General features: G+C 39.4%; 1 protein-coding gene across 1 annotated transcript; it reads right to left on the reverse strand.

Annotated features, from left to right (window-relative positions):
- Positions 1–7,043: 7,043 nt before the first annotated feature.
- LOC149197292 (uncharacterized) lies at positions 7,044–92,021 on the reverse strand. Its single transcript, XM_089405806.1, has 2 exons — positions 90,797–92,021; positions 7,044–8,096 (listed from the first exon to the last, which is right to left on the reverse strand). Exons 1-2 carry the CDS (start codon positions 91,543–91,545, stop codon positions 7,454–7,456), a joined length of 1,392 nt encoding a protein of 463 aa, XP_089261932.1. The 5' UTR covers positions 91,546–92,021; the 3' UTR covers positions 7,044–7,453.
- Between the last annotated feature and the right edge of the window lie 52,158 nt (positions 92,022–144,179).

Consider the following 144,179-nt stretch of genomic DNA (forward strand, 5'->3'; position numbering starts at 1 on the left):
TAATTTGCAACCATTCATAAGCATATCAATGTTTCAAAGAATGCAGCAGCACATATGGATGAGTGTAAAAGCTGTTAGTTTGCTGTTATATAAAAATTAATCAAGTATGTAATTAGTAATTAATTAGGCACCCAAGGCAGTGTTTAAGCGAGGGGCCTCCCACATTTGTAATCATCTTTCAATTTATCAAATAATATATGTATTTATTCAGAGTGATTCACTCTGTTTGGTATCGGAGCAAGTTCGCTCCTCGGGACTTTGTTGCTGCTCGATCCGCTGCCATCGTTTTCCTTCCATTGTTGCTGTCCCTACACTCTCCTGTCCGCCGTCGTTGTGCCTACCTGCTAACTCCGAACACTACTCGCCGCGTCCACCCTCCACCTCACCGTGCCACTCGTCCCTTTTCGTTGTTGCCTTACCTGTTCCTGAACCTCCCGTCTTCAATTGCCACATGCGCTGTCTCCCGACCAGCGGTTCATGTTCCAACCCCGTTATACCGCCGTGCTCCCTGTCATATTCATCGTTCCGTCATGCTTCCTGTCATATCTTCCCTGTCATATCCGCGTTCCTTTCGACCGGCCTGTCCCCTCTCGACCAACACGCCATTTCCAATCCGCCTGCTGTCCATACAGTCTTTGTCCAGTGGACCATTAACCATTCTTCTAGCCACGTTGTCTCATTCGTTGTCTATCACGTCGAGTCTCAGTCGTTGTGACTCACCCTCCTTCACACCGACAGTCTCCCTTCCATGGCTCAACCGCTTGCCCAACTACACATTAATATTTTGGCCAATTCAAAAAGAAATTTAATTCAAGTGACGCTATATTAATGTTATATAATTGTAATATTAATTTATTATATTATTTATAACTATATAATTTATTAATATTTAATAACTATATATAAAATTTATAAAGTGATTTCAAAATATATATATATAAAATAAAAAATAAAAAATTTACTACATAGTTAAGTTTTAAAGGGCGGGCAGGCGAAGCTCGAGAAATATACTCCATCACATACCCAATCCATGTCTTCTCAATGTCGATCGCTGATTTTAGTAAAGAATTGATTGCTCTTGAGAATAAGGGACATTCCAATGAAATCAAGGAGCTCCAAGATACAAGAAAGAGAATAGAGAGTCAACTCGAGCAAAACCATAACGAATTTAAAAAAGATCATGCAATCATTTCAAATAAGGTGGATCTAAATCATAATCAATCAATGGTGATGTTGACCTGTATTTGTAACAAGTTGAAGATTACACCTGATCAAAATTTCAAATACCCCAGAATAATGAAGCTACTCAACATCTCAATTCTTTAGATACATCAAACTCGTCAGACTCACATGAGAAACTCGAGTCTCCAAAAGCATCATACATCCCCCATCAACAAAATAGTAACACAAATTTTCAAAATATGCAGCTCTGGAATCAATATTTGAATATGCAGCTCGCAAATCAATACCCCTTCTCCACTCCATCAATTGCTACATATCAAAGAAGAGCAAAACTTGAGCTCTCCAAATTTGACGACAACGAAAAGTGTTGTGTTGCATGGTTCAATAAAACAGAAGAATATTTTAAGATTTACGGTATTAACAATGATGATGAAAAGATCAAGCATGCATCCATGCAAATGGAGGGCAAAGCATATAATCGGTATATGTGCTGGAAAAAAATGACACTTGCTATATGTTGGAGGAAATTCAAAAATGCATTCTTTAAGAGGTTCCAAGGTGTCAAGGAAGAAGAGTTCTTCTCAGCACTCACCAAACTACAACTAAAAGGAGATGTGGACGGATACACTCGAGAATGGGAAACTTTAGCTACACGAGTACCTGGATTTTCAAAGACTCGTCTCATTCAGTGATACATCACAAGACTTAAACCCCATCTCCAGGTCGAGTTTGAGCTTCATGACATTACCTATGTAGAAGTAGCAAGACAAAAGGCAAATAGCAAGACAAAATGCAAAAGCTGCTGAAAAATAGCATGAAAAGATGCAGTGACCAAAAGTTGAAAGAGTATATTCGAGACGAAGACTTCACCAAATTGGGGACACGGATAATACAAAATATGTTCCACCACATCATCGTGAAGGAGAAAAAACATTGGAAATGCAAAGAATGAAAGAAGACAAATGCAAACGTTGTAGCGAAAAATGGGACCCTCAACATAAATGGGACCCTTAAAAGAAACTAAGGACCTGTATAAGTGTGAAGCAATTAATGATTCAGACAATAAAGACTCATAAGAGATCAAAGATTCTCCACAATTTTCTTCAGAAACAGATCACAAGAATATTATGCAAGTGTCATTATCGACCATGACAGGGATATTGCAGTCCCGGACATTAAAGTTAAAAGTCATATCAAAAAAAGAAACGTAATAGTTCTAATCGATACTGGTAGCACCCACAACCTTTTGGACTCAACTATGGCAAAAAGGCTCAACATTTTCACGTTTCCTATGCCCAACATGAAAGTTATGGTAGTTGACAGTAAGAAAATTGAAAAGGTAGGGAAATGCCATAAGTCAAATTATAGATTCAAGACTATGATCTAGAGTCTTTGTTCTACACTGTACCATTAGGAGGAGTGGATGTGGACCTAGTTATCCAATGACAACAAACCCTAGGCACCTACTCTGCCAACCATCAAAAGCAATTTATAAAATTTAAATGAGAAGGGTAGAAATACAAGTTATATGGGTTCCAACCCCCTGATAATCAAATTGTATCATCAACTCAAATGATGAAAATGATTCGGAAGGAGCACCAATGTATTTAGTGCAGTGTCATCAATTAGAAATGCTAACTTCAAAAATGATTAACGAAGAGTCACTTGAAGTTCAAGAACTAATTCAAAAGCACGAGAAGGTGTTCCAAGACCTTCCAATAAAGTTGCCTCCTAAAAGAGAAATCAAGCATACAATCAAAGTGAAATCGGGATCAAATCCCATCAAACATCAAACTGTATTGATATCCACATCATCAAAAAACCGAAATTGAAAGATTAGTCCAGGATCTTTTAAAATGTGGCATTATCACAAAAAGTAGAAGTTTGTATGTCGCTCCAGTTGTTTTAGTTCGAAAAAAAAATGGAGTGTTCAGATTATGCGTCAATTATCAAGGACTAAACAAAATAACAATTAAAAAAAAAAAGTTTCCAATCCTTTTTATCGATGAAATGTTGGATGAACTATATGGAGTTAAATAATTTTCAAAATTGGACTTAAGGTCGGGTTATTATCAAATCAGAATAAAGTTGGAAGACATAGCAAAAACCACATTCCGAACACATGAAGGTCATTACGAGTTTAAAGTAATGCCTTTTGGTTTAACCAATGCACCAACAACATTCCAAGCTACTATGAACAAGTTATTCCGCCCATATCTAAAGAAGTTAGTGTTAGTGTTCTTTGATGACATTCTAGTTTATAGTAAAACATGGAAGGAGTACCTACAACAGTGGGAGCAAGTTCTTACTGTATTAAAAGAGCATCAATTATATGCCAAGAAGTCAAAATGCATGTTTGGGAAAGAAGTAGAGTATCTCGGACATGTAATATCCAAGGAAGGAGTAAAAGTAGATCCTAATAAGATCAAGGCTATTAAAGAATGACCCAAACCACCAAGCTAAGAGGATTCTTAGGATCAACTGGGTACTATCGAAGGTTTATTAAAAACTATGCCCATGTAGTTGCACCTCCAACAAACCTTCTAAAGAAAAATTCATTTTGTTGGGATGATGAAGCAGAAAGGTGTTTTGAAGACTTGAAAGAAATTATGTCTAATGCACTTGTATTAGCAACTCCTGATTTCTCAAAACCATTTATAATCGAATGTGGTGCTTCAGGTTTTGGTAAAGGAGCAATATTGATGCAAGATGGTTATCCAATAGCTTTCGAAAGCAGAAAGTTCAATAAGCGAGAACGTCTTAAGTCTACATACAACAAAGAAATGCTCGCTATTATGCATGCACTAGCCAAGTGAAGGCAATATCTTTTGGGAAGTAAGTTCTCCATACGAACATACCATAACAGTCTCCAGTACCTCCTCCAACAAAAAATGCTCTCTGGAGAACAACAAAAGTGGATTAAAAAAATTGTTGCTTTTGACATGGAGATGTTGCATAAAAGGGGAAAGGACAATGTAGTGGCAGATGCTCTATTCAAAAAAGATGAAGAAATATCCTTCTTTGCAGTCTCAGCTATAATTCCATAATGGCTTAATGAAATCCGAAGGGAGTATGCAAAAGATCCAGAAACAAGCAATATAATCAATAACCCCCCTCAGAGTTCAAAATTTGAATGGAAAAACGATATTTTGCAGTACAAGGGAAGGATTTACCTAAATCCAAACTCCAAATTTAAAGTCAAGGTTCTCAAAGAGTCCCATGATTCACTATCAACGGGACATGTAGGTTTCTTTAAAACCTACTATAATGCACGTCAATCATTTTTGTGGAAGGGTATGAATAATGATATTCAAAAATATGTAGCAAAATGTGATCAATGTTAGCAAAATAAAAATGAGAACATTATGACCCCAGGTCTGCTCCACCCCTTAAATATCCCAAACAAAAAAAAGGGAAGAGATATCAATGGATTTTATTGAAGGATTACCCATGTTAGACAGAAAAGATAAAATTCTTGTAGTAGTCGACAGACTCACAAAGTATGCACACTTCAAAAGAATGAAGAAATTAGATTCAGCAAAAGAGATCTACAGGATATTTTGCAAGAATGTCTACAAATTACATGAATTTCCTAAAGTCATTGTTAGTGATAGAGATCCCAAGTTTAAAGGGAATTTTTGGAAGGAGCTTTTCAAACATATTCGAACATACCTCAACATGAGATCTATGTATCATCCTCAAACAGATGGTCAGACAGAAGCTGTCAATAAGTACTTAGAAGCTTACCTTCATTGTTATGTAGCAAACAAACAAAACAAGTGGGCTCAGTGGTTACATCTCGCTAAATGGTGGCACAATTCAACTAATCACACTTCCTCAAAGATGACCCCATTTCAAGCTTTGTACGGATATGAACCTCCTAAATAGAAGGACTTGGCCATTTCCGAGACAAAAGTCCCAACAATTAAGGAGCAGTTAGAAGAAACCCAAAAAGTCTTTCAAACATTAAAAGAAAATCTAAGTATTGTAAGAAATCGCATGAAGCAGCAGGCCGACTGACACAGAACAGAGAGAGAATTTGAAGTTGGAGAATGGGTATTTGTTAAACTTCAAACTTACAAGCAATTATCCCTAAAACAAAAAGGAAAAAACAAAATGGCACCAAAGTTTTATGGACCATATCAGATTAACAAAAAGATCAGCCAAGTAGCGTACAACTTAAGCCTTCCAGATAATAGTCGAGTCCGCAACGTTTTCCATGTATCTTGTCTTCAAAAGGCAGTGGGCAAACACCAATCAGCACAGACAACGCTTCCAATATTAGATGATGAAGGCAAGTTCATCTTAGAACCAGAAGGAATTGTTACCACCAAGGAAAGGAGTTTGCGATCTCGAGTAATTAAAGAATACCTGATCAAGTGGAAAAACTTACCAAAAGAATAAGCTTCTTGGGAGACAGAAGCGTTTTGTCAACAACACCCGTCGTTACGTATGGTTTGAGGACAAAGCATCTTTTCAAGAGGAAGGCAATGTTATATAAAAATTAATCAAGTCTGTAATTAGTAATTAATTAGGTTAAGGGCATGATCTACTAATTAATTAGGCAAAGGGCGTGATCAAAGATCATGCCCATTCACCAAGAGGCACCCAAGGCAGTGTTTAAGCCAAGGGCCTCCCACATTTGTAATCATCTTTTAATTTATCAATAATATATGTATTTATTCAGAGTGATTCACTCTATTTGCAGTGTTAATGTAGGCATAAATTCCTTTGGCTTTTGCACAACATCAATTGGAAATGTTTGATGAAGAGCACAATGGAATAATAAAAATATTTAAACTAATACAGGGAGATTCCTTGGAACTTGGAAAAGATTATTTATGCTTAAGTTGCACGACAGGGAAAATGGGTAAAAGTTCATGAAACAGGATCAGACTGGAACCATGCCCCACACAAAATTTGGAAATTGGTAAATGTAATATATATTTATATATATCAAAAGAGAGCGAGAGAGAAAGTGCTATTTATAAAAAAAACACATTACATTGAAACTTTAAAAGAAAGCATAATCGAAAAATGAGCAAAGAACATTTAACTGACAAACATAAAGGACAAGCAATGTTCCATCATCTTTTATATTGGGATCCTTGTCATTAGTATCACCCTTTGCCTCTTGCCCAGCCTTTACCTCTATCTTAATCCTCTAGGAACATCAGTCAACACCACCCAATTTTCATAAAACTGTCCAATCCAAGTCTTGCAGTAGAAAAAGTTTAGCATGCCTAACCAATGATTTGGTTCCAGTGAAAGATACATATTTGCTAAGACCACATAGGAATTCAACAATCAACACCACCATCATCAAGAGTACATGAAAGGCTTGGTGGTCTTGATTTAAAGCCAATCCCATACCTTCATATGCGATAGAATCCAACGAAAATGCAACAATCCTACCAATCTTAAAATCCTGAAAACTGTTGAATCTATTGAATTTTAAATAGGATATGAAATTCTACTTTTTCCATATGAAACCTGATGAGGTTGGAGCACTTTCAAACATCCTGAAACAATTATAGGTAATGTTAAAAATTCATGTAAGAGTTGACATTTTCTTCAACATTACCATTAATTGTGCCCCCAGCGGGCAGCTAAATTGGCAATGGCTGTGTTATGAAGTCTTTGTGAAGTATGTAGTTCAAGGTTCAAATCCTCTTGATTTAATGTGTGGGCTGTGTGTTGGGCATGTATGGGTTCAGTTAGAGGTTATAGTGGTGTCAGTCAGAATAAACCACGTGTCAAGCAAGTACGAGCCTAAAGCAGTTGCTGATTTCTATAGAGACTAAAAATAAGAAAAACATTACCATTGATTGCCAGCAACTTTTGTCAAAGCTAGTCAAACAAAGTCAAAATAGGGAGATTCAGCATTAGAAATGCATCATACGAATACCAATACAGCTCAGAAACGTGTTTCCCTCATGTGGGATGCATTCATACAGCTCATAAATGTGTTTCCCACACGTGGGATGCATTCAAACAGCCAGAAATGTATTTCAAGGCCATACCAGGCATTTACAGCACCTGAAGTGGCATTTACTGCAATATAGATTTATGTGCAAAAATTTGGTGAAGCAAACTAACTGAAGCACTATCCAGTACCAAAAAAAATGCAATACCTAGCTAAAATATTGCAAGTAGTATCAGTAAAACACCAGATCTTGTACTCTCCGTTATTTAACTGATATTTCTGCTGTGAGTCCCAAATACAGAATTATAGTCTTTGTTGGGAAATATAGAAGTTCTGCAAAAACAATTATACAACCATATTGTCTTCTTCAATCTCACCGGGGACCTCATTAAACATGAATTGCTCCTGATATTCCATAAGGAATTGAGTTGACCTCTTAATATCCACAAATAATTGGTAAACCCTGCTAACATCCTCAAGCTCAACAAATTTCCCCTTTCTCTTCTGGCAAGCTAGTGCAGCTGCTGTGATTAAGTGAATGGCATAGCGCAATGATGTCTCAACTGCTATCTTTGTTAGAAGTTCCTTTGCATCATCCGACATTTCAACATCTTCTTCTTCACATCTTATATCAAGAATTTGATGCATCTCATCTTCCATGTATGGCTGTGTCGAAATAATGAGCAGGCGGTCTAATAGATCAATGGGTATACCATGTGGGGACTTGTAATTTGTTCCACGGATTTTTGTGATGCCACGATTTGTTGCAACAACCAATATCGGTGCCATCTCATTCTCTAGAGCACGATTCAAAAATGAGAAGCATTCAATGTCAAGCATATGGACTTCGTCAATAAAAAGCACACCTGGTACAATTTCAGCTTTGCCTTCTTCCCTCCATTCAGCAACTTTACTGTCAATCTGTTCCCTCACTTCAGAACGGATCTCTCCAGTATCTCCTGTAAAGAGGGCCAGAAACCCTTGCGTCCTGAGAATCAAAGAATAGAAGCATTATTAGATTTGCCATGCACTCAAACAATCCCCAGTATTTCTCGCAATAACAGCTAAGACAGCTCCTAAGATTTTTTTATCATTTAATAAAGCCAAAACTTGAAGGTAAGCACAACAACATCTGCTCATCCTGCCAGTTCATGTAGGTCATCCAAAAATCTGGACTTCCCTCTCTTGGTGGTAGATTTATTAGGTCAGTGATGCACAACAATAAATTGCACCAAGTCCAAGATACATATTTAATCTGTTCCAGCCAGAGAGATCTATCGTACCTCTAAAAGTACCTTTGAACAACCAATGAGATGTATATCAGTTGGTTTGTGTGGGGACAAGTCCTCATCAGGTCCTAGTTCAAATCTCATAGGGAGGGGTTCAGGGTGGGAGCCATCTCTGGGGGTTATAACTGTTCCACAGGGTGTCCAGGCTCGACTGAGCCTGGCACAATCATGGTGACAGCATCCTGCAGGTGGGCAGATCACTTTTCCAACCAACAATGGGGGCTGACCCCCGCATAGGCTCAAGCCTAGATGAAGAAAAAAAAACATGTACCTTTGAACTCATGGGAAACATTATTAATAGTAAGATAGCACACTAAGAACTGGTTGATTAACTGTGGCATGTTTCAAAAAGGAGTAAGTTAATCTGGTAGCCGTAGGACTTGGCCAGGGTTTTAAGATAAACATTTAAGGAACAAATGACTAAATCTGTGAAATAATATAATGACATAAAAATTATATAGAAACAATCAACAAACACATAGAAAACACGAAGAAAAAAAAATGTGCATTAGAGTTTAAAAGATAAAACGTATGCAATAATATGTTTCAACAAAGTTCATAACCTGGGAATCAAAGTTTATTGAATACTCAGGTTGCTGCAATCCCCGTTATCATTTACCTTGTAAAATCCATTATCCGAAACAGAAACCTTGGCAGGATCTGGACATTAATGTTCGCATCATTTGAATACATGGCTTCAAATTCTAATAGGGGTTTCAAAACTGCTCTCAAAACTATATTACATAAGAAAAGATACAACAATGACGATCCCCCCATGCAAGTCACTAATCATAGCTCACCAAATAACTTAACATCCAAGAATGTCAATTGGCTTTAGCTCGGGTGGTTGAGGGAAATATTGTTATCCTCCCCACCTAGGTTCAATTCCTGCATGTGACATGTTGACCTCATAATAGGTATTGCTCATAATGGTTTCGAGCCTTGTTGTCTGGACCAGTCATCAAACTGGTTGACCCCAGAAACCAAAACTGGACAAAAACCAGTAGAAAAACCAGACCACAAAACAACCAAAATATACATAAAATATTCAAATTATGAAAATACATATATGCATGTGCATCCATTTGAATCCAAACCTTTATATACAATTATGTTAAGTTTCTCGCGTATATAGCAAGGGTGCATATAACCAAAATAAAACCAAGTTCAATCCATCTCTAGACCAAAATACATCAGCAGAAGGGCTCTAGATAGCCTCTTAAGCCCAAAAATAAGCATAGTACTAATAAATAACTGCAGTATAAACTTTCGACTCCACAATCTAATCATATGGGAGAATCATCTGAATTCTCATCATCTAGATCCTCAACATGACTAGACCCCAAAATGAGATTCCAGCTTGATTCCCCTGGTCCTAAAGGTGTCATCCAACATTTAGATCCTTTGGTTGTGGAAGTGGGTCCAAGTCCATCCAAGATAGGTCTTCATTGTCATGCTAGTGGCTTAGTCTCCACAACCCACTCAGTCGAAGGATCAAAATTATCCAAGACTATGCTAATTGATTGAAGGTGTTCAACCACTAGTTGTGCCTCAACCTAAGGTTGTACTAAACATAAACCATATCATTCAACCATTTTCGTTCCAAGCAGTCTTGCTTCTTGACGCATATACATGTTGAAATATGTAACTAGGTTTGGTCTTCATAATGATATATGTAATCATGATTTTATGTATTTCAATTTTCATGTAAAGAGAGAAATAAAATTATTATTGTTATTCTTGAGGCATGAGTTCAAGAAAGTGTAACTAGGTTCGGCCTTCATAATGACATGATCTTTGTGAATGATGAAATAAAAGAAATGAAATTATTTTTGTATGCCTTGCTACATAGGTTTCGTGAGCAAGGTTTATTTGTTAGTGGCTCCCATTGAGAGCCTTAGGATTTATTATGGAGTCAAAGAGTCAATGTCATGTATGAAGAAGCTCTTCTTGAGCCTATGTTTAAATGTATACAAGTCTATAGAAATGTCTAGAATCCCTCCAAAGACAAGCACAATCCCTCTTGAAGAAGTCGGCCTCCAAAATAGCAAAAGAAAGTCAAGTCGGCTCACATATGGAGACACATCTGTTCAGCATGACAAGTCGGCTTATTTATGATGGGCAACCACTATATATATGCGGCTAGGGTCACCACAGAAAGACAGATTTCGGACAAGCATCTTTGTGGTTTTCGGATGGGTACAGAGATGAAGTCTCGACCTCCCTACAGTCTTGAAGATCTCTGTCTCGGCATACTAAACGCAGTCACAGTCTCGGCTTATGTGTGATGTGGAGGATCTAGGTGATCTCACAGTGATACCCTCTCGGCATACACTCTAGACACAGTCACAGTCTCGGTATAGTTGTGATGAGGAGGATCTCAGTGTGGCATACATCCTAGACACAGTCATGACCTCGGCATAGTTGTAATCATGATCTCAGTCATGATCTTGATGAAGACGTAAGTTACAAGGTCAAGATCATGATGAAGACCTCAGTACAACTCTCATATATATATATATATATGGAGATCTCATTGTTGTGATGAAGATCTCGGTGAAGGTGCAGTAATGGTGCAACAGTGATGAAGATCTCGGTGAAGGTGCAACAGTAATAAAGATCTCGGTGGTGCAGTAGTGAAGGCCTCGGTGATACAACAGTGATGACTTCAGTAGTTGTGATGATGATCTCAGCAATGACGAAGAAAAGGACTAGTGTCTTGGTCTTGGAGTGGCTAAATAGGTCAAGGGTCATGGTCTTGGTATTCGTCAATTGGAAACTCTATAAGAAGAATTTGTCAGGTTTTCCTCAAAGAGTGAGAGGTTTTAGCCCTGGCAGAGAGCCAACATCTTGTGTTCTTGTCTCTTTTGTTTTAATAACTATTTGATGAAGTAAACATGGTATCAGAGCTAAGGTGTTGAAGTCAAAGGAAGGGTAGAAAAGAGACATTCAAGGATCAAGTTTCAAGAAGGACATCAAAAAAAGTTGAAGGATATCAAAGAAAAGGATCAAGATCTACATTGAAGAATCGAACCCTGATTTTGATCAAACCCTAGATCGAGGAAGCAGTCTACAAAGGCCACTAAGACCCTCATCAAGTTGTCTACAAAGCAAGGTAGCTCGAAGGACCTCAAAAACGAAGATCACATCATCTTGGAAAAATTTGAAACCCTAGAAGCAGTCCTAATCTACACTACAAAAGAAGGCACAACATAGTGAAGGTGAGAAGGCATTGTCATCGTCAAGGTTATAAAAACAATCAAGGATCATCTCCTTGCCCTAGAAGAAGATCATCTGAAGAAGCAGCAAATCATCCTCATCAAAAGGAGCAACCTTTGAAGAAAGGCTTTTCCATCTAAAAGAAGATCATCCAAGAGGAGGCTCTAATACATCTTCTTCAACCATCATCAAAGTAATCAAGTAGAAGAGTTCATCTTCACTTGTCAAGTAAGTATCTTTCATTCTATAATCAAGTTTGGTTAAATGACTTCGTGTTTGCAAGGAGATCTATAAATTGGTTGGGTCATCGAAATTCCTTGCATAAGAAAGGAGGATAGATATAGTCCTCGGAAGAGAAGTCATTGATATCTATGGAAAAGTCTCTGAAGGTCAAGCATTGTTTGAATGCATGTAAAAGGATCAAGGGACTCATAGGATTCTTATGAAATCAGTCAAAGGTCCTCTCATCCCTATGTAGCAAGAGAGGAGACAGAAAAGAGATATATGAAATGCTAGAAGATATATTCTCTGAAAATGCAGAAAAGAAGGTCGTATCACTTAGACCTGATCTACACAAAATTGAAGGTATCAAAGAATGAAGGGATATCTTCATAAGATCTCAATTGGAGACCTGGAAGAGATGATAAGAAGATAATCATCATTGTTCTTAAGTACACTAACTAATAAGCAAGGTAACAAATGTCTATAGACAAGGAAGTTACCTCATTCGACAACTTGTGGTCTCTATGCTAAGTAGAAAAAGACAAGTTGAAGGCAAAAGTGTTGAAGGTTAAAGGACTCAAACATTTGCAAAAAGGAAAGGGAAGTTTGATCCTCAAACAAGACAAAACAATGCTATAGAAAGATTATGAAAAGAAAGCTCATATCGCCGGAAAGATGGAGGAAGCTGAAGAAAAGGGCCAAGGAAAGAGGGAGTAACAAATCTCTACTACGATTGCGATGGTATCCCTCACAAAAGGGTCCTACCATAAGCTCCTAAATCTTTTGTTATAGATATGACCATGATAATAAGATGCATTGTGGCATCATGGAAGCATTAGAAACAAGAGCTCGTAACATGACCATGGGAATCATGAAGGACAAAATCCATGGCAGTCAAACGTGAAGGATATAACTCTTGGGAACCTCATCGGACATTGAAGGAAAGGATGAATTTATCTAGGACAAGGCTCATCATACATCAATTCAAAAAGGAAACATCTGCCATATGAGGATATGAAAGATTCCCTGATGGAATCCTCATTAGAGGGATCACTAATCTAGAGAGGAAGCAAGTGTTTCATCAAGAACTCCAACTTATGGAATTCATGGGATGATGGTATGATGACATGAGAAATGAAGTAGACCAAGGGATTGAAGATCTTTTCAATCAAGGAAGTTGTTGAAAGACGCATGGATGACCTAAAGGTAAAATGAGGTATGTATGCTCTTATTAATATTATAAAGTCGTGTCGTATGGTTGCAGGTAACATAGATCACTACTTCTATCTTGAGAAGCATGATCAAGGGAAAAGGATCTCCTCCTATGAAAGGATGCAGGAAGGCATAAGTCACACTAGATAAAATCAACATAATATGTCCTCATATGAAGTATGAGGTGGTTGACTACAATTAAGAAACTCTGATTGAAAGCTCCTGGGAATGAAATGAGTGAGGAAGGAAGAGATCGTGAGATATGCAACCATGATGAAGGCAATCAACATCCAAAAGACCAAGAAGATTTGACTAGGAAATCTCCCGGAAAGATATGAAGACTCTGATGGAAGTCTGAAAAAGATGGAGACCCTTGACAATGGATATCTTTGGGAGATGTGTCAACATGTATGCAGGATGTTGATACCTACTGGAAGATGTCATGATGAAGAGCCATCTCGTAAGGTACTATTTGATTTAATGTTATATTTTGATTTCTTGAATAGTGTATGGATGAGTTCATGCACAACTACTGGAACAAGAGTTGTAAGTACAAGTACAACTAGCATTCATGTGGTGGATGGAAATTCATGAAAGAAACATGATGACGAAGAAGTAGCCATATGACGAAAATTCCAGATATGTACCAAGAAGGCCACTTTCCATGGAGAAAGGAATGACATGACGAACTAAGAAGGAAAGTGTTTGATGGTTGATGCCCTACAAGGGAGAACCTCGACTAAATTTCATGACATCAAGAAAGGAAATTGATCAAGCAGTTGAAGGACCCACAAAGAAAAAGCTGCTGATGAACAGGAGAGTCCCTAGTTAAAAGGGAGCTCTGACAAGTCCCTAATTGAGAGGAAGCTTGGGCAAGTTCCTGGTCAAAAGGAACTTGGGTACATTTCTTTACAGGAATGGGCATATCTTCCCTAGTTGAGAGGGAGAGATAGACACAACATTCTTGTCTTCACTTGGGAAGAAAGAATAGAGGATTGGGTAATCATCTGGCATCTGATGCTCTTTGAGGATGTGTAGGGCATCCAAGATAAGAGTAGGCAAGAGGACCAATATTCTTTGAGGGATGGGAACCCAAGATAAGAATAGTCCTAGAAGGTCATACTCAGTGAACACTCGAGTGGGTATGTACCTTGAGAGACAATGATGAAGGTGTCTATAGTCATTCGTCTCGCCAACATTGTGCTCTGATATAATAAGAGATAGAGTTGTCAGTGAAGACCTTGCTGTGGAAACAATGTTGGTTACTATGATGTTATACATATGGGTTACCAATCTGATTCTTCTTATGATAAATTCTTCAGATTGAGAATGACCAAGTACCATTATGAATACCTCCCTAGTTAAGAGGGAGTGTTGAAGAAAGTGTAACTAGGTTCGGTCTTCATAATGACATGATCTTTGTAAATGATGAAATAAAAAAAATGAAATTATTTTTGTATGCCTTGCTACATGGGTTTCATGAGCAAGAGGTTTATTTGTTAGTGGCTCCCATTGAGAGCCTTAGGATTTATTATTGAGTCAAAGAGTCAATGTCATGTATGAAGAAGCTCTTCTTGAGCCTATGTTTAAATGTATACAAGTCTATAGAAATGTCTAGAAGCCCTCCAAAGACGAGCATAATCCCTCTTGAAGAAGTTGGCCTCCAAAATAGCAAAAGAAAGTCAAGTCGGCTCACATATGGAGACACACCTATTCAGCATGACAAGTCGGCTTATTTATGATGGGCAACCACTATATATATGCAGCTAGGGTCACCACAGAAAGACAAATTTTGGACAAGCATCTCTATGGTTTTCAGATGGGTACAGAGATGAAGTCTCGGCCTCCCTGCAGTCTTGAAGATCTCTGTCTCGGCATACTAAATGCAATCACAGTCTCAACTTATGTGTGATGTGGAGGATCTAGGTGATCTCATAGTGATACCCTCTCAACATACACTCTAAACACAATCACAGTCTCGGTATAGTTGTGATGAGGAGGATCTCGGTGTGGCATACATCCTAGACACAGTCATGACCTCGACATAGTTGTAATCGTGATCTCAGTCATGATCTTGATGAAGACGTAAGTTACAAGGTCAAGATCATGATGAAGACCTCCGTACAATGCTCATATATATATATATGGAGATCTCATTGTTGTGATGAAGATCTCAGTGAAGGTGCAACAATGGTGCAGCAGTGATGAAGATCTCGGTGAAGGTGCAGCAAGGGTGTAGCAATAATAAAGATCTTGGTGGTGCAGTAGTGAAGGCCTCAGTGATACAACAGTGATGACTTCAGTAGCAGTGATGATGATCTCAGCAATGACGAAGAAGAGGATTGGTGTCTTGGTCTTGGAGTGGCTAAATAGGTCAAGGGTCATGGTCTTGGTATTCGTCAATTGGAATCTCTATAAGAAGAATTTGTGTGGGTTTTCCTCTCAAAGAGTGAGAGGTTTTAGCCCTCGCAGAGAGCCAACATCTTGTGTTCTTGCCTCTTTTGTTTTGATAACTATTTGATGAAGTAAGTAAGCACACTCTAATAATAACAAGAGAAGATTGTGCCAATAAGAAAAAGTAAAAAGTACCTCACAAGTAGTTATCATCATGAGAAGAATCTTATTAACACAATTTCCCTAGATTCTTCAACGTGCGTTTCATGCTCAAGGTTATTTAATTTATAGGTCAAGCACCCATTGAGTGCTTCTAGGGCTTTTCTTTGACTCAACAAGTCAATTGAGTCATTGTCATGTATGGAAGACCCTTTTGGGCATGTTACATACTGTAAAGAAAAATTTATTTGAGTCAAAATAGAGTCAAAGACCTCGTTATAGTGCTACAACAAGTCTGCCTTCAAAAGGATGACAAGTCGGCCTACCAAGGGGATCAAGTCAGCCTATTAGGGCACCTTATGAAGCCTATATATAGAGCAATGTTATCAGAACCGAACCAGTGATCGAACCGAAAAACCTTGTGGACCGGGAACTGGTTGGAACCGGACCGAAACTGGTAAAAAACTAGAAAAAAGCCGGTTCACCAAAAACACATAAAATATTCATATTTTAAAGAAAAACTTATATATTCATGTGCATCCATATTAATCCAAACCATTTATACACAAATATGCAAAAGTTCTCATTTATACAGTAAGTAATAGTGCATATAACGAAAATAACACTTAGTGTAAAACATCGCTAAACCAAAATGTTGAAAAATCTAGGGCATGGATAGTTAAAAGATTTCTCTGCTTGATAATTGCTTGTGATATACTTTTACTTCTTAGCTTATAGTCTTTTCTTTGTTATGTTATTATTGTGTTCTTTTCATCAAAACAATTACCAATTTGCACAATAAAAGACAAGTGACGCAATCTGTAGGCTTGTCAACCAGGGCCAAAACCTCTCACTTCTTGAGAGGAAACCTGATCAAAATTCTTCTTCTAGATCTTCAATTGACAAGTACCAAGACCATGACACAGACCCTTTGCTCTAGTATCCTCCCAAGAACCCTGTCACTGACCTTGATGCTCTGCCTCTTCCCTTCTTCGACTTTCTTTTGGATCTCGAACTGCTCTCCTCGACTCCTTCTAGAGAAACTCAGTCTCTATTCTTCACACTGCTGCTTCTCGACTTCCTCTAGAGAGTCTCGGTCTCTAGGCTTTCACTAGTCTCCTCTAGAGAAACTCAGTCTCTAGATCTCTATCTCGGTCACCCAGAAGAATCCTTCTTCGTTGCTCCAGAAGAAACCTTCTTCGTTGCCCAGAAGAATCCTCCTTTGCTGCCCCAGAAGAAACTTCTCTTCGCTACCCCAGAAGAAACTTCTCTCCTTTGCTTGCCCAAAAGAAACCATTTCCTTATGCCCAAAAGAATCTCTTTCGTTGCCCTAGAAGAAACTTCTCTTTGTAGCCGCCTTCTTCACACTTCTTTTACCTCTTCTTCGCACTTCTGCTTGATCGAACGCAAGTCGAGTTGTTTGCCTCTAAGTGAGGCCGAGTGTGGCTTTATATACACCTCATCTCATGTCCTTTAGGTCAACATGATTACTTGAAGTTAGGTCGACTTCTTCTAGCATGTTCTTCAATCGTTGTAGGCTAACTTGAAGAGGATAAGTGACAAGGTCTTGGAGAATACTTTATATAGACAAGATTGACCTTTTACAGAGTGTAGCATGACTTCATTACATGACAATGACTCCAACATTTTATGACTAGATGACAAATAAATACTAAAGACTCTCAATGGGATTCATGACTTAAAAAAAAAAAATCTCTTGCTCATGAAACCATGATGCAAGCATTACAATATTTTATTTTTCTTCTTTACATCTCATTACATAAAATCATAATTACATGTCATTATGAAGACCTAACCTAGTTACACTTTTCAACACTGCCTCTTAACTAGGGAGGTATTCATAATGGTACTTGGACTTTCTCAATTTGAAGAATTTCTCGTAAGAAGAATTCAGATTTGTAACACATTTGTATAGCATCATATCAACCAACATTGTGACATAGCAAGGCCTTGACTAACAGCTCCTTATCTCCACAAGATTTGAGTTCAATGCTGGCAAGACCAATGATTTATAGACACCCTCGTCATTGTCTCTCTCGGAACATCCCTTGCCAGGTACTCAGGGTGTGTTCCATGAGGGCTATTCTTATCTTGGACTCCCCAGCCCTCAAAGAATATCGGTCCTCCACGACTACTCTCCTATTGGATGCCCTATCTCATCGTCAAAGAGTAGCGGATGCCAAATGATTACCCAATCCTCCATTTTGTCTTCCCAGGTGAAGACTAGAATGTCATGTCTATCTCTCCCTCTCACATAGGGAGGACATATTCCAATAAAGGAATGTACTCATTTCTACCAAAACGGAATGTACCTAAGCTCCCTCTTAGCTTAGGAATTTCCAAGTTTCTTCCAAGTAAGAGTCTTATTTTTCCAGGCTCCCTCTTAACTAGGGACCTACAACCAGGGTTGCAGGAATCGCCCCCCCCCCGGATCCTAACCCGGAACCGCGACCCGTGCGGAATCGTTTCGGAATCTCGAGGCGAAGCGCGATTCCAAATTGCAGGTGGCGCGATTCCGTTTTTTAAACACGCTTCCTGGTTTTTAGGTGGCGGTGGCCCGGATCCGCGCTTCGGAGGGCGATTCTGGCATCCGGTTGCGCCACGCAACCCGCCCGGAAGCGCACGCAACCCGCACGCAACCCCGACGCAACCCGGATGCAACCCACCAATATGACATCATTCTCATATAGGATTCCTAATACCATATAACTTGAGCATTGTAGCCTGAATATACAGTCTTACTGCTCTGAATACAATGTCAACTCAATGAATATACATTGAAAAAGGGTAGAGGGGTCTTACTGCTCTGAATACAATGCCAACTCAATGAATATACATTGAAAAAGGGTAGAGGTACCATACGTACAAAGCAGAGAGCCATATATATATCTACTGAAATGATGGATGCACTTCTATATATTCATATACTGTACCATCATACATAGGGATGCCATACATATTTGTGAGATTGATACACACACACACACATAAATATATACAACTGTTGAAGTTGAGGTCATGCATATACTGCTGTAATTAGAACATAGCAATACCATACTCAAGCTATTTGAGCAGTGATATCCATACATAATGCTAAGTGCATATAAGAATGAAGAAGTCTCTGCTTATAGGTTTATACCCATCATTGCCAATATTGGGAAGCCATACCAATATTGATCTATACGAGAAACGATAACATATATATGACTGAAGCAAGTGACATGTCCATATTGAATTGATGTCATGAACAAATGTCATAATGCAAAGAATCATACTGAAGCATATGCCAATGATCATATGACACTATTGGTAAATCATACCAGGAGCAAGAGCATAGCCATATAACGAACGTCCAATTATTCCAGAGGTGCAGTATCAAATTATCAATACACTGTGAGAGTAGATCTGAGAGACTTCCTTGTAAAGTCTGCAATTCTTGCTAATGTAGTTTGTTGCCCTTACCTTGCTTCAAATCATTGTGATCTTATGTCCAACTATGCTTCCACCTATGCTGATCTACTAGGTATTCAATGTACTGCTGGTGGGGCTTAAGGTTCCTCCTCAAGCCTCCTACAATTCACAGTTTTGCTACAGCAAGGTCTAGGTCTTCATATACATGAAAATATACTTGGTTATAACTGCACTGATCCTCAGGATGACTGTGGCCTGGGTAGAGGACCTTAACTAGGCCTTCACCCCTCAAAACAGACCCCCCAAGCTGCTGTAGAAACAACCCTTCTTTGTGGCCTAGAGAAGAATGAGAATCTCCTTCGATGACAAGGAACCACCCCCTTTACCTGTGCTGTTGCTTGAGATGACTGCAGCTAGGGCAGTAGGTCCCTTCTAGGCCTCTTGGCGCTCTCAAATCCTCCTCCTCATACAGCTGTAGCAGCACCTTCCTGCAGCCTTGTAAACAGAGACAAACCCTCCACAAAATAGCACAGAAAAAGCATCAATACTTCTTGACTTGTGGCCTGATCTAGCAAGTGAGATGCTGCCCTAAATAGTCTTGAATTAGCTCTCCAAGCCTCCTTGCTGGCTGCTTCCATTAAATGCTGAAGGAGGACTTTGCAATCATGGTTTGCATTTTCAAATTTGATTTGTGGCCTTCATGAGCAATTGAGCCCAGCTCTGACATATTCCCAAACTTGAATTCTAACAGTCCCTTGCTTGATAGAAACTTGATAACTTTCCTTGTGATTGCATTCCTTCTCTTGCTTGAGCTTGTCCTATGAAATTTTATAGGCATCAAGCAGTATCAAATTGATACTGATGTATGTTTGTAATAGCTAGAATATAGATGATTGTTGTACATACTAGTAACTACAATGGAATCATGGATGCCATATCTATCTTGATTTATGCAAAAATATGCATGTTTTCATGTCTTCTACAATTAATTTGGTATTTGGGATGTTTGTTTTGAGTATAAATGCAAAAAAATATAAAAATATATATATATATAGCAGACGCTTCCGCGGACGCTTCGCTTCCTAGATTTTTGGAAAATGACGCTTCCGCGCTCCGCGCTTCCGCTTCGCTCCCGCTTCGTGCAACATTGCCTACAACAGCTCCTTATGTGGAACAACTAGCTGCCTGAAGAACTCCTCTCTTCTTCGATGTCATTAATTTATTTTGTCATGGAGTCATCTTTTGGGTCTCCTTCATAAGGCACAGACCATCCATCACTTTCATCCATGAGTTAGTCATGTCTTCATTTCATTAGAAACTGATCCATCAGATTTCCATCTGCCTTTGCTTCATGACATTCTGCTTTCATGTCATATTTTCCAGAAGGATCTTACATCCCTCAATATGGTCCTCTTGGAAGCCATCCACAGATCTTCCCTTTTTAGTTTAAAAATAATAAATGAACACTTAAATCAAACATTACCTTTGTGATGGTCCTTCGTCATGACATCTTCCTGTAGCTATCAGCGTCCTGTATGAGATTGACACATTTCCCAAAGATATCCATTGTCAAGGGTCTCCATCTTTTTCCGACTCTTATCAGAGACTTTATATCTTTCTAGGAGATATTCTAGTCAAATCTTCTTGGACTTTGGATGTTGAATGCCTTCTACCTTTGTTGCATATTTTACGATCTCTTCCTTTCTTTTCACACACTTCATTCTCGGAGCTTCTAATCAAAGTCCCTCAATTGTAGTCAGCTTCCTCATGATTCATATGAGAACATATTATGTTGATTTAGTGTGACTTGTGCTTTTTTGCAATCTTTCAGAGGAGGAGATCCTTTCTTCTTTTCATCATATTTCCCAAGATGGAAATAGTAATCCATATGACATGACTTTCACAATATCCTATGTAAGCATACATACCTCATCCTTCCTTTTGGTCATCCACACTTCCTGTAGAAGCTTCATTTGAAAGAACTTTATCCTTTAGACCTGCTTTCCTGTTAAGTCATCATACCATCATCCCTTGAATCCCACGAGTTGGAATTCCTGATGAAATTCTTGCTTTCCTTTTAGATTGGTGAATCCTTCGATGAGGATTCCATCAAAGAAACTTGAGGATCTTTCATATCCTCACCCAACATATGTTTCCTTGTTGACTATTGTATGATGATCCCAATCGATGATGACCTCTACTTCTTTCTATTTCAATGAGGTTTCCAAGAGCTCTCATTCTTTGTAAACAATAGAATTTATTCCAGACATTCTTTCTGCTTCCCATGTCACAAGCTCTTACTTCTAATGCTTCTATCACAATGTTATTTTCTAATTTGATGCATCCTATCTTATTTACATTGCTTCCTATCTATAAATTACAAGTGAAAAGTACCTTCTAGTGAAGAAGATCATCTCAATCATAGTAGAGATCTTTTACTTCTTCATTCTTAAGCTTCTTTGACTCAGGCTCTTTCACTTCTTCAGTAATGTGGGCTTCTTCCCTATCCCTCTTGTCCTTACTACGTTTAGGACAATCTCTTCTATAGTGCCCAAGTTCTTGACATCCATAGCATCTTATCTTATCCATGTTCTTCCTTTTCTTTTGAGGACAAAACTTTCCAAATTTCCCTTTTCTTCTTGCCATAGCAACATATGCTTGATTCTACTCATTTGGTAAAACATTAACCTTTGCCTTCAGTCCGGTTTCTTCGATCTTACAAAGTGACCATAGATCTTGAAATGGAGTAGTTTCTTTCTTCCCATATAAACTTGAAGTGGAGTTACCCATTCTTCTGATAGTGCATTCAGTACCGTTGTGGTCATCTCTCTATCAGACATGACTTCTCCTAGTTTTTGTAGTTGATCTCGAATTTCTGATATCCTCATAAACATAAAGTATCAAGCTATTCCATCTTCCTTGGATGTGTTCAGTTTGTAGAGTTCTTTCCTTAATGAGATTACTTCTCCTGCAGTACTTACAGAAAACAACTCTACCAATTTGTCATATATAGCTTTTGCAGTCTCCAACTTTGATACATATGGGATTAGAGAGTCTTTTATAGATTCTATAAGAGTCCTCTGGGCTCTTACTTCTCCCTTCATGAATCTAGCATGTGCTTGAGTACCTTCTTTTGAAGGTTGGGTTATCGGTCCCTTGATGTGATCCATGACCTCATTCTCAATAAGATTTAGGTCTGTCATTTTCTTCCATGAAAGGAAATTTGCAGCCACAACCAATTTATTGCTTTCCTTGCAAAAGGACATTTTGATATTATCAAATATGGTCATAGACTTACTTGAGAGATTGATGCTTGCTTCCTCCTTAATCTTGATGTTGATAGAGGATTTGCTTTTTAAGAGCTTGATTCACGATCCTCCTTGAATGGTTTAGTCTTTCTTCCTTCTTGAAGATAGTTTCAAGATTCTTGCTGGTGTAGATTTCTTCAATCTAGGGTTTTGAAGATCTTGACCTTAGTTGCCCTTGAATCTACTACGATCACTACTTGATGTCTTCTTGATTGAATGCCCCTTCTTGACTTCAGCACCTAAGCTCTAATACCATGTTCAAAAATCTAGGGCATGGATAGTTAAAAGATTTCCCTGCTTGATAATTGCTTGTGATATACTTTTACTTCTTAGCTTATAGTGTTTTCATCGTTATGTTATTATTGTGTTCTTTTCATCAAGGCAATTACTAATATGCACAATAAAAGACAAGTGACACAGTATGTACACTTGTCAGCCAAGGCCAAAACCTCTCACCTCCTGAGAGGAAAACCCGATCAAAATTCTTCTTCTAGATCTTCAATTGACGAGTACCAAGACCATGACACAGACCCTTAACTCTAGTATCCTCCCAATAACCTTGTCACTAACCTTGATGCCCTGCCTCTTCCCTTTTTCGACTTTCTTCTGGATCTCGCACTGCTCTCCTCGGCTCTTTCTAGAGAAACTCGTTCTCTATTCTTCACACTGATGCTTCTCGGTTTCCTCTAGAGAGTCTCAGTCTCTAGGCTTTCACTGGCCTTCTCTAGAGAAACTCAGTCTCTAGATCTCTGTCTCAGTCACCCAAAAGAATCCTTCTTCGCTGCTCTAGAAGACACCTTCTTTGCTGCCCCAAAAGAAACTTCTCTCCTTCGCTTGCCCAAAAGAAAACCTTTCGCTGTGCCGAGGAGAATCTCTTTTGTTGCCCCAGAAGAAACTTCTCTTTGTAGCCTTCTTCTTCGCACTTCTTTTACCTCTTCTTCGCACTTCTGCTTAATCAAATGCAAGTCGAGTTGCTTGCCTCTAAGTGAGGCCGAGTGTCGCTTTATATACACCTCATCTCATGTCCTTTAGGCCGACATGATTACTTGAAGTTAGGCCGACTTCTTCTAGCATGTTCTTCCATCGTTGTAGGCAACTTGAAGAGGATAGGTGACAAGGTCTTCGAGGATACTTTACATAGATAAGATTGACATGTTACAATGTGTAACATGACTTCATTACATGACAATGACTCCAACATTTTATGACTAGATGACAAACAAATCTCTTGCTCAAGAAACCATGATGCAAGCATTACAATATTTTATTTTACTTCTTTACATCTCATTACAGAAAATCATAATTACATGTCATTATGAAGACCAAACCTAGTTACACTTTTCAACACAAAAAACATCAAGCAGCGAGGTCTAAAAGGCCTTTATAGTCCAAAATAACATGATAGTATGATACTACACTCTACAATACTACAACCTACAAGCACTAATTGTCAATGTCATCATCAAAATCAGGATCCTGATCATCCTCCTTATCCTCATGTGAAGAATGCGTAGCATCCAAGTTTGCAATCATTGCCTATATCGGGATCTTTATCATCAATACAACTTGAGTGCGCCTAATGATTAAGAGCATGTGTTTTCTCCTAAGAGGTCACAAGTTCAAAACCAGAGGGGGGTAGAGTATGTATGCGTTTGTAGACTTTAGTAGTCAAATCACTGCGTGGAAGTGGGTCCCTTGTCCCACAAACAAGGGGGTCTCATACACCAATTGGGTGTCTGGCTTGGTCGTGACCTTAAAATTGGATAATAATAATAATAATAATTAAAATAAGATAGAAAAAGCATAGCATGTCAAGTCAAGATTTTGTTTTAGTGATCGGTACATTTTTATAAAGTTGTGATAGAGGAGTTTGACAACCATTGCCACTAACATCAAAGTACATAGATCGATTAGTGATCTTTATTAAATAGTAGTCCCTTAGTCTCGTACATGACAAAATCGAATGGAAATGTTGCAATCCCCGAATCCTGATATCTTGAAAAATTGTTAAGTCTGCTAGATTTTGAGTGAAATCTAAAATTCTACTTTCTTCGTATGAAATCCAACGAGGTTGGAACCACTCTCAAACATCCTGAGTCATTTCATGGTAATCTTAAAAATTTAAGTAAAAGGATGGAAATGAAAGATTAAGGAGAATGTCACTTTTACTTTAAGAATTTAACATTACCATAAAATGCATAGCAACAAGAGGACCATCGGCTTGAATATTAAGTTGATTTGTAAGCGCATCAATCAAGTTTGTTTTGAGGCACAAGAAGCTCGAGTATATCCAGCAAAAGAGAGAGAATCCAAGGAGGAGAAAAGTGAAGTTTAGAAGGATTGTTTTTGGGCCATTCACCCTACATGTGCAAGATATTTAGGGCTACTTTCTGTTGCAGCAAAGATCAAAAATTACAATCACTTCAGGAGGTCGAAACAAGGTGTCAAGGATCAGTTTGCTAAGCCGAATTGTCAAGGAAGAAGGGTCATCCCCAGCAAGGAAGAGAAGACTTGCAAATCTGCCCTAATTTGTTCACACGTGAGGAACCGCAAAGATTAAATGCGGGTCGAGAGTTGTAGACTTGTGATAGAGGCCAAAAATTTGAAGAGACGTCGAAATTTGTAGTGTTGCAGCAAGTTTGACCAGCGTTGACTTTGTGGAAGAAGCATTGATCAAAGAAGTGATTTGACTTGGTCTTGGAGGACTCTTGGTTAAGGGTCATAGATCTTGGAATTCATCAATTGAAGTTCTATAAGAGAAAAGTTCTTGTGGGTTTTCCTCTCAACAGGAGAGGTTTTGGCCCTAGTTGATAGCCTATATCTTGTGTCCTCTTGTCTCATTGTTCTTTATTGTTTTGGTAGTTGTTTGATGATAAGAACACTAAATATAATCAAGTAAAAGAAGAAGCTAACCAAGTCAAGAAAAACACATCACAAGTAGTCATCAAAGTAAGAGAAATCATCTAATTTGTTGCCTCTAGATTTCTCAACATGGTATCAGAGCTAAGGTGACAATACAAGGAAAGGCAGCATGTAGAAGGACCATCAAAAGGAATATCAAGAAAGGTCAAGGAATCAAAGAGGGTATCGAACCATCAAGAAGGGATACATAAGGGCCAAGTAACCTAAGGAGCATCAGGAAAGACTACCCATCTCATCACAAGGATCGTACAATTTAAAAACATGATCAAGAAGAAGACCTCAAAGACTCTACTTTCAAGGACCCTACCTCCACTCAATTAAAGAAGAACTCTACATTTGAAGCACCTTGGGTCTCCACATTCTATCATCCAAGGAAGTAAGAAGAAGCATTGCCATCATCATCAAAGAAATCAAGGTGTTCTCCCTCTTTTTGAATCAAGAATCTCATCTCAAGCATCTTTTAAGGACATCACTAGGAAAAAAAGTATTATTGTCTTCAAGGAACCTATCATCATCAACTATCATCAAAATCAAAGAAAGGCATCAAGTTGAAGATATCCTCATCAAGAAGCATCTTCACTTGACAAGTAAGTACCTCTATGTTTGAATCTACTACCAAAAGGACTTCATTCTACAAGGAGAGCAACAAATTGGTTGGGTCATCAAATTTCCTTGCATGGAAGAAGAGGACATACTTGATCCTCATGGAAAATGAATTCATTGAACACATTAAGGGTTCAATCGCTAAACGACCAAAAGAAGAAACTCAAGCTCTAGAAAAATATATGAAGGGGGAGATAAGGGATCAAAGAATCCTTATAGAATCATTCAAGGATTCTCTCATCCCTTATGTAGCAAAATTGGAGAATTCAAAAGATATCTATGATAAGTTGGTAGAATTGTTCTCCGTAAGCACTGCAGGAGAAGTTATATCTTTGAGAACCGAGTTATACAAGATGAAAGTATCAAAAGAAGAAAGGGATAGCCTCATATCTTATGAGGGTATCACAAATACGAGACCAACTGCAAGAGTTGGGGGAAATAATGTCCGACAAAGAAATGACCATCATTGTGCTCAATGCACTACCTGATGAATGGGGCAACTTTGTATCAAGCATTTATGGAAAGAAGGAAGCCACCCCATTCAATGAACTTTGATCATTATGTAAGACTGAGGAAACAAGGTTGAAGGCAATAAGTGATGTGGGATCAAATGAACAAGTTCAAGCATTTGTTGTCATGGCTAGGAGAAAAGAAATGTTTGGAATGTTTGGTCCTCAGAAAAAGAAGAAGATCGATATGTCAAAGATCCAATGCTATGGTTGTCAAGAATATGGGCATGTCAAGAGAGATTGTCCTAAGTTCAAAAGGAGAGATAGAGTTGTTAGTCAAGGCCTTGCTATGTGACAATGTTGGTTGGTATGATGAGATGCTCTTGCATAAGCTAAGGAAGTAGCTTATGAGATGGCTTACCAATCTAAGTCTTCTTATGAGAATTATTCAGTTTGACAATGTCTAAGTATCTTGTATAGATTATGAATACCTCCCTAGTTAAGAGGGAGTATTGAAATATGTAACTAGGTTCGGTCTTCATAATGACATGTGTAATCATGATTTTATGTATTTGATGTAAAGAGAAATAAAATTATTATTGTTATTCTTGAGGCATGGGTTTCATGCTCAAGGTTATTTGATGTATAGGTCAAGCACCCATTGAGTGCTTCTAAGGCTTGTCTTTGAGTCAACAAGTCAATTGAGTCATTGTCATGTATGGAAGACCCTTTTGGGCATGTTACATATTGTAAAATTATTTGGGTAAAATTAGAGTCGAAGACCTCGTCATAGTTCTACAACAAGTCTGCCTTCAAAAGAATGACAAGTCAGCCTACCAAGTGGATCAAGTCGGCCTATGAAGCTCGACTTCATTTGTAAGAGCATCAATCAAGTTCGTTTTGAGGCACAAGAAGCTCAAGTATATCCAGCAAAAAGAGAGAGAATCCAAGGAGGAGAAAAACAATGTTTAGAAGGATTGTTTTTGGGCCATTCACTTCACATGTGCAAAAATATGAGCATTTCAAGAAAGATTGTCCTAAGTTCAAGAAGGGCAACAAGAAAAGGAAAGAAAGGAATGAAGCCCATGTCATCGATGAAGTGGAAGAACCTAAAAAGAGTAAATCAAAGGAGGAAGTGAAAGATCTCTACTATGACTGAGATAATCTCCCTCACTTAATTCTTTTCAATTTTTGTAAAAGATAGCTATCATGATAGGAAGCATTACAAGGATGATAGGATGCATTAGAATTGAAATAGAGATGACTTCATCATAAAAGGCATGGAAGCATAGCTGGAGTAAAAATTCTACATGGTTGTAGCAGTCATCATGATAGAAAGAAAGTAATTCATGGTATCTCCATTAGAACCATTCAAGGATAACCATAACAACAATATGTATGGTGTAAAGATAGTCATCTAGCATTATAGAAGATGAAGAAATTATCATACACCGTAGTTATTAGAAAGGAGCATTTGCAGGATGAGGATAATCAAGATCCTCTATTGGAATCTTCATTAGAAGGTTCACCTCTACTTGGAATAAGCAAGTGTCTCGCTAATAGTCTATGATCCACCTTGTGTGGGATCCACAAGTAAGGTATGATGACAAAAGATGTGCAACATCTCAAGTTGGTTGAAGTACTTTAGACTTCAAAAGAAAGGAAGTTGTCGAAGGAACTCTAGATGACCATATAAAGGAAGAGGTATGTATATATTTGTAAATAGATAGATCAAGTCATCTCACCATGTGGTTGCAATTAGAATAAGTGAATGCTTTATCTCATGAGCATGATCGAAGAAAAAGGATCCCTTCCTTTAGAAAAGATGCAAGAAGGCATATACCTTGAACTAGTTCACATATTGATAAGATGAAATCAACATAATAGGACCTCATATGGAATATGAGGTGGTTGACAAAGATGAAGGAAGTATGTATAGAAGTTCCTAGGAAGCAATATGTGAAGAAAGGAAGAAGAGTTCGTGAAAGATGCAACTATTGTCACATAAGATAAGATTAGCAATCAACATTTGATGACTAGAAGAATGAGTTATGACATCTCCATAGAGAAAGATATGAAGACCTTAATAATATCTATAAAGGAAGTAGACCCTTGACATTGAAAGTCTTGGAGATGTGTTTTTGGATCTGTAGGATGTTGAGGTTGCAAGACATAGATGCCATGATGAAAGGCCATTATAAGAAGGTAACTTTGATTTGATGTTCATTTTTAATTTTTAAACAATATCTGGTTGGGTTGAAACGGGGCTACTGAAAGAGTGTTGTAGATGTCACCTACACTTTGAGGATGTGGTAGGGCCTCCAATAGGTAAGAGTAGTCAAAGAGGAAATTCCTTGAGGATGTGCTATTCCAAGATAGGAAATGTCCTAAAAGGACATACCCTGTGAACACTCTGGTGGGGTATGTGCCTTGAGACACAATGATGATGGTGTCTATCAGTCATTGGTCTCACCAGCATTGTGCTCTGATCTTGTGGAGAGATAAAGTTATTAGTCAAGGCCTTGCTATGTGACAATGTTGGTTGGTATGATGAGATGCTCTGGCATAAGCTAAGGAAGTAGCTTATGAGATGGCTTACCAATCTGACTCTTCTTATGAGAATTCTTCAGTTTGAGAATGTCTAAGTATCTTGTATAGATTATGAATACCTCCCTAGTTAAGAGGGAGTATTGAAATATGTAACTAAGTTCGGTCTTCATAATGACATATGTAATCATGATTTTATGTATTTGATGTAAAGAGAAAAATAAAAATATTATTGTTATTCTTGAGGCATGGGTTTCATGCTCAAGGTTATTTGATTTATAGGTCAAGCACCCATTGAGTGCTTCTAAGGCTTGTCTTTGAGTCAACAAGTCAATTGAGTCATTGTCATGTATGGAAGACCCTTTTGAGCATGTTACATATTGTAAGGAAAAATTTATTTGAGTCAAATTAGAGTCAAAGACCTCATCATAGTTCTACAACAAGTCTACCTTCAAAAGGATGACGAGTCAGCCTACCAAGTGGATCAAGTCGGCCTATGAAGCTCGACCTCATTTGTAAGAGCATCAATCAAGTTCGTTTTGAGGCACAAGAAGCTTGAGTATATCCAACAAAAGAGAGAGAATCCAAGGAGGAGAAAAACAATGTTTAGAAGGATTGCTTTTGGGCCATTCACCTCACACGTGCAAGATATTTAGCACTACTTTTTGTTGCAGCGAAAATCAAAAATTACAATCACTTCAGGAGGCCGAAACAAGGTGTCAAGGATAATTTGCTAAGTCGAATTGTCAAGGAAGAAGGATCATCCCAAGCGAGGAAGAGAAGACTTGCAAATCTGCCCTAATCTGTCCACACGTGTGGAACCACAGAGATTACAGGCAGGCCGAGAGTTGCAGACCTATGATAGAGGCCAAAAATTTGAAGAGAAGTTGAAATTTGTAGTGTTGCAGCAAGTTTGACCAACATTGACTTTGTGGAAGAAGAGTTGATCAAAGAAGTGATTTGACTTGGTCTTGGAGGGGTCTTGGTCAAGGGTCATAGGTCTTGGAATTCGTCAATTGAAGTTCTATATGAAGAGAAGAGTTCTTGTGGGTTTTCTTCTCAACAGGAGAGGTTTTGGGCCTGCCTCATAGCCTATATCTTGTGTTCTCTTCTCTCGTTGTTCTTTATGTTTTGGTAGTTGTTTGATGATAAGAACACTAATTATAATCAAGTAAAAGAAGCAGCTAATCAAGTCAAGAAAAATACATCACAAGCAGTTATCAAAGTAAAAAATCATCTAATTTGTTGCCTCTAGATTTCTCAACAATACGCTCAAAAAGCCTCCAATTGAATTCACACCCAAAAGCACTACATGTCTAGATCAATATCCAAAATTGCAAACATTTGTGATTCAGAGCAATTGCTACCAAATTACCCCAACCATTATGTTGTAATAAGAGTTGAAGGCAAAGGAGCTTCAATGAATGATTTTGAAACTTTAACTCAACTTTTGCAATGAGTAATATAATTTGAAAACATTGAAATTTTTTACCTTGTGGATCCTTCGATCTGATTGATATGGCCATATCATACTGAAGGTACCAATACTCTCACTGAAATGCATGGCCTTACTATGCATCACATCTTGTAACATAGGATTAGGGACCATGTGCTCAACGCATACATACAATCCTTCTTTTTCCTATTGAAAAATGTGTAGATATGGTAGGCCTTTTAATTGGCAAATCATGAAGAAAATTCCAAATTTTGACTCTTGACCAAGTCAGCCTAAAGGACAAGTCGGCCCCACATGTGGAAAAGCCACCTCCAAACACTCATGTAAATAAGACCTCAATGGAGTTTATTTGGACATCATTGCATCACACATCATTCATCTGAAATTACAGGGTATATCCACAAGTGCGAAGGAGTTAAAGGATCCTTTCTTTTCTGCATTGACTAGCATATCTTTCTATGTTTGACTTTCATTGACTTAGGCTAATTTAGTTTTGTTTGACCGAAGTTTGATTGTGCTTGTACTGAGTTCTGGACCGTTGATCGCAGGTCAAACTCTACCCTTTGATCAAGAATTGCAGAAGGCTATTTGACTGAAGTTTGACCGAATTTTAGCGCCTTGTTTAGAGCTACCTCAAGCCGAAATTCGGCGCTCTGTTGTAGACTATAATTTTGACCAGTGTTGACCTTGTCTCGCTTCATTGACTAGTTTGACTTGGTATTTGCTAAGGTCAAATTTGGAATCCTGTTGGATTATTCTAATGTACTATTGACGAACAAAATAATAAATATCTCTCTCATAAAAAGATTGGTTGGATTTCCCCTTGTGGGTTTTGCCCTGGCTGTGAACCTAAATTTTGGTATCTCTTGTCTCTTGTTTACTCTGATCTCTAATGCTCTATTGATGAAATTGAATGGTTGAAGTTTTTCATGTATAGTTGCTTAATGATGGAATGCTAAAAGAAGACGGATTATATCATAAGAAGTAGTTATCAATTGTGAAAAACTATACTAGTCTTAATTGCACTAGAAACGCTGTTAAAAGTTGTAACTAGCATCAGTCTTCATAATGTATTAGGCAAAAGAATGTTTTAAAATATATATATATATATATATATATATATTTTATTAAAGCATGGTTTTCATGCTCAAAAAATTTTAGTTCCTAGGTAAAAGCACCCATTGAGTGCTTCTAAGGTTTTTGTCTCGAGTCAAATTCATTGTCATAATGTAAAAGACCCTATTGGGCACTTGTAACAAGAAAAGAATAATTATTTAATGTTTGGAAGAGTCTAAAAAGACCCCAAGACCAAGTTAGCTAGCCGACATGAAGTCGACCTAATGTAGGCTTGAGGAGCCATGTGGAAGGCTATAAATAAGAGGACTTCGACTTCAATTGTGAATACACATGCCTCCAAGTTTGATTTGAAATAGCAAGCGAAGAAAGGAAGTGCGAGAAGGCTAGAAGACAAGGAATTTACCCCAACAAAGAAAGGAGGAACCCTTGTGAAGAAGGAAGTCTGAAATTTTTTTTTTTGGCTCACACATGTGAATTATGGGGCTTTGTCTGAAATCAGAACGCTGAAGTTGTAGACTTAGTTGATGAGGAAGAAATCTTGAGAAGCTACTTTTTTGGTAAAGTCAACCTAGTTGACTCATTAAAGATCTTGTTCTTGGTCAGGGAAGTTTGTTTGGTAGTTGGCTTGGTCTTGGGAAGTATTTGTTTTGGGGCCTTGAGTCTTGGAAGTCTCCTTTGAAGTTGATTCTATAAGAATAGTTATTTTTTTGGGTTTTCCCCTTGAAGGGGTTTTGCCCTGGCTTAAAGCCTATCTCTGGCGTTCTTCTTGTTGTCTTTGTGATCTTCATTGTTTTGGAAATTGTCTTGATGATAAGAACTTAATAATAGAAGAAGAAGTAATAAGAAATCGTAAGAAATTGTCATGTTAAAGAGAAATCAAATTAAAGAAACCCTAATAAGTTGCCCTAAGGATTTCTCAACGTGGTTTCAGAGCTAAGGACAATAGCATAAGGCAGTTGGAAGATCATTATTGTGTGAAGGAAAAGAGTTTCAAAGAATTGTTTACATCAAGGCCGAGCTACGTAGAAGTAGTATCAAGCTTAAGAACAAATTTATGGGCAACCCTATATGTCAATATCTGTGTGATTAGGGACGCAGATTTGCGTTAAAAGAGATTAAAGGAGCCAAGAAGCATCACTTTGAGGAGCCGAGAAGCACACTTTTAAGCCTAGACAAGGTCGAAGAAAATTTGGGCATTGTCTAAAGGTCTCTATATCACCTCAAGGGATCTGAAATTATTAAGGTTATGTGCCATAGTATAAGAGTAACTGAATCACAATTTTTAAGGTGTCTTCTGAGGACTAGAGGAAATCCTTATAGCCAACAAAAATTTTAACAAATATGAACTATATAGAGGCATTCTTAAGCTCATTTGGAAGGTCTGATTAGACGTTGCAGTGATCTTCAGAAATATATCGTAGTCTTTGTCAAGGCTTGTAACAGCCTCTCCCTCCAACAAATTATCATTGTTAAAAAAGAATCGGGTCTAAATTCTTTGGCGTAGCTTGATGATCACCTTATGTATTTAAAGAGACCGGTCTTACTATTAAAAGACAGAAAGGAGAATTTTGTTGAAATCTATTGAGGAGCAACCAGAAATCTTTGTCTTAAGGAAAAGAGGAACAATCTATCATCTTGAGAAGAGCTTGTTGACTTAAGCTTCCACTACATATAGTATTATAGTAAGTATCAAGCCTGTGAAAGGAAAAGAGAAATATAAATCCACCGTAAGACATGTTTGAAAGGCATCTTATGGAGATATTGAAGAGAAAAATGCATAAATATAGTTCTTTGTGCCAGTTAGAAGAAGACACCTAGGAAAGGATCTAGGCCAACTTGACGGTCTGTAAATGTGAAACCCTAACCAGAGCGAAGGATACCTATATTAGCACTAAGATTCAAGAATACAAAATTAGTAAAAGAAGCATGCTTGGTTGGAAAGTTACTTGAGAAAGTCAAAGAAGAAGCTACAGTTGGTTACCATGTGAAGAGCATCTTAATTTCGCGTTGCTTATAACGTCAATGACAGCTATAGTACCCCTTGAAGACAGACTTTGGCAACTTTGAAGACAGTGAAGAGATCGTGGCATCTAGAAGAAGGCATTGTAGCGGGTTCCTATGATCATGGAAGAAAAAGGTACAAAATCTTGAGGTACATATAGCTCGTTCATTTGTTAAAGATCTAACATGAAAAGCATTAGGGTTTGTGACATGTTTAAAGTTTAGGGTTTATTATATTCATCTTGTTAAAGATTATTGGCATCTAGGGATAGTAAACCCTAGTTGATATTTGAAAAACCCTAGTCTATGAGGAAACCCTAACCCTAATATGTTCTCTCTTAGAAACCCTAGCTCTTGATTTCTAAGGCTTGTAGCTAGTCTAGGGTATATGGAAAATCTTGACTAAGATGAAATTTAGGGTATAACATTATGTCTCTAGAACTGGTTAGGGTTTGTATTTGAAAATCCTAGGAAATCACCCTAGAAGATTCCATGGAAACCCTAGATTAACGAAATTGTCTTCATGCTTTTGTATTTGTATAATTTTGTTTGGTTGTGTTTGTCGATGAAACTGTGTTCATGTTATTGTACTTATATACTTTTGTTTGGTTGTGCTTGTCGATGAATGTTACAGGTACACAATGAAGGATGCAAAATGAGAAAAGATATATTGATCTTATGCCATGAAGAAACATGATCAATAAGAGAAGAATGGTAACTTGGTAATTAAGTTGGATCCATGGGCACTCTGATAAAAGTAGACTCATATGAAGACAGACCATGAGGATGTTGAAACTTTTTTGAAGAAGACTGACATGGTAAGAGGAAGCCCTTCAAGAGGGAGCCATTCAAGGCTTGTAAAAGAAGCAACTCAAGGTATGTTCAAATTTATAAAATTTATAGCAATTCTCCATCATAAAAGAAGGTTCGATCATTTTTGCCTTTAAAACTTCTTTATATAAATGACTCTCATTTATAGGGTTTTGCTATAGAATCATGAAGATTCTTATATTGTTAATGTGTTTGATTTCTAAATTAAAATCAACCCTTGTAGTATTATTTTTTTATATTTGTTCACTTTGGTAAAACCCTAGCGTTTTAGGGTTTGATAATATCTAGGGTTTATGACAAAACCCTAGTAGAGGTTGATATAAGATCCTAGGGCATGAAAGTGAAACCCTAGGTGTAAATTCTTCCGTATGATTGAAACCCTAACTAGGTTTAGGTTTTGGATATCTAAGGTTTAATTTCTTTTGATAACCCTAAATGCTCTCTTTGTAATAACATGATAACCCTAGATTGATAAAGTTAATTTCATTTGTGCTTGGTTGTACTTGTTGATGAGATTTGCAGGTACATAATTTTCAAGAAATTGTAAAGTTGTATGCCTACCTCATACTTGAAGATGACCTTTTGAAGATATTGAGCATGATGGAAAGAGGGAGTTGTAAGAACCTTGATGATATTGAAGTTTACACATATAATTGAAAATGGCCTTGTTACCATATGAAGGTAATGAATGATGTTCTTGACAACTCAGATGATATGATGATGCAAAAGAAAGAGCCTGTGTAGATGGAAGAATAAACTTGTTGATGATGAACTTATTTCCCTAAGTTGAGAGGGATCTTGGATGTATTTCTTTATGAAGGAAAGCGTATATCCTCCATAGTTGAAAGGGAGGACATGATTCTCTACTTCATGTATCATTACTGACAGTTGTACGTATAATAAAGGCCATGAAGAAAGAATGAGATCGGAGAATAGCTAAAACATTGTTGATGGTTATTTTTGTTTGATGAATGGTGAACAAAGACTCGATTGTTTTGAGAAGTGTTGAGGTTGAGTTTGGTGCTACTTGAAAAACAGAAAAATGAAGCTTCCAACGAGACTTGTTCAAATATTATGATGACCTAAGCAGCATCAGAATGGCTGAGGACCCCAAATTTTACGCTAACATATTGATAGAATAGTTATCAAAACCTGACCGGTCATTGAACCGATAGACCCCCCAGAACTAGAACCGGTCAAACCGTATGGAAACCAGTAAAAAGACCGGACCAAAAAACTAGTCAACCAAAAACACACAAAGTATTCAAATTATAGAGAAAAACATAGATATTCATGTGCATCCGTATGAATCCAAACCTTTTATACACAAATAAGAAAAAGTTCTCATTTATATAGCATTTAAGGCTACACATAACCAAAATAGCACCGAGTGCAATCCATCTCTAAACTGAAAATACATCAGCAAACAAGCTCCACATGGCCTCTAGCATCCAAAAAAAAATTATGCTACAACAAATACCTACATATCATCAAAATCATTGCCTATATTGGGATCTTCGTCATCAATATCACCCTCTAAGCATTAGAATAAGATAAAAAAAAACCATAGCATGTCAAGTCAAGATTTTGTTTAAGTGATGGGTATTTTTTTTAGTAGGCTCATGATAGAGGAGTTCAACAACCAATGCCACTAACATCAAGGTACATAGAGGGCTTGGTGCTCTTAATTAAATATTAGTTCCATACCCTTGTACATGAGAAAATCCAATGTAGCGTTGCAATCCCCCCAATCCTAAAATCCTAGAAAACAGATAAGTCTACTGGATTTTGAGTGAGATCTAAAATTCTACTTTCTCCATATGAAATTCATTGAGGTCAAAACTGCTCTCAAACATCCTGAGCCATTTCATGGTAATATTAAAAATTTAAGTAAAAGGATGAAAATGAAAGATAAAGGAGAATGTCACTTTTACTTTAAGGATTTAACATTACCATGAAATGCATAGCAATATTAGGGCCACATACTTTAATATTAAGCACTTATTCTAGGCTAGTGCCTAGCTAAGACAAACATTAAAAGAAAAGAGAAAAACAAAACAGGCCCACTTGTTGCGTTTTGTGTGGCTTTACCATACCGAACCAGGAAAAAAACGGCTCAAGTCACAGGTACGAACCAGCTTTTGCCTCAAAACAGTCGAACTGGTTTGAACCGGTCAGTGTGGTTCAATCCTTATAACACTAATTGATAGTAAGAACCAATATATTGGAAGTTTGATACTAGTTGGGGTTGTGGAGCTACAGTATGTTCTAATGAATGAACAAGCAGCTGATGTGTTGATCACTCCCTGAGAAATTTGAATATTTGATAAAGCATGCTTGGATTGACGATATCTCTGATTTGGTTGAGAGGAAGAGATGAGTACCTTAGGTTGCATGCTTGTATGATGGTACTTGGAGGACATCTTGCCCTGGTTGGTATTGAGTTCCCAGTTAAAGTTTGGCCCTCGTGATGTTTAGACCCTGTGTGGGAAGCTATCTTGGTCTTGATGATATGGAGCTCTATTTTAGTGTTGATATCTTAACCTTGATGATACCTAGATCCCTGTGAGGATTGGTGTCTTGGCATGGAAGCCTAGATGGTATCTATATCCAGATGGATTGATACCAAAGTTGTAGCCTGATGGTACGTATAGTGACAAGTTGCCTTGATGACACCTTAATGCCTATTGGGTTGATACCTTCGTAGTTATGGTATCAAGATCTATACCATTGCATACGTTGATACTCTTCTTACATGAACTTTTCAAAGTAAGTATTGTCCTTGTATCAATTGATCAATTATGAATACCTCCCTAGTTAAGAGGGATTGTTGAAAGTTGTAACTAGCATCGATCTTCATAATTGTATTTGGAAAAAGAAAGAAAAAAAAATATTTTACTAAAGCATGGGTTTCATGCTCAAAAAAATTTAGTTCATAGGTCAAAGCACCCACTAAGTGCTTCTAGGGTTTTTGTTTTGAGTGAAAGTCATTGTCATAATGTAAAAAACCCTATTGGGCACTTGTAACAAGAAAAGAAATTTTGTTTAATGTTTAGAAGAGTCTAAAAAGACCCCAAGACCAAGTCGGCTAGCCTACATTAAGTCGGCCTAATGTAGGCTTGAGGATGTTGGTCTAGATTGTCATTGATGTCAATATGGCAATATTCTGGGATATTAAACATTAATGTGAAAGCCAAGGAGAAGCAAATCCGTGAAGTAACAAGGGCAAAAAGCCAAGAAGGAAAGCCATTGGAAAGACATTGGAAGCCATTGGAAGTCAAGAACACGAGCAATCAAAGAAGAGCTATCGGAAGAGTTCATCGGAAGCAATTTACAGGAGTAAAACCATAGGAGCAAGAGAAGCAATTCATCAGAAGCCATCAAAGAAGAGTTATCGGAAGTCACAAGGAGAACAGTGATATCAGAGGAGCAAAGGGGAACACATCAGCGGAGAAAGAGCTAAAGGGAAGAAGAGACATAACGGAGGAGTTAACAGTGTTATCGAAGGAATTATATCGGCAGTTTTATTATGTGTCATCGCACGAAATCCATGATTGCGATATGAGTTGCGGACTCGATGGTTCCATTACAATACGCCTTAATACAACATCGCAAGTCCTTTTTTTAAAGATTTTGTCACATTAAAACCCCAATTGCGATATAAGGTGTGGACCCGATCGCTCCATTATAACACGCCCAAAGAAATATTGCATCCATCGTATCAGAACTTTCATATCACAAGACTTGAAGGGATGTTACGTTAAAGCCCCCGATTGCGATACATATTACGGACCTGGCTGCACCATTACAACATGACTTAATATAATATCGCACTCGTCGTATCGAAACTTTCATATCACAAATCTTAACGAGATGTCACAGTAAAACCTCTGATTGCGATAATATTGTGGACCCAATTGACTTATCAAAAACAGTTTATTAAATATCACATCCGCTCCATCGGAAGTAGGGGAATCAGAAATGTTATGTGCAGACCTTCGGTTCTCATGAAATTGTGATTATGGGATTAAAGGAATGACTTTGATTCTCATGAAGTTGCGATTGCGGGATTAAAGGAATGACGTGGCATGTGGGACCTCCAATATGGGTATAGCCTCTCTTATGATGTGATTTCCGTAAATAACAAGGCTATGTTATAATTGGTTGAATATTAACAAAAGGCCCTTCGATATATTTTTAATGTGCCACCTCATGCACAAGTCGGCCTCTCCACCAATGAATGTGTCTTTTCGTTTATTGGCAAAACTCATATATATACAAGTTGAAACGCTTCACTTCAAGTAGGTGAATCAAGCATCTATCACAGAGAAGAAGAGACAGTTCACAACTCGTGAACTTGAAGGAACAAACGAAAGGAAGCCGAAGGTCGAGCAGGAAAAGAAATTATGTTGATTGGGTTAATCTTTGAAAGGCTCGGACCTGTGATGAATTAATCTATGGAAGAAGTACAAACCGCAACCTGAAGAACAGTTTTGTGAAGATCTGTATGACCTCGAACCAGCGAAGTAAGATTTCATCAGTCATCGTTTGAAGGGAGCAGTAGACAACACCAGCGTTGAAGTATTTGTGAGTTTGTTCCTTGGAAGTAAGATACCACGACAGCCACTCCTGAAGTAGTTACCGCGACAATAAGAACAGAGGCTTGAAACAAAGAATTGTTTTTGTGCAAACATTGAGGCTTAGCGCAAATATCTTGTTGAAAAGCTTCAGCAAATCTTGGAGACATTATTGGAGATCATGATGCCTATTTGAAATCATCATGAGGTAACTTTGCAGACTCTGTTTGGGCAATATGAAGAGTTGTGAAGACTCCTTCATATGAAGACAGGTTGTCATTGATGTAGCAGTGAGGCTGTAGATTGACAGAATTCAGTGAAGAAGATTTTGGGATCAGAGAATTACTATCAAACATATCTAGACAAAATATAGCAGTGGGTTGTTGCGCAGAGGGTTGGTGCCCTGAAGGTTGGAGCCTTGAACAAACGAGGGTTGGAGCCCTAGAGGATCGGTGTCCTCAAGAAACCAAGTCAGAGCCTATATTAGAGAAGGGTTGGAGACCTAGGGGTTGGAGCCTCTAAACGCAAGGTCAGTGCCTTGAGAAGATAGGGTCAATGCCCTAGAGATTGGAGCCTCACAAAAGTCCAAGTTGGTGCTTGGCAACAGGTTGGAGCCTGGGAGATTGAAGATCAGTGTTTTCATCAAGGGTTGGAGCCCTATATATATTGTACTTGATTCACTATAAAGATTATATTAATAAAAGCATTTATTCTTATTGCTTATTTTGTGTCCTAAATATAATTGATTTAACTGGTAAAAGTAACAATTGAAAAGAAATATTGATTCACCCCCCCCAGTGTTTCCAACAGAGGAGCCATGTGGAAGACTATCGACCTCCATTGTGAATATACACACCTCCAAGTTTGATCTGAAATATCAAGCGAAAAAAGGAAGTACGAGAAGGCTAGAAGACAAGGAATTTACCCTAGCAAAGAAATGAGGAACCCTCGCGAAGAAGGAAGTCTGAAATTTTTGTTTTGGCTCACATGTGTGAATTCTGAGCCTTCATCCGAATTCAAAAGGTCGAAGTTGCAGATTTATTTGATGAGGACCAAATTTTGAGAAGATACTTTTTGAATTGAGGCTTCTATGATCCATATTGTGTATATTGGAAATTTTTCAGAAAAAATCACATGAGACTTTTTTAGTCGACGCGTTTCGAACCATCCAGTGTGGTTCATCGTTAGGACAAGAGGGAGAAGCAGATCTAGCATACGTTTAAATAGAGAGAGCACAATGTAGAAACCAATAATTATAACAGTTAGAATCTATCGGCTTGATTCTAAAAATATTATAAATATGACTATTAGATTAATTTCTAAAATATTTTAATATGATATTAAGTCAAGCTACTTTTTGGTAAAGTCAACCTAGTTGACTGATTGAAGATATTGTTCTTGTTCAAGGAAGTTTGTATGGTAGCTAGGCTTGGCCTTGGGAAGTCTTTGTTTTTGGGTCTTGAGTCTTGGAAGTCTCCTTTAAAGTTGATTCTATAAGAAGAGAAGTTATTTTTTCTAGGTTTTCCCCTTCAAGGGGTTTTGTCCTGGCTTGGAGCCTATATCTGGTGTTCATCTTGTTGTCTTGGTGATCTTCATTGTTTTGGCAATTGTCTTGATGATAAGAACTTAATAATAGAAGAAGTAATAAGAAATCACAATATATTGTCATGTTAAAGAGAAATCAAATTAAAGAAATCTTAATAAGTTTCCTTAAGGATTTCTCAACAAAACCAACATAGTATCACAGCTTTGGTGAAGAAAAAGAGTTGTGAGATCACCTTGAAGAGCATTAAGAAGCACTTTGAAGAGTTTGGGATTCTTCCTTCTATTTTTCGATCAACCACCATCACCATCAATTCCTTCATGAAGGTCGAAAACAAGCTTGAAGGAGCTACAAATTACAGGGCATGGAAGGATAGGATTGATCTAGTGCTTGCAAGGAACAAGGTTTTGGGAATTGTTACAGGAAAATTTATTGAACCAGCTGACGAAGTAGGGAAAGACAAATTTCAGGAAGACGACATCTTGGCAAGGAGCATTATTATAGAATTTGTAAGGGATCATCTAATTCCCTATATTGTTGATCATCAAACTTCCAAGGGAATGTATGATGCCATCATTGGATTGTACACTAATAACAACATCAATCAATCTATAAGTTTGAGAGGTTGACTTCGCAATGTCAAGATGACAAAGAATGATACAGTGGCATCTTATTTTGTAAGGATATCTCAAATAAGAGATCAACTCAAGGCCATTAGTGAAGAAGTATCTGACAAAGAATTGGTAGTTGTGGCTTTGAGCAGTTTTCCTAGATCTTGGGATCCTTTTGCAACGGGCATTAGTGCAAGAGAAAATGCACCTTCATTTGATAAGTTGTGGGTTGCTTGCACTAAAGAAGAATCAAGACTTCATTCTAAAGGCCAGACTGAAGATCCAAATGAAGAAGTTTTTGGAGCTCATTCTAAGAGTAACAGAAGAAGACCTGATTTTGGAAGACTTCAAAGAAGTTCTAGTAGAAGACCAAATTCAAGATTTGCTCCAAGAAGCGAACCTACAACACAAATAAGACCTCCTCCTCCTTTCAAGATAAAAGAGATAGAAAAGATCTGACAAATGTTCAATGCTTTCATTGCCAAGCATATGGTCACTATCAAGGTCAATATCCTCAAAGGAATCAAAGTGATGACTATCAAAGGAATGAAGATCAAAAGAGGAAAGGAAGGCATCATGCCTCTACAATTGACCTAGAAAGAATGAATTTGATGATGAATACTCAGTTTATTGTGCTTTTACAGGTTCCATTGCAGGTCATCTTGAGATATGTTTGGTGGACAGCGGTGCCTCTAGGCACATGAATAGGAGTCATGATCATCTTTCTGAATTGGTCGAAAAGAAGATTGTTCAAAGGGTTGAGCTTGGAGATAGTGGCAAATATGAAGTCAACAACATTGGCACGTCAACCTTCCAATTAGAATTAGGCGGTAATGTATCAATTAACAACATTTTATATGTTCCTGGTTTGAAGAAGAACGTGTTGTCTATTTCATCTCTTGAAGATAAAGGATATAGAATTGCTTTCATTGATGGACAAGTTCTAATATGGAAGAAGGATGCCTCATTTGAATCTGCCAAGGTCATTGGTGTGCGAATTGGAGGCCTATATCGTCTCCTTGGACATTCAATTCAAGCCTTGCTACACAACACCACTAATCTTTGTGAACTATGGCATCGAAGGTATGCTCATGTTCATTATAAAGCATTGTCTAGAATGAAAGATTTTGTTAGAGGTGTGTCAAAAATCAAAGTTGAATATGACATAGTATGTAAGGGATGTGCCCTTGGGAAGGATGTTAAAGGAAGATGTACTAACAGTGATAATAGATACAAAGGAATCTTGGATCTTGTGCACTTTGATGTTAATGGGCCTATGTCTGACAATGTTGAGAAATCAATGCTAGTAGAATTAGGGTTAGATTTCTCTTTCTTGATAATTACTTGTGAATTATGTTGGCTTCTTTTACTTATTTGTTATATTATCTTTCATCAAGCAATTACCAAATTATGTGTGTATGAAGATCACAAAAACAAAAGACACAAGATGTAGGCACTCTACCAGGGAAAAACCCATATCTAGGGGAAAACCCAGTCAAAATCTCTTCCTTCAATAGTTTTCTTAAGACTCTTCAACCTAGACATAGACCTCCTCCAACCACCAAGTCAGCCTCCTCTTCCAGCAATTTCGACCTTGAAGCAGCAACACTTCGACCCAGCAAATGGCAGCAACAGCAGCAGCAACTTCGACTATACAAGAAAAAATTCGATCTCCCAGAGAAACCCAAACGAGAGAGAGAGAGATAGCCCAAAACTTTGATTTTCTCTTTTCCTTCCTCTTTCTCCAACTTCGCACTTCTTCCAGCCTCCTCTTCCTTCTTCGCACTTTTCCAGCTCTTTCTTCTAGATATCGAACTTGTGAGTGAGTGAGAGTGCGTTCCAAATGAATTTGATCTCCTTGTATATATAGGCTTGAGGTGAGGTCGAATTGCCTTGTTTGAGGCTGACTTGATCTCCTTGAGGCCGACTTGGTGTGGAGGTGTCAAATACCTAATTTGACTCAATAATAAATCTTTTTACATGATTCAAAAGCCCAAGAAGGGTCTCTTTAAATGGAAAATGACTCTAATAACTCGGAATAAATCCTAGAAGTCCTCAATGGGGACTTTGACCTAAAACATGATGACCCAAGCATGAAACCCATGCTTTAATAAGTCATTGTGATAATAATAAAATTTTCTTTTCATTCTTTTGACAAGTACATTATATAATGACTCAAATACATTTATGAAGACCGAACCTAGTTACATTTTCAACACTCCCTCTTAACTAGGGAGGTATTCATAATAACATATACAAGTACAAGGAAGATCTCAAAACATATGAACTATGAAGAGTTTAGGCACCGCAATGCCATGGACTAGATTCTTGACCAGGGCAATCTATCCAAGGTCCTCCAACAGTTTAGGCACTCACAATGCCATGGACTAGATTCTTGACCAGGGCAATCTATCCAGGTGGGACTAAGATGGACTAAAGCTTTCAGCCTCTCTAGGTACCATCAGGCTTACTTGCTAACCATCAACCCAGGGATCTAGGTGCGTATCTGAGGTCAGAGCTCCATGACCAACGCCACCCTCCCTACTTCGGGAACTAGACATCAACACATAGTGCCGACCAAATGTCCTCCCAGGCAATGTGTCTCACACATAAAGCCTCAACAAATATCTTCCAAACTTTTATCATCATCAACAAGATTAGCAATATCAACTAAACCAAGCATGCTTCTAAGATATTCAAACTTCTTATTAGGAAGAGACTTTGTTAGTATATCAGCTACCTGATCGTCTGTCGGGACATACTGTAGCTTCACGATCCCATCCTGCACCAAGTTCCTAATATAGTGGAACTTATTGTTGATGCAACACAGGATCTCCAGACATCTTGATGCAACTTTGATCACCACAGTTTATCACAGTAGGATCTAGAGGCTTCTCAAACAAATCTGTCAAAAGCTTCCTCAACCATACAACCTCCTTTCCTACTTCACATGCAACCACGTATTCTACTTCAACACTACTCAAAACAACAGGATCTTGCTTTCTACTTATCCATCAAATCATGGCAGATCCCAAACTAAAGCATCCACCTGTAGTGCTTCTTCCATCGGTCCCATTGCCACCCCAATCAAAATTTGTGAAGCCAATCAGCTTGACTTCCTTGCTATTGTACTTTAGGTAGTGATGTATAGTACCATGAAGATATCTCAATATATGCTTGGCAGCTATCCAGTGATCATGATGAGGCTCCAACTGAAACTGACTAAGAATGTTCACAACAAAGCATATATTCGGCCTAGTATTTACCAGATACACCAGAGAACCCACCAACTAACGATAGGAGGTAGGATCCACAAGACTTGAGTCAGAGCTCCTCAACTTCTTAAGATTGGTGATCATAGGAGTAGTCATGGGCTTGGAATCCATCATCCCAAATTTTTGCAACAACTTGATGATATACTTTCCTTGCCCCAAATATATCTCCCCAGGATTTTTCCATACTTCCAGACCTAGGTAATAGTGCATCAGTGCTAGATCCTTCATCTCAAATTCAGTTGTCATCTTCTTGCATTCTTGTGACCTTCGCTCCACACCTGTAATGAATAGATCATCCACTTGTAATGAATAGACCTATAAAGTACAAGGTAAAATCAAGATTGTGTTAAAAACGCAACATCTGCTACAAAACTCCCAAATTCGCAGCAACTTTTGCAGCGCCTCAAGTTCTGTATATTTGTGACCTTCCTCTGACAAAAAGGAGCAACTAGGTAGTCTCAAAATATCCTTGTGATGGTAATGAACTCCTGAAACATCCTTTGAAATGGTTGCAGACCTCCTAATCACCTTATCCCCTTGGTTGGCAATGTAGCAGACTTTCGCAGCAAACTGTCAACTTTCGCAACAACTTCAAAATTCTGAGCATATGATGGCTTCTTCTAATATAAAGTGTTGGAGGCAACATATAAGTGTTGTGACATCCTGGAGGAAAAAGATGAAAATGGAGCTCTCGCAGGCGACAAGAATGGCGGACCCTAACTAGGGTTTGACACAGGGTCCCCCTCCCATGGCGACTTGCACCTGGAGTTTCTGGGTATCGACAGCACTGACGGCCTGTTCATTGACAGCGATTTTGGGATTCACGGAGGCATTTGTCTTATTCTGCGGTCCCCTCCCGGTTCCGGTGGCGCACTGACCCTCCTTTCTTTCCGCTGACGGTTTCCGGATCGATTCCTGTACCGGCTCTCCCTGCACCGACACACAGAATGGGCGATGAAGACTTGGTCGATTATGAAGCGGACCCCACGCCTCACCAGGAAATATGGGCACACTCAAATAGGCCCCTTATGATACCGCGGAGCGTCGCTCTGGGTTTTGAGACAGGTGTGACTTCACAGCAGCGGCATTTGCCGGTATCAGGGAAGAACAAGGCTACTGACTTCAATCCTGCGGATGCCTCACCTCTTGAGTGCCCACCCCTTTCCCCTGCGACGTTACAGCTTCTGGGTACTAGCTTCCTGAACTCGCCTACACTGGACGCTCCGTTACAGCTTAATAATCGCTCTGCATTACCTCCGCCTCCATCTAGCTCACATTCTCCCTCAGTTTCCTTTATGCCGCAGGCCCAACGGCACCCCCTCCACTCCTCCCTTCATTTCCCTCCGGGCACTAGCTCCTCGGCTCCTCGCTCCCCGATACGCTCGGGATGCTTCGCTACCACACCAATACCTGTTCGCTCCACGGGCTCTGCTCAGCATAGTTCATCTGATCCCTGTCGCAAACTTCTGAAGGAGACCCCCATCGGCAAGCGTTCTGAAAAGGTGACGAAAGGCAGATGTATGCGAGACATTGACTCGAACTTTAGCGTATTTTTTGGGCCAGAAGCTCCACTGCCGGATGTGATGGCTGCTTCTCACAAGGTATTGGTTGGCAGGGTTCGTGGTCGCACCTACACTGCGGAGCGACTAAAGGCTTGGGTGGAGGAAATATGGGGTACACTACTAAAAGAATTACCAGAGGTAATGGTTCTCACCAGAGGCTGGTTTGCCTTACACTTCCACCGACCTGAATACACCCAGTGGATCCTCTCCCAGTTTTGGCACATTGAGCTAGCTCCAGTCCTGCTCAAGCGATGGGATCCTCTTTTTGATCCAGAACGAGAACAATTGGGGGCTGGACCCATCTGGGTTCGCCTACCAGGTCTGCCATGGCAATTCTGGAGCCCATATGCCTTCAAGAGGATCGGGGACACACTTGGTACATACCTGGAGCACGACAGATCATACGAGAAAACGGGAACTAGGACTATGGCGCGCATTCTAGTTTACTTGGACACCAGACCTGGTCTTGAGGGGACTATTACACTACACCATAATCATGTCTCCCGCAAACAGCTACTGGACTACGAAGGAGTCCCCTTTCGCTGCCGAAGATGCCATAAAATTGGCCACCTGTATAAGGATTGTCCGTTGATCTCGGGGGTGACTTCCGCGGAGACTAAAGGACCTCGACAGAAGACTACTATGGAACAAAATGCAGGAGCAAACATCTCGACAGCTGGTGATCAGGCTCAACAGGAGACTCTTAACAAGAAGGCGGGTGATGGTGCTAAGATGAACACTCGGAGGAAGGCAGCGCCCTCATCAGGACCGCCGCGTACACGCTCAAAGACAGCAGAGGATGCTACCAAATCGGCGGAGGCTGCACCTTCTCATTCGGGTAATGCATCCACTCCTATCTGTACTCCTTTTTTTTCTGATGAATTACAATCGATATTGCACTCTACATATCGGAATTCCTTCTCAGAAAATGTTACTCTCCCCTCCATACTGTGCACCATCGCCCCCCCTCCACCCACTTTTTCCACCACCCCCCCTCCCATAATCCGGCATTGGGTTGTCCTGACTCTCCGCCCTCTCCGGCCGGTTCCGGCTCCCATCATTATCATCTGAGATCCCGGGCTCGTCCTAAACTTCTGGGACTGGGATCATCCCCTGGTCGGCATCGCAAGCAAAAACGCGGTAGACCTTCCAATATCTCCTCTGCAAAGCTTAATGCAGTTGCGGATGTTGCTATGGGGCGACAGTTTACTATTGAACGGGCACTTAGAGCAAATGAGCCCCTGATCTGTGGTTCCCCATGATCTGGCTCTCCTACAACTGCAGGGGACTAGCCAACCCCAATAAACGACTGGCTCTAAAAAGACTCCTGCAAGAGTCTAGATGTGACATCATTTTCCTTCAGGAAACCCTCTGTACTGCCGAGGTGGCGGTGAAAAGTCTTCAAGCTATGCTCCCGGGATGGGTTTTACATGGACTGGATGCCTGTGGCCGATCTGGTGGTCTTCTCATTGGTATAAACCCCAGAAAATGCAAGCCTCTCTCTGCTTGGGGGGGCAGTGGCTTCCTGGGGATGGACATTATCATGGGCGAGTTGGGCATCCCAATCAGAATCATAAATATTTATGGGCCTAATCAGAATAGACTTGCATTCTGGCAAAATTTCTTATCTAGCAGCCATATCACGCAGAATACAGTTATTGGGGGCGATTTCAATTTCTCTCTGGGGGTGGGGGAATCCTGGGGTCATCATGCGCAGTGTGACCCTTTGGCGGAGCAATTGAACATGCTTCTTGATACTCACCATCTTGTGGATATTCCCATGAACAAGAAACTCCCCACTTGGCACAACCAGCGTACTGGAGAGGCTGCTCTGGGAAGGCGTCTAGACAGATACATGATGCATGAGGCATTGATACAATTATTTCCCTTATACAGACAGTGGGTCAGCACTGGGGGACTATCAGATCATCAACCGATCCTACTACAGGTCAGTGACAATAATTTCAAGCCGCGCTCCCCCTTCAAGTTTTTTGCGGGCTTCCTCCAAGAACCAGACTACATCAAGCTGGTTACGGATTTTTGGGTATCCCAACCCCCGCTAAGAGAACAAAGGAAAGCATTGGATTTCTGCGAAAGACTAAAGATGCTCAAAGTGAAGACTGAGATCTGGGCAAGACTTAAGCGGAAAAGAGATGACCAGATTCTGAAGGATACAGAAGAACAGATTGCACTTTTGACTGATGAAAGAGGGGCTGGATATCAAACCGACGCCACAAAAACACTTCTGTGTCAGTTGCTAGGGCAAAAAACGAAGATATTACAAGAAAAGGAGGAACTATGGAGACTCAGAAGCAGAGCCATTTGGCTCAAAGCCGGGGATAGCAATACTAAGTATTTTCATAACCTCGCAAATGGCAGAAAGGCATCAAATACCATTTGGAAGCTACCAAGGGAACCGGATGGCTGGGCTACCACACACCAGCAAATTGCGAGAATGGGAGTCTCACACTTCAAGAATCTCTTCACGGCTCCAAATACAGTAAATCTTCCAGACATTATCAGACTAGCTGGGAAGTTCCCTCGGTTTGTTGGGCAGGATGACATTGAAGACCTCAGCCAACCGGTTACTACACAAGAGCTGGAAAGTACCCTCAAATGGTTCAAAAAGGATAAGAGCCCGGGACCAGATGGTTGGCCGGTGGAGTTCTATTTGACCTTTTATGAATTGCTGGCAGAGGACCTATTGGCTGTCGTTGAGGAAAGCAGGATTACAGGGCACATTCATCCTCCTATGAACCAGACCTTCATTGCCTTGATACCAAAATCTGATGACCCCTCATCCTTCAATGATTTCCGCCCTATCTCCCTCTGTAACTGCCTCTATAAAATAATTGCCAAAATCATTGCTAACCGCATTAAGCCTATCCTGTCCACACATATCTCTGCGGAACAATTTGCTTTCCTCCAAAACCGCCACATACAAGAAGCCATTGGCACTGCCCAGGAAGCCTTACACTCCATCAAGCTGAAGAATCTGAAAGGTATCTCATTAAAGATTGACCTTGCAAAGGCTTTTGATAAAGTGAATTGGCTCTACCTTAAGATGATCCTCACTCATTTGGGATTTCCCCTCTTGTTCATAAACTGGATTATGGGATGTGTTTCCTCTGTTTCCTTTGCTATCCTTATCAATGGTGCAGCCTCGGACCGCTTTAATATAACTAGGGGGATCAGGCAAGGCTGCCCCCTTTCCCCACTACTCTTTCTCATTGTTATGGAAGGATTGAGTAGGCTCATTGCCGAAGCAAAAAGGAATGGAGATATCAGCGGCCTCAAAATTACCGAACAGTTCTCTCTTACCCATTTACTGTTTGTTGATGATATTTTAATCTTCCTTAATGGAAGCATGCGAGACATAATTGCATTAAATGATATATTGCTACTCTTCTGTAAAGCCACGGGCATGGAAATCAACAGGGACAAATCCACCAGATCTATGATGCGATGTTCTCAACAGGAATCTCAGCTGGCGACCCAACATTTCCCCTATTTGGAAAGCCAAATGATGGAAGGTATCAAATATCTTGGATTCAGATTGCGGCCGGATGGATACAAAGTGGCACACTGGTCTTGGCTCATAAATAAAATTGAAAAAAGAATTATATGCTGGCAGCATCGACTACTGTCAAAAGCCGGTAGACTACTACTGATCAAATCTGTTCTTGAGGCTACCCCTGTCTACTGGATGTCACTCACTTGGATTCCAAAGGGTATTCTTCAAAAAATCCAACAAATATGTAACAGGTTCCTGTGGAATGGCAACAAAAAGGGAAAGATTTTTGCCTGGACCAGATGGTCCCTTGTATCCTTGCCAAAGAGATGGGGCGGATGGGGAATTAAATCTCTCTCTGATTTTGCACTAGCCTTAACAGCGAAACAGGGTTGGTCACTCATCAAGATGGACAGCTTATGGGCGGAAGTAATTCACCAAAAATATATCTGGCCTTCCAACATTATTGAATGGCTTCGCAGACCCACTTGGAATCACCTTGGCATATCCGCGATCTGGAGGGCCACACTAAAAGCTATGCCTCTGATTCGGGATAATCTGCTTTGGAAAATTGGGAATGGTGCACAGGTCCGCATTGGACTAGACCCTTGGCCTGGTTCAGGGAATGCTCATCTTCTGCCGGAAGGCTTGATCCGACATCTCAACAACGCGGGCATTAAATATCTGGCTCAAATCGGTGATCCCCATAGAACTACTATTTTTACACAAGCCTGGGTCACGGATCCGCAATGGCATATACCTGATGATTGGTCTGCACATTGGCAAGGATACATACAGGCACTCACGGAAACACACATTAAGCTTCATGAGGAGGATGATGAACTCATTTGGGCGCCAGCTAAATCGGGTTCTTATGCACCAAAGCTCGGCTACCTAAAGCTTATTGAAGCTAAGAAACCTGATATCTTAAAAAACTGGTGGCGAGATATCTGGCAGCTACAAGCACAACCTCGGGCCAGACTACTTATGTGGAACATAATCGCTGACAAGCTTCCTACTGGAGCCAATCTTAGGAAGCGTGCTTTCAATGGACCAACTTGGTGCGTTCTTTGCAAAAAAGAGGAGGAAACAACGCCTCACTTATTCCTTACCTGTGTCGTCACTAAGGAAATATGGCAACAAGTCACTCGGGCCCTCAACATTAGCACAGTCTGGCACGGTGCTGATATACCCTCTGCCTGGGATCATTGGTGGTCTGTCGTGCCTTCAGAAAAGGCCAGGAATCTACCTCCGGTGGTGTCCTGGTATATATGGAACAAGCGCAATGCTATTATCTTTGAGGATTACAGAGTCAACTGGCAACTTCTTCCGCCATCCATCTGCGTGGCCTATACGGAAATCCCCTTTGAGAATAAAAACATCACTCCCAGACACATTCTGCCTGAAAACATCAACAAGGATATACCTTGGGCCTATTTCGACGGTGCAGCCCCTGTGCATGGATGTGGGGGGGGTATTGTTTTTCATCTCTCAGAAACTCATTTTTATCACCTGAGATTGGGACTTGGAACGGGCTCAAACAACCATGCTGAGCTTATCACTCTGAGACATCTCCTCTTCTTTGCTCTTTCCAAACAATGCCGACAAATACAAATATTTGGGGATTCAAAGATTGTGGTTGATTGGGCAAACAATAAATCTATATGTCATGCATATTCTTTGAAACACATCTTGGAAGAAATTGTTTTTTTAAAAACACATTTTGACCAGATCACTGTTTCTCATATCTACAGGGAAAGAAATGCGCTTGCTGACCGGCTCTCGAAAGAAGCGGCGGATCGGCCTATAGGAGACTGGCTGATTGAAGAATACACTCCTGAAGGGATGCACAGGTTCTACCACCGACCATATATTGAAGACCAGCAACGGGGGGAAATCCCCCCCATCTAAAACATTTTTGATCTACATGTTATTTATATTTTTGTTTATACACAGCATTGTAATGATCGGCACTATACTTCTTCTTACTGCATGAGGGCTCATAGACCTCAACTCTGTTTATTTACGGATATATATGAGACACTGTTTTGTACATATTTGGATGGATACAGATCCACCGTATCCACAGCTGCACTTACAGGATATTTCATTGATAACTTTTTTGTACAGTGGATAAACCACACTACTGCATATGCTACGGCATCAACAACATGTAATCTCTATTATCATCTTTTTAATAGAAATTACGAACTCTATTTTCCTGGGAAAAAAAGTGTTGTGACATCCTTATAACACCCCACTGGACAATCAAATCCTCAAAATTGTACCATCTCATTAGCATAAAGGACCAACATAAAATGTGCAACATGTCCTTGCTATGTTTTTGCAAACTCCACCAAAACTGACCTATTTTTGACTTCTTGAGCAAAAAGACAAAATTTAGAGCTCAGTGGCATCCACCTGATGAAGATTTACCTTCGTGTTGGCTTCTGCTAGTATATCAAATTTGCCCCTCTTCCTCTTTCTTCCAGATTTCTTGGCCTCAGTAAGCTGTTATTTTACTAATCTGAGTCTCCTTTTTAAGACCAAGTTTTTGGTATACAAATTTCTCACTTGCCTATGCAGAGGCAAGATCCACTTTAACTTATGTTTAAACTTTAGCCTCGTCAAGGACAGGTTTAACAACTTGTAATTGCTTAAATAAACTCAGTTTATCCGTTTGATCTTTTTCTGCAAGCCAATCTACTTGTTGATGAACTCCTTCAAGTTGTTCCAACAGTCTTTCAAACTCATTATGCTCATCAAAAACCACTTTATGTTCTGGATGAATAGTCTCCTTTATTTGCAATTTCCATCTTGGCAGCAGACCTAGTTCTAGGTCTCCTTGACTGCTCAATTGTCACCTGCACATATTCAACATCTATGATCTGTTTTCTTGTCTTTAACAACATGTGTCAATGCTCTCCTTGATGGTTCTCCTTCACTAGGGTGGGCAGCTTCTTATGATACTTTATGCCTGAGTTCTCTATTTTTCTTACTGCAAATATGCTACCATTATATGAGCTTTGTCCAACTGATCTTGCAAGTCTTTAATCCTCTGATCCATTTCATCCGCTTCCACTTCTTTATGTGCACTTTATGATATCTCAACAGCTTGAACAAGTGTGGAGTCTACAAGCAATCTTTTGGTTGAAGCTCTTGTTCTCAGTCCCCTAGCCACTTGTTCTACCTCAAGTGAGAAGTGAAGTTTCTGGCACTTCTTTTGTCAACTGATTTGTTCTTAATCAAAGGTTTTTTGACCGAGCCAGTTGCTGCAAAAGAGGCCTCTTTGGTTGCAACTGATGGGGTATCTCTCTTAGACCTTTAGCTGTCAAAAGATTGTGTTATCCACCCTAAAGGGATCAAAAAATCCTACCATGACTACTCCCTCTTGTCAAGCTCCTTTATCACCAACAGTTTAATCAATGAAAAATGAAATAAACTAGGTTCAATCTCACTTCCCTTTGCTTGAACTCTATCAACCATTTTGCTAAAACTCCTAAATACCTTTACATGTAAAATACCTTTGAATCACTTCCAGCAGTTTACTATGGTGGTCTTGTAGATAGCTCCTTGCAAGAGTAGACCCATACCCCTCCTAGTATTGTGGTTTCAGAAAGTCTTTGAAATGAGCCAAATCTAACTCCATACCCTTAAACCATTCCTCACCATGTAAAGGGATCTTAGTGGCATCAGCTATTGATTGCACTGTGACTAGAAAAGTAAGTGTTCCAACCTTCACCTGCAATCCATCAAAACCCTTGGCAAACTCCTTAGTTAATTGTAGATTGTACCCTTGAATCTTTCACAAAACCTCAAACACCCCACCTGCTCAAAAGCCATTATGATGGTTGGGTCTGCATTAATAAATGTGACATCTTGTGGCTCAAACCGAACAATGGCACCTCCCTTGTGCTTCTTTTCCTCTGGAGTTGACATGATTTTGTTTTGCAACAGTAAATAGTCTAGGGTTTTAAAGCAACTTGTTTTGTGCAACAGTGTAAGAGTAATGACAAGAAGAACTCTTCAAGTTTAAACCTCTGATGATGATTAAGAAGCAACAAACTTCACACAAGAGACTAATAAATATAGACTTTCTTCATTAAAAACCCTAAACAACTTGAAATTTTTTTAACTGTTGATAGAGAACTTAAAGGGACATGCGCAACGCCTTGTGAGAAACACAACGCTCAAGGAAATTGGGTTTCAAACACCTCTCAAGCACAATAGTTAGGGTGAGGGGCTTCAATGCAATTTCAACACATAGGACACTTTTCATATGGAAGCTCTGCAAAGGAGAATGCAATCTTGGCAACAAAGAAATGCAAAATATAAGGACTGTGTGGTAGCGCAACAATTAGGAGAACACGTAGCGAATTACAAAAACACAACAAAGATGAATTTGCTCTTTTTGCATGTTTTGAACGGTTTTAGTTGGCTCATGCATGCAATTTAAAATTTATTCACAGCCAAGGAACAAAGATTAGTTCGATTTTTCACCTATGAAAGGAGTTTGGTCTTTAGATTGACAAGAAAAGTAGCGTTGTGTGGAAACGTAGCGCCCCTACCTCCTTTGCGCAGCACCTTAGCACGACCACACCACAGGTTTCCAATGCGAATAAACAGGAAATGAGCAATCTTGGATGAAGGTAAAAGTTCAAATAATCTCCCAAACAACCTAGACCGGAATTGATAGCAATGATTCCGATTTGAAAATGGAAACGATGAATGCGCAACACCTTCTAGAAAGCGCAGCGCTTGAGGAAAGGTAACGAACTATCCTTTTGACCGTTGTACTCTTGTTGAGGTCACGACCTGTAATGAAATGACATATAAATTGACTCAAAAACCTCCCAATTTGTGCCCATGATAACAAAGCAAGGCAGCAAAAATCTTTTGTCATGATTGCTTTGATGTAACTTGACCTCTAGGCTTAAGTAACTAACTCATGATGACCAAGGATTTTTATGACATGATCCTTTTGTACTCATCCATGGTGACCAATGACTTCCTATGATTACCCCTTTAATAATGAAAGCTTGTGACTTTTGTTAATTTTAGGTATGTTCTATGTTTAGAGCAATTTATTTCAATTTTCACAGTTAGTTCAATATCTTTTCCTGATTAGCAATCACATCAGCATTAAAGTAAACTCTAAATAAAACATAAACATAAATCGCAAACGACAAGCCAAGACAAGAGGACACAAGATGTGGTGCTAGCCAGGGACAAACCCCAATGTGGGGAAACCCTTGATCAATTATTTTTATATGTTCTTCAATAGTTCAGCAGAGAGAGAGATACATAGTACATTTACAACAAAGGTCAACACTTTGACTTATCTAAATAAGAGCATAGATCATCTCTAAGAAGATGATACATGAGATCAGTGGAAGACACGATGCTTCAATTGATTCTCCAAGGTGACTCATTCACCTATCATTGTGCTGCATCTCGTCATCATGTTGCACCTCACCGTGCTGCACCCATCATCACAATGCTGGACCTCATGACCATGCTGTACACATCAGATTGTTGCACCTTCTGCTGCACTGCTCGTCCCATGTGCCATTGTTGCACCATGCTATCACAACTGTCCCATGTGCCATTGTTGTACCAGGCTACCACAGTTGTCCCATGTGCCATAGCTCCATCATGTTGCCACACTGTTGTCCTATGTGGTACGCTGAACCATGTTGACATACAGCATGTCTCATGCACTTGCAACACCATGCTTGCCATATTGTCCATGCTTGTTGTTGTCCCATGTTTGCCTTAGCATTCCTTTGTTGTCCCATTTACTATGCAGTTGAGAGGGATCTTGGATGTATTTCTTTATGAAGGAAAGCGTATATCCTCCATAGTTGAAAGGGAGGACATGATTCTCTACTTCATGTATCATTACTGACAGTTGTACGTATAATAAAGGCCATGAAGAAAGAATGAGATCGGAGAATAGCTAAAACATTGTTGATGGTTATTTTTGTTTGATGAATGGTGAACAAAGACTCGATTGTTTTGAGAAGTGTTGAGGTTGAGTTTGGTGCTACTTGAAAAACAGAAAAATGAAGCTTCCAACGAGACTTGTTCAAATATTATGATGACCTAAGCAGCATCAGAATGGCTGAGGACCCCAAATTTTACGCTAACATATTGATAGAATAGTTATCAAAACCGGACCGGTCATTGAACCGATAGACCCCCCAGAACTAGAACCGGTCAAACCGTATGGAAACCAGTAAAAAAACCGGACCAAAAAACTAGTCAACCAAAAACACACAAAATATTCAAATTTTAAAGAAAAACATATATATTCATGTGCATCCATATGAATCCAAACCATTTATACACAAATAAGAAAAAGTTCTCATTTATATAGCATGTAAGGGTGCACATAACCAAAATAGCACCGAGTGCAATCCATCTCTAAACTGAAAATACATCAGCAAACAAGCTCCACATGGCCTCTAGCATCCAAAAAAAAAATTATGCTACAACAAATACCTACATATCATCAAAATCATTGCCTATATTGGGATCTTCGTCATCAATATCACCCTCTAAGCATTAAAATAAGATAGAAAAAACATAGCATGTCAAGTCAAGATTTTGTTTGAGTGATGGGTATTTTTTTTAGTAGGCTCATGATAGAGGAGTTCAACAACCAATGCCACTAACATCAAGGTACATAGAGGGCTTGGTGCTCTTGATTAAATACTAGTTCCATACCCTTGTACATGAGAAAATCCAATGTAGCGTTGCAATCCCCCCAATCCTAAAATCCTAGAAAACTGTTAAGTCTACTGGATTTTGAGTGAGATCTAAAATTCTACTTTCTCCATATGAAATTCATTGAGGTCAAAACTGCTCTCAAACATCCTGAGCCATTTCATGGTAATATTAAAAATTTAAGTAAAAGGATGAAAATGAAAGATAAAGGAGAATGTCACTTTTACTTTAAGGATTTAACATTACCATGAAATGCATAGCAATATTAGGGCCACATACTTTAATATTAAGCACTTATTCTAGGCTAGTGCCTAGCTAAGACAAACATTAAAAGAAAAGAGAAAAACAAAACAGGCCCACTTGTTGCGTTTTGTGTGGCTTTACCATACCGAACCAGGAAAAAACGGCTCAAGTCACAGGTACGAACCAGCTTTTGCCTCAAAACAGTCGAACTGGTTTGAACCGGTCAGTGTGGTTCAATCCTTATAACACTAATTGATAGTAAGAACCAATATATTGGAAGTTTGATACTAGTTGGGGTTGTGGAGCTACAGTATGTTCTAATGAATGAACAAGCAGCTGATGTGTTGATCACTCCCTGAGAAATTTGAATATTTGATAAAGCATGCTTGGATTGACGATATCTCTGATTTGGTTGAGAGGAAGAGATGAGTACCTTAGGTTGCATGCTTGTATGATGGTACTTGGAGGACATCTTGCCCTGGTTGGTATTGAGTTCCCAGTTAAAGTTTGGCCCTCGTGATGTTTAGACCCTGTGTGGGAAGCTATCTTGGTCTTGATGATATGGAGCTCTATTTTAGTGTTGATATCTTAACCTTGATGATACCTAGATCCCTGTGAGGATTGGTGTCTTGGCATGGAAGCCTAGATGGTATCTATATCCAGATGGATTGATACCAAAGTTGTAGCCTGATGGTACGTATAGTGACAAGTTGCCTTGATGACACCTTAATGCCTATTGGGTTGATACCTTCGTAGTTATGGTATCAAGATCTATACCATTGCATACGTTGATACTCTTCTTACATGAACTTTTCAAAGTAAGTATTGTCCTTGTATCAATTGATCAATTATGAATACCTCCCTAGTTAAGAGGGATTGTTGAAAGTTGTAACTAGCATCGATCTTCATAATTGTATTTGGAAAAAGAAAGAAAAAAAAATATTTTACTAAAGCATGGGTTTCATGCTCAAAAAAATTTAGTTCATAGGTCAAAGCACCCACTAAGTGCTTCTAGGGTTTTTGTTTTGAGTGAAAGTCATTGTCATAATGTAAAAAACCCTATTGGGCACTTGTAACAAGAAAAGAAATTTTGTTTAATGTTTAGAAGAGTCTAAAAAGACCCCAAGACCAAGTCGGCTAGCCTACATTAAGTCGGCCTAATGTAGGCTTGAGGATGTTGGTCTAGATTGTCATTGATGTCAATATGGCAATATTCTGGGATATTAAACATTAATGTGAAAGCCAAGGAGAAGCAAATCCGTGAAGTAACAAGGGCAAAAAGCCAAGAAGGAAAGCCATTGGAAAGACATTGGAAGCCATTGGAAGTCAAGAACACGAGCAATCAAAGAAGAGCTATCGGAAGAGTTCATCGGAAGCAATTTACAGGAGTAAAACCATAGGAGCAAGAGAAGCAATTCATCAGAAGCCATCAAAGAAGAGTTATCGGAAGTCACAAGGAGAACAGTGATATCAGAGGAGCAAAGGGGAACACATCAGCGGAGAAAGAGCTAAAGGGAAGAAGAGACATAACAGAGGAGTTAACAGTGTTATCGGAGGAATTATATCGGCGGTTTTATTATGTGTCATCGCACGAAATCCACGATTGCGATATGAGTTGCGGACTCGATGGTTCCATTACAATACGCCTTAATACAACATCGCAAGTCCTTTTTTTAAAGATGTTGTCACATTAAAACCCCAATTGCGATATAAGGTGTGGACCCGATCGCTCCATTATAACACGCCCTAAAGAAATATCGCATCCATCGTATCAGAACTTTCATATCACAAGACTTGAAGGGATGTTACGTTAAAACCCCCGATTGCGATATATATTACGGACCCGACTGCACCATTACAACATGACTTAATATAATATCGCACTCGTCGTATCGAAACTTTCATATCACAAATCTTAACGAGATGTCACAGTAAAACCTCTGATTGCGATAATATTGTGGACCCAATTGACTTATCAAAAACAGTTTATTAAATATCACATCCGCTCCATCGGAAGTAGGGGAATCAGAAATGTTATGTGCAGACCTTCGGTTCTCATGAAATTGTGATTATGGGATTAAAGGAATGACTTTGATTCTCATGAAGTTGCGATTGCGGGATTAAAGGAATGACGTGGCATGTGGGACCTCCAATATGGGTATAGCCTCTCTTATGATGTGATTTCCGTAAATAACAAGGCTATGTTATAATTGGTTGAATATTAACAAAAGGCCCTTCGATATATTTTTAATGTGCCACCTCATGCACAAGTCGGCCTCTCCACCAATGAATGTGTCTTTTCGTTTATTGGCAAAACTCATATATATACATGTTGAAACGCTTCACTTCAAGTAGGTGAATCAAGCATCTATCACAGAGAAGAAGAGACAGTTCACAACTCGTGAACTTGAAGGAACAAACGAAAGGAAGTCAAAGGTCGAGTAGGAAAAGAAATTATGTTGATTGGGTTAATCTTTGAAAGGCTTGGACCTGTGATGAATTAATCTATGGAAGAAGTACAAACCGCAACCTGAAAAACAGTTTTGTGAAGATCTGTATGACCTCAAACCAGCGAAGTAAGATTTCATCAGTCATCGTTTGAAGGGAGCAGTAGACAACACCAGCGTTGAAGTATTTGTGAGTTTGTTCCTTGGAAGTAAGATACCACGACAGTCACTCCTTAAGCAGTTACTGCGACAATAAGAACAGAGGCTTGAAACAAAGAATTGTTTTTGTGCAAACATTGAGGCTTAGCGCAAATATCTTGTTGAAAAGCTTCAGCAAATCTTGGAGACATTATTGGAGATCATGATGCCTATTTGAAATCATCATGAGGTAACTTTGCAGACTCTGTTTGGGCAATATGAAGAGTTGTGAAGACTCCTTCATATGAAGACAGGTTGTCATTGATGTAGCAGTGAAGCTGTAGATTGACAGAATTCAGTGAAGAAGATTTTGGGATCAGAGAATTACTATCAAACATATCTAGAAAAAATATAGCAGTGGGTTGTTGCGCAGAGGGTTGGTGCCCTGAAGGTTGGAGCCTTGAACAAACGAGGGTTGGAGCCCTAGAGGATCGGTGTCCTCAAGAAACCAAGTCAGAGCCTATATTAGAGAAGGGTTGGAGACCTAGGGGTTGGAGCCTCTAAACGCAAGGTCAGTGCCTTGAGAAGATAGGGTCAATGCCCTAGAGATTGGAGCCCCACAAAAGTCCAAGTTGGTGCTTGGCAACAGGTTGGAGCCTGGGAGATTGAAGATCAGTGTTTTCATCAAGGGTTGGAGCCCTATATATATTGTACTTGATTCACTATAAAGATTATATTAATAAAAGCATTTATTCTTATTGCTTATTTTGTGTCCTAAATATAATTGATTTAACTGGTAAAAGTAACAATTGAAAAGAAATATTGATTCACCCCCCCCAGTGTTTCCAACAGAGGAGCCATGTGGAAGACTATCGACCTCCATTGTGAATATACACACCTCCAAGTTTGATCTGAAATATCAAGCGAAAAAAGGAAGTACGAGAAGGCTAGAAGACAAGGAATTTACCCTAGCAAAGAAATGAGGAACCCTCGCGAAGAAGGAAGTCTGAAATTTTTGTTTTGGCTCACATGTGTGAATTCTGAGCCTTCATCCGAATTCAAAAGGTCGAAGTTGCAGATTTATTTGATGAGGACCAAATTTTGAGAAGATACTTTTTGAATTGAGGCTTCTATGATCCATATTGTGTATATTGGAAATTTTTCAGAAAAAATCACATGAGACTTTTTTAGTCGACGCGTTTCGAACCATCCAGTGTGGTTCATCGTTAGGACAAGAGGGAGAAGCAGATCTAGCATACGTTTAAATAGAGAGAGCACAATGTAGAAACCAATAATTATAACAGTTAGAATCTATCGGCTTGATTCTAAAAATATTATAAATATGACTATTAGATTAATTTCTAAAATATTTTAATATGATATTAAGTCAAGCTACTTTTTGGTAAAGTCAACCTAGTTGACTGATTGAAGATATTGTTCTTGTTCAAGGAAGTTTGTATGGTAGCTAGGCTTGGCCTTTGGGAAGTCTTTGTTTTTGGGTCTTGAGTCTTGGAAGTCTCCTTTAAAGTTGATTCTATAAGAAGAGAAGTTATTTTTTCTAGGTTTTCCCCTTCAAGGGGTTTTGTCCTGGCTTGGAGCCTATATCTGGTGTTCATCTTGTTGTCTTGGTGATCTTCATTGTTTTGGCAATTGTCTTGATGATAAGAACTTAATAATAGAAGAAGTAATAAGAAATCACAATATATTGTCATGTTAAAGAGAAATCAAATTAAAGAAATCTTAATAAGTTTCCTTAAGGATTTCTCAACAAAACCAACATAGTATCACAGCTTTGGTGAAGAAAAAGAGTTGTGAGATCACCTTGAAGAGCATTAAGAAGCACTTTGAAGAGTTTGGGATTCTTCCTTCTATTTTTCGATCAACCACCATCACCATCAATTCCTTCATGAAGGTCGAAAACAAGCTTGAAGGAGCTACAAATTACAGGGCATGGAAGGCTAGGATTGACCTAGTGCTTGCAAGGAACAAGGTTTTGGGAATTGTTACAGGAAAAGTTACTGAACCAGCTGACCAAGCAGGGAAAGACAAATTTCAGGAAGATGACATCTTGGCAAGGAGCATTATTATAGAATTTGTTAGGGATCATCTAATTCCCTATATTGTTGATCATCAAACTTCCAAGGGAATGTATGATGCCATCATTGGATTGTACACTATTAACAACATCAATCAATCTATAAGTTTGAGAGGTCAACTTCGCAATATCAAGATGACAAAGAATGATACAGTGGCATCTTATTTTGTAAGGATATCTCAAATAAGAGATCAACTCAAGGCCATTGGTGAAGAAGTATCTGACAAAGAATTGGTAGTTGTGGCTTTGGGTGGTTTTCCTAGATCTTGGGATCCTTTTGCAACAAGCATTAGTGCAAGAGAAAATGCACCTTCATTTGATAAGTTGTGGGTTGCCTGCACTCAAGAAGAATCAAGACTTCATTCTAGAGACCAGACTGAAGATCCAAATGAAGAAGTTTTTGCAGCTCATTCTAAGAGTAATAGAAGAAGACCTAATTTTGGAAGATTTCAAAGAAGTTCTAGTAGAAGACCAAATTCAAGATTTGCTCCAAGAAGGGAACCTACACCACAAAGAAGACCTCCTCCTCCTTTCAAGATAAAAGAGATAGAAAAGATCTGACAAATGTTCAATGCTTTCATTGCCAAGCATATGGTCACTATCAAGGTCAATGTCCTCAAAGGAATCAAAGGGATGACTATCAAAGGAATGAAGATCAAAAGAGGAAAGGAAGGCATCATGCCTCTACAATTGACCTAGAAAGAATGAATTTGATGATGAATACTCAGTTTATTGTGCTTTTACAGGTTCCATTGCAGGTCATGATGAGATATGTTTGGTGGACAGTGGTGCCTCTAGGCACATGACTAGGAGTCATGATCATCTCTCTGAATTGGTCGAAAAGAAGATTGCTCAAAGGGTTGAGCTTGGAGATAATGGCAAATATGAAGTCAAGAACATTGGCTCGTCAACCTTCCAATTGGAATTAGGAGGTAATGTATCAATTAACAACATTTTATATGTTCCTGGTTTGAAGAAGAACTTGTTGTCTATTTCATCTCTTGAAGATAAAGGATATAGAATTGCTTTCATTGATGGACAAGTTCTAGTATGGAAGAAGGATGCCTCATTTGAATCTGCCAAGGTCATTGGTGTGCGAATTGGAGGCCTATATCGTCTCCTTGGACATTCAATTCAAGCCTTGCTACACAACACCACTAATCTTTGTGAACTATGGCATCGAAGGTATGCTCATGTTCATTATAAAGCATTGTCTAGAATGAAAGATTTTGTTAAAGGTGTGTCAAAAATCAAAGTTGAACATGACATAGTATGTAAGGGATGTGCCCTTGGGAAGGATGTTAAAGGAAGATGTACTAACAGTGATAATAGATACAAAGGAATCTTGGATCTTGTGCACTTTGATGTTAATGGGCCTATGTCTGACAATGTTGAGAAATCAATGCTAGTAGAATTAGGGTTAGATTTTTCTTTCTTGATAATTACTTGTGAATTATGTTGGCTTCTTTTACTTATTTGTTATATTATCTTTCATCAAGCAATTACCAAATTATGTGTGTATGAAGATCACAAAAACAAGAAGACACAAGATGTAGGCACTCTACCAGGGAAAAACCCATATCTAGGGGAAAACCCAGTCAAAATCTCTTCCTTCAATAGTTTTCTTAAGACTCTTCAACCTAGACATAGACCTCCTCCAACCACCAAGTCAGCCTCCTCTTCCAGCAATTTCGACCTTGAATCAGCAACACTTCGACCCAGCAAATGGCAGCAACAGCAGCAGCAACTTCGACTATACAAGAAAAAAATCGATCTCCCAGAGAAACCCAAACGAGAGAGAGAGAGATAGCCCAAAACTTTGATTTTCTCTTTTCCTTCCTCTTTCTCCAACTTCGCACTTCTTCCAGCCTCCTCTTCCTTCTTCGCACTTTTCCAGCTCTTTCTTCTAGATATCGAACTTGTGAGTGAGTGAGAGTGCGTTCCAAATGAATTTGATCTCCTTGTATATATAGGCTTGAGGTGAGGTCGAATTGCCTTGCTTGAGGCTGACTTGATCTCCTTGAGGCCGACTTGGTGTGGAGGTGTCAAATACCTAATTTGACTCAATAATAAATCTTTTTACATGATTCAAAAGCCCAAGAAGGGTCTCTTTAAATGGAAAATGACTCTAATAACTCAGAATAAATCCTAGAAGTCCTCAATGGGGACTTTGACCTAAAACATGATGACCTAAGCATGAAACCCATGCTTTAATAAGTGATTGTGATAATAATAAAATTTTCTTTTCATTCTTTTGACAAGTACATTATATAATGACTCAAATACATTTATGAAGACCGAACCTAGTTACATTTTCAACACTCCCTCTTAACTAGGGAGGTATTCATAATAACATATTCAAGTACAAGGAAGATCTCAAAACATATGAACTATGAAGAGTTTAGGCACCGCAATGCCATGGACTAGATTCTTGACCAGGGCAATCTATCCAAGGTCCTCCAACAGTTTAGGCACTCACAATGCCATGGACTAGATTCTTGACCAGGGCAATCTATCCAGGTGGGACTAAGATGGACTAAAGCTTTCAGCCTCTCTAGGTACCATCAGGCTTACTTGCTAACCATCAACCCAGGGATCTAGGTGCGTATCTGAGGTCAGAGCTCCATGACCAACGCCACTCTCCCTACTTCGGGAACTAGACATCAACACATAGTGCCGACCAAATGTCCTCCCAGGCAATGTGTCTCACACATAAAGCCTCAACAAATATCTTCCAAACTTTTATCATCATCAACAAGATTAGCAATATCAACTAAACCAAGCATGCTTCTAAGATATTCAAACTTCTTATTAGGAAGAGACTTTGTTAGTGTATCACCTACCTGATCGTCTGTCGGGACATACTGTAGCTTCACGTCCCATCCCGCACCAAGTTCCTAATATAGTGGAAATTATTGTTGATGCAACACAGGATCTCTAGACATCTTGATGCAACTTTGATCACCACAGTTTATCACAGTAGGATCTAGAGGCTTCTCAAACAAATCTGTCAAAAGCTTCCTCAGCCATACAACCTCCTTTCCTACTTCACATGCAACCACGTATTCTACTTCAACACTACTCAAAACAACAGGATCTTGCTTTCTACTTATCCATCAAATCATGGCAGATCCCAAACTAAAGCATCCACTTGTAGTGCTTCTTCCATCGGTCCCATTGCCACCCCAATCAAAATTTGAGAAGCCAATCAGCTTGACTTCCTTGCTATTGTACTTTAGGTAGTGACGTATAGTACCATGAAGATATCTCAATATATGCTTGGCAGCTATCCAGTGATCATGATGAGGCTCCAACTGAAACTGACTAAGAATGTTCACAACAAAGCATATATTCGGCCTAGTATTTACCAGATACATCAGAGAACCCACCAACTAACGATAGGAGGTAGGATCCACAAGACTTGAGTCAGAGCTCCTCAACTTCTTAAGATTGGTGATCATAGGAGTAGTCATGGGCTTGGAATCCATCATCCCAAATTTTTGCAACAACTTGATGATATACTTTCCTTGCCCCAAATATATCTCCCCAGGATTTTTCCATACTTCCAGACCTAGGTAATAGTGCATCAGTCCTAGATCCTTCATCTCAAATTCAGTTGTCATCTTCTTGCATTCTTGTGACCTTCGCTCCACACCTGTAATGAATAGATCATCCACTTGTAATGAATAGACCTATAAAGTACAAGGTAAAATCAAGATTGTGTTAAAAACGCAACATCTGCTACAAAACTCCCAAATTCGCAGCAACTTTTGCAGCGCCTCAAGTTCTGTATATTTGTGACCTTCCTCTGACAAAAAGGAGCAACTAGGTAGTCTCAAAATATCCTTGTGATGGTAATGAACTCCTGAAACATCCTTTGAAATGGTTGCAGACCTCCTAATCACCTGATCCCCTTGGTTGGCAATGTAGCAGACTTTCACAGCAAACTGTCATCTTTCGCAACAACTTCAAAATTCTGAGCATATGATGGTTTCTTCTAATATAAAGTGTTGGAGGCAACATATAAGTGTTGTGACATCCTGGAGGAAAAAGATGAAAATGGAGCTCTCACAGGCGACAAGAATGGCGGACCCTAACTAGGGTTTGACACAGGGTCCCCCTCCCATGGCGACTTGCACCTGGAGTTTCTGGGTATCGACAGCACTGACGACCTGTTCATTGACAGCGATTTTGGGATTCACGGAGGCATTTGTCTTATTCTGCGGTCCCCTCCCGGTTCCGGTGGCGCACTGACCCTCCTTTCTTTCCGCTGACGGTTTCCGGATCGATTCCTGTACCGGCTCTCCCTGCACCGACACACAGAATGGGCGATGAAGACTTGGTCGATTATGAAGCGGACCCCACGCCCCACCAGGAAATATGGGCACACTCCAATAGGCCCCTTATGATACCGCGGAGCGTCGCTCTGGGTTTTGAGACAGGTGTGACTTCACAGCAGCGGCATTTGCCGGTATCAGGGAAGAACAAGGCTACTGACTTCAATCCTGCGGATGCTTCACCTCTTGAGTGCCCACCCCTTTCCCCTGCGACGTTACAGCTTCTGGGTACTAGCTTCCTGAACTCGCCTACACTGGACGCTCCGTTACAGCTTAATAATCGCACTGCATTACCTCCGCCTCCATCTAGCTCACATTCTCCCTCAGTTTCCTTTATGCCGCAGGCCCAACGGCACCCCCTCCACTCCTCCCTTCATTTCCCTCCGGGCACTAGCTCCTCGGCTCCTCGCTCCCCGATACGCTCGGGATGCTTCGCTACCACACCAATACCTGTTCGCTCCACGGGCTCTGCTCAGCATAGTTCATCTGATCCCTGTCGCAAACTTCTGAAGGAGACCCCCATCGGCAAGCGTTCTGAAAAGGTGACGAAAGGCAGATGTATGCGAGACATTGACTCGAACTTTAGCGTATTTTTTGGGCCAGAAGCTCCACTGCCGGATGTGATGGCTGCTTCTCACAAGGTATTGGTTGGCAGGGTTCGTGGTCGCACCTACACTGCGGAGCGACTAAAGGCTTGGGTGGAGGAAATATGGGGTACACTACTAAAAGAATTACCAGAGGTAATGGTTCTCACCAGAGGCTGGTTTGCCTTACACTTCCACCGACCTGAATACACCCAGTGGATCCTCTCCCAGTTTTGGCACATTGAGCTAGCTCCAGTCCTGCTCAAGCGATGGGATCCTCTTTTTGATCCAGAACGAGAACAATTGGGGGCTGGACCCATCTGGGTTCGCCTACCAGGTCTGCCATGGCAATTCTGGAGCCCATATGCCTTCAAGAGGATCGGGGACACACTTGGTACATACCTGGAGCACGACAGATCATACGAGAAAACGGGAACTAGGACTATGGCGCGCATTCTAGTTTACTTGGACACCAGACCTGGTCTTGAGGGGACTATTACACTACACCATAATCATGTCTCCCGCAAACAGCTACTGGACTACGAAGGAGTCCCCTTTCGCTGCCGAAGATGCCATAAAATTGGCCACCTGTATAAGGATTGTCCGTTGATCTCGGGGGTGACTTCCGCGGAGACTAAAGGACCTCGACAGAAGACTACTATGGAACAAAATGCAGGAGCAAACATCTCGACAGCTGGTGATCAGGCTCAACAGGAGACTCTTAACAAGAAGGCGGGTGATGGTGCTAAGATGAACACTCGGAGGAAGGCAGCGCCCTCATCAGGACCGCCGCGCACACGCTCAAAGACAGCAGAGGATGCTACCAAATCGGCGGAGGCTGCACCTTCTCATTCGGGTAATGCATCCACTCCTATCTGTACTCCTTTTTTTTCTGATGAATTGCAATCAATTTTGCACTCTTCATATCGGACTTCCTTCTCAGAAAATGTCTCCCTCCCTTCCATACTGTGCACCATTGCCCCTCCTCCACCCACTTTCTCCACCACTCCCCCCTCCCATAATCCGGCATTGGGTTGTCCTGACTCCCCGCCCTCTCCGGCCGGATCCGGCTCTCATCATTATCATCTGAGATCCCGGGCTCGCCCTAAACTTCTGGGTCTGGGATCATCCCCTGGTCGGCATCGCAAGCAAAAGCGCGGTAGACCATCCAATATCTCCTCTGCAAAGCTTAATGCGGTTGCGGATGTTGCCATGGGGCGACAGTTTACTATTGAACGGGCACTTAGAGCTAATGAGCCCCTGACCTGCGGTTCCCCATGATCTGGCTCTCCTACAACTGCAGGGGACTAGCCAACCCCAAAAAACGACTGGCTCTAAAAAGACTCTTGCAAGAGTCTAGATGTGACATCATTTTCCTTCAGGAAACCCTCTGTACTGCCGAGGTGGCGGTGAAAAGTCTTCAAGCTATGCTCCCGGGATGGGTTTTACATGGACTGGATGCCTGTGGCAGATCTGGTGGTCTACTCATTGGAATAAACCCCAGAAAAAGCAAGCCTCTCTCTGCTTGGGGGGGCAGTGGCTTCCTGGGGATGGACATTATCATGGGAGAGTTGGGCATCCCAATCAGAATCATAAATATTTATGGGCCTAATCAGAATAGACTTGCATTCTGGCAAAATTTCTTATCTGGCAGCCATATCACTCAGAATACAGTAATTGGGGGCGATTTCAATTTCTCTCTGGGGGTGGGGGAATCCTGGGGTCATCATGCGCAGTGTGACCCTTTGGCGGAGCAATTGAACATGCTTCTAGATACTCACCATCTTGTGGATATTCCCATGAACAAGAAACTCCCCACTTGGCACAACCAGCGTACTGGAGAGGCTGCTCTGGGAAGGCGTCTAGACAGATACATGATGCATGAGGCATTGATACAATTATTTCCCTTATACAGACAGTGGGTCAGCACTGGGGGACTATCAGATCATCAACCGATCCTACTACAGGTCAGTGACAATAATTTCAAGCCGCGCTCCCCCTTCAAGTTTTTTGCGGGCTTCCTCCAAGAACCAGACTACATCAAGCTGGTTACGGATTTTTGGGTATCCCAACCCCCGCTAAGAGAACAAAGGAAAGCATTGGATTTCTGCGAAAGACTAAAGATGCTCAAAGTGAAGACTGAGATCTGGGCAAGACTTAAGCGGAAAAGAGATGACCAGATTCTGAAGGATACAGAAGAACAGATTGCACTTTTGACTGATGAAAGAGGGGCTGGATATCAAACCGACGCCACAAAAACACTTCTGTGTCAGTTGCTAGGGCAAAAAACGAAGATATTACAAGAAAAGGAGGAACTATGGAGACTCAGAAGCAGAGCCATTTGGCTCAAAGCCGGGGATAGCAATACTAAGTATTTTCATAACCTCGCAAATGGCAGAAAGGCATCAAATACCATTTGGAAGCTACCAAGGGAACCGGATGGCTGGGCTACCACACACCAGCAAATTGCGAGAATGGGAGTCTCACACTTCAAGAATCTCTTCACGGCTCCAAATACAGTAAATCTTCCAGACATTATCAGACTAGCTGGGAAGTTCCCTCGGTTTGTTGGGCAGGATGACATTGAAGACCTCAGCCAACCGGTTACTACACAAGAGCTGGAAAGTACCCTCAAATGGTTCAAAAAGGATAAGAGCCCGGGACCAGATGGTTGGCCGGTGGAGTTCTATTTGACCTTTTATGAATTGCTGGCAGAGGACCTATTGGCTGTCGTTGAGGAAAGCAGGATTACAGGGCACATTCATCCTCCTATGAACCAGACCTTCATTGCCTTGATACCAAAATCTGATGACCCCTCATCCTTCAATGATTTCCGCCCTATCTCCCTCTGTAACTGCCTCTATAAAATAATTGCCAAAATCATTGCTAACCGCATTAAGCCTATCCTGTCCACACATATCTCTGCGGAACAATTTGCTTTCCTCCAAAACCGCCACATACAAGAAGCCATTGGCACTGCCCAGGAAGCCTTACACTCCATCAAGCTGAAGAATCTGAAAGGTATCTCATTAAAGATTGACCTTGCAAAGGCTTTTGATAAAGTGAATTGGCTCTACCTTAAGATGATCCTCACTCATTTGGGATTTCCCCTCTTGTTCATAAACTGGATTATGGGATGTGTTTCCTCTGTTTCCTTTGCTATCCTTATCAATGGTGCAGCCTCGGACCGCTTTAATATAACTAGGGGGATCAGGCAAGGCTGCCCCCTTTCCCCACTACTCTTTCTCATTGTTATGGAAGGATTGAGTAGGCTCATTGCCGAAGCAAAAAGGAATGGAGATATCAGCGGCCTCAAAATTACCGAACAGTTCTCTCTTACCCATTTACTGTTTGTTGATGATATTTTAATCTTCCTTAATGGAAGCATGCGAGACATAATTGCATTAAATGATATATTGCTACTCTTCTGTAAAGCCACGGGCATGGAAATCAACAGGGACAAATCCACCAGATCTATGATGCGATGTTCTCAACAGGAATCTCAGCTGGCGACCCAACATTTCCCCTATTTGGAAAGCCAAATGATGGAAGGTATCAAATATCTTGGATTCAGATTGCGGCCGGATGGATACAAAGTGGCACACTGGTCTTGGCTCATAAATAAAATTGAAAAAAGAATTATATGCTGGCAGCATCGACTACTGTCAAAAGCCGGTAGACTACTACTGATCAAATCTGTTCTTGAGGCTACCCCTGTCTACTGGATGTCACTCACTTGGATTCCAAAGGGTATTCTTCAAAAAATCCAACAAATATGTAACAGGTTCCTGTGGAATGGCAACAAAAAGGGAAAGATTTTTGCCTGGACCAGATGGTCCCTTGTATCCTTGCCAAAGAGATGGGGCGGATGGGGAATTAAATCTCTCTCTGATTTTGCACTAGCCTTAACAGCGAAACAGGGTTGGTCACTCATCAAGATGGACAGCTTATGGGCGGAAGTAATTCACCAAAAATATATCTGGCCTTCCAACATTATTGAATGGCTTCGCAGACCCACTTGGAATCACCTTGGCATATCCGCGATCTGGAGGGCCACACTAAAAGCTATGCCTCTGATTCGGGATAATCTGCTTTGGAAAATTGGGAATGGTGCACAGGTCCGCATTGGACTAGACCCTTGGCCTGGTTCAGGGAATGCTCATCTTCTGCCGGAAGGCTTGATCCGACATCTCAACAACGCGGGCATTAAATATCTGGCTCAAATCGGTGATCCCCATAGAACTACCATTTTTACACAAGCCTGGGTCACGGATCCGCAATGGCATATACCTGATGATTGGTCTGCACATTGGCAAGGATACATACAGGCACTCACGGAAACACACATTAAGCTTCATGAGGAGGATGATGAACTCATTTGGGCGCCAGCTAAATCGGGTTCTTATGCACCAAAGCTCGGCTACCTAAAGCTTATTGAAGCTAAGAAACCTGATATTTTAAAAAACTGGTGGCGAGACATCTGGCAGCTACAAGCACAACCTCGAGCCAGACTACTTATGTGGAACATAATCGCTGACAAGCTTCCTACTGGAGCCAATCTTAGGAAGCGTGCTTTCAATGGACCAACTTGGTGCGTTCTTTGCAAAAAAGAGGAGGAAACAACGCCTCACTTATTCCTTACCTGTGTCGTCACAAAGGAAATATGGCAACAAGTCACTCGGGCCCTCAACATTAGCACAGTCTGGCACGGTGCTGATATACCCTCTGCCTGGGATCATTGGTGGTCTGCGGTGCCTTCAGAAAAGGCCAGGAATCTACCTCCTGTGGTGTCCTGGTATATATGGAACAAGCGCAATGCTATTATCTTTGAGGATTACAGAGTCAACTGGCAACTTCTTCCGCCATCCATCTGCGTGGCCTATACGGAAATCCCCTTTGAGAATAAAAACATCACTCCCAGACACATTCTGCCTGAAATCATCAACAAGGATATACCTTGGGCCTATTTCGACGGTGCAGCCCCTGTGCATGGATGTGGGGGGGGTATTGTTTTTCATCTCTCAGAAACTCATTTTTATCACCTGAGATTGGGACTTGGAACGGGCTCAAACAACCATGCTGAGCTTATCACTCTGAGACATCTCCTTTTCTTTGCTCTTTCCAAACAATGCCGACAAATACAAATATTTGGGGATTCAAAGATTGTGGTTGATTGGGCAAACAATAAATCTATATGTCATGCATATTCTTTGAAACACATCTTGGAAGAAATTGTTTTTTTAAAAACACATTTTGACCAGATCACTGTTTCTCATATCTACAGGGAAAGAAATGCGCTTGCTGACCGGCTCTCGAAAGAAGCGGCGGATCGGCCTATAGGAGACTGGCTGATTGAAGAATACACTCCTGAAGGGATGCACAGGTTCTACCACCGACCATATATTGAAGACCAGCAACGGGGGGAAATCCCCCCCATCTAAAACATTTTTGATATACATGTTATTTATATTTTTGTTTATACACAGCATTGTAATGATCGGCACTATACTTCTTCTTACTGCATGAGGGCTCATAGACCTCAACTCTGTTTATTTACGGACATATATGAGATATTGTTTTGTACATATTTGGATGGATACAGATCCACCGTATCCACAGCTGCACTTACAGGATATTTCATTGATAACTTTTTTGTACAGTGGATAAACCACACTACTGCATATGCTACGGCATCAACAACATGTAATCTCTATTATCATCTTTTTAATAGAAATTACGAACTCTATTTTCCTGGGAAAAAAAGTGTTGTGACATCCTTATAACACCCCACTGGACAATCAAATCCTCAAAATTGTACCATCTCATTAGCATAAAGGACCAACATAAAATGTGCAACATGTCCTTGCTACGTTTTTGCAAACTCCACCAAAGCTGACCTATTTTTGACTTCTTGAGCAAAAAGACAAAATTCAGAGCTCAGTGGCATCCAACCTGATGAAGATTTACCTTCGTGTTGGCTTCTGCTAGTATATCAAATTTGCCCCTCTTCCTCTTTCTTCCAAATTTCTTGGCCTCAGTAAGCTGTTATTTTACTAATCTGAGTCTCCTTTTTAAGACCAGGTTTTTGGTATACAAATTTCTCACTTGCCTATGCAGAGGCAAGATCCACTTTAACTTATGTTTAAATTTTAGCCTCGTCAAGGACAGGTTTAACAACTTGTAATTGCTTAAATAAACTCAGTTTATCCGTTTGATCTTTTTCTGCAAGCCAATCTACTTGTTGATGAACTCCTTCAAGTTGTTCCAACAGTCTTTCAAACTCTTTATGCTCATCAAAAACCACTTTATGTTCTGGATGAATAGTCTCCTTCATTTGCATTTCCATCTTGGCAGCAGACCTAGTTCTAGGTCTCCTTGACTGCTCAATTGTCACCTGCACATATTCAACATCTATGATCTGTTTTCTTGTCTTTAACAACATGTGTCAATGCTCTCCTTGATGGTTCTCCTTCACTAGGGTGGGCAGCTTCTTATGATACTTTATGCCTGAGTTCTCTATTTTTCTTACTGCAAATATGCTACCATTATATGAGCTTTGTCCAACTGATCTTGCAAGTCTTTAATCCTCTGATCCCTTTCATCCGCTTCCACTTCTTTATGTGCACTTTATGATATCTCAACAGCTTGAACAAGTGTAGAGTCTACAAGCAATCTTTTGGTTGAAGCTCTTGTTCTCAGTCCCCTAGCCACTTGTTCTACCTCAAGTGAGAAGTGAAGTTTCTGGCACTTCTTTTGTCAACTGATTTGTTCTTAATCAAAGGTTTTTTGACCGAGCCAGTTGCTGCAAAAGAGGCCTCTTTGGTTGCAACTGATGGGGTATCTCTCTTAGACCTTTAGCTGTCAAAAGATTGTGTTATCCACCCTAAAGGGATCAAAAAATCCTACCATGACTACTCCCTCTTGTCAAGCTCCTTTATCACCAACAGTTTAATCAATGAAAAATGAAATAAACTAGGTTCAATCTCACTTCCCTTTGCTTGAACTCTATCAACCATTTTGCTAAAACTCCTAAATACCTTTACATGTAAAATACCTTTGAATCACTTCCAGCAGTTTACTATGGTGGTCTTGTAGATAGCTCCTTGCAAAAGTAGACCCATACCCCTCCTAGTATTGTGGTTACGGAAAGTCTTTGAAATGAGCCAAATCTAACTCCATACCCTTAAACCATTCCTCACCATGTAAAGGGATCTTAGTGGCATCAGCTATTGATTGCAGTGTGACTAGAAAAGTAAGTGTTCCAACCTTCACCTGCATTCCATCAAAACCCTTGGCAAACTCCTTATAGTTAATTGTAGATTGTACCCTTGAATCTTTTCACAAAACCTCAAACACCCCACCTGCTCAAAAGCCATTAAGATGGTTGGGTCTGCATTAATAAATGTGACATCTTGTGGCTCAAACCGAACAATGGCACCTCCCTTGTGCTTCTTTTCCTCTGGAGTTGACATGATTTTGTTTCGCAACAGTAAATAGTCTGGGGTTTTAAAACAACTTGTTTTTTGCAACAGTGTAAGAGTAATGACAAGAAGAACTCTTCAAGTTTAAACCTCCGATGATGATTATGAAGCAACAAACTTCACACAAGAGACTAATCAATACAGACTTTCTTCAAAAAAACCCTAAACAACTTGCAAATTTTTTAACTAATGATAGAGAACTTAAAGGGACAGACGCAGCGCCTTGTGAGAAACACAACGCTCAAGGCAATTGGGTTTCAAACACCTGTCAAGCACAATAATTAGGGTGAGGGGCTTCAATGCAATTTCAACACATAGGGCACTTTGCATATGGAAGCTCTGCAAAGGAGAATGCAATCTTGGCAACAAAGAAATGCAAAATATAAGGATTGTGTGGTAGCGCAGCAATTAGGAGAACACGTAGCAAGTTACAAAAACACAGCAAAGATGAATTTGCTTTTTTTGCATGTTTTGAACCGTTTTAGTTGGCTCATGCATGCAATTTAAAATTTATTCACAACCAAGGAACAAAGATTAGTTTGATTTTGCACCTATGAAAGGAGTTTGGTCTTTAGATCGACAAGAAAAGTAGCGATGTGTGGAAACGTAGCGCCACTAGCTCCTTTGCGCAGCACCTTACCACGACCACACCACAGGTTTCCAATGCGAATAAACAGGAAATGAGCAATCTTGGGTGAAGGTCAAAGTTCAAATAATCTCCCAAACAACCTAGACCGGAATTGATAGCAATGATTCCGATTTGAAAATGGAAACGATGAATGCGCAACACCTTCTAGAAAGCGCAGCGCTTGAGGAAAGGTAACGAACTATCCTTTTGACCGTTGTACTCTTGTTGAGGTCACGACCTGTAATGAAATGACATATAAATTGACTCAAAAACCTCCCAATTTGTGCCCATGATAACAAAGCAAGGCAGCAAAAATCTTTTGTCATGATTGCTTTGATGTAACTTGACCTCTAGGCTTAAGTAACTAACTCATGATGACCAAGGATTTTTATGACATGATCCTTTTGTACTCATCCATGGTGACCAATGACTTCCTATGATTACCCCTTTAATAATGAAAGCTTGTGACTTTTGTTAATTTTAGGTATGTTCTATGTTTAGAGCAATTTATTTCAATTTTCACAGTTAGTTCAATATCTTTTCCTGATTAGCAATCACATCAGCATTAAAGTAAACTCTAAATAAAACATAAACATAAATCGCAAACGACAAGCCAAGACAAGAGGACACAAGATGTGGTGCTAGCCAGGGACAAACCCCAATGTGGGGAAACCCTTGATCAATTATTTTTATATGTTCTTCAATAGTTCAGCAGAGAGAGAGATACATAGTACATTTACAACAAAGGTCAACACTTTGACTTATCTAAATAAGAGCATAGATCATCTCTAAGAAGATGATACATGAGATCAGTGGAAGACATGATTCAACTGATTCTCCAAGGTGACTCATTCACCTATCATTGTGCTGCATCTCGTCATCATGTTGCACCTCACCGTGCTGCACCCATCATCACAATGCTGGACCTCATGACCATGCTGTACACATCAGATTGTTGCACCTTCTGCTGCACTGCTCGTCCCATGTGCCATTGTTGCACCATGCTATCACAACTGTCCCATGTGCCATTGTTGTACCAGGCTACCACAGTTGTCCCATGTGCCATAGCTCCATCATGTTGCCACACTGTTGTCCTATGTGGTACGCTGAACCATGTTGACATACAGCATGTCTCATGCGCTTGCAACACCATGCTTGCCATGTTGTCCATGCTTGTTGTTGTCCCATGTTTGCCTTAGCATTCCTTTGTTGTCCCATTTACTATGCAGTTGTCCCTTGCCACTGCTGCCTAGATATATTGTTGTAGTTTTTGTCCCTAACAGTCATCCTATACCTTCTTGTTGTCCCCTTGGCCTTGCCATACCTTGTTGCTGTCCCATGTGTCTTAGCAGCACCATGAAGCCCAGTTGTCCCATTTACTAGCACTGTTGTCCTAGGCATGTTTGAACCCTCAAACTCTCCATGTTGTCCCTATTTTGAGGTGGTTAGGACTGTGGCCCACCACAATCCCATGCTGTCACCTAAAGCCCTCCTTTTCGCTGCCCCAACCAACCCTTCTTCAACTTGGCCTCCTTCCAACAGCTCGATGCCTTGTTTTAGGCCTTAAAACAGTCCTCCTTTTTAGTCACATTAGTCATGCATCTAGGGCACCATATGCCTGCGACTAGGGCACCATAAGTATGTTTAGGATATTGTTAGGGTTCCCTTCTAGCACGGTGTTAGGGTTGCCTTTAGGACAATGTTTAGGGTTGCCTTAGGATAGCGTTAGGGTTGCCTTCTAGGACAACGTTTAGGGCCCTTCCTTGAGCTCCTTTAGGTCAACACATAGAACCCTTCCATCGCTTCGCTAGCCTGCCTTCTTTGTTGTGGCCAGGGCAGCCTCTTTTTCTCCAATGTCTAGGGCTTCCACTCCTAGATTTCTCTTCCACTAAAACCCAAGACAAGTGGAGAGAAATCAAGATAGAAGTGTGTATGAAATGACTCTCAAGTCATCTCCTTTTATACTAAAACGTTGAGCACATGTGGGGTTTATTTGGTTGTTGGCCGACCTTGACGAATTGTCTTATAACACAAATAAATTCATAACTCCATGAATACTTATCGGAATCGGATGATCTTTAGATCAATCCTACACCTCTTAATGAGAGGGATCCAAGAAAAATATCAGTTGCCATAAATAAGATGACCCACATGGAGTTTGGCCCTAGTTTCCAATTTTAACAACTTTAGACATTTGGACTTTTAGCAAAATAGACAAACTTTACATGAAACATAATCTAAATCTAGACTTCTTTAAACCATAATAGTCAGGTCATCATGACTAATATTTACAAATTGACCCCAGATAAATAGAAAGACTAACATGACTAGGATTACTATAACATAGGACCCTAACAAGTGGTATCCAGCACGTGCTCAAATAGCTCACTGAAGAGCTTCCTCAACTAAACAACTTCACAACAAGACATACTAGCAGCAATGTATTCGTCCTCAGCGGTGCTTAAAGCAACCGATTTTTGCTTCCTGCTCATCCAAGATATTGAAGCAAACCCCAAAGAGAAGCAACACCTAGACGTGCTCTTACGATCCACCACACTGCCAGCCCAGTCAACATCTGTATATCCATGTAGCCTCAAATTCCCGGCAATGTATCTCAAACCATAGTTGATTGTGCCACGGAGATATCTCAAGAGATTCTTGGCAACAATCCAATGTATGTAATGAGGCTCAACCATAAATTGACTCAATGTATTCATAGCGAACCATATGTCCGAACGAGAGTTTACCAAGAACATCAGGGCCACCATAAGTTATCGATACTCGGAAGGATTTGCAAATCTGGGCCCAACAGCACTTCCACATAACTTCTTGAAGTTGAGTTCCATCGGAGTAGACACAGACTTGCATTCCACCATTCCACATCTCTCGAGTAGCTTCACAATGTATTTTCCTTGAGAAAGGAAAATCTCACTTGGCTTTTGCCAGACCTCTAAGCCAAGGAAGTAGTGCATTAAACCTAGGTCCTTCATCTCGAATTCGAAAGCCAACTCCCTCATGTGTTCCTTTCAAGTTGCGTAATATTACAGACTTCCAAGGGACTCACTCATTTTCTCTTCGTGTGTTGGAGCCTCCATGCATTGCACTTGACTTCCCGTAGAGTCACACACTTATTCCCACTTGTTACTGCTCACACTCTCAGGGGACCTAACGGGGATTCCTAAAGCGTTAAATGTTAAACCAAGGGCAACAAATGAAGACTGAGCCCATTGTCACCCAGCTAAGGCTCCCTACTATTTACAGACTTTCACCGATGGGAGGAAACCTGGTATATATGAAGTCACAAATGAAGGATAAATCGACAAATGGATATAGAGTGACAGAAACAATCCCTTTCCAGAAGAGAGTCAAGAATAGAGCTTGCTTGCTTTCTAAGCAAGGTACAATATCTTCTAGGAGAAGGATGGGAGGATTTGAGGGTTAGGTTTAGGGGATATGACTTGTGAAAGAGTTTCCCAATCCCTAAAATCCTTATTGAAATTGGTATCTCGAATGGTTCTTGAAGAATTGTCTTTTCAAAGGAATGGAACCACATGGGACCAAGTGGACCCAGCCTAGGTTAAGGGGCAAGAATTTAGCAACCAATTATATTCTTAACCCAGACAAGGAAGGGGAAAGGATCAAAATAAGGTTTTTCACTTAAAGATGTTGAATTGATCCCATGAGGCACTAGCGTTGGGGATACTAGGCCAAAGTTTGATCTCGGAGCTAGGGTTTGGCTTTTCTCACAACTCCATCATCGAAATAGCTTCAAAATTGGAGGAGGCCTTGAGGACACACCAATGCAAGAGGGGCTAGGATATCTTACTTTTTAGAGGGCTATTTTGTCGGGAAAATGATGCCCTAGGTGACCCAACTTGGCTAGACCCAGAAAAAGTTGAAAATGATTTTATTTTGGGTGACCACATCTTGGTAGACCAATGCCTTAGTCTTGGGAGAATGGAGTCTATGATAAAATATGAATGAGGACCTTGTTTCTTAGTCAAGGAGGCCTTAAGACTGCCTCGCTAACCTTCTAAGGCAAAGGGAAGCAACCTTACAGTTTTTATACTTCGACTTGCAAAAGGTGATGGCTTATCAAGATGAATCGTTGATAGAATTATCCCTAGGAAATTTCATTCAAATTACATGGCCCATACATTGAAAGATGTTATATAGAGACAAAATTCCACAATTTAAGCAATAAATGCATGCAGCAATTAGCCCTAAAAATAGTGAAAATCCAAATCCAATGTATATGACAAAGTAAAACAAGAATAACATTAAAATCATGTACTTACATGTAATAGAACATATCCAACCATCCACACTTTGACAATAGAGAAGCTCCAAGATAAAATAAACCAAATCCAAACATCAAAATTCATTCATAAAGCTCCAATTCATCCTCCAAGAAAAAGTGCGAAGTGACCGTAATGATCATTTTCCTAGCAGGGGGTAAGAATAGAGCTTACTTGCTTCTTAAGCAAGGTATAAAGATTTCTAGGATAAGGAGGTGAGGGTTTGACGGTTAGGTTAGAGGAATATGCCTTGTAAAGGAGTTTCCCAATCCTAAAATCCTTAGTGGACTTGACTTCCCAAATGGTTCTTGAAGATTTGCCTTTTCAAAGGTGTGGGACCACATGGGACCAAGTGGACCCAGCCTAGGTTAAGGAGAGAGAATCTAGCAACCAATGATGATCTCAACCTAGACAAGGAAGGGGGAGGGATCAAAACAAGAATTTCCACTTAAATGTGTCAAATTGATCCTACAAGGCACTAGCCTAGGGAATATCAAGGCAAAGTTTGATCTCGGAGCTAGGGCTTGGGTTATCTCACAACTCCACCGTCAGAATGGCTTCAAAATTAGAGGAGGCCTTGAGGACACACCAGCGCAGTAGAGGCTAGGAGATCGAACTTTTTCTTGGGCTATTTTGTCGGGAAATTGATGCCCTAAGTGACCCAACATGGCTAGACCTAGAAGAGAGAGGGAAAGGTGAAGAAAATATATTCTTTGAGTGATCACCTATTGGAGGACCAGTGCCTTAATCCCTTGGGGAGAATGGAGTCAAGGAGAATAATGAGAAAGAAACTTGTATTTCGATCAAGGAGGCCTTAAGGATTACTTCGCTTAGCCTTTAGGGCAAGAGGACGAGACCTCAAAGCTTTTATACTTCGTTTGGCAAAAGAGATGGCTTATCAACATAAATTCACCAGTGGAATTATCCCTAAGAGATTTCATTCACATACATGGCCCAAACATTGAAAGATGCTATATAAAAACAATAATTCCACAAATTTGCAATTATGTAATGCAACAATTAGCCCTATTATAGCGAAAATCTCATTCAATGCATATGACAAAAGTAAAACAAGATAGAATTAAAAGTGTGTACTTACATGTAATAGAACATATCCAACTATCAATAATTTGACAATAAAGAAGCTCCAAGATAAAATACTCCAATCCAAACATCAAAATTCATCCATGCTCCAATTCATCATCGCAGAAAAGTGTGAAATTCTCTAAAAAGAAGAGCGATCCAATCCAAAGTGATGATGAGCAAATGAACTCATCTCACTTGTATTTATACACTAACAAGGAGTTCGAATTAGTCTCCTAGGCCTACATAAGCCCCAAAAATAAAATAATGTGCTAATAATTTAACTTTTGGTAACAAGCCCACCAAACTAGCTCACAAATGAAATAATAAGCCTCTTAAGAGGTGAGATGATGAATAATACATGTCGTAGGGCCCTCCAGGTGGCCTAATGAAGTATATAGGTGTCATTATGAGGAATAGGACCCTAAAAAATGATGGACAAGGAGTTGGCCCCTTGTTCTCCACACAATAAACTAGTGTTTTGAAAATCGCGATAACAATAAAAAATCGCGACTTTTTGAAAATGCAATATTATCGCCCAATTAATACGAAAAAAATCTCAAAAAATCGCGAAATTATCGCGCTAACTTCAAATTATCACGATAAGTTCGTAATAATCACGATTCGATCTGATATTATCATGGGGGTGGCGGACAGCGGGTTTTATAAGGCAAAAAATGATTTTTTTTTCATTTTGAACAGACAACGACAACGGCGTGGATTGGGAGCTGAGGAGGAGAAAAAACCTGGTGGATTAGAAGCTGAGGAGGAGAAAAACCCTAGTGGATTGAGAGCTGAGGAGAAGAGGAACCCTGGAAGGCGTCTACTAGGGCAGAGGAGGAGGAGGAGGAGACACCACCTACCCACGCTACCCCTACCACCAGTACAGGACATGGTCTACCTCTCCTAGCTCCTTCTTCAGGTTCTAGAGCATGTAGAAATTTCTCATTTCCCACCCTGGTTTTCAGTTTCTCCTTATTTCTCCCATATAGTTAAATGCCCTTTCCCATAACCATACATTTAACAAGCTGGAAAAAATAAATTTGTTGAAAACACAAATTTTGGAAATTTTACAGAATGCTGGAAATTGCAAAAATAAAAATCAGCAGTAATAAATAGCCATTAAAACACATTTAAACACTGAGATTTTTGGTCAATGTGACCCTTGAAAAACCCCCTACAACTCTTGGGGAAAACCAGTTTGAAAGCTCTTCTTTATTTCTGGAAAATGCCTTTTTACAGTAAGAGAAATATTCAGCAAAAATCAGCAAGCAAACTTTTACAACTTATCTCAACCTTGCTGAAACTAAGCTGTACAGACTTGCTGAAACTCCGCCCTGCTGAAACTCCGCTGCTGAAACTCCGCTCTGCTGAAACTCCGCTTTACAGACTTGCTGAAACTCCGCCCTGCTGAAACTCCGCTGCTGAAACTCCGCTCTGCTGAAACTCCGCAGCGCACTGTCCAGAAATCTCCCTTGCTCTCTTGCTCTCCTTCTCTCAATCTGCTCATGAAAAAATTAATGACCTTTTCCTCATTTTCCTCCTTTAATCTAACCCCAAGTAACTTTTGGGTGATCCAAGTGACTTTTGGGTGATCCCTAAATCCAATGGCTGAAATAGATTGAGATCTAAGGCTGAGATTAAATGCTCATTTAAATCTTACTTTTTATTTTTTAATTCACTCCACTTTAATAAAGACCCACTTAGTCATTTATTTCCAAAGTCACTTTTCCTTTCTAATTTTTCATTGACTTTATAAAAGCCACTTTAAAATTAGACTTAGTAACTTTATCACTTAAAGTCACTTTTAAATTAGATTTAACTTTATAAAGTCACTTTAGGAGAAAAATTAAATTCTTTTGGACACTTTTCCCTAGGCCAAAGATCAAAAGACTAAGGGAACCACCTGTCCTCCGGTACCAAATTTCAACACTCCCTCTTACCGAGGAAGGTGTTCCTCAACACACCCATCTTGTCTCTGAAGTAGACATGCTTGCCCCGTGGTAAGGCTTTGGTAAGAATATCTGCAACCTGCTCATCAGTGGAAATATACTCAAGCTTCACAGCTCCCTTCTGAACATAGTCTCTGATGAAATGATATCTGATCCCGATATGCTTTGACCTGTCATGAAATACTGGATTCTCCGTGAGTTTAATGCAACTCTGCTTATCACAGTAAATCACTGAAGGTCTCAACGGTTGACCAAATAAGCCAAACAACATCTTGCGAAGCCAGATAGCCTCACAACTAGCTAGACTGGCTGCCATATACTCTGCTTCCGCTGAACTCAGTGCCACTGACTGCTGCTTCCGGCTGAACCATGACACTACTGCTGAACCCAACCCAAAACAGCACCCTGAAGTGCTCTTCCTATCAGAAGCACAACCTACCCAATCAGAATCAGTGTATCCTGCCAATCTCACTCCATCTCCCTGCCTGTAGTCCAGACCATAATCCACTGTCCCCTGCAAGTACCGCAAAATGTGTTTTGCAGCCACCCAGTGAACCTTCCTAGGCTCACACATAAACTGACTCATCGTGTTGACTGCAAAACAGATATCTGGTCTAGTGTTGACCAAATACATCAAGGAACCAATCAGCTGCCTGTACAATGTGGGATCCACCAACTCGGAATCCGAAGCATGAAGCTTCTTCCAGTTGGTGATCATCGGTGTCGACATGGGTCTACAATCCTCCATGTGGAATCTGCTAAGGATGTCCACAATAAACTTCCCCTGCCCCAGGAAGAAATGCCCTTCCTCCTGCCACACCTCCAAGCCCAAAAAACTAATGCATCAAGCCGATGTCCTTCATCTCAAACTCCGTCGCAAAATCTCTCTTGTAGTGCTCTATGAGTCTCTCTGCACCTATAATGACCAAGTCATCCACATACAGCACCAGAATTAGAGGCTCCTCACCAATCACAATAAAGTAAAGGTTCGGATCTGCCTCACTCTTTGTGAAACCCATCCCCTGCAAATATGTATCTATCCTGGAGTACCAAGCTCTGGGAGCTTGCTTCAGGCCATAAAGGGCCTTCTTCAGTCTGCACACATGGGACTCCTTCCCATGCACCTCAAAGCCCTGTGGCTGCTCAATGTACACCTCCTCCTGTATGAAGCCATTGAGAAATGCAGTCTTCACATCCATCTGGTGGATCTTCCAACCCATATCTGCTGCTATCGATATAATGGAGCGGATCGAAGTATATCGAGCCACGGGAGCGAAGGTCTCCTCATAATCAACTCCCTCTACCTGGGAGAACCCTCTAGCCACAAACCTTGCTTTGAATTTCTCAATGCTGCCATTTGCAGCATCCTTTACCTTGTAAAGCCATCTGGAAGTAACCACGGATTTGCCCTCAGGCCTCGGCACCACCTCCCAAATATCATTCTTCATGATAGAAGAATACTCCTCCTGCATGGCCTCTCTCTAGACCTGCTGGCGAGCTGCCTCCTCATAGCTAGAAGGCTCAGAGTCAAGGATGCTGGTAACCATCGCCATATAGCTACAAAACCTCTCAGGTGGTCTACTCTCTCTGACCGGCCTCTTTGGCTCAGCAACAGATGAGGCATCTCTCAAGGTGTCCTGAAGCCACTTGGGCTTCCTCTTCCCTGAGCACACTTCTCCCACCGAAGAATGAAACTCCTCATCATCATCAGGAGCCTGAACTCCTGACTGTCTGTCTGTTGTCCTCCTGCCTGCACCTGAACCTGTAGAAGCTGAGGTACCGTGTGAACTGTCCATCAGTGGACTCCCTAGTGAACTGCTCTGTGAACTGCTCTGCATGCTGCCCGGAGCACCACCCCTCTGGCTCGGTGAGCCACTGCTCACTGACGGACCTGACATCCTCATAGATGTACCTCCTGATCCCTGCCCACTGGATCCCTGCGACTAACTCAACTGCTGCTGAGGGTCTGGCTGCTCCAGATACTCTAAGTCCCGTGACCTCCTAAAGGCCCTGTCCTCCTCGAACTTCACATCCCGTCTGACAGTAACTCTCCTCTGTGCAGGAATGTAAATCCGAAAGGCCTTTGAGGTCTCACTGTAGCCCACAAAAATACCCTTCTCTGCGGTGGGCTCTAGTTTGGTCCTCTTCTCCTTGGGTATATAGGAGTATGTAATGCATCCAAAGATATGAAGATGACCAATATCAAGCTTCTTCCCAGAGAAAGCCTCCTCCGGAGTCATGTGCCCCAAGGCACGATGCGGACTCCTGTTCTGGAAGTAAACAATTGTGTTGTAGGCCTCTGCCCACAAGAACAATGGCAACCCCTGATCATGTAACATGGCTTTGGCAGCCCCTATGATGGATCTGTTCTTCCTCTCTGCAACCCCGTTCTGCTGGGGGTTGTAAGGAACAGTGAACTCCCTCCTAATGCCTGCCTCCGCACAATAGTCAACAAACTCTCCAAGGGTGTACTCTCCTCCATTGTCCGACCTCAGGGACTTGATCTTTCGACCTGTCTGTGTCTCCACAAGAGCTCTGAACTCCTGAAACCGCTCGAAACCTCACTCTTGGTCTTCAAAAAATAAATCCAGGTCCTCTTGGAGTGATCATCAATGAATAAAACATAGTACTCATATCCACTCAAGGAAACATGAGACATCCGACCGCTCACATCGGAATGAATCAAATCAAGTATCCCAGTCGCTCTGCTGTCACTGCTGGGAAAAGGGGATTTGGCAAACTTGCCCATCGCACAACCTCTGCAAGTATCAAAGTGATCAGTACTGAAATCTGGCACACCTGTAGTGATCTCCCGCAATATCCTCAAGGCTCCATGATACATATGTCCCATCCTGCGGTGCCAAATCTCACACAGCTCAAAACTGCTAGCTCTGCTGTCGGTACTACTGCTCAATGCCAAAAGGGGCTGGAATGCAAACTTGTACACCTTTGCATGGCGTACACCTATCACTCTAGCAGAATCAGCTGGAGTGCCCCTGGGATACATCAACACCTGTCCTCCCCTGAACAATACCTCATATCCTCTGTCCTCCAAAGCTAAGACGGATATGAGGTTCTTCCTCATCCCTGGCACATAAAGAACATCTGACACTTTCAAGGGAGGTTTGGACTCCCTCTGAAATGTCAGTGTCCCCACCCCGACTGCTCTAACAACTCTGTCATCACCGAGTACTACCTCTATATCAGTGCCACTCTCTGAAAGCTCTGAGAAGTACTCACGGACTCCTGTCATGTGACGTGAAGCCCCACTGTCCACATACCAGATACCTGAAGATGCTCCGTTAATCGAGGGAAAAGCATGCTCCCTCTGAACCTGTGTGGCAGGTGATCTTGCACTAGAGGACTCACACGTAGTGAACGCAAACTCCCGGTCAAAACGACCTGCAAAGTCCTCAATCTCTGTTGAAGCTGCCACGTCCTGGTTCTTCCCCTTCTTCTTCTTCTTCTCCGGACACACAACTGCATAGTGTCTCATCTTTTGACAATTCCAACACTTCACCTTGGAATAGTCCTTCTGTGTGTTCCCCTGTTTACCTTTGCCTTTGCCCCCACCACTGCTTGTGGAAGCCTGCTTCTTCCCTTTGCCTTTCTTGCCTCCTGCCACCAGTGCTACATCCTCATCCTGCTCAACTGGCTTGGCTGCCCCAAGCTGACCTTTCCTGATCTCTGTCTGAATGCAATCATCCCAAAACCTCTCCCATGTGGGAAGGGTCTCACGTGCACAAACCCCATCAGCAAAGTTCAACCATGAACGGGGGAGGCCATTCACTGCAATCCGCACCAACTCAGTGGGTGGAATGGCCTCTCCAATCGCTGTCACCTCATCTCTCACATTAGTAATCTTTGTGAAATATCCAGCTGCACTATCATTACCCATCTTAATGTTCTTCAGCTTCTCCTTCAGGACCATCTTCCGGTTCTCATTGGTACTCTGGTAGAGATTGGACAATGCTGTCCACATCTCATAGGCATTGCTCTTTCCTCTCACATAAGGAATGCAATGGTCTTTGATTCCGTCTAAAATCAGTCTCTTACCCTTGTTGTTCTTTTTATTATAAGCTGTCAACTGAGTAGCATCAGTAGGCACAACAACAAGGTTCTGTGTGGTATGCACCATGATATCCCAGACTTCTGCCTCCTCAAAGATACTCTGCATTCTCTCCTTCCAAACGTTGTAATTTGTATGCCCATCCAGCCTATCCTCCACCCTCAATCCCAATGACATCCTGCTGTCCTAAAACTGAAAAATAGCACTGCTGTAGTAAAGGTAAAACTGTTGTTTATGAAAAAATCAGCTTGCTGGAATTTTCTGAGTGAAAAATCAGCAACTGTAATTTTTCCTTTTGCTGTCCCAAACTGTCCTTCAGCACTCAAGCTCTGATACCATGTAGAAATTTCTCATTTCCCACCCCACTTTTCAGTTTCTCCTTATTTCTCCCATATAGTTAAATGCCCTTTACCATAACCATACATTTAACAAGCTGGAAAAAATAAATTTGCTGAAAACACAAATTCTTGAAATTTTACAGAATGCTGGAAATTGCAGAAATAAAAATCAGCAGTAATAAACAGCCATTAAAATACATTTAAACACTAACATTTTTTGTCAATGTGACTCTGGAAAAACCCCCTACAACTCTTGGGGAAAACCAAGTTTGAGAGCTCTTCTTTATTTCTGGAAAATGTCTTTTTACAGTAAGAGAAATATTCAGCAAAAATCAGCAAGCAAACTTTTACAACTTATCTCAGCCTCGCTGAAACTCAGCCTCGCTGAAACTCCGCCTTGCTGAAACTCCGCTGTACAGACTTGCTGAAACTCCGCCCTGCTGAAACTCCGCTGCTGAAACTCCGCTCTGCTGAAACTCTGCTGTACAGACTTGCTGAAACTCCGCCCTGCTGAAACTCCGCTGTTGAAACTCCGCTCTGCTGAAACTCCGCAGCTCACTGTCCAGAAATCTCCCTTGCTCTCTTGCTCTCCTTCTCTCAATCTACTCATGAAAGAATTGCTCTCCTTCTCTCAATCTGCTCATGAAATAATTAATGACCTTTTCCTTATTTTCCTCCTTTAATCTAACCCCAAGTGACTTTTGGGTGATCCCTAAATCCAATGGCTGAAATAGATTGAGATCTAAGGCTGAGATTAAATGCTCATTTAAATCTCACTTTTTATTTTTTAATTCACCCCACTTTAATAAAGACCCACTTAGTCATTTATTTCCAAAGTCACTTTTCCTTTCTAATTTTTCATTGACTTTATAAAAGTCACTTTAAAATTAGACTTAGTAACTTTATCACTTAAAGTCACTTTTAAATTAGATTTAACTTTATAAAATTATAAAGTCACTTTAGGAGAAAAATTAAATTCTTTTGGACACTTTTCCCTAGGCCAAAGATCAAAGCCTAAGAGAACCACCTGTCCTCCGGTACCAAATTTCAACAGAGCACAGCAAAGTCCACTACCAACTCCACCGACATCTACATCTAGAGGGAAAGGGAAAGCTATTCATTTTCTCCCAAGAGGGGCAAAGGAAAACAATAGTATTAGACTTTAGTTATTTGGTTCATTTCATTGTATATGACATTATGACTCATGATATGAGATACATTATTATATATTTTGTTGATATTTTAAGGCTGAGTTGGGACTCAAGAGTCAGGACTTACTATTCAGGACATGATTCACTGTTATGTGTGATGTAGCACTAGAAATGATAGTACACATCTTATATATTAGTTTTTTTATCATAGTTATGTGTCAATGTATTTATTTTATGTTGTAAATGCTTTAGATATTAAAAAAATTGAAAAAAAATGAATATTTTTGTATTTGTCGATTTTTTCCCGATTTTTACCGATTTTTTCCCTCGTCAATATTATCCCAATAATGATTTTCACAACATTGCAATAAACCTATGGTGCTCCCAGTGGGTGTGGGGGCACAATAATAACCTCATGGGTCTCCAAATGAGTCGAAGATGCCTGTAGATCATCTACAAGGGCTCTGATGGTGTAGGTGATGCAACATCATCCTACAAGTCCTAGGTCAGCTGCCAAGTGTATGATACATCTGTGGGGCCGGTTAGGCAAAGGTGAACCAGGTGCATATTCCTTGTCCAATGGGTGAATCTCGAGCATCTCTGAACATCCTCGGGGACCTCTGGAGTATTAGGACCTCGTATAGGGAGACCAAACCCAAAATGGATTCCATCTGCAATCTTGCATAAGATCCAATGTGTCCCCTAGCCTTCCAGTACAACAAGTCATTAGAGAAATCGAGTAAATGAGCTTACCAACCATGGACCACAGGTGGGGACTTCATAATGGCCTGCCCTTCCATAATGGACTTTGAGATGTGTCAATGTCTCTTAAACTCCAAATGGGGTTAACCAAATATCCTATTAGGTGGTTTCTACTTCTAAATGGGATAATATGTGTACATCCTTCAAAAGGTGGTGGCATGTGACAGATAGGTGAATGAAGTAGGCGATGAGAAGGGGCAGCCCTAGGCCACATGCCGGGGTTCAAGGGTATCTAATAAAAGGGAAGCCCATACTTGGATTTATAATGTATGGGAGGGAGCAATCGTGGTACATGAGGTGCCTCGGCCTTAATTTTTCCACACTTCCTTATATGCCTTTTGCCCTTTTATGATTTTCTTTGATCGACTACTCAGAGCTCAAGGGGTAAGAGCATGATGCATAAGATATAGCAATGAATACCCCATTTTAAAGTAGGGCAGTTCATTGCCCACCAGGGGTTAGGACAATCATGGGTTTTTATATGATGAAGGAAGCTCATAGAACCTGTAGCAACCAGTGCGATGGCCATGATGATGGGGTAGAGTTCATGTATTGGCTTTTGCCCACGTGTTATGTCCTGGCCATCTTTTGCATTTTGTGGTACATTTTCCTAATGAATGTGGCCAAATATGCTTTTATATTTCTTTTTAGCTGCATCAACCTCCGCGGCATCATTCTAGGCCTGACCCAAGGTGTGGGCAAGGGAAATGGGCGAGTTAACCTTTTGCGGACCCAATGGAGGAATGTGGACCTAGACAAAATAAATGATGAATGGGGTAATAGTGAGTGGAAAGGGGGTAATATATGCGGATAAGGGAGCGAGATCGCGCAACCAAAATCAGGGTTTCCCGTGAAATATCATCCCTAAAGCCAAATGGTCAGTAAAAGAGATCCCATGGGACTAGAATCTAAGGTTAATATCCAAAAGGGGTCTAGGGGACAAGAGCACAGACCTAGTCCATTCTTTCCGCCGAATCCCCCCATTAATCCATGCCCAGAAGTGTCCATGATAAGCAAACTACAATACTCAATTACGGAATGGCAAGGCATACCTTTAGGTTCAGGGGGCCCACCTTCAAACATATGATCATGGCAGATGGGTGAGGGACCACATGGTTGGCTCAGGTGGCGGAGAAATGGCACAATGAGCTAGCTACTCGCTGCAGCTGCCAGTTGAGGACCATCTTGGAGAAAAAAATCTCCTAGGGATATCACCCACAAAAATGGTGGGTAACACCACCAAAATCATAATACATCACTCTGTGTTATTGCAGCCAAGGCACATCAATAAAACCCACTGCATCGGCAACCAAGCCATATTCCGAATGGGACTCCTACACCAAACGGTGTGAGGTCTAATTGGGACTTCATATCAGGGAGATCCCTTGAATATTGGCAGGTCCAGCACCGTCAACACTCCCCAAATTATACATAATCTCCATCTCTATCATCTTCAATGTCAATTTCCCAATATTTGTCATGGCAAACCAATCTATCTATGTCAACATGCTAGCAAAGGCATTAATGAAGCATTATCTCGTCTTTTTATTCATCTCTGGGTATTAAAGCCATTTTTATTCTTAGGAACAATTCAACAATGATCATTCACAAAAATTGGAATTTTCTTCTTTGATACATTCTCAATTATGTGCAGGTATTCTACTAATCCATGGTTCGATAGTGAAGGCAATAGCTAGTTAGGCCACCTACCAAGGTAATCACAATTCACCTATGAAGGTAATTACATGTTAAGCCACCCACCAAGGTACTCACATTTCACCTATGAAGGTAATTACATGTTAAAACACCCACCAAGTGTTAACTCCCAAGAAGCAGGAATAAACAAATTGAGGAAAGGTGCAAGTACTTTGGTGATTTTTGATGGAAAAGCATCTATTGGCATGGCAACTTAGCCAAATGAAAGTGCTTGTGATCGATGTATCAGCCTTTGAAGGTTGTTTCACTTGTGAAAATAGACTATTTGACGTGTCTAATGTATTCTGGTTGCTTCTAATGCTTCTATTGTTTTAAAAATCCTTTGAAAAATAATCAATCACAGACATTAACTCTAATGCTTCTATAGATTATAACTTGAGACATTAACACAAATTCATTATTTTGCTGAATTAACAAACTAGAGCCTAAAACACTCATTGCGAAATCCAACAGCATGAAGAAAAACATTTGCCCATTATTGATGACATCGATCTCATGCAACATAATGCAATACACCACCTCTTTGCATTTTTGCAGCCCTTCGTTCGGACACTACACAAACTTGGTCTATGGACATCATAATCCCTGAACCTCACAAAACGCTGCCCCAACTTCATAATATTCCCAAAATCTTTATCGATCACAATCACAACCCCACTCTAGACCTTCTCCTTGCTCAAACCCTTGATCATCTTACCCCCCAAATCTACGCAACCTCCATCTCTGTTATCTTCAATGTCAATTTCTCAGTCTTTGCCATGGTGCCTGATGTGGCAGGCCAATCTATCTCTATCAACATTCTAGCAAAAGCATTAATGAAGCATTCTCCTATCTTTCTATTCATCTCTGGGTATTAAAGTCATTTCTATTCATGATAACAATGATCATTCACGAAATTTGGAATTTTGCTCCTTGATCCATTTTCAATCATGTGCAGGCATTCTGCTAATCTGTTCATCTAACAGGATCACGGTTCAGTAGTGAAGGCAATAGCTACTTAGGCCACCCACCAAGGTGTTCATCGTTCACTGTGAAGGTAATAGCATGTTAAGCCACCCACCAAGGGTTGACTCCCCATAAGCATGAATAACCAATTGAGGAAAGGTAGAGTTACTTGGTGATTCTTGATGGAAAAGTACCTACTGTCATGGCAGATAGATTAGTCAAACGAAAGTGCTTGTGAGAAATGAATTGGCCATTAAAGATTGTTTCACTTGTGAAAACAGACTGTTTGTGGTGTCTAAAGTATTCAGGTTGATTCTAATGCTTCTAGTGTTTAAAGACCCTTCGAAAAAATAATCAGTCACAGGCATTAACAGTAATGTTTCTAGAGATTATAACTCGGAACATTAACACAAATTCATCCTTTTGCTGAACTAACAATCTAGAGACAAACACTCATTGCCAAACTCCAGCAACATGATGCAAAATACTGGCCTGCTATTGATGACATCGATCTCATGCAGCGTAACGCAATGCACCACTTCTTTGCGTTTCTGCAGCTCTCCATCCGGGCACTGTACGAACTTGGTCTGCGGCCCCATTGCATCATAATCCCTGGACCTCGCAAAAGACCGCCCCAACTTTGTAATCTTCCCAGAAGCTTTATCGATCGCAATCACATCCCCACTCTGGACCTTCTCCTTGCTCAAACCTTCGATCATCTTGCTCCCCAAATCATACACAGTCTCCATCTCTGTCGTCTTCAATGTCAATTTCCCAGTCTTTGCCGCAGCGCCCGAAGTGGCGGGCCGATCTATCTGTATCTCAACAACTTCGCCTTCGATGATTTCAGTCTCTTCCTTAATTCTAACCCCTATTGCCTTCCTGAAAGCCTGTGTCAAAGCCTCGGTCTTGCTCATGTCTAATGAAAAAATTTCACTGCCTGCCATCATTGCAAAGGGGGTTTCTTCGCCTAGGGATTTAGCCATACCCATGGCTATGGCAGTTTTACCTGTTCCCGGCTGCCCGGCCAACAAAACTGCGCGGCCTGCTATTTTTCCTTCCTTAATCATTTCCAGAATCACCCCTGCAGCTTTTCTAGCGGATGTCTGTCCTACCATACCCTGTGAAACCTTTCGGGCTTCTAATGCATCATCCAAGCCTAAGCCTCTGATGTGTGAGTGGGCGCCTATTCGCTCTATGCGCGTTAAATCCCTGGTCTCCGATAGCTTTAGCTCCGCCATGGCTCTTTCCGATAATCACCGTTTGAAACCTGTTAAGTTTCAAAAGGCTGAACTAAAAAGACAAACTATAAAGAACTCGATGTCGCGGGTTAAAATGTTGGCCGAAACCCTCGAGGAAACTGCCAAACTTTCATTAGATGCTGCGCAGGGATGAAATGGACAGAAAACCTCATACGTTTGAACTTATGGTGAGATTCGGATAGAAAACTTTAGCGTCTAAGGCAAATCCATGAATGTTTTTTTTCACGGGTCGTCAGTGATGGTGAATTTAGGGTTTTCAGATTTTTCCTGGTTCAAAACGGGATGCCGGACTAGTTAATGAGGAATTTGAATGGCTATAATAGGGTCTTGGATTTTCTGGCCGTTTCTTTTGAACAGAGTTATGATGTTCATGTCGTTTCGGGGTTCAGGGTATCGATATATCTTCTCTATAAGCGAGTATACGAAGAAAGAATTTTGAACAGTATGCATGCCTCCCGAGATAGGAGTGTCCATTTTTTTTTTAATGTATTTATAGCATTAATAGTTAGTTGTCTTTAATGTGAATTTTTAGAGTTTTTTTAGTGGATTTTTCTATTTTAATTTCTCTAAAATCTAGTAAGAATTTATTGAAATCACAAGTTTGATGGGTAAACTCTGCATAATAGAAGTGCTCTAGAAGTTTTTCATACAGTCAAAAAACTAGTTTAAATAACACAAATGTTTACTTTTTGAGTGGTATGGGTTTGTGTGTGGTATGAATGAGGGATTAAAATGAATGGTAATTTAAGGTTTACGAGACTAAAATTAGTTTATGTGATTACTAGTTTCTTTGTTTTTTATGTAATTCAATAATTTAAGGTTTACAAGACTAAAATTAGTTTATGTGATTACTAGTTTCTTTGTTTTTTCTGTAATTCAATCTTTTTTGCTCAAATTGACGATGAGCTGACCCAACCTTTTAACAGTGTTGTATCTGAAAGCATCACATTCCAAAATGAAATGTTTTTCCGATTCTACTGCCCTACAAGTGCAAAAAGTACACACTCGTTCTTCCCAAGCTTTTTTTTCACATTCCAAAATGAAATGTTTTTCCGATTCCACTACGCTACAAGTGCAAAAAGTACACACTTGTTCTTCCCAAGCTTTTTTAGGTCTCTCCCACAGTGTCGTTTCACACCAAAGTTGATGTGAGTTAGTTCTTAATTAAGCAATAAGAATAATTGCTCTCGGAGATTACAAGTGGGGTTGAATACCTAAACATAGTACTTCTTCTTTCTACCCAATTCTTTTCCCCATATACACACTTACGGAACTTCTTCATAACAAAATTCTTTAACTCCTTGCTATTTGTGGGACATGCATTGAGGTAAATATTCCATTTTTGCATCCATTTGTTGTTTTGTCTCATCCATGATTTCTTTCTTTCACCCATGCATTCTTTAACTCCTTGCTATTTGTGGGAGATGCATTGAGGTAAATATTCCATTTTTGCATCCATTTGTTGTTTGTCTCATCCATTATTTCTTTTAGATACCTTATAAGACGCACCATAGCAATTGTTTCGATAGAAGTTGCTCCTGGTCCACTCAACATTATCTCCTGAGGAACCTAACTTTTTATTTTGAACTTGCTCGTCATCAAGCGTATATGATTAGAAAAGAGTGGAAATAAGATTATATAGGCCCCAAAGAAAAGAGAGCAACCTGAAACATTGGAGAAATTTTAAACTAAGAATAAGAATAAATAAATATAGAAATCAGTCTTTCTGATTAATCACATCGTAAGATTGGGTCCACGTTTCAAACCAAGTAATGTGGTTCATCCTCAAGACAAGGTGAGAAACCAATCGATCTGAGAAATCGATGTGAGAAAATAAATAACAGTGATGCATCATTGTTCAGGGTTAGCCGTTCAAAAAATAGTCGTTGGTGAAATAAAATTATTTAGGAATACGTGATGAAGAAAAGTTTATTAAATTAACTAATGTTTAGTTAGAAACTAGTTGTTATGTAATAATTAATTATTTAATATCGATATGGTAAATTATTTATCAATTTATATAATGCTATTATCTAAGAATAATTCATTTATATAATATTATTAGTTAGGGTTGACCTATTCAATGTGAATTAGGTTGAAAACTAGTAGTTATCCTGATATAATAAATTGGTTAATAATAATATTAAAAATAATTAATAATATTTGGTTGAAAATTAGTTGTTATGTAATAGATTAATTATCAATTTTTATAATATTATGACCTAAAATAATTATTTATAATTTTATTAGTTAGGGGTGAAAAACTCGTTGTTAATTTGTTTTAGAATCTTTTATTAAAATTACCAAAACCGTAGTCTTTATAGAGGTTTTGGTAATTTTAATAAAAGATTCTTAAAAAAATTAACAACGAGTTTTTCACCCCTAACTAATAAAATTATAAATAATTATTTTAGGTCATAATATTATAAAAATTGATAATTAATCTATTACATAACAACTAATTTTCAACCAAATATTATTAATTATTTTTAATAATATTATTAACCTATTTATTATATCAGGATAACTACTAGTTTTCAACCTAATTCACATTGAATAGGTCAACCCTAACTAATAATATTATATAAATGAATTATTCTTAGATAATAGCATTATATAAATTGATAAATAATTTACCATATCGATATTAAATAATTAATTATTACATAACAGCTAGTTTCTAACTAAACATTAGTTAATTTAATAAACTTCTCTTCATCATGTATTCCTAAATAATCTTATTTCACCAACGGCTATTTTTTTAACGGCTAATCCTGAACAATGATGCATCCCTGCTATTTATTCTCTTACATCGATTGGTTTCTCACCTTGTCCACCCAACCTTGTCCTGAGGATGAACCACATTAGTTGGTTCCAAAAGTCTACCCAATCCTAAGGAAAAATAAATAATAGATTAAAGTCAAGTGAATAATAGATTTTTTAATATATATATATATATATATATATATATAATATTTTTTTCTAATTTTATAAAATATATTATATGGTTAATATACATTTAAATTATAATTATTTTATATTTAAATTTAATTTTAAAGGATTGAATTTAAAAATAATAATTTAAATTAATAAATTTGAAAAAATATTTTTATAAATATTAACAAATTAAGATATAAAGTATTTAATCATTATATATAATACATGTGTATTGTTATTTTTAATGAATTACGTAAAAGTTAAAAGTGAAAGCTTAATCCTTTTGGATTTATTTCTTCAAATATATGTGCAAATTATATGAGTAATTTAAACATTTGATTTTTAACTTTTTATGAAAATTAATGGGACTTGCTTTTATATTGTTTGTATCCTCCTACACTATTTCATATTGTTTGTATCCTCCTACACTAAGGACGTATGGGCGACACCTCCACAGATTTGAATACGGGTGGGACTAATGCAAATCGATTCCAAACAACAAAACTCGAGAGGTTAGAATTGGCCATGGGACTTGGAATATAATGTGTAAATTATATGAATAGTTTGAATATTTGATTTTTAAATTTTTATGATTTTATTTTTTAATTAGTTTTCACCAAGCAATTAGTCAGTGGTTTTCTAATTAATTTTGGGCAAAATTTGATTAGATGTTTTTCAATTAAGTTGAGTGAAGATATATCTTTGTACTAAATAATTATTATAAAGTTAATAATTACCTTCATTCTAAAGTTTAAAATTTCCTTAAAAATGGTTCATAACATAACGTTTTCATAAGACAATTTTTCTATTAAGCAAATTCGCAAAGTCTTGTTACTAAAAATATTTAATTTACTAAAACTGAAAAATAATAATCAACCATATTTCAAAATCTTTATTCTTCTTATTAATATAAAACAAATAATAATTATTGTCAACAATCACATTAAAATATTAATGTTTTTATATTACATGCAATGTTTTTCCTATAATATATTATATGCATCTATTTAAATGAACACATTAATATGATTAATGTAATCTTAAATGCCATATTTTTACATTTCCTTTACTTTTTATAGCACAATATGAAGAAGAAAAATACAAATTTAACCTTATGACAATTTATTATTCCATGTAAGAATTAAATTACAGTATGGGGGATTTACGCAGTGCATTATATTAGATATCATTTTTTTGGGATTCAACTGCGTTAAGTAAGTCATTCAAACGTATGACCATTTCCATGAGAGGTAGTCGTAACTGACTAATTTCTCATGATTTTTGAATAGTTCACTTAGCACTCATTGCATCGGGTGATGCTCACAGGGGTGAAGAAGTGGGATTGAAACTAGTGAAATGTGGAGAACGAATCACATAGCATCAATCATCACTTCCGGGGCTTGCACCCGGTAACCAGGACTTCCCAGGAGGTCACCCATCCCAGAACTCCTCTGGCTCAAGCGCGCTTGACTGTGGAGTTTTTCCCCACAATCAAGCCCACTTAGCTTGCTACCCCATTTGCAAAACCTTAGCAAGTATTGTGCCTCATGAACCATTCAAGTAGAGATCCCTTGACTCTTTTTGAATTTAAGTATGGGGGATTTACGCAGTGCATTATATTAGATATCATTTTTTGGGATTCAACTGCGTTAAGTAAGTCATTCAAACGTATGACCATTTCCATGAGAGGTAGTCGTAACTGACTAATTTCTCATGATTTTTGAATAGTTCACTTAGCACTCATTGCATCGGGTGATGCTCACAGGGGTGAAGAAGTGGGATTGAAACTAGTGAAATGTGGAGAACGAATCACATAGCATCAATCATCACTTCCGGGGCTTGCACCCGGTAACCAGGACTTCCCAGGAGGTCACCCATCCCAGAACTCCTCTGGCTCAAGCGCGCTTAACTGTGGAGTTTTTCCCCACAATCAAGCCCACTTAGCTTGCTACCCCATTTGCAAAACCTTAGCAAGTATTGTGCCTCATGAACCATTCAAGTAGAGATCCCTTGACTCTTTTTGAATTTAAGTATGGGGGATTTACGCAGTGCATTATATTAGATATCATTTTTTTGGGATTCAACTGCGTTAAGTAAGTCATTCAAACGTATGACCATTTCCATGAGAGGTAGTCGTAACTGACTAATTTCTCATGATTTTTGAATAGTTCACTTAGCACTCATTGCATCGGGTGATGCTCACAGGGGTGAAGAAGTGGGATTGAAACTAGTGAAATTTGGAGAACGAATCACATAGCATCAATCATCACTTCCGGGGCTTGCACCCGGTAACCAGGACTTCCCAGGAGGTCACCCATCCCAGAACTCCTCTGGCTCAAGCGCGCTTAATGGGGTAGCAAGCTAAGTGGGCTTGATTGTGGGGAAAAACTCCACAGTTAAGCGCGCTTGAGCCAGAGGAGTTCTGGGATGGGTGACCTCTTGGGAAGTCCTGGTTACCGGGTGCAAGCCCCGGAAGTGATGATTGATGCTATGTGATTCGTTCTCCACATTTCACTAGTTTCAATCCCACTTCTTCACCCCTGTGAGCATCACCCGATGCAATGAGTGCTAAGTGAACTATTCAAAAATCATGAGAAATTAGTCAGTTACGACTACCTCTCATGGAAATGGTCATACGTTTGAATGACTTACTTAACGCAGTTGAATCCCAAAAAATGATATCTAATTAAATTACAATTATGATTTTTAATTATTGAAATTTTGTTTACTCACTAGGATGAAGTGTTTAATCTCTTAAATGTTATAAACTTTAATTTTGGTTTGTATTTGCAATATTAGTGTTCAAATCTTATTAAATTTAATTGTAAGAGTAGCAACACAAAGTTTAGTAATTCTCATATCATTTACTGCGCGTGTAAATATTAAAACATATAAAATATTATTATTATTATTACTAGGCTTGACTTTGAGGGATATGAACTTTGAATTTCATAGTTTACACAATACTTAAATTGTCAATTGAATTATTCCCATAAGCTTTATAAAACAAGTGATGAAAGGTAGTGTGGTTATTGTTATTCAAGTGGAAATTTGCACATTTACATTTTTAACTCTTACATGTTAAAGAGTTGAAAAACACATAAATTATGGTGGGCAATAACTCTTAGTAAGCATATTTTTATTTATATATTGTACCTATAACCAATTGTAAATATGTTACTAACATTGATCGGGGTGTGTGCCGGAGGATGGCAGGGACGACGGATAGTTATGAAGAGTAAAGCAAGGTACACCCCACCGCCCCCCACACGTTCAAGGCGATGGGTGCGGTGGCCCTTCGCATAAGTACATGCAAGGGTGGTGGGAAAGGTGGCAGGCACGGCAGGGACAAGGAGGGTGGCATAACAGTTAAGGCAAGACAGGTGAGGGTGAATTGTATTATGGTTTGTGGAATTTGGAGTTGGAGCATCATAGCAAGAAGGCACCGGCATCATCGACAACAACCGAGGAGCGAGAATGGGTATGTATCCTGGCCCTGCACCTCCCTTGCAATGTCGACATGGTTTGATTTTGTTGGAGGGAATGGGAGAAACCTGGGAAGGGAAATTGGGGGAAATGTTGGGGAAAGCAACGCAAGTATAGCGTGGTTGTAGTATGGCTCTGTGTTTTGACTATGAGGTAGTCGGGAACTGATATGGCCAGTGGTCGTGAGGCCCCTCCTGAGGGTAGCATTGAGACCTCGAGCTTTACTTGGGGCGAACCGGGAGGTCGGGTACTGGGGATGGGTAGATGACAACTTGGTAGTAGAAGCTTAGGGTAGCAAAGATCAGTCAAATTTATGGGCTGGTGGGAGGAGCAGTGGAGGACTTGGGGGAACGGGGAGTAGGAGTCATGCAGAGAAACATGTTAGGAGCCCAGGGGGGAGAATGAGTATAATAAGGGCAGAGGAGCGGCGTTGGCTAACTAGGCAGAGGGGAACGAGAAGGCATACCAAAGCACGAGGATACTTGCATGGCCGAGGAAGGGGACCGCCAACCATACAGGGTATGAGAGGTACCAAAGAGGGAGAAGAGTGAAGCCCGACAGGATAAGGAGACTGACCTCGTCTTACGACTGGGCTGTCACCCAACCTGTGCCCTGTTCTGAGCATAATTGGGTTCAGATAAGGAATAGGGAGAATGTTGGCAATAAGAACTCCAAGCAAGACAGTAAAATGTATCAAAGACAGAGGTTAACACCTCTTTTGTGTGAACAAGCTTCGAACAGTGTGGAGATGGCTCATCCAGCGAGAGGAAGGGGTCGCGGAAGATGAGGGAGAGAGCTTACAAAGGCCAAAGATCTGAGCACATCGAAACCACGAAGAGGAAGGAAGTAAGTCAAACATCTCATCAATGGTGCCGTCGCAACATACTGGGAAGGAAAGGATGTACGAATCCGTAATTTGCTGGAAGAATGGGAGGAAGAAATTAAGCAAAACAGTGAGACAGAGGAGGAGATAGAGAACTGGAGGACATTAGTCCCGGATCCTGGGAATACTAGAGGAAGGATAACCCAATTCAAACAAACCTTATATCTTTACTGGCTTATGAAAATCCTGTTGGGGAAGGCCATGGAACAAATATCGGTGGGGATGGCTCTGTCCCTCCAAGACATGCCCAACTACAAACAAGATTTGCAACGAATCCAATTCCAACTCCACAAGCAGGACATCCGCCTGGATAGAATTCAAAGGCACATCCCATGCATCATTGAATTGACTGAGATCCTGGGGAAACTATCAAGGATCCGACACCAGTGGAATCGACATCAGAAGAGCAGCAGGGATAATTAGTTAATCTAGTTTCTTTTGTTTTTATGCAGGTAGCATTTACTTTACATTATGCATGATTATGATAGATAGACATATAGCGTCTTGTCATGAAACTGAGACATACTTAGCTTGGTTAGAAAGACTGAAACTTTATTGTTTTTGGATGGCTTATAACGAGGATAGGTGGCCAACAGACTTGGTTTCCCAATGGGCAAGTTGAGGCCACCTAGCATATATATGTGGTGTAAATTTGTCGTTTATAAATAGAAAATGAAGGGTCCTGCCAAGCTTAATAAAAAAATTGTAAATATGTTATTTATGTGAGTATGAGTTGTTTTCAAGTATTTAATTTTTTGGAAGTTTAATATTGAAAATTAACCGCCCAAATATCTAAAAAACATGGCATAAATATTGTAATTGCATTCATAAATCATGACAGAAAAGTTTGATGCAATTATCTGCATGGCATCGTATTGTGCAAAGGCTACAATAAAGCCTTCAAGTTATAGTCCAATTAAATGTTTGAAAAATAAAAATTTCAATAATGTTGAAAAAAATATTATTTTTTCGGGTATATTTTTATTTATATATTGTCCCTATAACTATTTGTAGATATGTTATTTATGTGAGTATGAGTTGTTTTCAAGTATTTTATTTTTCAAAAGTTTTAATATTGAAAATTAATTGCCCAAATATCTAAAAAAAATATGGCATAAATATTGTAATTGCATTCATAAATTACCACAGAAAAATTTGAGGCAATTATTTGTATGACATTGTACTATGCACAGGCCTAAATATCAAAACATATAAAATATTATTATTATTATTATTATGATTATTACTAGGCTTGACTCTTAGGGATTTGAACTTTGAATTTCATGGTTTACACAATACTTCAATTGTCAATTGAATTATTCCCATCGGCTCTATAAAACAAGTGATGAAAGGTAGTGTGGTTATTGTTATTCAAGTGGAAATTATACTCTCAAAAAAATTGCAAATTGAATATGAAATGGAAAAATTAATTCTCTTGCATAAATTTTGGTGGGTAGTAACCATTAGGAAATCTTCATATTTACACTTTTAACTCCTACATGTTAAAGAGTTGAAAAACACATTAATAATGGTGGGCAATAACTCTTGGTAAGCATATTTTTATTTATATATTGTCCCTATAACTAATTGTAAATATGTTATTTATCTGAGTATGAGTTGTTTTCAAGTCTTTTATTTTTCGGAGGTTTAATATTGAAAATTAATCGCCCAAATATCTAGAAAACACGGCATAAATATTGTAATTGCATTCAGAAATTACGACATAAAAAATTTGAGGCAATTATTTGCATGGTGTTGTATTGTGCAAAGGCTATAATAAAGCCTTCAAGTCATAGTCCAATTAAATGTTTGAAAAATAAAATGTTCAATAATGTTGAAAAATAAATATTAATTTTCAGAATATATTTTTAATTATATATTGTCCCTATAACTAATTGTAAATATGTTATTTATGTGAGTATGAGTTGTTTTCAAGTATTTTATTTTTCAAAAGGTTTAATATTGAAAATTAATTGCCCAAATATCTAAAAAATTATGGCATAAATATTGTAGTTGCATTCAGAAATTACCACAAAAAAATTTGAGGCAATTATCTGTATGACATTGTATTATGCAAAGGCTACAATAAAGCATTCAAGTTATAGATATTAATGTTTAAAAAAACCAAAAAATGTTTAACTAATAATAATCTAGAAATAAATAAATGAGTAGAATCCTACCTTAACCAGAATTAATAATATATTGAAAATAATTAAAAATAAATAAATAAAATAATTATGTATTTACTATAATAAATATATGTCTATATTATTTAGATTCACGTTGCAATATTTGAAAAAAATTCAAAATTACTGTTATTTGTTTAGATATTATTGGTGATAGGCCTATATTATTTAAATTCACAATATTTTTGTATAATAATAAGTATTGTTTAGATGATGATGATGATGATGATGATGATGATGATGATGATGGTGGTGGTTAATGTCCACTCAGACCAAACTTTGGTCTATCGGACCTAAAGAAACAAATTATTTAGTTTGATATAAGATTTTATTCCTATGCTCAAAAAGCTTGGAGAGAAGCCTCCCGAGCTCACTATACTTTTGACATCGTAAAATGCTAGTAAGGTCAGTATTGCGACAAAGATTATGAAATTGAGATCTAATGTGATTGTACGCAGGGCACTCTAAGAGGAAGTGGTTTTCATCCTTGATGTTCCTATTCTCACAGAGATGGTAGATCCTTTCCATCCATGGTGTTTTAGGAATTGCCCAATGACCCGTTTCACTATGGAGCTCATGAGAGTTCATTCTAATCTTCGCTATATTAATTTTCTTCTTTGAGCCAGTTAAAATAGAGAGATACTTTTGATCTTCTAGGGTGGGGTTGATGACCTTCATATAATAACTTAATTTTCTTTTAGCTGCTAAATCTTTCTCACACCACGTTTTTTCTTTGAACTTAGAAGTAACAATATTTTTAATGTAATTAATGTTTTGCAATGCACCATTCTCGTTGATCTTCCAAAGGTTTAACGAGGCCCTCGTGTCTTTATACCACCCCCGCTTGAGCCTTAGGTGGTTTTGGCTAGAATTTAAAGCTAGCTTAGGAAGTCTATGATCTCCTATGTTATTGAGTTTGTGCTTGTACAACAGAAGCCTAGTCATAGCTAGGTTCTTAATAGGGTAAAGATCTACTTCTATAAGGAGAATAGGATAGGGTGTATTATACTAATGGTGATAGGCCTATATTATTTAAATTCAAAATATTTATGTATAATAATAAGATTTAAATTTTTGTTTTGTTATATATATGGGATAGTATATATAGCAATTCATTTAATATTATTGATTTATCTTTCCAAAAAATAAATCGTTCTCATAATTTACAACGCTTCCTAGGGGTTGGTGCCATTGGAGGAACATATAATTTAAAGTGCGTCGTGCAAGAAGATTAAAGCTACCAAATAAAAAAGTTGTTAAATTAATAGCAATGCTGATCTTCTTAGAATTTAAATGAATTCAATGACTTTATTCATAGATGTAAGATACGGTGACACCAATATTTTTATAATGGAGGGCGAACTCTATAGTAGCTATTGTTTTTTTATTAATTATATTTTGACACAAGTAATAATGACAAAATAAGAGTTATAAGAATTGAACTAATCATATTTTAAATAAATAAATTTAAATATTATGAAAAAATAATAAAATTTCACTATTAATGTTAAACTATGGAGGACTTTCCCGGATGCGGGTGCAGAGTAAACGCGTGGAGGGTATGAGACGTCACGTGGGCAAGTGGCAGGCCCAGGACGAAGGGAGGTACCAGGTAAGGCGGGTTATTAACCCGCATGCAAACCGACGGCTAAGGGCATTAATGCCCGTCTTCTCAGCTCGCGTGAATCGCCTGGCAATCGGTGCCATGGAGCATTTTAAGGGGGAGGTGTTGGTATTGCAGAAGAATGTCGTATGGCATAGCAGCGATGCCCTGCTGAGCTCAGAGAGGCAAGAGGAGGTGTGCATTCTGCCGGTTGCAGGGCAAGGGCCAAGCACGCCCTGCAATTCCGCTGAGATTGGGTCTGTTCTAAGAGCTAAGGAAGCTCCAGGTGTTTGCGTGAGGGTGCATCTGGAAAATTCAGATATGCAGAGGGAGAGGCCGCGCATGTGTAGCAGACGGGGGGGAACCAGAGGAAGGGCCTTCACGCAGAGGCAAAGCCATAATTCGCCCTCCTCTTCCATTGAAGTCACGTCAGTGCCTCAGAGGTTCCATGGCAGCAATGAGGAAGGTGGCGAGCAGGCTGGTAGAAGCATGCGTTCAGAGGAGGGTCAGTCGGAGCAACCAACGCTCAGGTATAGGCTCCCATGCCCTCAAGCCAATTCTACTCTGGTAATTTCCATCAAGATTGAGCCGGGAGTCTCACGAAGCGAGGAGGCAGAGAATAACATTGTGTGTGAGGCAGAGCCAGCACCGGACTGGCAGCGCTACAGCAGAGAGGACTCCCCCATTGCGTGCCTTCCGGTTGATGCGGTTCCCAGTCGTCTGGCCCCTAGACGCGGGTTTGGAATTGATATCGAGCGCCCAGTCATGGAAGGTGTCCCTGCCGCCGGTCCTTCGACGCTTGCTGGTCCAAGCAAGCCAGCACAGGGAGGGACCTCAGGAGAGGCCATCCCTCTCTCAGATTCAGAGGACTCTCTCCGTTTCGGGTGCCGCATAGAGCAGGCGCCTTATACCACAGATGACGAATGAGCCCGCTCTCGGTAACCTTAGCTGCATTTCTTGGGTTGTCTGTTCATGTTTCCGCCAACTGGTATCAGCTTCTTTGTCTATGTGTCGGCTATAATTGTTCTTGTTTGTTCTTTGTCTATGTGTTGTCTTTGTCTGGGTCAATCCGTGGCCCTGGTGTCTGTTCAGAGTCTATGTGTCTTCAGTGGCTATGTATCAAATTCCAATTGTGGCTTTTGCTCAATTTTGGAACTGTAATCAGGGAAAGAAGAAGGCTGATAGGCAAATCTACATAGCCTTGCCCATTGTACTCCATATATATCTTTGTTTTGTATGATAATAGAATTAGTCGTATTCATAAAGAAAAAAAAAAAAACAAAAAAAAACAAACAAACAAACAAACAAAAAAACAAAAAAAACAAAAAAACAAAAAAAAACAAAAAAAAACAAAAAAACTATGGAGGACTTGCAATTTTTTTTAGTCTAACACAACTAATAGCTAGTCAATGCAAAACTGAATGCTTTATACACTAAGTATAATAATTAAATAGAAAATTATTAAATAATTGACAATAATTAATTAAATAATAAATTGATAGGAAATAAAATATGAAAATAAGGTTAAAAGAGGTAAGGGGCCAATTGATAATTAAAGGATGGGGAAGGGACAAAATTTAATTGAATTAAATTGGTTGAGATTAAATATGATTAAAACGAAATGGAGAGAGAAGGGAGGTTTAGAATTAATGAAGGATAAAAGATGAAAGACAAGCAAACAAACAAGGTAGGTGGGGGGAAGAAATAAGACAAAGAACCAAGGGAAGATTAGAAATTAAGGTTATGAATGAGAGGCTTAACTTGTAGCCTCTTCACGATTAAAGTTATTAAGATGTTTTTCGAGTGGAATAAAAGGGAGCGGGGGCAAGGATTTTAGCTTTATTCAAAGCATCTAAGGTGCTTAGATTTATAGGAGTATTCATCAATGGCGGATTTGGAAAAACGATTATGAAACATATCAGCTACATGTTCTTTCAATTGGGCTTTAACAGATCTACCAATTTGGCCTATATAAGAATTCCTGACTAAGCATGGAATTTTATAAACCGTTGGATGTGCCAATGGATCCAATTAGTCTTTGGGAGATTTGAATAATTGTTTAACATCTTGTGGGGTTTAAAGAGAGTTTTAATGTTTTTTTGGGCTAAAATTTTGAAGATGTGATGAGTGATCCCTTTTATGGTTTTTCTTCCTAATATAAAAGGGACCATTGATCACATCTCCAAAATAAACCATAACATTGATCACATTTCCAAAATTTTAGCCAAGAAAAACAATTATTCAAATCTCCCAAAGAGTAATTGGATCCATTGGGAGGCCCAAGGGTTTATAAAATTCCATGCTCATGTAGAGTTTGTTTAATGGTTTTGCCATTGATGCCAACATCAATTCTTGAACGCTCTTAATATTTGTCCAGATTGCATTAATTAAAGCTCCAACGGTCAAGAAGCCTTGTGAAGCATGCCTATCAACTAATGAGGAAGTTAGGTATGAAGATTAGTTTGTTTTGGCTCAATATCGTCGTCATTTGATTCTACTTGCCGTGTCAATTCTAGTTACGGTATGTGGCACATCACGAGGCTCCTCACGTTTTGAAAGTTATGCCCTTCAGAACATCAAAGCCCCCTTGTTGGAGTCAATGTCCCCATAAGCTAAATGATGTGGCAATTATTATTAGTTGGCAAATCATGAAGTCAAAAGGACTTTTCATCAACAATCAAATTAAATATTTTGTAGCTAAATTATTTCGTTGAGGGAATTAAAAATTTAAATTAAAATCAAATGTTAAAGTCAGCGTCATTTTTATTTGGGGTTTTTGGTTCCAATGAAATTAAATGTTTAATTTCATTTTCCTCCAAATTGAAGGTTCACCAATCCTTCTCAACTTATATATAAGGGCACTCGGAACCTCCCAAATGGTACGAGCATAATTGCATATTATCTTAAATTCATCTTTGTAATTTTGGCCTAGTTAGTCAAGTAGATTTGGAAGGAGAATTGATCAATGCCTTATGTAATCTTAACAAAGCAAGAAAGTGAAGTCAAGTACTCGAATAAGAAGTTTCCCTTCTAAGACTTCAAGTACAGGAAGCTAAAAACAAAGAGAAAAACCTAACAAGTGAATTAGAGAAAGCTAGTAAAAGGTGTGTAGTTGAAGTTGATCAAAAGCAAAAATAACTTGATGCATCTTTAGCAGAACTTGTTAGGCCAATCAAATATTAGTGTATTCCCCTTATTGTTATTGTTAGTGTAGCCCTATTTTATTATTGTTGTGCCCATGTATCCCCCATGTTGTCATTGTTGTGCCCCATAGAAGCTCATTATTGTTATTGTTTTTCCCTTACATTATTATTATTATGTAGGCTTTGATTATATTGTGACCCCTGAGACTCCTATATATACCAAGGAGATCTTATCATTTGAATCGTCCAAAAATTATTCATTTATGTAATGTAAAGGAGGCTGACCCCATTGAAGAGGCTAAGTTTTAAGTCGTTGATCTATATTTTCTTCTATTTTGTGAGTTGGTTGCATAACATTTGGTATCAAAGCTTTGGATTCTAGACTTTCGCTTCTTCAAATGGGTCATTTTGGAATTTGCGCTATAATTTATTTTTCTACGAGGCTTCAGAAGCTAAAATTGCAACCGCATGGAACCAAAATATTGGTGAACTTTGTGTATGAATTTCAGTTCTTGGTTTGCTATATTTTTGGAGATACGATTCGAGGAAGTTAGGGTTTTGATAGACTCCAAAATTCCATCTCAAATAGGTGACCTAGGGAAAATCATCATAACTTTTTGTCTAAGCATTGGATTTGAATTTTGTAAAAAGTGACTGAAAGTGTACATGCTATAGTTTTTCTTGTATCATTTTCAGGGCCGAAGGTAAAAAAAATGACACATAGCACTCCGTACAAGTTTGTTATACTAAATGAGTCTATAATCAGGTCATCGTGAGAGATTGAGCATAACACTTTCTTGAAGAATCCAATCTCATTCTAACTTGTGGGGTTGGAAATAAGACTCAGAGGGCTACTACAGATCGAAATTTAGACCTTAGAGATCCAAAATTATAGAGATACAACAATTTCAATATCGAACTCCTAAAAAGCAAGAAAAAGGTGCGTATTTTTTTTCACATTTTGCTTAACTTTTGTTTGAAAAATCAGTTTGAAGTGATTCAAAGGGCATAGTGAAGAGCAGATATCATTGTTTGATTCCATAATGCCTCGAAACAAAAAAATATGGACACACCTAGCAAGCAACTAGAAATATATTCTACAATGCATGAAGAAGAGGAAGAAATGCAACATGATATATCAAAATTACGTGACCAAGTGCAACAAATTTCTCTCTCGCAAAGAGTAACCAAAAATGAAATGGAAGCTAAGATGGATGGTTTGAATATTTGTTTAAAAGAAGACATGGAAGTTTTGAAGGATGGATTAAAAGAAAACATGGAAGGTTTGAAGGAAGGTTTGACAAAGTTGCTACAAGAAATGCTTCCTAATGGCGAAAAGGTATTCCATGAAACTCATGATGAGGACAAAAGGAATATGAATTATGATTTTAGAGACTCTAATGTTGGGTTTAAGAACCACCACATTCCAAAGATTGATGTGAGGAACTTTGATGGCAAGGATCTGGTAACATGGATATTACAAATGGAGCAATATTTTGATCTCCATGATGTGCAACACAAACAAAAGTACGCATTACATCTTTATATTTAGAACCCAGTTAATTTGTATGGTATCGATGGCTTTGTTCTTGTAAACCACTTTTCACTTGGTAATATTTTATAGAGGAAATGATAGCACATTATGAGGATACAAAGAGAAACACCTTCTTTAGCCAATTGATAAATCTCAAACAAAAGGGTTCAATGGTGGAGCACTTTGAGGAATTCCAAAAATTGAATACTAGGGTAACTGACATTGAGAGCAGCCTAGGATTGATTTCTTCAAAGGGACTTTGAAGGATAACATCCAACATGAGGTTTGCCTTTAGGAACTTGATTCATTGGAGAAGGCATTCATGGTGGTTAGAAAAGTTGAAAGCAAAATTATGGCAAGAAGGAAGTCTACCACTCACAACTATAAAGATGGAAGTGTTGTTGCTCATAACCTTCCACAACCTACAAGGTTGATGCCACAACAATTGGAAGAAAAAAGAGAAAAAGGGATATGTTATAGTTGTGATAGCAAATACACTAAAGGTCATGAGTGTGTTGAGAAGAAATTATTATACATAGATTGTGAATAGGAGGAAGAAAAGGAACAAGAAACATCAAAAGAGGAGGATATACACTAGGAACCAACCCCAGATAAAGAAGAAATGAATTTGACCACATCTTTCAATGCATTGGCAGAAATTACCACTCCTCAAACTCTAAAGATAGAATGATATATTAAGAAGAAAAATGTAATAATGTTGATTGATTCAGGCAGTACCCATAATTTTATTCATTGTAAGATAGCCAAGAAATTGAATTTTTTCGTATATCCAACACCAGAGTGTCAAGTGATGGTTGCAAATGGAGGAACTATAAATTGCTCTAGGAAGTGCCATAATATCAAGCTAACCATGGGGGAATATGTATTGAATAGTCCAATGCTTTCCATTCCAATGGGTTGCGTTGACGTTGTACTAGGAGTCCGATGGTTACAATCTTTGGGGACAATAGCTTTTAATTTTCAAGAACTTTTCATGATTTATTTTTGGGAAGGAAAGGAAGTTGAATTAAGGGGCATTGCATGGAAACCAGGAAAGATAATCATCTCTAATGGCATGACAAAGCTTCTGAAGAAATAACAATGGGGCGTAATTGTACAATTATGCTCACTAGAAGTCCAAACATCAAAATTATTTATTTCTCCAAATCTCCAGAAAGTCTTGGAAAATCATTCCAAGGTATTTGAGACTCTCAAAGGTCTCTCACCTATTTGTGATCATGATCATGCTATTCATTTGATTCTGGCAAATCTTCCTCCAAACATCATACCTTACAAATATCCCTATGCACAAAAGAGTGAAATTGAACGTATGGTTGCAGAAATGGTAGATGTTGGTATAATTCAACCTAGTTAAAGTTTTTTCTTTGATCGAGCAGTATTGGTGCACAAGAAGGATGTATCATGGCATATGTGTCCAAATTATAGGGAGCTCAACAAGCTCACTATCAAAGATAATTTTCCCATTATTGTCATTGATGAATTGTTGGATGAATTAAATGGAGCAATTTACTTCACCAAGCTGGATCTTCGTCCAGGATATCACCAAATTAGAATGAATACTGAAGACATTCAAAAAACAACATTCAAAACTCATGAGGGTCATTATGAATTTTTGGTCATGCCTTTTCGCCTTACTAATGCACCTTCCACATTTCAAGGTTTGATGAATTCCATTTTCAAGCCCTTCCTTAGAAATTTTGTGTTAGTGTTTTTTGATGATATGCTAATCTACAACAAGTCTTGGAAGAATAATGTTCAACATGTTCACATGGTGCTCAAACTATTGGAGGAGAAACAATTATATGCAAAAACATCCAAATGTTTCTTTGGAATATAAGAGGTGGAATATTTGGGTCATATTGTATCTCATGAAGGTGTTAAGGTAGACCCTAACAAAACGAAAGCTATTTAGGAATGGAAAATGCCCACAACCATAAAGCATCTTCGAGGATTCCTCAGGTTGATAGGGTATTATCGTAAGTTTGTTAAGAATTATGGGAGAATAGCAGCACCTCTAACCAAATTACCAAAGAAAGATGCATTTTCTTGGACTCCAGAAGCAACTAAGACCTTTGAACATCTTAAAGAGGCAATGTGCCAAGCATCGGTCTTAGCTACGCCAAACTTCACAAAAAACCTTATTGTGGAATGTGATGCCTCGAGAAATGGAATTGGTGTTGCTTTAATGCAAGAAGGAAGACCTATTGCTTTTTAAAGTTGTCCAATCAATGGAAAGTACTTACACAAACCTATTTATGAGAAGGAAATGTTGGCAATACTACATGCATTAAATCAATGGAGACCTTACGTAACGGGAAGACACTTCGAGGTAAAAGCAAATCATGATAGTCTTAAATACTTTTTGGGACAAAGATGATCTCAGAAGAACAACAAAAATGGGTCACAAAGATGTTGGGTTATGACTTTGAAATCATCTACAAAAAAGGGAAGAAAAATGTGGTTGTAGATGCACTCTCAAGAAAGGATGAGGATGTGGAAGCATTGATTTGTGCCATTTCTATTATCCAACCTGATTGGATAACCGAAGCAAGGGATGAATGGAAGAATGACAGAGAGTTGTGGACACTCATTGAAAAGTTGCAACAAGATCCTAGTACATACGATACATTTAAATGAAAAAAATGATTCATTATGGTACAAAGATTCCTTATATCTTTGTAAGAATTCCCAAATCAAGCAAAAAATTATTTTGGAATTACACACCTCCCCCTTAGGAGGGCACTCAATATTTTTAAAAACTTACCATAGGGTCAAGAAGGAATTTTTTTGGGATGGCTTAAATCTGATATTCAAAAGTTTATGGCAGAATGTTTGGTTTTCCAACAAAATAAAGTTGAGACAATAAAGACCCCGGGTCTGTTACAACCTTTAGCCATTCCAAGTCAGTGTTGGGAGGAGGTCTCAATGGATTTTTTCACAACTTTACCCAAATCTGAATGAAAGAGTGTCAACATGGTGGTAGTTGATAGACATACCAATTATGCACACTTTTGTGCATTATCTCATCCTTTAAAGGCCAATACATTTGCTACTACATTTATGGAAACAATGCAAAAGATACATGTAAACCCACAGACTATTGTAAGTGACAAAGATCCCCTTTTCACTGGAAATTTTTGGATGGAATTATTTTCTTGTCTTGGTACTCAATTATTTCATAGCTCATCTTATCATCCTCAATCTGATGGGAAAATTGAGATAATGAACAAATATTTGGAAGGATATCTTCGTTTCTTTGTATCTGATAAACAAACACAATGGGTCAAGTGGTTACCTCTAGCTTAATGGTGGTTGAACACTTCCTTCCATATTGCAACAAAAGTGACCCCATTTATGGCACTTTATGGATATCATCCACCATCTGTCACATCATCTTTAAGAGAAAAATCTAAGGTTCAAGTAGTGGAAGATTGCATCGAGCATCAACAACAAGTTCTCCAACTCTTAAAGGATAACCTCACTCTAGTGCAGAATCAAATGAAACAACAGGCATATCAACATCACATTGAAAGAAGTTTCGATGTAGGCTACAACCATACAAACAAATTTCCCACAATCAAGCTAAGAAGGATAATAAATCGTCACCAAAGTACTATGGTCCTTCCAAGGTGTTGCAAAAGATTGGTATTATGACATACAAATTCGATTTGCATACATCTTCCTGAGTATACTCAATTTTCCATGTTTCATGCTTAAAGAAGGATATCGATGACAAACTCCTAGATCAAACAGTGTTTCCATAACTTGACGAAGAAGGAAAAATCATATTTGAGCCTAAAGCAGTCACGAAAACAAGAACTCGATAGCTACATAATCAATTAATTTAAGAGTATCTCATTAGGTGGAAGAACTTTCCTGCTGAAGATTCCATGTGGGAGGATGAGAATTTTATACAAAAGCATATGAAACTAGTCAAGCATTGAGGACAACACTTTTTTGAAGGAGAGGGGCATGTTAGGTCCCTATAATATTAGTGTATTCCCCTTATTTTTATTGTTAGTGTAGTCCCCTATTTTTATTTTTGTGCCCATGTATTCCCCATGTTGTTATTGTTGTGCCCCATAGAAGCCCACTATTATTATTATTGTGCCCTTAAATTATTATTGTTATGTAGGATTTGATTATATTGTGACCCCTTAGACTCCTATATATACCAAGGAGTTCTTATCATTTGAATGATATAAGAATTGTTCATTTATGTATTGTAAACGAGGTTGGCCCCCTTAAAGAGGCTAATTTTTAAGTCGTTGATCTATCCTTTCTTCTATTTTGTGAGTTGGTTGCATAACAGAAATTAATATGCTCAGAAAGGAAAATGAAAGACAGAAAGAACAAATGTAAGATCTTAATAGAGTAACAAAAAAGGCCACTCTTCTAAAGTTGCAAGTAGAGGAGGCAAAAGAAAGAAGTAAAGTATTAAAAAATAGGTTTCAAAATATATTGCTCAAAAGCAAAAAGAACTTGAGGCAACCCTAACTAAAATAGACAAGCTCAGGAAGGAGAAATTGTTGGATGACAAAAGGAAGAATAACGACATTGCTTAATTGAAGATGAAGGCAAAAGAAGCAGGTGAAGCTCCATGCGATGAAGGCACAAGCTACAAATCCCTAGAGATAAAGATTGATGAGAAGCTTAATAACAATATCCCTTAAAGGCCAAATTGAAATGAAGGATAAAAGAAGGTTAAAAATGTTACAACTCCAAGAAAAAATGTTGAAGGATTCAAGGACAAGGATCAACAAAAAGATGTAACTCCTCCAAGAAATAATTGATACAAAAGATCAACAAGACAAGATATCTCATCCAGGGACTCTAGCATGCTTAATGGTTATTGTTTTTCATGTTATAACTTAGGGCATATGGCTAGGGATTGCAGAATGTGTGAGAGGGATGATTATCAAAGACATTATTGGAACCCTAGAAGCAAGTTTGTAGGATCACAAGACATATTTCAAAATGACTTTGCCAACAAAAAATATATGTCATTTGCTCCATCATTCATACCCATCATTGAATGTTACAAATGTCATAACTATGGGCATATAGCTTGCGATTGAAGGTACAATATGGAATCTTCCATGAAAGACAGCCATAACACTAGGTATAAGAAGGTCAGGAGAAGAAAACAAAAGCAAGAATATCGAGTGAATGTAAAAGTCTTTGAAGTCATTCTTTTGGGTTTTGTAAAACCGAAAGGTCATGATGAGTCAACAGTCGAAGATGTCAAGGTTCAGGATGATCTGGCCAAAGAGTTGGTTCATACATTATTCTAAAAAATCTATATTAATGACTCTCTGTCAGTTAGGGGGAGTCAATGTAGCAGTGGTTGCACAATTGAAAATCTATCCTTTGACAAGTTGAAAAATGGAATATGTGAAGAAGTATTCATAGCAATGATCAGCATGATGGGCATATCAGTCAACTTTATGGAGCATAATGTTTGAAAAGCAAATCCATGGACAAAATTTCAGAATGAGTCAATTGCAATCAGTTGTGGTAGCTCGTGTGAAGCATAAGATGCTAGGGGAGAAAGGTAGTCTATTGCAGCAAGTATTAAAGGAAGGCAGGCTTTTTGGAGGAAGTTAAAGGAAGATATTTCGTTAGGGGGAGTAACCCTTTGCCATTGATGTCAAAGGGGGAGAGAAATAAGGAGAAGAAGATCAAAAGCATAGAGTCAGGGGGAGCAGTATTCGTAAGGGGAGTATGTGTGTTTCCATCAATGACGAAAGGGGATATTATTGAATGGTGATGTTATTGATGCCAAAATCGGTCCTTGAACACTCTTAATATTTGTCTGGATTGCATTAATTGAAGCTCTAATGATCAAGAAGCCATGGGAATCCCTAAATGTCCCACAACTAATGAGGAAGTTGGGTACGAAGGTCAGTTTGTTTGGGTTGAAGATTATTGTCATTTGATTCTACTCATCATGTTGATTCTAATGGGACATGGAAAATCACAAAGCTCCTCACAGCTTGAAAGACACTCCTAATCAAAGGTACCCCCTTCTTGTGGACGAAATTCCCAAAATAAGATAATCTGGTAGCTCTTCATTGGTTAGCAATTTGTTTAAATAAATAAATCAAGATGGAATTTTATTAGAGGATTAAGTTAAGGGTGGGCATATGGGTTTTGAGCTCCAAGTGAAATAAAAATTTAAATGATATCTTGTTATATGCCATCCTAAAAGATGATTGGTTTTTGGCTCCAAATTTTGAATTGAATTTTTGAAAATTACTCCCTCTAATAGGTTGGCTCCATTAGAAGCCTCTTACCTCACTATAAAAGGAGCTTAACCTCCTTATTTGAGATGGTGAATTCATGTTATTCTCTATGATTATTCTCGGCCTAGGTAATCACATAGGATTCCAAGAGGGTCATTTTTTAGAGGTTATTTCATATCAATTTTTGTTTGCTTGATATGGTGACTTGTTGGGGTTTTTTTCAGGGAAATTTTCATCACATTAAGTTATATTAGCAGCTCGATTCAAAGGGTCTAAAGTCTACTTGTGGAAGACCCATTTTCGACCTCCTTGATACTGTATTTGTGGATCTTGTTCACTGACTATAGTATTCCATTCAACCAAGGGTAGTTCGCATTTCCTAAGGCCTACTTAGCCCTTTTTTCCTTAAGGATGTCAACACTATTTTGAGGCAGATTTGTTAGGATTCTATGGCAAGTTTCAGGCTTTTGGACAATCCTCTTCTTGACATATCATGACAAGAATTCTTGGCTTATTATCTTGATAAGACAAGGTCTGAAGCAAGGGTTGTGAAACCAATATTTTGAGGTTGATTCAAGCCCTAACTAGAGATCCAAAGACAATCTTGAAGTGTAATATTTGGACCTCTACAATAAGACAGACCTATGCCAAATTGTGGAGACACTCATGCACAATTTGAGATGACCACGCGAGCTAGGTTTTGTGGGTATTCACATCTTATCTGAGGGATTTATGGTTGTCGTTTGAGACAAAATCCAAGCACTATGAGAACATACTTTCGGCCTCATTGTGGCAGTATCTTTGTCCCTGTGTCTCTTTGAACACTATGAGATCACTTGTGGATTTGTGGAATTTGTGAAGGAACGAAACCCACTTGATAATAAAAGCATCTTGAAACACATGATTTAAATCTTTGAGATTAATTAAAGGTTTTGCTGGCTAGTTCATGTTTGCAAAGATTAATATGGTAGCCCAAATCAGTGAGAATTCATCGTCTTCCTGTATATCAGAAGTAGGAGTTTTTTACTCTAATCATTAGAGGTTCAAGGTATGTTAGCTAAATATAAATCAACATGTTCAAGGGATATCTTGTAGACCACTTCTCGTTGTTAAGTCATTGCTAGTTTACGAAAATTCATTAGAATCATTCTAAACTAGAATTATTAGCATACTAGTCCTTCACTAGGACAATTTTATTTGATTAATCAAACTTGTGCCATCACTATATTATTTGAGGATTTTTTAGAGTTTCAAAGTCTATTGAGGGTTTAGTATTGTTATACATCATATTGTCACATTAGGAAAATGACCATCGGTTTGGATCTCTCGTTATCCACAAATGTGTCTCGAAGCATTCCCCTGCAAAGTTTGAATCTAAATCATCCCAAATAAAGTGGAATTCCTAGATCCCATGGTACAAAACCTTGATTTTGGCTACCTACGCAGTTCCCTAGTTGATTTATGCGCATACGTAGAGAAGACCATTAATAGCTACACATAAGTACACACTATCTTACACTGTGACCTGCGAACATGACTTAAAGTATGTAAAAATAAAAATAAAGTCTAGAAGCATTGTTGGTAGCATCTATCCCAACCAACAAGATTCAAATGGGTGCCTATTCAGTATTGATCCCTCCCATCATGGAGTAACTCCCCTTCCTTTGTGGAACCTCTATCCCACTAATAGTGGATCTCATCCCTTGGAGAATGGATCCAAAACTTCCCATTCTTGGCCTATAAAGCTACTATAGGTCTGAGGATTGGAAGAGGATTGTTGGAAGTAGGTTTATGCTATTGAGATTAGGTTGGAAGGATTTTCTTGCAAGGGAGAGGGTTGGAGATTGTAGAAGGGACTTGCAACATCAAGGCTATATGGTTGTAAGGCTTTTCTCTAGTTTTATGAATATAAAAGCAATTGTTCTTTCTCAATTACATCTTCATTGATTTAATTTGTAGGATTCCTTGATCACCTACATAGATTTTGATTGCATGATTGATCAGTTTCTGATATATAATTAGTTAATTAGTCCATTTATCTCTTTTATTATATGATGTATGCTTTGATTTCTTGTTTGTCTCTGTCTTTGCAGATATCTTTCAGGACATTATGGAGAAGTTGTCAGGAGTGACAAGAGGACATCTAGAGCATCTAGGAGCAAATGGTCGAAAGCTTTAAGCGAATTCATTAATCATTTCGTTAAATCAGTAAGAGACATTTGTCATTCTATTTGCTTCCAGTCAATTAGAGTCTAGAGAAAGTTAGCAGTTCTTGTTTGTTTGTTACTATGGTTCTTTGAAGTTTAGGGAGATCACTCTTGTTCGCAAGAGGGATAAGTCCACATAACAAATTGGCGACTCCACTGGCGACTCGTTTCAATCTCTATTAGTTTCCAGTGTTTGACCTTTTCAACCTACTACACAAGCCTTCTTTGAGTGTATAAATTTTAGAAATTTGGATTTTGGGTTGGATTTGATTTATTTTGTATTTTTTCTGAATTTCCCCATTGTGCGCTCTTTCCTTTAGTCACAATGCGCACTTCTACGCATTTTCCTTTTAGCAATAGAGCATAATCACATTGCTTTACTCTAGATCCTGTGCACATGCCCGAAACTTTTGAAAAACTCAGTTATATCCTCTTTAAATCCAAACTTTTGGTTTTTTCCTGTTGTTTTACACTTGTTTGAACCTCTTGTGAGTGATTATCAGTCTGGCTGAGTGTTATGAAGAGTTTTGCTTGTGATTATCTTCTTTTTGCAAATTAGGGTAAGGTCTTATCTAGTCAATGGTCGATTTATCAAAAGAGAGGTCTATTAGTCTTGTCTTCTTAACTGTCTATCTTTCTTTTGTTGATTACATTAGGTTTTGAGTCTAGTTTTCTCTTTTACGAAAGTTTGATTTGTGTGTCAAAATCAATGATTTGCAAGATTAGGTATTGTTTGTGAAAAATACTTCTTGTACTAGTTTCGAAATGGAAAATCATTTTTCTTTCTGTTGTTGAAGTGTTCATGAACCATACTTTTGCTGCAAGTAAATTCATAACATTCCATTAAAGAAAATTTTGAACCATTACAGATCGAGAAACCGAATCCTGACATGATGATTCGACTGCCACCCAAAGGTGTGCTTCGGAAATCAACTTTCAACCTACATGTTAGAGCTGCACAAAATTATAACATTGTTGAAGACCTGACTATGTCTCTTGCAATGTCAGCTCTGGAGGTGCTACAAACATGCCCGACACAGTGAAATATTTTATTTTCAGCCATATGAGCTATTGATTGGCAGGATTCTAACCTAATTATCTTTGATCTTGAGAGTCATATCATGAGACTGCCTCATCAACCGACTTTCTAGATTCCAGTTTTTGTTAAAACTAGACGAGTATTTCGCACAGTTGTTGACGAAGGAGCTTCTACGTGCATTATGTTGATTTCTTGTCGGAAATATTTAGGTTCTCCAACCATCAATCAATCACCTACCACTATGAAATCCTTTTATGGAAGAGGTTTTCATCCTTATGGGATCCTAAATGATTTGCCCATAGAACTAAAGCACAAAACAATCGTGATCGAAGTTGAAGTTGTTGATGCTCAGCACGATTACAAACTTTTGCTTGGTCGAAGTTGGACCTATGCTATGTCAGCAATGGCCTCATCACTGTTTTGAATGATACAATTTCCTCACAAAGGAAATTTGTCAAGTAGACTAGTTGTCTTACTACACTTCAGACCCTAACTCGTATACCTTTTGTCAGAAAAATGAATACTCTTTATGAGGATATTGGTGTTGGTTTACTCAAAGACTCATCACTGATGGGAACCTTTGCGATGCCTCCACCAAATTTTCCTTCTAATTTTGTCGAGGTTAACATGATTACATCAAGCACTATGGAATCTTCTGATCCGTGGATAATGCCTTTAGAGTTTGAATTATCCTCCTATGGCAATGAGATGCCTTTGAGCCCTTTTGAATTGGCTTATCAGGCAGTACAATCATTTTCTGACCCTTCATCTTTTGATATTGATCGAGTGGATACGATCAATGATGATTATTCTCCTTTACCTTGGTTAGAACCAGTTTCACTCTCTAATCCTTTCGATTATACGTTTCCAACTGATGAAAGTATCATGGAGGTCATGAATTCGGATGAAATGCCTTGGAACGATTACCATCATCATTCATCTTTTCTACCTGACCCTGATAAAATCGAGAATGATTTTTAATCTATGCTTTCACTTAAGACAATTGATAGTCCAAAATCGCCCATTTCAGTTTTTTAAACTGAGTCCAAAAGGAATTTGGGGAATATATCTTCAATAACTACCATTGAAATCTCAGTTAAAATGGGAATTGTTGAAAATATTCACATAGGTGCCTCATGCTCAATCTAAGAAATTCGAACATATAAGGCCCTATTTCAATAATTTTGCGACATTTTCACATGGTCTTATGAGGAAATTCTAGGAATTGACCTAAGCATTGTAGTATCCAAAATTAAGACTTGCCCAGATGCCAAACCTATCAGACAACGATTACGTCTGGTGCATCCGTGAAAAGCGGCTGCGATTAAAGCTGAGGTCGAGAAACTTCTCAAAGCACATTTCATCTACCCGGTTCCCTTAACTGATTGGGTGTCTAATATCATACATGTTAACAAGAAACAAGGAACCATTAGAGTATACGTCGATTATAGGAATATCAATAAGGCTTCTCTGAAAGACAATTATCCTACTCCCTATATCGATCCAATCATTGACGAATGTGTCGAGAATGAAATGTTTTCATTTATGGACAGATTTTCTGGCTACAATCAAATCAACATAGTCCCAGCTGATCAAAGCAAAACCACATTCATCTTCCCATGGGGGACTTTTTCCTATCAAAAACTCCCATTCGGTTTGAAGAAGCTTGGTGCAACTTTTCAATGGGCAATTTCTTATGCATTTCATGATATCAAACATATTATTCAAACTTATTTGGATGACTTTCCAGCTCATTCACTGAGATGGGAAGACTGTCCAATGCATTTGAGAGCAATCTTTATCAGATGTCGTCATTACAATATTCGCTTGAACCCACATAAGTGTGTTTTCTGTGTGAAATCTGGTCGATTGCTAGGATTTGTCATTTCAAAGGAAGGCATTTGTGTCAATCCGTTGAAGGTATTTTTAATCTGCCTCCTCCTTCCAATCTTCACTAACTCCAAAGTTTGTAAGGGAAAGCAAAATTTCTATGTTGATTTGTCCATAACTATGTCGAGTTGACTCAAGGTTTTACTCGACTTTTGAAAAAGAGCATCTCATTTATCTGGGATGAAGTGGATAAAAAATCCTTTGATGCACTTAAACATGCGTTGGCCCGTACATCGTTGTTGCATCCTTTTGATTATCACTGAGACTACTTTTTATACTTAGTCGCGTTCGATGCCACCATTAGCATGGTTCTAGTTCAGGAAGACGAATCAAACAAAGAGAATGTGATATATTACTTAAGTCGTAATTTGACCAAAACTGAAGTGAAATATGCACATGTGGAGAAATTGGCCTTGCCAACTGTTCAAGTTGTCCAACGTTTCCGTCACTACATTCTATTGCGCAAAACTATTGTGATTTTTTATTGCAACCCCATGGTTTACATTCTTACCAAAAAATTGCTAGGGGGAAAGTATTCCAAATGGATAGACATCCTACAAGAATTCAATTTGGAATTCATTAAATCCAAATATAAGAAATCATTGGTATTTGCTGAACTATTGTGTGACTTTCCCCATACTGAAACCGAAAACGTGGCAGAGGATTCTCTTCCAAATGAATCTCTCTTTATAATTAGTACTTTAGATCCATGGTATGGAGATATCATCATTTATCTTCAGACCCAGACGTTTTGACCATAACTGAGTCGAACTGATAGTCCCCGTATTCAGTATCAATCCCAACAATACAATATTGTTGTTGGTACACTTTATCGCCGTGGTGCTGATTCTATTTTTCGATGATGTTTAACTCATGAGGAAGCTGAAAAGGCATTAAATGACTTCCATTCTGGAGCTTGTGGCAGTCATATGTCATGGTTTTCCATCGCTCAAAAGATCCTACGCATAGGGTATTTCTGGCCTTCTATGTTCAAAGATTGTATAACTACGGTCCGGAAATGCCATAATTGTCAAATTTATGATCGAACGATGTGTGCACATCCGACTCCTCTTCACCCAATCATTGCAGTCGGTCCTTTCGCTAAATGGGGCATTGATTTTCCTACACGTAACCCTCACTCGGTCGGGGGGCGTGGGTACATTATCCTTGAAGTAGATTATTTTACAAAATGGGTCAAGGCGATGCCTACATATAAGGATGATGGTGAAACACCATCCATTTTTGTGTTCAATCATATAATTTCTTGGTTCATATTTCCACAAGCTATTGTCACGGACCATGGTAGCCATTTTCGAAACTATATGATGACCGATCTTACCACGAAGCTAGGCCTACGTCATGACAGTTCTACTCCATATTACCTGTAGGAAAATGGCCAAGTGGAAGTTGTTAACAAGGTTTTAACCACCATGATTAAACAAATTATCGGGACTCATAAACAAGATTGGCATCTAATGCTTTATCCAACCTTGTGGGCATATTGTACCACAACAAAAACTTCAACTGGTTTTACTCCTTTCCAGCTTGTCTATGACATGGAAGCAGTTCTACTAATTGAATGTGAGATATCGTCTTTGAAACTGGCAATTGAATTATTACCAGCCACTTCTGTTGAAGAGGAATGCTTCCTGTACTTAGCACATCTTGATGAGACTCGTCGTGATGTTGCATTAGCTAGCGAGGCCCAAAAGAAACGAGTTAAAGCACAATATGATCAAAATGTAAAACCTTGTTCGTATGCATAAGGTGATTTAGTCTTGGTCTATGATCAAGAGCACGATAAGTTAGGTGCTCGTAAATTCGAGCCTATGTGGCATGACCCTTATATTGTAAAAAGTTCACTGACAAAGGGGGCCTATGAGCTAGTTTATTATGACGAAATCCCTTTGGGAAAGCCTAAGAATGGTCTTTAACTAAAGAGATATTATGCTTAGATTATTCGGTGAAAAATTTGTATATTATTGTACCATAGTTTATGTGTGACAATTTTTAGCAGCTTATTATGATTTTTCACTACTTCTCCTACTCATATTGTGTTACACTTGATTTGCAGATGTCAACGTTCCCTCAGACTTACATTGGCTTCACTGATGGCACTAGTCATAGTACTTAGATTTTTCTTCTGCAACCTAGGCCATTTATTCTCCCACAAATGAGTTAGTTTTTATTCATGGGATATGCCTCGGCCGAACAATGAACAATATTGTAGAATATAGTTGAACGATTGAGCTATTATCCGATGCCATTGCATTTGGCATTCGTTGATTGATCATTAGGTTAGATTCACAACTCGTGGTTATACATTTGAATGGTGTTTATTCAGTTAGAAGTGCTTCCATGTTAAGAATGTTTTTGCGGGTTCGTTTCTTGGAAAGGGAATTTGATTATATTGAGTATCAACATATTCCGATAAATTTAAACACATTAATAGATGCGTTAGCTAATTATGTGTTAAATTGGCACTTGTAAAAAAATCAATGCAATATTCATTCATATATTGTACGAGATAGACATAAATAGAAGTAGTAGATTTCATCAGATAAAGTTTGTAAATAGTGTTGCTTTTACAAAAAATGTCATCCAAAGACATGAGGCCCCATGGCCTTTATTTTCTAAACATGTCGATACATCATTAAATATAAAAATTTTAGCCCTCAGACTAGTGACTACACATGATGATGATCATGGTAGCATACAATAGCACATGCTACTCGTCGTAGCAAATGACTAATAGGATTAGGAACCCCTGCAGTATGCCTCTGGTAGCAGAGAGGAAAATCATCGATCGCAACATCAAGGATGTCAAAAGTCAACCTCTCAAGGTTGTGCTCTATCTCTATCCATGTCTCTGCCACCTCCGGGTTCTGTACTATGGGAGATGTTGACTGCTCACCATGCCGATCATATCTACGTAATCCAGCTGGTCTCACTGGGGCCACATCTGCATGATCATTTCAGATAATTAGTTTTGGATGCCAAAAATAACAAAAAATGAAAATTTTCAAAAATCAACCAAAATGTGAAGTTTTACTTATAGTACCCCACTGCATCCCAGGAGGCAGTGACATGGTTGGATCTCCTGTGTGGTCTATCCCTACATACGGAAAATCTTCGATCATAATGATCTGATTTTCCAACCACTCAAAGAAGTCAGGAGTAAATATGATTGTTGGTCCTTCGCCACCTTCATGGCATGCCATAAGTGTAACCCATTTTAGCATGTGAGGGTCATGTGGCCCTCCTCTCTCTACAACCACATGTAGATCCAAAAGAGGAATCCACTCCAAAGCAAATGAAACAACAAGGGCACCATACCATATTTTTTTTTTTTAGTTTTCATGTTTTGACCCTAGTTAGTTGCCCCTTCAGATTGGAAACTACAATCTCACTCTAGTTAACTATGGTACCTTGAAAAAAATCCACATCGGTTTGCATATGAGCCTTCATGAGAAAATGCAAAGTTTCACTACCACACATGCATGCAACAATGAACCTGATGGCTCTCAAAGGAATTTGTGCTATGGCCTTGATGCTAATCCTGCCATCTTTGAGAGACGCCCCTTGAGTACAATGTTGTAGCAAATAGTAAGCATTGGTTTCACCACCTCGCCTATGCCCATACAGGTTGATTTCCACCCCACAACATGGAAGTCCACTCATGAAGTAAATGTCATTAGCATCAATGACAAGTTTATGGTCTCTGACTATGAAATATTTTTCATGAATGTTCCACTTGCCTACCATCCATTCTAGTAAGTCTAAATGGGCCTTCATGCCCGGAATGGTAAAAAACTTGTACAAGCATAAATTTGTCAAGGCTTGTATGGTTGTTGGATCATTTAGAGCAGCTATATCTTTCTCTTCATGCTCACGTTCTCTCCATTCCATGTTTGCAGTTCAAAAGCATGCAATTAAACATAAAATATCATTAGAATGAATCATGGAGAGAATTAGAAAAGAAATTGGGCATTTTCTATATGATTTTTCATGCCCTTAGCGCTGTGCGCAACCGAATTTGGTAAACAGTGCATATGTGTGTGGTTTCTTCCTTTGAAAATGCGCACATAGCGTTATAAAATAAGTCGATGTGTGCAGGCCCGATAAGGGCGACTTATGCACATCGAGGGTAGAAATCATTTTGAAATCCCTCTTTAAAAAACCTAAATCTACGGTGAAAAGCTAAATAAATGGCATGAAAATGAAGATCTCGGAAAGATAATCTACCTAGAGAAGACGACTCACGATTTCGTCCAACGGTTTGTCCGGAATCAGCTTCAAAAGTTTCTCGTAAAAAATGACTTCTATCACTCTCAAAAGGACAAACACACAAATGGTGAAAACTTTTTACTTTTTAGATTAGTGACTAGTCTATGAGTTAAAAATTAAATACAACCATGGCTCCTCTGGCGGGAGGCTCTGCAACTTGAACTAGGGTTAGGGTTTTGACGTTGGGCACCATGGTGGGACGCGCAGGGGGGAGTGTTGCTCCCTCCTACAGTCAAGTAGTTACGGATAGAAGCAAGGACGCGGGAAAGCAACGTTTCAAGAAGCCTCTGGAGAAGGCAACAGGAGCAAGTAACACAGACACATTGGGAGGAAACAGACCTCATGAACAGGAAGGGGAGCAGCAGGAAGCTAGTAAGGAAAAGGAGAAAGGGGATAGCAGTCAAAAACCTACTTCTGTAAGGACATCTGGGGTCTGCAAACCTAAGTCGAACACCATTCCTCGAGTCATCTTGAGCGACCCTGCGCTACAAGCGCATAGGGATCATATGATGGAACATGCGGTCATCTGCAAATTCATGGGAATATGGCCGATGGAGAGGGCACTGCATGTCTGGATAAGGAGCCACTGGAAGCCAAAGGGGGAAATAAACCTTCATCTGGGATCCAAGGGCTTTTTCACAGTAGTATTCACAAGCCTAGAGGATAAAGATAGAGTGTTTGAAGGAGGACCATATTTCTACGCTGTTGCAGGCCTCTACATGTGGCCATGGATAATGAACTTTGTTCCAGAACACGAGACATTTTCATCGGTACCGATATGGATCAGACTATACTCCCTTCCTCTGGATTATTGGTTACCAGAATCACTGAAAACAATAGGCAACAAACTGGGGCATTTTCTAAAGATCTCAGATGTGACTCTTAAAGGAAAATACACCAGAGGATTATTGGTTACCAGAATCACTGAAAACAATAGGCAACAAACTGGGGCATTTTCTAAAGATCTCAGATGCGACTCTGAAAGGAAAATACACCTCCTTCGCCCGGATCTGTGTGGAAATGGACTTATCTGGAGCACTTCCGGATGCGATAATTTTAGAAGTATATGATGAAGAATGGGTACAAGTGGTGGACTATGAGCACATCCCATTTAGATGCCGCAAATGCCATGAGCATGGGCATCTATATAGAGACTGCCCAACAAACAACATCGAGAGAAATGTGAAAACCACTATGGATAAAAATCCTGAGGGTTTTACCAAGGTTAGGGGCAAGGGAAAGGTGGAAAGAGACCGCAAGAGAAGATCAATGAGGAAAAACAACCGAGCCACAATAGCTTTAAGATCCTAGAAGAAGAAGAATGAAACAAAGAAACGAACCAGGAAATGGAGAACATTATCACTGAGAAGGAAAGGGATGATAGCATGGAAGATATCATAGAAAACATGATGGAGATAAATAGGGACCATGAGATGACTCCAAGTGAGGCGGGAACGAAGGACCATGAACTGCAGGAGAATCTAGATAGGGAAAATCTGGATCTATAGAAATTTCTGGAACAAGGAACGACCAGAGGAGTGGATTCCCTGCCAAAAGAGGAATATGACAGGGTTCAACAACTCTTCCTATGGAGATCACAAATGAAGGGAACTGGAGTCAAAATAAATCATGAAAGCCAGGAACATAGAGGGATCAAAATGATGGAGGAGACACAGGCACAATCTCCAAAGAACCTAGGCAGGAAAAGAGGAAGAAAAAGATAGAAGGAGTTGTTGAACGAATGTGGGAAACTATTGATTAACTTAGGTAAGATGAAAGAGCTTACTAGATACTCCTTTACAAACCTTTCTTAATGAAGCTCACAACTTGGAATATTAGAGACATAGGAAATAGAAGGAAACAAAGAAATATCAGTACTAGAATAAAAGAAGAAAAACCAGATATGGTTTTTATTCAGGAGACAAAATGTTCAATGGATAAGATTAGAGAAATTCATAATAAATGGCTAATCAAGTATGAGTATCTAGAGGTTAAAGCAAAAAACTCAGCGGGGGGGATTCTCACACTGTGGGATCCACAAAAATTTGGAATCTTGGATGCTAAGGCATCTAGGAACTATCTTTCTTTGGTTTGTCAACCTTTAGGTGATAAGAAGATATACATGATCACAAATGTCTATGGACCTCAAAAGCAAGAAGACAAACTCAAGCTTCTCACCTCCCTTGAGGAACTAAGAGCAAGACACCCTAATATGCCTTGGATTGTTGTAGGAGATTTCAATATGATAAGATCTCTTACAGAGAAAAAAGGCGGTATCAGACAGCTAGGTAGAGACTCCATGGCCTTCCAAAACTTCATAATGAACATGGGGTTAGTGGAAATTGGAACAAGAAATGGGACCTTCACCTAGAACAACAAAAGGGGAGGAGCTTCACAAGTCACATCTAGACTAGATAGATTTATTATCTCAGAGGACCTCTTTCTCTCAGGCCCTACCATAACAGCTTCTATTCTTCCCTTTTGAGGTTCGAATCATTGGCCTGAACAGCTGGAAGCCACTTTTATGGGTACACCAAGAAACAGACCTTTCAGGTTTGAGAATTTCTGGCTCTCTCATCCTGAATTCACCAGTAATATTGACAAACGGTGGAGAGAGGATCTAAACATTCAAGGCACTAGAATGTTCCTGCTCCAACAAAAACTTAAACATATCAAATCCAAGCTCAAAGGTTGGAACAAAAAGGAATTTGGCGATATCTCCAAAGCCAAAAGAGAAGCTGAGCAAAAACTCCAAGAGATCAATCAGATCAACATCACAGAGGGCTTTACAGAGGAACGGAAAAATCTAGCTAATTCTTTGTAGGAAGAATGGGAAGAATGGTGTTTGCAAGAGGAGATTTTCTGGAGACAGAAGTCAAGGATTCAGTGGATTAAAGAGGGAGAAAGAAACACAAAGTTCTTTCATAAATCCACAATGGATCATAGGGCACACAACAGAATCACAAAGCTCAAAGACTCTCAAGGGACAGAAATCATCTCTCACATAGAAATGGAATCTCTCCTTGTACAACATTTCTTCAGTATTGCAGAGGAGCCTCTAGGGGATATATCCAAGTTCATCAACCATTTCAATCAATATATCCCTCAGCTGGTTACCAGGGAAGATAACCACAATCTTAACAGGCCAGTGTTGGAAGAGGAGGTTAGTGAAGTGATCAATGAAATGCAAAATGGAAAAGCTCCAGGCCTGGATGGGTTCAATGCAAACTTCTTCAAAGCATGTTGGAAAACAGTCAAACAAGATATCCCTGAGGTGGTGGAAGACTCAAGAAGATCCAAAAAGGTTCTGAAGGCGTTTAATGCTTCCTTCATAGCTTTGATCCCAAAAAAGGAAAATACCATGACTCCAGATGGCTTCAGACCCATAGCCTTATGTAATGTGGTGTATAAAATTATTTCCAAGGTGATTGCCAATAGACTTAAGCCCCTTTTACCAGCTCTCATCTCAGAGGAGGAAATAGGCTATGTGGAAGGAAGACAAATCCTCACTAATATCATCCAAGCTCATGAGGTGGTACACTCTCTCAAAAGCAACAAACAAGCTAGTATGATCATTCAATTAGACCTAGCGAAAGCTTATGACAAGCTAAGCTAGTCTTACATAAGGGCATTTCTAAAAGCCTATGGCTTCGACCAAAATTGGATAAGATGGGTTATGGCACTAGTCACCACGACTAGTTTCTCCATCCTGCTTAATGGCGCTCCTTCAAGACTCTTCACACCCTCCAGAGGTCTCAGACAAGGGGATCCGCTCTCACCCTTCCTCTTTGTTCTCATGATGGAAGGGCTTGGTAGAGCGATTAAAATGGCTAATGCTGAAGGAAGAATCCAGGGCATCAAACTCACCTTGGATGGAGTGGCAAACACACATCAACAATTTGTGGATGACACAATGCTGCAGGGCTTACCTACAGTTAGGGAAGCCAGAACGATCAAACAAATTTTGAATGACTTTGCTATGGCTGCTGGCACAGAGGTAAGCCTCAACAAATCAAAAGTTTTTTCTTTAACACTGACATTGGTATTCAAAGAAATATCACCAGAATTATTGGGTTTCAAAGGGACCAGCTACCTTCCAAGTATCTGGGCATACCTCTCATAGAGAACCTCTCAGCAAGGAAGTGTGGGAGCCAATTATAAATAAAATGCAGGACAAGATCCGAAAATGGACAAGCATGTCTTTAAACTTGGAAGGGCGCTTTGTGCTCACAGAGGTTGTCCTGCAGGCCATTCCTATATTTATGTTCTCAATTCTTCCTGCTCCTAAAGGAGTTAAGCAACATATCAGGAAAATACAAAGGGAATTTCTATGGGGCAAAGGAGAAGAGAAAAAGAAATGGGTTTTAGTAGCCTGGGACAAGATCTACAAACCCAAGAGTCACGGTGGCTTGGTTTCGGGAGCTAAACTCTGGTGGAGATGGATCAAGGAATTGACAACTCCCTGGGCTAAGCTCTGGACACAAAAATATGCCAAGAATTGGCAGGAGAAAGATCACATTAGAATGTCAGGGCACATTAAGGGCTCCCATATTGGAACCTTGCTTGGGAAAATAAAAGTATTGTTCAACAACATAGTTTCTGGGAAATTCGAGCTGGGAACCTAGCATGATTTTGGGAGGACAACTGGCAGTAGGAACCTAATTTGTATAAGGATGAATTAGTAGCTCTCAAGAATGACACAGACAACAAAGGTCTACTTATGGTAAAATACTTCTGGAACTAGGAAAGGAACAATGGAAAATGGAGAACTTGGAAGGATCTAGGCCACAGTGAAGAGAGTCCTCTAAGGGCCCAAGCAGACTCTCTTACCTAGGATCTAGAGCATAGGAGGATTCTGGTATCATCCTTGCCTGACCAACTAAGATGGGGAAAGAACACTGAAGGAAACTTTAACCTCAAAGAAGCTAAACAGGTAGTAACAGGATTTAACTATCTAAATCTTGATCAAGTTTGGAAGAATCTTTGGCAAAGCCCCCACTGGATGAAAATAAAGTTATTTATTTGGCTAGTTCATCAAAGGAAAATCTTAACTTGGGAGAATCTTATGAAAAAAGGCTTCATTGGACCATCCAAATGTTACCTTTGTGGTTCACAAGAGGAGACGATGGATCACCTTCTCAACCTCTACCCTTTCACCTCCATCGTGTGGGAATGGGTGGCCTCAATCTTTAGGCACACTGATAGGGACAGACTCAACATCTCCAACACTTTGAAGAATTGGAGGAAAAACTTCTCAGGGAATGAAATTATTAATAAATCCTGGACCCTGGTTCTAGGCTTTGTCATTTGGAATGTCTGGAAAGAGCGCAATAGTCAGATCTTCAAGAACAAAGCAAGCAAGCCCCAACACATAATTGACCAAATTTTAAGGCAGCTCAAAGATACAGTTAGTAGCTTGTTGAGGACACTTCCTAAGGACCCTCTGCCCCGAGATGCGAGTATTTTACTACATTTTGGTCTCTAGTCCATAACCCCTCAAGGCATTATCAAGGGAGTGAGTCAAATAAACTCAAATATAAACATTTGGAAGCCTCCTCCATATGGTTTCTTAAAGGTCAATATAGATGGAGCATCTAAGGGAAACCCAGGGTTAGCTGGTTTTGGAGGTGTTATAAGAGATGAAGAGGGGCAAATAAAGAAGATCTTTCATGGCCACTTAGGAAAGGCTACTAATAACATGGAAAAACTCATGGCCCCAGAACAATGCTTAGAAATATTGGTGGATTCAGATTCACACAATGTCATCATTGAAGTAGATTCAGAATTGATTATTAGAGCGGCCAAGAAAATATGCAATGGTACATCACCGGATAAAGTGTCGAAACACTGGAAGCTCTCGCAAGTCTTTCACCGTATACACTCCCACCTGCAAACCTTAAAAACTGTAAGCTTTGTCCATGTGAAAAGAAAAGCTAACATGGTAGCAGATCGTTTGGCAAACGAAGGAGTGATTAATAAGGAGAGGGACACCCAGCACGTCTGGGAGTTGTTATCCCCGAGCAAACTGTTAGAGGACTGTCTTTGTCAGGCTGCCAAAGATATGGAGCAATGGGAAAGGTTGAGATTAGCAGAGGAAGACCAAATATACAATGGTGTGAGGACCGATTCTGGAAGTGTTGCAGGATTATCGTTTCATTGATCATTGTATGGGTTAATGGCGACACATTGATTCAACAAAAATCAGAGAAACTGGGGTTTAAGAGTAAATCCATCAAAAAGCAAAAGATCAACGACGTAGGGAGGAAGGGCCGAGAAGCATCCGATGGGTTGGATCGATGGTCATTGCTTGGTGAAAGAGCGCGTAAGTTAATTCGCGAGGAAGTGGTTTCTCGTACCACAAGTGGTATTTCGAATGGGGTCTAAGTGGTAATTGGTATTGAGAGGAAGGCCTCCCATTCCACTCTTCAAGCGACACGTAACAGTGAGGAGAAAAGAGGATACCGCTTTTCGGGCAAGTATTCCTTGAGCTACTTGTCCACCCAAAATCTGCGTGGACCGTTGGATCCACGAAGAGTATATCAACAGTGGAGGGTCGGTTGTGCAAGTGGAAGGTCGGATGCGAATTTACGATTCAACGTTAGCCGTTGATCATTTATTTAGCTGGATGGAGGATGTCAGGCCGATCGGTGATCGGGGTTTGGTGAGCGCAGTGGGAGGGCACTGTACCGGGATTACGGACATGCCGTTTTTTTATGGTAGAGAATGTAATAATTTTGAAATCTGACCTGGTGGGTTGCAGGTTGGGTTTTTGTATTACCTGTGTTAGACATATCTCCCAATAGAGGGGATGGTTTCGAGTGTCAAAGATTTAAAGCCAACTCCGCTTCAGATAGGTCATGTGGACCTTTTTTCTTTTTGGTAAACGCAAGGAAGTTTGGTTTACCTTGTAAAATATGTAAAGTACTTGTTTCGATTAATAGAAAACTCCATTCTTACTTGACCAAAAAAAAAAAAAACTTTTTACTTTTTCAGCTTTTTATAAGTTTTTAGAGCTAATTAAATATTTTTTTTGCCTATTGACTTTTAAAATCCAATTTTAAAATGTTTTCACGTTATTTTTTGAGTAGAGATAATTGTTTCGAGTTTAAGTGTGCAGGTTATAGGTTACTTACGGAAATATAATTTTGGTATTGAGTACTTTTTTTTATCACTTTTTCGAACTTGTTAAAACTTACGAAAAAACGAAACCATGGAGTTCTCTTTACGCCCTTTTCAGACTCCTTAAAAACGAAAAGATCACTGAGTACTTGATTTTTCAAATTTGTAAAAGTAAATGAACAATTGTCTATTGAGTATAAGTTTACCCATTTTACGGACTGAACCAGATTATTTACGAAAAAGGTATACCTTGACTAATCATGGTCAATATAGTTATCTCCTACTTTATTTTATCCTTTTTCAGGCTTGAGGGACTAAATTTATGAAAAAGAATACTGCAGAGTTTACTTATGTTTTTCTCCTGACTCCCTAAAACTGAAAAACTTCAAGCTTTACTTTCTCCGAGCTCGTTTAAAATCATGTTGAAAGAGATGAATGGGTTTTCTTTTTGTGTCTTTTCAAACACTTTAAACATGAAAATGACACCGAGTTACTCCTTTACTGGACTCGTAAAATCTAAATAGTACAGGACTCATTAAGCATGGCGAGACCGAACTTCTCCTTAGTTGGGTTATTAAAAATACTTCAGAGGACTCGTCTGAAGGATGAACTTACAAGACAAGCATATGCTATCCTCCTCTAGGTTGTAGAAAATAAAGACGTGCTTGCCACTAATGGTGGGGGAAAAGAGAGAAATAATCTTTGTTTTGTATTTATAAAAGGCAGTATGTGACTCTTGAACGTGACACTTCGTCACTTTTCGTGTCCGGGTTGGGAAATCCATTTGCTACTTAGTTGAACATACCTCATTTGAAAATTTTCAGTTGGTTTGGGTTTTATTTTTTGAGTCAAATGTTGCCAAGTCATTATGTCGTGTCTGTGATATATTCAAGAGAAGTTCAACCTTAGTCAAATTAATTTGTTAGTGTTAGCTTTTAGTTGCATCGACCATCCCTGAATCAGTCTTGGATTACTCTAAGCTGTTGTTATTCAAACCTGGACATGAGTTTCATGTCGTAGGCCCTCCTGCGACAGATCACTTCCTATTGACTTCAGCTCATTATCTAGGAAGTTGATCTAGAAACCTTCAGTACCTTGAGGCCTTCATGCCTTAATGGCAGGTTTCTTGCATTCGATGACAGGTTCTCATCATTGACCTTCGATCGAATGATTCTACGAGTGTTTGACATAAACACATATATATGCACTTCATAGATTGTACTGGAAGTACCTTGATAGCCTTTGTCATTATTGGTGGTTTATCTCGCACTTGTTTACGGTTCACATCATCAACTGATAATTAAGTGGTGTCTACCATGTTCGACTTCAAGACATTCACTCTCATGGCTAGATTCATACTATGGATCGAGATATGGAGATCAAGACCCCGAATCTAGTTTCATCCATCCAGGTTGCGTGGAGTTATTAAATATTCATGATTGTAAACATAGATCCATTGATGGCTGCGTCCATACTATGTCGTCTATTGACATGGATCTTTAGATGTATTTCCGTACTGTGTTTTTAGACATTTATGTTCTGAGTATGTGAATGCCTACCTAAGCGATAATATTATATATGGAACTGTAACATTTGTTTGATTGTTTCAAGTCTCCGACTACAGTCTCTAACCCAAACCTTCGCATGCTAAAGAACTTCAGGCATCAAAATATTTCTTCTGACTTTGCGCTTTAGGGGGAAATTTGTTACATGTCATTTTGTCGCAATAGGAAAATGACCATCAGTTTGGATCTCTCGTTATCCACAAATGTGTCCCGGAGCATTCCCTGCAAATTTTGAATCTAAATCATCCCAAATAAAGTGGAATTCCTAGATCCCATTGTACAAAACCTAGATTGGCTACCTGCATAGTTCCCTAGTTGTTTTCTGCACATACGCAAAGAAGATCATTAATAGTTGCGCATAAGTACGCATTGTCTTACACTGTGACCTGCGAACATGATTTATAGTATGTAAAAACAAAACGTAAAGTCTAGAAGCATTGTTGGTAGCATCTATCCCAACCAACCAGCTTTGAATGGGTGCCTATTCAGTACTGATCCCTATCATCATGGAGTAACTCCCATTCCTTTGTGGAACCTATATCCCACTAATAGTGGATCTCATCCCTTGGAGGATGGATCCGAAACTTCCCATTCATAGCCTATAAAGCTACTACAAGTCTAAGGATTGGAAGAGGACTGTTGGAAGTATGTTTATGCTATTGAGATTAGGTTGGAAGACTTTTCTTGCAAGAGAGAGGGTTGGAGATTGTAGAAGGGACTTGCAACATCAAGGCTATATGGTTGTAAGGATTTTCTCTAGTTTTATGAATATAAAAGCAATTGTTCTTTCTCAGTTACATCCTCATTGATTTAATTTGTAGGATTACTTGATCACCTACATAGATTTTGATTACATAATTGATCAATTTATGATACATAATTGGTTAATTAGTCCATTTATCTCTTTTATTATATGTTGTATGCTTTGATCTCTTGTTTGTCTTTGTCTTTGCAGTTTTTTTTTGGACATTATGGAGAAGTTGTCGAGAGTGATGAGAGGACATCTAGAGCATTGAGGAGCGAATGGTTGAAATATTTGAGGGACTTCGTCAATCATTTTGTTAAATCTGTAAGAGGCCTCTATCATTATATTTGCTTTCAATCAATTAGCATCTAGAGAAATGTAGCAGCTCTTGTTTATTTGTTACTAGGGTTCGTTGAAGTCTAGGGAGATCGCTTTTGTCCGCAAGAGGGACCAGTCAACATAATAAGTATTCATGCTCCACAATTTGATGTGTTGACTTTGGAAACAGAGTTAGAGATACTATGAGGGAAGTGACAAAAGTTATAAAGGTCTCTTCTTGTGTATTTGTGGCATCATTGGTTTTGACCTCGATATCTTAGAGTCCAGGAAAGAAACTTCATGTACAACAGTGAGTTAAAGAATGTGTCTGGATTTGAATGAGACCCTACACATCAACAACTATGTACAATATACCCAGTGCATGAAATTTGATTAGTAACAATGAAAGTAGACCATAACGACCATATATTGTTCAGGATCACCTAGAAATCATAATTAGGTTTTGTTTGAGTTGATGCTACTAAGGACAACAGAGCATATGTGTTGTTGTGTTATTGTTGATTTTAATGATAGTTCACCCATGTTGTGTTGAGATGTTGATTCGTTGTATTAACATGAGCCCTATGATGTATAACTAATGCTTGAATAGCTATGTGAGAGGCCATGTCACTAAAATATTGTTATGGATATGTGCAACTTAATGTGTTGAGAATATTTTGACATTGTACCAATAAGCAACCAAAAACAATGCAGTGACAACGTCAATACAACGTTATGTTTTGTGTTCTCATAGTATTAAGCAGAGGAGGCTCATTGAATTAGAACATTGTACGCATACTTGATCCATATTTATGCAGGAACGAAATGAAATGCAATTCAAATAAAAAAGCAGGGCTATAGCTAAAACTAAACTTCAATTCATTAATAACAAAATACTGAGAATTGTTTGCATGCAGAATGGAAATAAACTAGCTCAGGCAATGGTAGCTTATATTTGATAAGAGATGTGTCAACTAAATGCCTCTGAATTGTGTTATTATGAGGCTCAAAAGCCATTTTATTATTGAGAAACAAGGGAAAACCATAAACATCCAAAAACCTAACCTTAGGAGATGAAGCACCAAAATTTTGTGGGCCTCGTTTAGATTAATTGGTACACCAACTTCTCGAGGTCATAACTTTGGCATACGATATTCGTTTGATGTGTGCGATACCTCATTAGAAATATCTATCTAAGGACTACAACTTTTGACCACAAATATGTGTTGGAGGCCATAGGTTTGGCTATTTTCCCCAAAAACGTCGTTCAGGGCCTCAAAACAACTCTAGAAGTTTAGGACCTGGAAAAACTGTTGAAAATAGTAAATTGTGCTACAATTAAGGAAACTGAATAGGTAGGTGGCCAACAATATCCACCTAGATCAATACTAGTGTTATTGGTGCCCAAGCCTTGTGGTATTAACAAAGTATTGATGGCTAGGTTTGTGCTTGTAGTAGTTAACGTATTATTGAGCAACAACTTGAATCTGAGATTGGGTTTCATAGTGTTATTGACAGATGATATGTGCAAGGGTTTGCAATGCTTTTAATCAAGGTTGTGTCAACATTTATGTGCCCGAATGTTTGATGTATTATTGAACCGGGGTTATATGACTAAATGATTGATAACTTGAGCAAAGGTTTATGAAGCCAAGGTTTGATATCTAGAGAAGAAGCAGATTTAATATTTGAGCATACGTTGTACTACAATTTTTTTTGTATTACTATTGAGCACACATGGATCTAATCCAAAAATTGTGAATCATGGTCTATCGTGGTGAGTTGAAGGATGGAGCCTTCAAGGCAAGTGGCAAGTTGTTGAGTAGGATAGTAGCATGGTGCAAGACAGGAGAGTGAAGTCTCCTTCAAGCCAGAGCTTGAGAACACTTCAGGGTGGCAGGTTGGAGCATGTGCAGGACGTTGGATCATCCTTTCAGTGGGAGCTGATAAAGCTAGGGCGCTGTAGCGTCCTTTTAGCTGGAGCTAGTAAAGCAGGGCGTTGGAGCATCCTTCAAGTTGTAGCCTATAAATTAGGGTGTTGGAGTGTCCTTCTAGTTGGAACTGGTAAACATGATGTTGGAGCATCCTTCAGGTAGGAAACTAATAACTAGGGCTTTGGAGCGTCCTTCCAATTTGAGATGGTAAAGAGGGTGTTGGAGAATCCTTTTAGTTGGGGCTGATAAATTTGGAAGTTGGAGCTTTCTATTGATCAAATTATTGAAGACAAATATTAAAAAGAGTTCAATGGTTTTTCTCCTAGAAGGGTTTCCACCAAAAAATCTATTGTCTATTGTCTTGATGTTTGTGCATTATTGAATGGTGTTGTTTATTATTCGTGTGATATGATGTTAATTTAATGTTAATGTGAATTTAATACTCTTGAGATTAAAAATTAACTAATTAGAAGGAATATTGGTTCACCCCCCTCTAAGTATTTCCAGTAGAATCCTTTTATAATGCAAACTAGTAGATATGTTAAAGACCGACTAAAAAAACACATAATTGATATGTTTCACAATTATGTTGGGTTGTGTTATATTCTTTCCACGACTACCCCATGGGCAGGGGGTGACAGGGGGGAGGGAGCCCCCCTGTATGTTGCGTCGGGCGCTGCCGAGGGGTCATAGGGGTGGCGACTGATTGGGAAATTTTTTTTTGGGCCCTATATTAGGTGGGCAGACCTACCTATGGTTTTGTGCATGGATTTCATACATGGTTTTGGACATGATGGTTTTCTATCCATGGTATTTTGTAGATTCGGTCAAGGGAGCTACAGTTATGTTCTAATCTAGGGTTAATGGATTAGGGTTTATGGATGCTTCAACATGTATATATATGTATTGTAACATTGAAAGGAAGATAATGAAAAATCAATCTAGTAGTTCTGATTTTGGGATCCAGGGGAAAATCTCTGTGTATATATGTTTATGTTTTATGCTCTCGCCATTGTTTATTTTTTGTTTTTAGAATTCGTATGTAGGTAATTTTTGTACGGGGTTAAAACCTACAATTGGTATCAGAGTTGTTTTGGCTTCAAGGGGACACTTTTGCTGTTGAGGGGGTTTTTTCTTGAGCCTGTGGTAGAACCTGTTTAGTGGGAGATCTGCGGGATCGATTCTTGTGGCGAAAGAATATGGTGAGCAGTGGAAATATAGAGCTTGAGAAATTTAATGGTCAAAGTTTTGAGTTGTGGAAAACTCAAGATGGAGGACCTGTTGGTGGATAAAGATCGGTTTATCACGGTAGATCTGGGTACTAAACCAACAACAATGTCAGTTGAAGAATAGGTGAAGTTGGATTGGAGGGGTAAAGAGCACAATACGATTGTGTGTCTCAAATTCAGTATTGTTGAATGTATAAGGGGAAGATTCGGTGAAGACTTTGTGGGACAAGTTAGGGATTTTGTACCAATCTAAGTCTCTCGTGAATAAAATGTTCCTACGAAAAAAGTTGTATAACTTGAGGACGAAAGATAGAGACTCGATGACAGAGCATATGAAAGCATTTAATACTGTGGTAAGCCAGTTATTATATGTTGATATTAAAATTTCAGATGAAGATAAGTACATCAGTTTGTTGTGTTCTCTACCAGATTCATGGGATAGTCTAGTTGTTGCAATAGGTAACAATGCAACTGCCTTGCAGTTTGATGAAATAATCTCGTCCTTACTGTTGGAGGAGATGAGACGGAAAAATATGGAGGGCCAGAATGGTGATGCCTTATCTGTACGAGGACGGTCCCAGAGTAGAAACAAAACTAAGTCCTCAAGTGGGAGATATAAATCTAGAGGGAGATCTAAATCTCCAGGAAAACCTATAAAGGTGTGCTAGAAATGTGGAAAGGAAAGGCACTTCAAAAGAGACTGTAAATCTAAAGCTCCTGAGAAAGGAAAGGGATATGATGATGCTCCTTCTGCATAGGTGAAAACCACCTCAGATGAAGGTGGGGATGTGTACTTGGCTTCTTCTTCAAGTACACATGTAGATCACGAGGCATGGTTGATTGACTCAAGTGCATCCTTCCACTTCACTCCCCATAAAGAGTGGTTTTGCGAGTATGAGAAATATGATGGGGGTGATTTTTGTAAGCAAGATGGATGATGCAAGTGTAAAAATAGTGTTCGAGATAGATTCCCGCAAGATGGTTCGAGGAGCACTAGTATTGGTGCAGGGAGTTGAGATTAGAACTCTATACAAGCTTCAAGGTAGCACTATTATGGGTGCAACAGTTCTGTGGTTCTTGAAAGTGGAGCAAAAAATCTAGTGGTCTCTGGAGAAAAGACCATGCTATGGCATTAAAGTGTAGAGGGACAAAGTCCCCTAGGATCTTGGGTCAATACCCTAGCAAAGCGTGGGTTATCTACAATGAAAAACAAGCATTCCATATAGCCATGATACTAATATAAGCAAACTACGCAAAGAGAGGTGCACCTGGGGGTCCTTCATTTGGGTAGATCCAGCGAGGGTCCAAACCCTCTTGGAGTTCCTTTCGATCCTTCAACCTGCAAAAAAATCAATTCAAGGAAGCATAACAGTATATGGACCAAGCATCATATAGAAATCAACTTCATAGCATATTGAAAGATAGTTAGTTATACAATTGAAACAACTATTCATATGCAAACCATAATGACAACACCACAAACATGAAGAAGATTGATTTCGAGAACAAGACAAATGTTTCTTTGTTGCAGATAACTAAAGTAAAAACAAGGAATAATATCACCTGAATCTTCCTCTCGCAGGCTCCAAGCGGAACCGTCCTTCGGATTCGTCCAATCCCAAGTCTTCAACAAGCTCCTTCTATGACTAACTCAAGGATATCTCAACTAATGGAAAGACATCATAACTCAAGGAAACAAGGGTTTCTTGTAATGGGGGAAGTGTTGGAAGCACAAGGATATTCAGACCTGATCAGGGATAATCTTAGCAGAGTGATTTTTCTCTCTATTCTCTCCTCCCTTAGGCCTTCCCATTGAAGCCTTTTTATACTTCTCCCAAAGTAGTTTTTTAGTTGGGAATTCGTTGGGAACAGTTGGGCCACGGGCACTAATAGGTAATCAATAGGTAAAACCCGTGATCTCTGCCTGAAATTAAGGAGATTTAATTTTTTTAAGTGTTTTAAGACATATACGCGGGTTGGGTATACACAGACCCGCGTACACACGTGTTTAGCTCAGGGAAATGTCGCGTATAGGGAGTAAAACATTGGTTTTTAAGTATTTGGACCATGGCTGGAAGGAGGGGTTGCCCTAGGCCATGAGTGCAGCATCACAAATATCAAGAGTGAGATTTGGAGCTATAACAGATGCCCCTTAATATATGAGGTCAGAAGGGGTACATGATGGCCAAAATGTATTAAGTAAGTGCATGGAAAGGAAACCTGTCAAAAGCTGAGAAGGAATTCACCAGAGTTCAGCCTTCCAAGCTACAAAAGGAGATCAGAAAGAAACACTATCTGAGGCGGGCATACCCATGCTCAGAGAAAGTAAAGCATGTCTGCATATCAAGTACAAGCAGATCCACTAAGTATACAAGTATAGAAGACTGGAAAATACATAATGGATCATCTGATCACGATCAAACAAGTACATGTCTGAATATCACATATAAGAATGTCAATGATGTTGAAGGATGAAGCTGATCATTGATATCAAAGACTGATCCCAAAAGTACCAAATGAACATGATGGAGTAAGATGGTACTACACTGCAAACTCAGGTGCCAGCATATAGAATGTCGCCATGAATGACTGCAACATATAAGGTGGAGTGGTATCAACTAGCAGCAACAAGAGCAATTTTTAAGTGAACCAATGAATGCTTATGCAACTTGAGGTCGTCACCGACCGCCGTGGTACATTTCTACACCATGGGAATAAATGATCTGAAGTCGACCATGTGAGAAATCGTTTGATTATTGGTCATTGATGTATACCATTAACAAATGAGAGACTACTCACCAATAATGATAATGAGCATGAAGGTACCCAATACAATCTAACAAGTGTGAATAGATGAGTTGGAGTCGAACACCTATAAGAATCTATCAATGAGGAGACAATGATGGTTTCCCACTGTTGATAGCGAAGGATCTGCCACTAATGACTACAAACCCCAAGGTACTGCTAAATGGACTCTAGATCTTTTCCCCAGAGCAATGAGTCGTAGTCGATAGGGAAAGATTTGCTAGAAGGAAGGCGTTAAGGCATCCTTCATCAATCTAGCGCTAGTGTAACCCGTAGGCCAATAATGTGGAAGGAATTGGACGAAAAAGATGTAGTAACCCAACCAAAGCACGTTTCTGGCGTACATAAGATGTGGTTAGCGCACGACAGAAACCCTCTGAACCAACCAATAATGAAAGCTAACACAGAGGCGAGGTATCCACCAATAGGGTCAAATGGAAACCAAGGTACTGCACGAATCCCAATGTGTGATAGTGTAAGCTGATATCGAACATAGGGGAAACCACTCAGTCAAAGGCCCATGATATTTATTGATGCCGAGCACAAGGTGACCTATCAATAATGAAAATAGGGCCACGGTGCGGCTCTAGGCCTGTCCTCAGAACAAGATGTCGTCGTCGATAAGGACAAGACCCGCCAGCAAGAAGTCAATGGAGACCTTTTCAAACCGGCATAAGTAAAGGACCAATATAACTGATGTGATGATAGACAAGACATTGACAACGAGGGATGGCCGATTGAAAAATGAGTCAAGAGACACTGGAAAGAGGCCGACTCAGGCTAACTTCCCTTAAACAAAAGCACGACTCAATGTGACTATGTGGCAGCATATGATGACTCTGTATAAGTTCGTCATGTAGGAGGCACGAACGAACCCTCCATATGATTGGAAGGGATAACCGATTGAGGGAGAAATGACTCAATAACAAGGTTAAGGTGTACCTAAGTCAAACTAAAGCCCGCCCAAACGGAGGAGACTTTGTTTTGAGTGCTTTGTTCAAGAGCGACACGACTGACTCTAGCTGCCAACAATAAGTGGAAATATTGTCCCATTCCCGCTCTTTTTTGGAATATATAATTTCTTGTCTTTTTCTTTAAGCTGGAAAAAGAATAAAAGAATGTTATGGTATAGTGGAAAGAACGAGTGTCGATGAAACAAATGATCTAGTTCCTGGGATTGGAACAATCCTATGCTCAATGCAGGGAGGCGAAAACTGGTCAAAGACACTCAAAGATGTGTTCCTTCCACGGATCGGGGTGTGTCAAGTTGCAGAAGTCAAGGGGATGCAAGTTTGATTTTGTAGACATCATGGTCAAAAGTTGGCTTAAAGACGAGTCCAAGTGAAGTTGGCTCAAGGCCAAAAGGTGAAAATGGTCAAAATGCAATGCAGTAGTACAACTCAACACAAAGGAGCCTCTAGGGTATAAAGCCAGAACGAAGCAAAGAAGCAAAGAGGAATGAGTCTTCATCGCATAAGTCATGGCGGGACTACAGAGGACTACCGAGCCTACTCAAATCGAAGCAACATGGGCAACAATTGTCAGTGAGGTGCTAACTACGATGCCCATGAAAAGGATGGCTCTACCATCATGTCATGATTTAAAAATCGGCGAGTGAATATGGTTTACGAACATAACACGATGGGATCGACCCTATGGCAAGTGTATCGACAAATGGAGGCTAGTCTGCCTAATGCAACGGAAAAATGGCTTCCCTAACCTATATGCCTGTGAGAAATGATACCTGCCATGACGGGTCAGCAGTCATGGAGCCGTCTCTTAACTGTTGAAAAAGCATCCAAAATTTCCTGAAAATCAAACCATTCTCGACATTCCAAGCTCCCAAGTTAAAAGTTACATGAGAGAAAACAAAATCAAGTTTTGAAAAAATTTGACATTTTCAAAGCTTATAAAATAATTTTTTGACTCACCATTATCACCATTTGAGTTGAGAGCACAAGGAGTGAAGAAAAAGGAGCAAGCTTTGCCATTCGCCAAATTCGACTGTTCAAATCTTCCCAAAACCACCAGGTAACCCTTAAACTCATCTTGCATTCATTTGTGATTGGTTTTAAAATTTTTAATTCAAGTTTCACTGTTGAATTATTGTCAAAAAATTTGTTGCGACGTATAAGCGGGTTGGCTATGTGCAACCCGCGTATACGCAAGGCCCTAAACGTGACTGTGTATGAAATGGACCCGCGTATACGCCGTGAAAACTTCAAAACAAAAATCTAATGGTCCAAACTTGTTTTTTCTTCAGGATGTCAGTCACTTGGAGGGAAAGAGAGCATGCCTTAGTGGATGATGAGGTTATGAACGATCCTAAGGCCTTGGATGCCTTAAGAGGATGCGGTTTGCTAAAGTTCTTCAAAATGCCGAACATGAAAGCAAACACTCGCTTGCTCGAAATTCTTATTCACTATTGGAGCATCGATGATGACTCATTCATGATTGATCAAATGCCACTCAAGATAGAGGTTGAGGATATTTATTTCATCACAGGCCTTTCCCGGAGGGGAGAGGTAGTAAATTCCACGGAAAATCACGAGGTAGTCTCTCTATCGAGGACTACATGCATATATATTGCCCGAGTCATCCAGAAAAGATTGGAAGTCAAATTCCAATCAAGCACGTGGAGAGCTTATCATTGAGGATCATCTTGTTCACTATACCCAAAGTGAATGGATCAACTTCCTTACACCAGGCTTCACGGCTGGCCATGAGCTTGGCGATAGACTGTCTCACCACAGTATTTGATTGGTGCACTCCTCTTCTCGCCAACTTACATCTATAAAAAGGGGCAGACCAAAAACTTCGGGTATGGAACTATTTTGTGCTCTTTCTTCTTTGAGAGGGTCCCAGTACTCCGTCCTAGAGTATCAGTTTCGATCAGCACCCCACGAGATCCACGGATGGGCAGGTGGGCTGACCTGATGAAACAACTAGGAGGTGGGGACGTTCCACAGACTGCTTTTGATGATGACTTCTTCTCTTGGTGGGAGCAGCAGATCATCGCAGTGGATGATTACCCTTATGCCAGCCTGGACTTCTGAGGAGATCTTAATCTAGCCTTACCACCAGCTGCGGCATGGGGCAATATAGGTAACAAATGTTTTTGATTTTATGATTTTTTTATGATTTTTCAAATATAAAAATGAACTTTGAAAAATATTTTTGATAGGATTCAAATGACTAATATGATGGTCGTGTTCCAGATATTGGGCCAGTACGACAATATGGGTTCCAACGGCATGGACATTGCAGCTGAGGTGTCGAAGAGGCAGCTGCCGAAATAGAGCGATTCGTACACACAGTTCAGCGGCACTTGGTGATACTAACTCACTGAGTACCGATGGAGGTTGTAGAGGATCTCCCTATAGACATGCAGTGTCATGTGGTTGGCATGCCACGAGACTGGGTTCGCACTCTTAGGCATGTGGCCAAAGCAATAGTCGCATACTTAGCCGCTCATCCTGAGCCAGGGCATTAGATGTACTGGACATGATTATGGGCATTTGAGTGTCTTAGATGTACTGGACATGATTATGGGCATTTGATGTACTGGACACACTTATGTACACTCGAGATATTTTATGATATATATATATATATACAGTTTCGACTTTTTGATGCTTGATTTTATTGTGATGAATGAATGATGTGCTAGTATAATGCTTGAATAGCGATAGAATCAGCTAACCAATTATGAGATCTTGTAATGTGCAAATAATTAATGTAACTAAATGATCTTTGCAACAACCTCACCCTTAAATACTGGTGATATAAACATGGATCCCTTACCCGATAAATGTTATTCAATTGTGACACTATCAGTTGTGAATCAAGATAGACTACCAACGAATCGATTCCATAAGAAATTGCTTCGGATAGTAAATTAATGACGACAGTATACTTAGCCATATTATTTGAAGCAGGACCAATGCATACTCCCCTTGACACCATCAACTGACCAGTTGGATAGTAGATTACCCAAGCTACGGAAGCGAGGTTCCGAGTGTGTCGACTAGCACCATCGGCGAATCCAAAATAGACCAAGTCATCCATCAACACCTGCCACAGTAGACCAAAAAGTGTTGATATAAAAAAACTCCCGATGAGACATGTACAAAAATACAAAATGTATAAAGAAGCCATTGCCTAGCTGCTACTTAAGCAAAGTACTTCTTAAGATAGAGCCTCTTTCGGGGCTCTGCTAACTTGTTTCCTTCAAAATCGACTAAATCATATGCCCATTTTTCTAAAACTCGTTTAATTATAAAGGGACCGTACCACATAGACTTGAACTTGCCTGCCCCAAGGTGTCCTTATCTCGGTCATAGACCATGACAAGTTTGCCTGCAGAAAAGACTCGAGGACGGATAGCTTTATCGTACTGAGTTTTAACCTGTTTCTTATGAACCTCATTGATTGTGGCGGCATCTTGACGCTGCTCATCGAGATGTTCCAAATGAAGGAGGCACTCTTCGAGACTAGAGGTCTCTGGAAGGAGCTCAATAGCTAACTTAAGAGATGGAATTTCACATTCAACAAGGAAGATAGATTCCATCCCATAAACTAACTGAAAAGGTGTAAAACCTGTAGCAGTCTTTACGGAGGTTCAGTATGCCCAAAGAGCCGGATACAACATAAGATGCCAATTGGACCGATTTTTGTCGATCGTCCTTTGCAGGATCGTCTTAAGGGTTTTGTTCACTTACTCGACCTGTCCATTGGCCTGAGGATAATATGGAGACGAGTGCTCCTGTCAAAAACCCAATTTAAGAGCCAATTCAGACTTTAGTTGGTTCTGGAAATGATTGCCATGGTCAGTGACAATCTCTCTTGGGATACCGAACCTTGAGATAATCTGATTAAAAAGGAACAATGTCGCTATTTCACTATCATTTTTATAAGTGGGCATGGCCTCAGCCCACTTCGTGAAGTAGTCTACGGCCACGATAATGTACTTGTGATTCGCTGCTGAAGGCAGATTACAAGTTGTAAAATCAATACCCCACTTAGTAAAAGGACTGACAATGACAATGGGGAAAAGAGGAGCTGGATGTGCGTGCATCTTCCAAGTATAAACTTGACACAGGTGACAACGTTTGACCGCTTCAACATAGTCTTTGAAGAGCGAAGGCCAAAAATAGCTGGCACGCAAGATACGCTGGGCTGTAGCAAGCCCTAAAAGATGACCACCACAAGCTCCACTGTGGCAATCATTGAGCACTGACTCTGCTTCCTCTAAGGTTAAACAATGCCGAAGGATTGAATCAACCCCTCGATGATATAATGTATCACTAATGATGACATAGTTCTTAGCCAGGTGACATAATTTTCGACGTTCATCCTTAGAGAAAGTAGAGGGAAACTTCGAAGTCTGGAGATAGAAAATGATATCTCCATACCAAGGGTCGAGTGAAGAGATGAG

This window comes from Pinus tabuliformis, chromosome 2_2 (genome assembly GCF_031772625.1).
Source record: "Pinus tabuliformis cultivar Carrire ecotype Pingquan chromosome 2_2, CPIR1, whole genome shotgun sequence".
Lineage (NCBI taxonomy): Eukaryota > Viridiplantae > Streptophyta > Pinopsida > Pinales > Pinaceae > Pinus > Pinus tabuliformis.

Bases quoted from the DNA above. Each gene is read 5' to 3' on its own strand.
- LOC149197292 (XM_089405806.1), bottom strand. From the start codon at position 91,545: ATGGCGGAGCTAAAGCTATCGGAGACCAGGGATTTAACGCGCATAGAG. The intron at 8,097-90,796 runs GCCAGTATTTTG...TTTGATTCTCAG, and splicing joins ATCGATGTCATCAATAGCAG to GACGCAAGGGTTTCTGGCCC.